The sequence below is a fragment of the Brassica napus genome, chromosome C7, assembly GCF_020379485.1.
Source record: "Brassica napus cultivar Da-Ae chromosome C7, Da-Ae, whole genome shotgun sequence".
NCBI lineage: Eukaryota > Viridiplantae > Streptophyta > Magnoliopsida > Brassicales > Brassicaceae > Brassica > Brassica napus.
Window position 1 is genome coordinate 38,625,889 of NC_063450.1, and position 142,411 is coordinate 38,768,299.

A 142,411-nucleotide genomic window follows, 5' to 3' on the forward strand; every position below is an offset into this window, starting at 1 on the left:
CATAGGATCGGTCGATCCACATTGACCGGATCGGTCGATCTACGTCCTGTGCGATCAATACTTCATTCGGTCCATTGTTCGGTCTATCTTGCTTCTGAATAAATCCCGAATGCGTTCTTTTCTTTCAAGCTATCTAGTAACCTGCATATTACACTTAAGAGCACCAAAACGCATCAAATAGACCAAAACATTAATTAAAACCGACCATTTAATTGCTCCAAAACGAGTTTAAAACCGTTAAAAACACGGAATATCAACTCCCCCAGACTTGAATCTTTGCTTGTCCTCAAGTAAAGAGGATTAAAATTTGGGAGCTCACTAACCCTCAGTAGACCTTACCTTGTGATTTCGCTAACCACTTAAATCAGAGACTGTCAAGGCTTTCATTCCAAATCCCCACCAAGACCGCGCAAACCTTTCCATATTTCAGACCTGCAAGTCTCAGTTTCAAGTAATCAACTCTTTACATTCATTAAAAAGGGCGTGACCTTTCCACCAAAGATATCTCCATCAGGTATAACGGGCTCGGTGTTTGGGAGGCTGTTTTAGTGTTTAATTAGGTGAGGCTCAAGTGTTTGTGGGTATCAGCGATAACAAAAAAAATGCAAAACATTATGCAAAATCGCTGGAGAAACCGAGTATATTGATAACCACGTTTTCGAACTGCTCAAGTTTCAAATGATCAAAACCCAACAAATCTCAAACTCTAACCCCAAATTTAAACAAAGCATCATCTCTAGTACATAAAATAAAAATAAAATGTCTAAATCAAATATACTGAATGAGATATAAACATGAACTCTTTTTTTTTTTTTTTTTTTTTTTTTTTGGACCGATTACTTGCAAATGTTTTGTGGTAATCGATCGAATATATATATTTATTTTTTTTTTTTTTTTTTTTTTTTTTGAAGAAAACATATTCAAACCGAAATCGAATATATACACTGCGATGCAATCACACACTTACAACACCCAATTTTTCTATTTACACCTCTAGACACACAGGTCCGTGTCTAACCACCTAAATGTTCCGATCCTACCTAAGCAGTCGGATGAACCATGTCTACCCTAATCTCTCCATTGTTTTTGCACATGTATGCACATATAATCAGTGTGTAAGAATGCATGGAGATGAAATAAAAGGGTACGGTGTAGGTGTGGTACCAAACTATTGATGAGTCTGGCCATTCAGGATTATTAAAGAGTGGTAAAATGTGGTAAAGAAAATCCTGAATGTGTATATGGTGTACCGTTTCCTGATGTTGATTCCTGGTCAAAAGAAATTAAATTCATTAATGGTCAAAAATATTTGAGTCGATTACAATTCACCGAGACTTGATAAAAGATTTAAGGAGAGGTTGCTTGGTCAAGTGGTTCCTCGGTTTGTCTGCGCTAACAGTCCTGAAAAATGGTCAATATGAAATGTAATGCACAACACACAAGGAAATAGTCTAATAATCATCACAGGGTCTGAGAAAAATACGGAGAGAGAGTTTTTTTTTTTTTTTTTTTTTTTTTTTAACACAATCAAATCCGATAAACTAAGAAAATAAAAGAAATAAAAGCAATATGGTACATAAGTAGCATCCTCCCCCAGACTTACTTCACACCGTCTCGGTGTGAAAATAATTCCAAGAGAGATTACCGATCAGGCGTTGCGGTCAGTACGCCTCTTGGAGCGCCTCTCCAAGGCTCCATCATCATCAGAGTCCTCCGCTGCCTCAGGTCCAGCAGCGGTGTCGTGAGCGCCTGAGTCGTCATCGCTATCTCCAGAAACAGCTGGCTGTGATGCGCATCCCTTCTTAATGTTGCAGATTCCCTTCCACATCTTCAGCAGTATGGAGTTGTTGGTTTGATGGCTCTTGATCGACCAAGCGTTGATCTCAGCAGCGGATGCAGTAGCGGGAGGTGCTGGTGGCAGCATATACGGAGTGAAATCCGTGGGGAAAAGACTTTCCTCATCTTCAGGTTCCTCCTCTATATCATCATGTGGTGTCTGCTGGTGTGTCGATGATGATGCGACTCCTTTCTTCTTCAGTGTCGCGGGTCTGGTGCAGAGAGATGCAGGCGGTGGTAGAAATATGATAGCACCTGGATCAGTCAGCTCGGTGATGGCGGTATCGGGTAGCTTGACAAATTGCTCTCTCCCTTGTTGGTTCTGGAACTGGTAGATATGAGGGGCGGACTTGTCGATGCTTCCTCGCCAAGGGCCGGTGAGGTAGTGGCTGCTAATGAGTGCTCTCATGTCGAAAAAGTTCTGATACATCCCCTTCTTATCCACCACTCTGTCAACAGGTGGAAGAAACACTCCACAATGCCTTAAGATCTGTGTGATAACCGCTCCAAACCCACATCTCTTCGTATCTGAAACTTTAGAGTACGCAAGCTTCTCCGCTATCACAGCTCCTATGTTTATGTCCTTTCCGCTAACATAGGTAATGTCTGCGCCTTGAGGCCATAGGTGTCCAGCCCCGATGAACAGAAGAGCTAGCTCATCTTTTGTCACTGCAGCGGGTTCTGTCTTCCCGTAGACCTACACTGCTGATCACTCTCACTGCATATCGCAGAACAGGGCTACGAATTCTAGCTTGCTTGGCCTCTCGAGAGATGAAGTTTCCTGAAGCGATGAATGTCCAGAAATCATTGTGTTCCGGGAAGTCAGGAACACAAGATTGACGTCCTTTCCCGAACCCAAAGACGTCGCACAGCTGAAAGATGGTCATGGAGTGGAACTGCCTGTTCACAATGAAGGAGAACATCGCCTTATCAGCAACTGGGTTGTCCTCGTCAGGATGGTAGAGGCGGGCTGAAGCGAGGAACTGCCTGGTCAAGTCAGCATAGCAATCACAGTGGAGATCGAAGATGTATCCCAGGCCAATCTTCTCGAACAAGGCTTCAATATCCTCGGTTATCCCCAATGCATCTGTAGTGTCTCTGTGAGCGAAGCGCGACGGACATATTTCCACTCCCCTCATCTGCTCATAGAAATCATCATCATGTATATCCCACTGCTGGGTTATCTCTCGATTCGCAGGATGAGACCTATCCGTCTTTCGGAACTTGCCCTTTGTGCTGAGCCTACCAGTCTGTACCGAGGAACCCCCACGCTCACCCTGCTTCTTCTGTCTCTTAGGCATTATCTGCAAAATTAATTCATCAAAACCCAAGTAAGAGACAAATTGAAAAACACTCTTATAAAATCAATTCTGATCAATCCCCTAAACATGTTAAAATTTAGCACACATCTCTTCTCTAAACTCAAAATAACACATCACACTCCATTCCAATTTTCGTTTTTCAATTAAACTCGAATTTTTTTTTTTTTTTTTTTGCAATTCATCCTACAAATTGGCAATCTAGGTAACCCATGAGTATAATCATCACAAATAAACCATCCTAGATGCTATTCCATTTAGAATTCGGAGATTCCCCTAAATCCAACCCTAGGGCGATTTTTGATTCTAAAATTAGAGAGTCATACCTGTGTCTTGATGAAAACTGATGGTAGAAATGGATAGAGCTTGAAAAACTAATGAGTTTAGCACTAAGAATTACAAAAATCGGTTGAGATATGATGAAAATCGATTTGCATGTTCTTTAGAGGTTTGAGAGAGTTTGAGAGGAGAGGAAGATGAAATTATGAGTGTTTTGATCTGATTTTCGCGAGTTGGTTGTTTGTATGGGTGTTTTCCAGTTTAAATTGAGTGAAATCAAACCGGACATGCCTTACCTTGGATCGACCGATCCCATACGTATGGATCGACCGATCCGTGCCTTGGATCGACCGCTCTTAGTGTCCAGGATCGACCGATCTGTGACATGGATCGACCGCTCTTCGTATTGTGTGGATCGATCGATCTATGTATCGTGGATCGATCGATCTATGCCTGATCGTGATACATGCCTAAAAATCATCTAAAAACACAACCAAAAATCAATTCACACAAGAAAACATAATCACAAAAAGAGAAAGAAAATCAAACCATGTGGGTTGCCTCCCAGTCAGCGCTTGTTTAAAGTCGCGAGCCTGACTATTTTGTTGTCCTTAGGCGAGATCGGGTTCCGATAAAGGAATGTTGGTTCCTTCTTCGGGTTTTGCATCTGTGAAGTAAGGTTTTAGCCTCTGCCCATTGACGGTGAATTTCCTCCCATTGTCTTCCAAGACAACAGCTCCATAAGGTCTAACCTCTGTGATGGTGAAAGGTCCGGACCAACGAGACTTAAGCTTTCCAGGAAATAGCTTGAGTCTAGAGTTGAACAGAAGGACTTTGTCTCCAGCAGCGAAGTCTCTCGGGATTATCTTTCTGTCATGCCATGCCTTAGTTCTTTCCTTGTAGATTTTGGTGTTCTCATAGGCGTTCAACCGAATCTCGTCCAGCTCGTTCAACTGAACCATCCTCCTTTCTGCAGCGGTTTTAATGTCGAAGTTCATCAACTTCGTTGCCCAAAAACCACTGTACTCCAATTCCACAGGTAGGTGACAAGACTTTCCATAGACCAGATTAAAAGGAGTGGTGCCCAAGGGAGTCTTGTAGGCGGTTCTATACGCCCATAAGGCGTCATCAAGCTTCACAGCCCAGTCTTTCCTTGTTTTGCCTACAGCCTTCTCCAAAATCCCCTTGATTTCTCGGTTCGATATTTCAACCTGCCCACTTGTCTGAGGATGATAAGGTGTAGCTACCTTATGCTTTACTCCATGTTTCTTCAGCAGTTTATCGAACGTCTTGTTGATGAAGTGAGAGCCTCCATCACTAATAACCACTCTCGGGATCCCGAATCTTGGAAAAATGACTGTCTTGAACATTTTCTTGACAACACTAGAGTCATTTGTCTTGCTGGCTACTGCTTCCACCCACTTGGAGACATAATCAACCGCAACCAAGATGTACTCATTTCCATAAGAAGATGGGAAAGGGCCCATAAAATCAATTCCCCATACATCAAAAACTTCAACTTCAAGGATGAAATTTTGGGGCATCTCATTTCTCTTACTGATGTTGCCCTTCCGCTGACATGCATCACACTTTGAGACAAACTCATGGGCGTCTCTGAAAAGTGTAGGCCACCAGTAACCAGCCTGCAGGACCTTAGAAACCGTCTTGAATGTTGCAAAATGGCCTGCGTATTCTGAACTGTGGCAGTGGAAAAGAATCCCTTGCATCTCATTCTCCAGAACACATCTCCTGAATAAACCATCTGAGCATCTCTTGTAGAGGAAGGGATCATCCCAGTAGTAGTGGTTCACATCTCTCATGAACTTCTTCCTCTCATATCCCTTCAGGTTCGGTGGTTCAATTCCAGCACATAGGTAGTTTGCAAAGTCTGCAAACCATGGGAGATCATCCTGAATTTGTCTCATGGCACAGCAATCAGCCTGATCCAAATACTCATCCTCCAGCAAGGTGATCACATAGACATTCTCCTCGGGTAATGTATCATCCAGTGGTGTTTCAGCTTCCACTCTCATTCGGGAAAGATGATCTGCCACTCCATTTTCTGCTCCTCTCTTGTCTCTGATCTCAATATCAAACTCCTGTAGCAGTAAGATCCACCTTAAGAGTCTCGGTTTAGCATCTTTTTTCGTCATCAGGTACTTCAAGGCTGCATGATCTGTGTGCACAATTACTTTCGAGCCCACCAAATAGGACCTGAACTTCTCGAAAGCATAAACTACTGCCAGCAACTCCTTCTCAGTGGTAGCATACTTGATTTGAGCATCATCAAGCGTTCGGCTGGCATAATAGATCACATGGAGTTTCTTGTCTTTTCTCTGCCCCAAAACAGCTCCAATCGCGTAATCACTTGCGTCACACATTATTTCAAATGGCAAGTCCCAATCTGGTGGCTGCACAATGGGAGCACTGACTAGAGACTTCTTGAGAATCTGAAACGCAGCGAGGCAGTCAGCATCAAAAACAAACTTCGCTTCTTTGCACAGCAGACGGGTGAGTGGCCTCGCTATCATAGAGAAGTCTTTGATAAACCTCCTGTAGAAACCGGCATGTCCCAGAAAACTCCGAATATCCCTCACTGTCCTGGGAGGCTGTAGGCTGGTCATAACTTCAATCTTTGCTTTGTCAACCTCGATACCCTGCTCTGATATCCTGTGACCCAAAACAATGCCATCTTTCACCATGAAATGACACTTCTCCCAATTTAACACCAAGTTCTTCTCCTCACATCTTTCCAGCACCTTGCACAGATTAGCAAGGCAGTCGCTAAATGAAGAACCGTAGACTGAGAAATCGTCCATAAAAACCTCCATAATGTCCTCAATAAGATCAGTAAAGATCGACATCATGCATCTCTGGAAAGTGGCAGGAGCATTGCACAATCCGAAGGGCATTCTCCTGTAGGCAAAAGTACCGTATGGGCAGGTGAATGTTGTCTTCTCTTGGTCGTCTGGATGAATGGGTATCTGAAAGAACCCGGAGTAGCCATCGAGAAAACAGTAGTAGGGGTGGTTGGCTAGTCTTTCCAGCATCTGGTCAATGAAAGGAAGTGGGAAGTGGTCCTTCCTTGTGGCTGAGTTTAGCTTCCTGTAGTCAATGCACATCCTATGCCCTGTGACTGTTCTGGTAGGAATCAGCTCATCCTTCTCATTTGTGATGACAGTGATGCCACCCTTCTTAGGAACCACATGAACCGGGCTCACCCAAGTGCTGTCTGAAATTGGGTAGATCACCCCTGCACTCAACAGCTTTAGAATCTCCTTTTTCACAACTTCCATCAGTTTGGGATTCAGTCTTCGCTGGTGCTCTATGGACGTCTTTGACTCATCCTCCAAGTGAATCTTGTGCATGCAAAGATCTGGAGAAATACCTGTAATATCATCCAAAGAGTACCCCAATGCTTTTCTATACTTTCGCAATTTTGAAAGAAGCAAAGCGGTCTCCACATTATTCAGGTTAGCACAAATAATAACAGGATATGTGGAATTCGGTCCCAAGAATGCATACCTCAGCCCAGCTGGGAGGGCTTTAAGTTCCACCTTTGGAGCATTCTCCTCACTCCAATCTGGTTGGGAGGATGACGGTTTGACGGTTTTATCGGTGCCTGAGTCTTCAAGGCTGACATAGGCGACATGCTTCTCAATCGGTGAGGCTGAATCCAAAATCTCAGAAAATCCAACCACTTCTTGGTTCATGAACCCGAACTCACTCTCCCTTTGGGTCAATGCGACTTGTAGAGGATCATCAGTGTGCAACTCTTCATCCATTTCCTCCACCAGTTCAGTCAATGTATCAACCCAGAAAGTCTGTCCATCAATAGTCGGATTTTTCAGCACCTTCTCCACATTGTATCTCATCGCCATGTCTCCTAGACGTAAGTCTATATGCCCATTCTGTACATCAATCATGGCTCCAGCAGTAGCTAAAAACGGTCTGCCCAAAATGAGAGGATCTTTAGGTTCCTCTTCCAGCTCCAGAACTACAAAATCGGTAAGCACGTATCCCTTTCCAACACCAACAGGGATGTTCTCTAGTACACCGACTGGTCTTCGCACTGATCGGTCAGCAAGGACCAAGGAGATCCTTGTAGGTTTGTAGTTCGTCATGCCTAGCCTCTCAGAGACAGAGAAAGGCATTAGGCTCACTCCTGAACCCAGATCGCAGAGACTCTTCTCAAAAGTAAGTGATCCAATGCGGCATGGTAGAACAAATGCTCCGGGATCTTCACGCTTTTTAGGCATGACATTTTGTAGAACTGCACTACACTCCTCATTGAGCATCAACACACCCCGCTCTAGGCTCATCTTATCGGTAAGAATCTCCTTCATGTACCTTTTAAGAGAAGGTACCATCTTCACCGCTTCAACAAATGGCAATCTCACATGTAACTCCCCAACAAGGTTCTTTAGCTTCTCGTACTCACGTTCTTTGATCTTCTGCCTTGGTCTGGATGGGTATGGAGCCTTAGGAACATAAGCAGGAGGCGCCACATACACCTCTTCAGGTTCAGAGGAATTTGGCTTCGTTGACACGGGATCGGTCGATCCAGAAGTACCGGATCGGTCGATCTCCTTCCCCTTGGATCGGTCGATCTGTTCTTGAGATCGGTCGATCTCTTTCTCTTTCGATTCCTCAATCGTTTTTCCACTCCTAAGTGTTATAGCATTCACAAACTCCTTGGGATTCGTCTCTGACTTCCCTGGTAGAAATCCAGGTGCTGTTCTGCTGCTGGAGGCGGTTTGAGCAACTTGCTTTTCCAAAACTTTCAAATGGGTGTTCAAAGCTTCGAACTTCCCATTAAGCTCTCCATACATGTTATCCACCTTGGTGTTTATCTCTGCAGTGCTATTCTTCTGACCTTCTAGCACCATTTGCAGCATCTTCTTAATTTCGTTATCCTGAGAAGGCTGTGACGAAGAGGCATTTCCTTGATTCTGATAGTTGTTGTACTGCTGCCTTTGCTGAAATCCTGAGTTGCCCGAGTTGTTCCCCTGATATTGATTTCTGTTCTGAAATCCTTGGTTGAACACACTCTGGTTCTGATTCTGGTTCTGCCTGTTTCCTGCCTGAGGGTAGGACTGATGTTGTGGATTCTCCACATTGTTGCTCCGGTAAGACAGATTATTTTGCTGATTTTGATTCCATCCAAGGTTCTGATTGTAGCCTCTGTTGTAGTTTCCTTGACCACCAATGTAGTTCACATCAGCTTGCATATCATCTGAATCATCACCAACAGTTTCTTGTGAGGAACGATAGCCTTGCTCCTCCACAAATTTCACAGATTTCTGATCTCTCTTGAGAAGCATCTCAATCTTGGCATTCAGCTCATCTATCTTCTTGGATTCATAACCAACACCCTTCTGGCTGGTGTCAAACCTTGACTTGCGGTTTGCTTTGCTGGATGACAGGTTGTTCAGCAAGGTGTAAGCTTCTTCAACAGTCTTGGTCATGAAATCACCATTACTTGCTGTGTCCATGGCATCTTGACTCTCTTCATGAACTCCATTATAGAAAATGTTCAGCAAGCTCACATCAGTGTAACCATGGTGAGGGCAGTCCTGTGTGTACTCCTTGAAACGCTCCCAAGCCTCATGAAAGCTTTCTGAATCAAGCTGCTGAAAGCTTCCAATTCTGCTTCTCAGATATGTGGACCTTGACTTGGTGAAGAAATGCTGTAGAAAAGCAGCTCTTGTCTCTTCCCATGTAGTAAGAGATCCTGGAGGGATGGACTTTAACCATCTGATAGCTTTATCAGCTAAGGAAAACGGGAACAACCTGCATTTCAAAGCGCCTTGAGGAACTCCATTATGTCTGCTGGTGTCACAGACTCGCTCAAAATGCTCCAAGTGATACATCGGGTCCTCAGACGGGTTTCCATGAAACGGATTTTTCTCCACCAAATTAATGAGACCAGTCTTGATCTCAAAGTCTCTTCTCTCAATGGGAGGTGGGCGAATCCCAGAACGATCGGCATAGAATGCATCTGGTGTATCATAATGTGCAAGCGTCATCCTAGGCATGCCATAGTCTCCAGCCTGTTGTCTTGCAGCTACACCAGCCTGCTGATTATCACCAGCATTGTTGCCTTCTCGTTCATTTACAGGAATTGGATTTTGCGGGTTGTCCTGAAATTGGTCTTCTTGGTGTTCAGCCATTTCAACCTCTTCAGCGGACTCAAGTCTTTTCTTTTTCACTTGTCTCTCTAGGCGGCCGAGCTCTAACTCCAAAGGTATTAAATTCGATGATCCTTTGCTTCTAGTATGAAATCCGCTCATTCACCTGAAAACACAAACAGAAAGAGAAAGACAGAAACATTAGACAAAATAAAAAAAATGCTATAGTCTTAAACTGATCATTAACTCTAGGGTGACCAAATGGTCCCCGGCAACGGCGCCAAAAACTTGATGTCTCGAGTTTTAACCCGATTATCTAACTGCAAGTGCACAGTAAAGTACGCAGTAGTAATGCGGGATCGAATCCACAGGGACCGATGATCACACGTAGAGTTGCAGACAAGTTAATAGCTACAGCGAATCAAGATATATTTTTGATGGTTTTTATTTAATTTTCTTAGGTGTCACAAAACATAAACAAGCTGTAAAAAGATGATTTAAACGATTTGAAAACTATTTTAAAACAAACGTTGGGCATTGGGAATTCTCAGGGATTTCTTTTTAATCAAGATACAATTAATGGCAGACACAGGGATATATTAAGAACCGTCTAGAACTCAAACACGATATTAGAATTAACCTACTTCCGTAGCGCTAATTCTCTATGTTATAGAAATCTCCACACTAACTTCCGCTGAGTTTCAATTTCTAAACAAGCATTAAGAACAGGTTCAATATGTTCACAAAGCGCAATAACATCAACTTCCGAGGGTTAAGGACACTTTGCTCATCTAAAGTATTTTCGGAAGTTCAAACAATCACTTTCGGTGCATCAAACAATCTGAAATCATGAACTAAGTGATCAATTCAGTTCAAGCAGTAAGAAATCCATTAGATGAAGAACCAAAACGTAATCCCTTAGTCTACACACGTTTTATGGATCAAAACATCAAGAAATCCCCTATGAGAACCCCTAAACCCAACTAGATGACTACTCACACATAACTAAGCAAGAACAAAACGATTTTGATGAAGAAAACATGATAAGATTGTATTAAAACAGAGTAAAGGTTCAGAAGATCTTCTCCAAATGGTTTTGAGATGAACTCCTTTACAAATCTTCACAAATCACACCAAAACAAGTACAAAACACTCAAATCTTCTCTCTAGAACTTGTAAATCTCCTCCTTGGTCGCCCCTGGTCTTTTCTGAGTCTCAAAGGTCGAGTTCCTTTCTGAATTCTTGAGGGGAGTGGGTAAAAAGGAGTGAAAAGCTCGTTTGTGCGTGTGGAGCCCGTAGAGCCTGAGATCGGTCGATCCACATAGACAGGATCGGTCGATCTAGTGCATGAAAGCATAGGATCGGTCGATCCACATTGACCGGATCGGTCGATCCTACGTCCTGTGCGATCAATACTTCAGTCGGTCCATTGTTCGGTCTATCTTGCTTCTGAATAAATCCCGAATGCGTTCTTTTCTTTCAAGCTATCTAGTAACCTGCATATTACACTTAAGAGCACCAAAACGCATCAAATAGACCAAAACATTAATTAAAACCGACCATTTAATTGCTCCAAAACGAGTTTAAAACCGTTAAAAACACGGAATATCACGACGCGGAGCCTTAAGCTGACCGTTCATCTTCATCGAATAGATATAACGTCGGAGTCAAAAGCCGGCCAACCACCGAAAAGAAGGTGCGACGCCGGAATAAAGAAAAAACAGAGGTAAGAGAAGATCAACACATCCCTACTGACGACGTGTCTTTGTAAGTCCACCGTCGTCGGCCGAAGAAAACTGTGGTCGGGAAAAGAAATGCTTGCTTTTAGTGAGAAGATGGAGGATTTCTAGAGAGAGAACAGTTTGTTGATGTTTTGTAAATGCGGAAAACTTTCTTAATTTTGAACAGTGAAATATCGATCAATTAAAATAAAAATATAGCTAAATTTGTATTTAGCTGTATTAAACATTTATAGAAATTTAGTTGTTTATTATAAAGTATCTACTCTATTAATTTAAGGTCCTAAAATTTATCTACCATTTACAAGTTCTCATTTATTTTTGGACTTCCTTTAGAATAGCACGTGTTTGGACATGTAAATGTGTTTGGTTCCTTGAATATATCAACTTAACTTGCAACTTAATTTAAACCAACATAGAAATACACATTACTTCGGTTATCTTTAATACCAACTTCCATACCAAGCCACAATGGACAAGTTATAACTTCATACCCAACTTAGACAAAACCAACGTTAAAAATTTATTTTAATTTGGTTTCCACACTGCACCTGCAATACCAACACATTCCAGTTTTTACCCTCTATTTTCATTGTTCCTTAAAATTGCATGACCTATTTGCTGAATTCTGTACAATAAACCATTCCATGCAGTTGTATATCAAAATGATTGAAGAATTTCATATTCAAATAAATTTAATTTTACTTTATTTCAATATTCATGCAACCTCAATACATCAATAATGTCGACTATAACTATAGTTGTTCTTGAATCATATAAACTATTAAATGAAAATACAGGATATAATGCACATATAAATTACCAATTTTGTAAATTAGATAACCGGGATATTCTAACCATTAGGATTAAAGATTAGATCAAATCTACACAAACTTTTCAATATTTATTCGTATATATCTTCTTAGATTTACAAATTAAATCTGTTAACTACTCTATTATTCTATCCCTGATATTCCGGTTTAGGTATTTAACAAATTCCTTGCTATATTTTAAAATTTCATATCTTAACTAACTACAACTGACTTACGATTAGATTAGTCGATGCAAAAAAAAAATATACCTAGCGATCCTAAAAATCTTATGCTACACTATAAATAAACCTTCAGCCCCATAATACAATTCACACCTCGAAAAACATCAAACACTCAAATGGCAATGGTATCGATTAATGGTAATGGAACTACTCTCTTGAGAGCTGTCAAGCCATTCAAAACCGGATGGAAGGTTGAAATCAAAGCACTGCACTCATGGACTCATCACTCATCGTATGGTGGTGGAGACACTCTTGAATTCATTCTCGCAGATGCAACGGTAAGTGTTCAAAATATTTGCTAATTATTGTGTTCTTATAATTGATTAATACCACTCTTTAACTATGTTTATATGCTTAACGTAGGGAGATAAGATACACTGCACCTGTAAGCGAGTCTTCACTCCCCGTGCCAAGAAGCACATGCAGATTGGTCAGTGGTGTTTCATCTAGAATTTCGCTTTAACCCCAGCAACCGGAAAGTATAGAGCGACGAGTCACAAATACAAGCTTTCCATCATAGGCAGCTCCGTAGTGACCAGTTCATCCCTGAAAAATGATGATAGTTTTCTATCGTTAACCTCTTAGGAATCAATCATTAATGGAAGTCTTGATTCCAATTTTCTGATTGGTCAGTGTATTTTTTAAACGTTTAATACCGTGATTTAACGTTGGTTAAATTACGGGTACCGGAAGTCTCAAACAACAAGCTCACATCAGTTGATGATATTCAGAAACTTACAAAGTACTTAACATCGTGTAAAGTTTCGATTTTTCGATCTGGGTTTCTTCAGTTTGATTAATAATTTGAAGTTCTCAGTATAGTAGTTTTAACTTTATATTTGGATATTGTTTGCCTTCCATTTTTCAACGGGAGTTGACTTAGGATTTTTAGTGATCTATTGCAGGATTCAGCAGAGGCAGTGGCAACAGCTTAGAGCTTCTATAATGGCTGAGAAAGTGGAAGAGTCTTTGTGCCTCAAGATGAAACTCTGAGAAATAGCATGATAATCTCCTTTTCAACAACCATCATGAGTTCGGGAGTCCATTAACACTTTACGTTTTTTCTTTTATATTTCTTAAATTTGTGGAGACAGCCCTGATGTCTTCTGATTTGGTTTTGGTTTTGTAGGTTCCAAGCCTAGAATTTCTCCAGTGTTCAATATCTAACAAGGAAAACAATTAGATTCTGTAAAAATATGATTGGGTAAATGGCTGTAGAGTGTACAAGTAATGCCTGCATTATTGAATATATGTAACAGGTACTACTCAATGTACGGACCTGTGGAGAAATGTGATTGAGTTTGGATTTGAACTGGAGATCCATTCATCCATCGTTAAAAAGTGTGGTGGAGTGTAACAGGTACTAATAAATGTACAGACATGTGGAGAAACTAGCACAAGAGATTAGGAAAGGTGCTGCTTCTGTCAGTACTCTCTTACTGGCTTTTCTATGGAGCATATCTGACAATGGCAGGTCAGTCAGTACTCTCTTACTGGCTTTTCTATGGAGCATATCTGACAATTCTAGGCTACAATGAGACACATAAACTGATAATGAAATCATTGAAACAGAATAGGAGGTGAAGTTAGAAATAAGTTCTTATGTCTGAATGAAAGAGGAAATATATCTCTATATTTTTATTTACTTGTGAATGTCTTTATCTGCCACCATTGTTTAGGCTATGTGATAATCTTTTGAGTGATATAACACTTATCATCTCAGATGCATGTTTTCAGCTACCTTAAATTTAACTTGCATCCTCTCAAAGAAACAAGAAGACACTCATACTGAAGCACCGAGCTAAGAGTTTGTTCTTGACAGGTACCAGGGACGCTCCAAGAAGATCTGCTCTCTAAAATGAGTGCACCACCAAAGAGTGACGCTCCTCTTATCACCTTCAACGACCTTGCCGAGGCTGATGCGTTTGTCTTTGGCTTCCCAACAAGGTTCAGTATGATGGCTGCTCAGTTCAAGGCATTCTTAGGTGCAACTGGTGGCCTATGGAGGACTCAACAACTTGCTGTAAGCCAGCCAGAATATTCTAGAGCACCAGGGTCTCAAGGTGCTGGTCAAGAAACCACCGCGCATGTTTCTTTTCCAAATTAACCAACACCTCATTAACTACACTTGCTTCGGTTCTTACGTTTTGTAGTGTTTACTAGTGTTATCATTGATTTCTAACACAATTTGGTTTTGAATATTTTTTATCCGGAGTCAAAAACTATATCTTTAGAACTAACTCTATTTTTATAAATCTTGATCTTATACCAGTTATTTGTCTGGGCGTTGCTAAAAAAAAAAGAGATAACTAATTTGTCTAGGCAAGATAATAACGCTATCATACAAATTATACTAACCCCTTTTCTGAGGCCAACAAAACACCAAGAAAATACAAAACCAAATATTCTGTACACTGTTCAGATTCACGCATTCAAATTGAACTCAAAATTTTATTAGGTTTCTCACAAAGTTATTTGAATGGTTCCTATATTTTTGAACTGAAATAAAAAACCATAACCGAACTAGAACCAAACCAAAAATTAAAAAACGTAATTCCGCGCTTTTAAGCGCGGATACTATCCTAGTTTATATTAAATTACTGTTTCGTACATGTTAATAACCATGGGGATAAATATAATCTAACAATTAGATAACTTTATGTTGTTATTAATTTTCGATAACAATTAGATAATTCCATCGAGATAATATGGGTTTATTAAAAATCTTAAATAAGGTAGTTATTAAATAGGTGTAGACAGTATATGGAGGAAAATATAAAACATATACTATATGATAAATATCATTTTTATCTATAGAGGTACACTTTCAGATCTATAAGGCTGTTTGATTTCTTTAAAGTTAAACCATCATATTTACTCATGAAGAACTGGAAGTAGCTCAAGAGGAACTTTCTTAATAACCGTAGTATCACCAGCTTCTTCCATGTCCAAAATTTTCTCCTCCTCGGGCAATCTCCAATCAAAATAGTAAAGCAAATTCAAGAGTCCCAGCTCGACGGTCGCAATCGCTGAAGCCATGCCAGGGCACATCCTCCGTCCAGAACCAAATGGTAACATCTCAAAACTCTGTCCTTTGTAATCCACAGGACAATCAATAAACCTTTCCGGGATGAACTCTTCTGGATCTTCCCAGTGTTTAGGATCTCTACCTATAGACCAAGCGTTAACAACTAGAAGTGTTTTTGGCGGAATGTCGTATCCTTGAATCTTGATTTGACTCATTGTTTCTCTTGGTAGTAACAAAGGACCTGCTGGGTGTAGTCTCAAGGTTTCTTTGATCACAAGCTTCAAGTACTGAAGCTTGTCGAGATCCTCTTCCTCGATTCTCTCCTTTTGTTTGATTCCGAAGCAAGTTCGGATCTCGTCTTGAGCTTTTTTCATCACCCGGGGGTTTCTAACAAGTTCTGCCATTGCCCAAATCATGGTGATTGCACTTGTGTCTACTCCACCGAGATATATATCCTAGGTCAACAAAGTCACCAGATGGTTAAGGACACAAAGACTCAAGATATATATATACTTCTAAAAATAGAAAAAAACTATTAATGTACGATTTATATACTTCTAAAAATAGGACATGACTTTTAACTAAAAGAGTTCAACTGCTTACTTGCATGATTCCTTTGAGATTATCAAAGTTGAGCTTGAAAGATTCATCTTGTTCTTGTTTATGCATAATATCTAAGATCGAATCAACGATATCAGGGCGATCTTTATTTGTTTTATCTTCAGGGTTCTTCAAGTGATCAGCAATTATATGATTCAGCAAAGTATCAACCTCGACGAAAACTTGGTTAACTCTCCTATGTTGTCCTGACAAATAGTACAAAAACCATCCCAAACCAGCAGGTAAAAGATCGGAGCTACTTAGGGATGCAGTTCTCTGGACCTCAAACATGAGTTCTTTGATCCTTTCCTTATTGACATGCTTGTTCTCCTCAAACCGCTGTCCAAAGGCAGCTCTGAATATGATACTTCCGGCTAGACAGAAAAGTGTTTGGCTCAAATCCACTGGAGACTTCCTTTGAGCCAACTCCTTCAGTTTCTTGACCATCAAGTCATTCTCTTCCTCTCTGATGTACCTGAAAGATCGAACTTTTTTGACGCTGAAAAAATAGAGAACAGAAAGCTTACGCAACTCTCTCCACGCCTCACCATATGGCCCAAAGGCAATGTTTGTACCATCACGCGAGAATGTTGATGAGGTGTTAGTCTTAGGTCTGGTACAACACTCGAGGTCATGTGTTTTAAGAGCTTCTTCAGCTGCTTCGCTCGATGAGATTACAGCCATTTGGATAAAACCTAGCTTGAGAAGCAACACGGGTCCATGTTCCTTGGAGATATCATGAAGACATCTGTGAAGCAATCCTCGAAGCTGGTGTAGGTTTCCGATGATCGGAAACTTTGGTGGGCTCGGGGGAAGGTTTTGTTTCGATTCTTTGATTTTCTTCACGAATATTAACGAGAAAAGGAGAAACGAAAAGAAATACAGAATAATCGACATTGTTTTCGTTGTCCTCTCTTTTGTGTTCTGTTTTTGGTGATTATTGAATCTGAGCATTAAGACAAAGAAAGAAACATACTTAAAGGGCTTCCTGACCACAGAAACATAAGTCAGTGTCCATTCATATAAAGTTACCGTGTCGTTTAGTGCTATGAAGATAAGCTTTGAGAGGTTAAGACACAGTCTCGTGCGAACTCGTGTAAAATATCTGAACTTAGACCAATCAAAAACTCCAAAACTCGAGTAGTTCTTATCCTAAATCATTTCAACCAAGTAAACATAAATCACTGCTCCTACTGTCAAGTTCAGAACTATTTGATTATGCTTCTTTATCATTCTATTAAAAGATGGATTTCGACATTGAATTAGTTAGATCATTTTCACACTGTTGACAAAGGGGTTTATATAAATGGTAACTGAAGGTGAATTAGAAGAAGTTTGAATGAAGGGAATGTAAATGAGTGAAGCAAGAACAATGCTAACCATAGGGTGTTTTTCAGTTTCACTGAAGTAGTTAGTTTCCTCCGCAACTAAGCCAATGACCAATGAAATGAGGGGAGAGTAGCTGATGAAATGAGGGCTGAGTACGCAGATTGTGAACCAACTCATGTGTCTGACCGTCTCTGCCAATGAGTCTTTCGCCCACTCACTCAGTCTCTGGATCTCCCCATTAATTTTTGGAGGCTCAAAATTAGTTTTACTAACCATATGATTTCCCATCATTTAAATACTTCAGCTCAATCATTTTTAATTTTAATTTTTTTTTTAATGTGTGTTCCAAAAGATAAGTGCACTTTAATAATATCGGTAATCAAATCAATTCTTTCGAATCACTCTAATATATACTACCATATATATCACAAATAAGCCGGGATGAAGATTGAGAGACGCAACCGAACAAGTGCCAATTTAATAAACCATCTAAGGCCAAGTTAATTAGCGGTTGAACCAGTGGCAGTGGCTAGTAAATCAAGTAGCAGTTCAGCACATAAATATTAATTTACTAAAAATCTAGAAATAGCACTAAAGTTTACATTTGCATATATATACAAAGTTAGATAATCACCACCCTAATCGATCGCTTTAGTATTTCATCCTAAAATATTTCCCTCTCATCCGGAACTATCACATCCAACATATATGGACCAGGTGTGTCGAGCATGGCCTGTATAGCCCCTCGTACTTCTTCTCTCCTCGACACTCTCCTCCCTGGAATCTTACAAATTTCTGCAACCTTGAGCATATCAGGTAGTATTGTTGTCGCCTTATCACCGAGAAAAGATTTCTTGTAACACATATCTCCCGCCTGGGAGACACCAATGTACTCGTTGTCTAGTATAAGTATCTTCACTGGAAGATTCTCTGTCACGATAGTAGGCAAGTACGGCGCATTCTTTAGGAAGCTCCTGTCTCCGTCAATGTACACAACAACCACATCAGGGTTTGCAACAGACGCTCCAATGGCAGCGGAGAGTCCGAACCCCATTGCTTCGAAGCCTCTTGATGCTAGCCAGTGCATGGGTTTCTTACACTTGTAAAACTGCGCCGCCCACATATGATGATGCCCGGCACCAGTAGTTATAAAGGCGTTACCATCGGTTAGCTCATTAAGGACTTGAATCACAAACTGTGGAGGGATGGCCTCTTTAGGTGGCTTGAAACTCAACGGTGTGTTTTGCTTATACTCTTTCAACTCAATCCTCCAGAGTTTAAAATCAAGCTTGAGCTCATCGTCTCGTTCCTCAAGAATCTTATTCATCTCTTGAAAAGCCAACTTAACATCTACGCGCACTGGTACAAGAGGTCTCTCATAATCTCCTGATGCGTCGATGTCGACATGAACTGTTTTAGCCTTGCTAGGTAAAGGCTCGTCGGAACCAACCCCAAAAGCTAGCAAAAGATCGCATTCTTTTAAAGCGTGATTTGCATACACTGTCCTTTGCATTCCAAATGTTTGTAACGAAAAAACATCGTTGGAAGGGTAAGATCCAAGTCCCATTATTGCACTAGTGACAGGGATTCCTGTAAGTTGGACAAATCTATTCAGTTCATCGATGGAGTTCAGACAGCCACCTCCAACATACAACATAGGTTTTTTAGCTTCTTTTATTAAGCTAAAAATCTGCTCCCAGTAAGATTCCCAACTAGGAACAGCATAATATTTCTGAATATCCTCGGGAAGATTAATCAAAACAAGACCGGGACGACCGGAAGTAGCTAGAAAGAAGGCTTCCTCGATGATCTTGGGGATATCCTCTACATTCATCACTTGAAATATATGTTTCGTCATCAAACGCATTGACGTCTCGTCCTTAAGGTATTGGCTGGTTATGGCCACAAGGGGGACGCAAGTGTCAGATAGACAGCTAGCGAGATAGTCACCTCCGCGGTTAGAGGCGGCTATAATACAGATTCCAGGTTTTCCAGAGGACCGAGCGTAGCCCTCAGCTGCAAAAAGTGCACTTTTAACGTTGTGGGAAGGGATGCGACGGATCACGGAGGAGCGCTTGAGCGCGCGGTAGAGCTCCGTGGATCCACGGGAGATGTCTCCATGGTATGCGTAGGCTGCTTCAACGCCTTGCGTGGATACGGATCCACGGTATGCGAAGACGGTTTCAACGCCTTGACGTTCAAGGGACTCAACGAGGATATCAGAGCCCCTGCGGGAGAGGTCTTCAGGAAGTGAGTTGAGAACTGCAGAGCAGGAGAGAGAACCGTGTTTGCTACGGCAATGGATGTAGGAGGGTTTTCGAGGATTTATGGCAAAAGGAAGAGCTAGTTTCGAAACTGGTAAAAGAGTTTTTGAGGAGGAATGATCATGATGATATTTGTAGAAGGAGGTTGATATATTTGTGATCGTCGCCATGATAGCTGCTCAGAAGAGGAGAAAGGATAGCCGAAAAACTGAGACACAGCACTTGACCTTATAATTTAAGGGTGGAACCCTGAAGAAATATTTATTTAGTATATATTTAGATAATCCTAGATATTCTGGAAATTATCCGTATACATTTACACCAAAAACATAAAATTATCCGTATACATCATAGATATTCTTGTAAACCTTTTCTATTAATTGATAAAGAAAAAAACCTTGTTGTATTGTATGCGAGAGCCACAATGCTCCTAATCAAACCTAACCCTAAGATTTTTTTATGCTTGTAACTCACGCGAAACTCTTTCATTCAGTTCCCGTATATGTCGTGTGTTCCTAGTTTTTTTTTCCATCAGTTTTTTCTCCTATAATTTTTCACCAATAAAAAAGGTAGTTTTGAAAACTTTGCAAAGCTTTAGTCCACAAAAAAAACTTTGCAAAGTCATGTAACTTATTTTCTTATATATAAAATTAATTATACTAATATATTATATATCGTATTTTGGGTATAAGTTCATAAAAATACAATTTATAGACAATTTAATATGTGTTTTATTGTTAGATAAATATTAAATTTTTGCCATTGAGATAAATATTAATTAAATACTGTTTTATGAGAAAAAGGTAGTTATGATTTTGTATAATCTTGAAAAACTCATGAACTACTTTATAATCTTTTTTTCTTTTTTTTTTTTAATAATCTTATGGTGAACTTATTTAGAAAACCAAAGATCTTAACGCTTAACCGGAACAAGTAGAAGATCACGTTTCTTGTAAATAGTAAGTCCTGGAGCTTCCTCCATCTTTACATCCTCACATTTCATTCCTTGTGGTAACTCCCAGTCAAAACGATTCAGCAGATTTGCCAGACCAAACTCAACCATTTTAGTCCCCATGTAAATTGCAGGACACATTCTCCTACCACTCCCAAATGGCAACAACTCAAAGTTCTGTCCTTTCACATTAATATTACTATCCATAAACCTTTCTGGAATAAACTCTTCTGGGTCTTTCCATGCATCTGGATCACGCCCTATAGCCCAAACATTCACTTGCAGCCTTGTATTGACTGGAATCTTGTAGCCGTCGATCTCAAATTCAGTCATTACTTGTCTTGGAAGCAGAAGAGGTGTTGTAGGATGAAGCCTCCATGTCTCTTTAATCACCATTTTCATGTACTCTAGCTCCTCAGTTTCTTCTAAGCTGATTAGTTCTTTGTCCCCATATTTTTCTCGGATTTCAGATTGAACTTTCCTCATCAGTCGTGGGTTTCTTGAGAGTTCAGCCATTGCCCATGTCATTGTTATTGCAGAAGTATCTATTCCCGCTAGAAGAATGTTCTAAAACAATAATTAAACTTAGCATGTGAAATATAATCAAACATCGAAATTTGATATTGTATAAATCTATTCCATCCATTTCATAATATAAAATATTTAGAGCATTTTTAGTGATTGATTGAACTATTTTTAAATTATAGTTCTGTGGTGTTTTTGTTTTGGAGAACATATATTTTTTAATTGTACTTACAATGAGGAGTGCTTTGATATTGTTTCTTGTGAATTTTGCTTGTCCAAGAACAACTTTTTCCTTTTCCAACTTCATGAGAAGGTCCACGAAATCTTCATTCTCTTCTTTGCCTTTCTTTAGATGCAGATCAATCATCTGTTCACAGAAGGCATCGAGATCTTGTGCGCTTCTCTCTCTACGTTTGTGTAAACCCGTGAATCGATCCAAGATCCAGCCAATATAAGGGTAAAAATCTGAGGCAGAGAAGCTCCCTAAAATCTCAAGTGCCTCAGGGACTAACTCGTTGAACCTCTCACTGTCAAGCACAGTGTCTTGGAAACTCACACCAAATGATGCCCTGCACACCACGCCAGCTGTTAAAGAAAGAAGCTTCTTGCTCATGTTAACCGGAGATTTCTTAGCGCCTGATTCAGCGAGTGAAGTCATCAGTTTCCTCATCTCCTCGTATTTGATGGGTTGAATCGAATGAATACGTTTGATGTTAAAGAGTTCTTGAACAGAGAGCTTCCTTATTTCTTTCCAGTAATCATCAAACGGAGAGAAAGCGATGTCCTTGTAGTTGTAAGAGAGCTTCCTTGAGCCTGAAGAAACCATTGATTATGTTATCATAATCAATATAAATCAAAACTTTAATTAGGTAAAGTACCTGCTAATGATGGACGGCTACAACAATTAAGGTCAAAGACTCTTAGGGCTTGTTTTGCTGTATCAGGAGTAGAAACTACGATCATTGGGACTGTACCAAGCTTCATAAATATCACTGGACCATACTTTTTGGAGAGTCTCCATAGAGACTGATGTGGCAATTCTCCAAGCTGATGTAAGTTTCCGATGATTGGAAGCGTTGGAGGGCTTGGAGGTAGTTTGGAGTTTGATTGTTTGAACAGTTTAAGGAAAATTATTGAGACTAGGGTAAGAACTAAAAGGTATAGGAGATAGAGAGAGATTGCCATTGTTTTTTTCCTAATTGTTTCATCTGTGTTTTCTGTTTCTCAGATAGTTTCACTGAATTTGTGCTTTACAGCTAATGATCAACTTCATTATGAAAATATGTATGATAACATTTTTATGTGGAGGATAATTATTTGACACAAGGCTCCGGTTTATTCATTGCTATGATGTAACGTATGTCTCTTTGTGTGTGAAGAGATAATGTTCTGAGGTAAGTCCATTATCTATTATATTAAAACCGGAATATAACCTATTGATATAGTTGTTGTCCAACTATTTTAATACAATCATTAAAAAAAATTATTAATCATTTAAAAAAATATTATACTAAAAACACACGAATATTACTAAAAAATTGTAAAAAAAAAAATATACCCGCCACAGAATCTAGTTTCGATTAAATCTCGGATTGTTTTATTGTCAGTTTGAAAGCTTGGTTTCATTGTTTTCGTTCTCCAATTTATCTTTCAAACAACTTTGCATCTCTATTTACTTTACTCTATTTGGCCCGTTTATTTTGATTTTCTACATAAAATTTTAAATTATTTTCTGATAAATCAGTGTTATACTGTTATTCGGGATGGGCATAAAATCTGGAATCCAAAATCCAAACCAAACCCGAACTAAAAAACTTGACCGTTATCCGATCCGAACGGATCTTGTAGGGTGGTACAAAATATGTCTGAACCCTAAATGTTATTAACCAAATCCGAATGAATAACCCAAAAAAATTAAAATTAATAGTCAATATAAATATTTAAAATATATAATCATTTCAAATACTTGTTTATATTGATCTGATACATAAAATAAGTAATAAAATTTAAATAAATACCTCAAATATTCAATTAGTTATAAATAAATACTTCATAAATTTGTTCGTTTAAATAACAAGTCTACTCTATCTATAAGGTACTGCATATTGGTTACAAACGATGTTTGTTCTTATGCTTGATTTAACATTTTATTGTTATTTTATCATTTTGATGTGTGTTAGATTATTTTTTATTCAATTTAAGTGCTTTTCATTATGTTTTACTTTCAAATTTTGTCTTTTACTTCGGATATATCCGAACAAAACCGATATAACCCAAATTCGAATGATATATAATTATTTTATGGGTTTTAAAGTGTATTACAAATTAAAACTGAATCCGGAGTGTTATTATCTGAACACGATTCATACTTATAAAATATTAGAATAGGACCTAGGAAGGTGAATACAAAAATTCGAAATGCCCGATCCAAACCTAAACGGTTACCCGAACGCCCATACTTAAATATTATGTCGGTAATACGTACGTTGTCAATTATTATGATCATTGCTTAACATGTGACTTATATTGTGTGGATGAGAACTCTTTCGCAGAAGCTCACTTTTCCACTTCACAATTATTTCAAATTATGGTTTAGAGTTATATAATCGTGGCCTTAATTTGTTATTTATTGTTTCTCAGTTGAATTTCTCTATAAACTCGTTATTGGTTGACGATAATATTATGAGTTGTGTTTAGACTCCAATGTATAGAACACATTCCAATGTATAGAACACATTTGTATATGCAAACTACAAACATAAATGGTTGCATAGCTATGGGTTGTTGATTTATATGAATTAAAGATGCTAATTTTAAGAGCTAATAAATAATGGAAAGAGTGAGAGTATGATTTAAGATATTTTTTTAACACTATCTATCTTATCTATCTTATTAAAGTAGAAGTATTTTAAGCTTTTGTTTGGCAACATAGATAGCAGTGAAAAAAAATAATGTTGTTTGGAAACATGGATAGCAGTAAGTTAGGAAAAAAAAGTAAAGGGCTTATGCTATTAAAAAAATTGGAAGTCCATTACATTATATTAAAAAGTAAAGGGCTTATGTTACTTTATATACATATTCAAATGAAAATAATAATTTAAAATTTATTTATATCAAAAATTCATTCAAAAATATACATATATTCAAAATTTGATTTTTACTAACATATTTTTCAAAAACCATTATAAAATGTTTTCAATATATAAGAAAAATATAATACAAAGCCCAGTTTCAAACACCAACTTAATTATGGTTTTTATATTTTACTTTAAAATTTCAAAATATAATATATGTGATTATTTATAAGATTGTACGTCTAAAATATTATTAATTATAAGAAAACGTATTTAACGGTACGTATAAAATGCGATTAATTATAAGATAACACATATTTTTGTAACCTATGATGACACATATAGGATATATAATAGTGATTAGGGATGGGCGTTCCGGTTCGTTTTCGGGTCTCTTTGGGATTTCGTGTTCGGTTCAGATCTTTGAGGATTCGGTTCGGATTTGGATAACCAATTTAAATTATTTTAAAATTTTAAAATTTTATTATATGCTTTAATTTTTTAAAAAAATCTATAACAATAGAATATATTACATATAAATTTGAATAACATATGTAAGAATACCTAACTTAACATATACATTGGTTTGGTTTTATTTGGATACAAAATGAATAATTATTTAAGTATTTTTGGAGTTTTGAGTATATTTTAACTATTTTAGATATTTACGATTGATTATTTGTATATATTTTAAAGTATTTAAACGAACTTAAAAGTATCATATATATTCTGGATGTTTATATATATATATATATATTAAATCTAAAAATAATTAATATATATAAGTATATAAATCTATTTTGGATATCCAAAATACTTCGGTTCGGATCGATTAGGTTTCAGTTCTTCAGATACCAAAATTTTGAATAATTTGGATATTTAATCAATTTCTGTTTGGATTTGGTACTACTTATTCGGATTGGGATTGGTTTAGTTCTTCGAATTTGAGTTTTTTCCCTAACCCTAAATAGTGACATAAAAACAAATAATATCATATTTTTTTAAAAATACATTCGCGCGGACGCGCGGATCAAAATCTAGTGATTATGAAGGATGGAGTAAAAATAGAAAAAAAACATTCATTTGTGCATACACTCAGCGTGCAGGGCCGGCTTAGGGTGTGGACCTCGGGGCCCAAACATTTGTTAACAAAAATAATATCAAAGAGAAGAGCTATCATCCCATATGCCTTTATACGACAAAAACAAATCCACTATATCCCTTCCTAATCTCAATATCCTTCATCATTTAATGATAATATGAAAACCCGATTTTACCTTTATTCATTTACGAAATTAATTATTCTTTTAAAAAATTCAAAAATTCAAAATTTCAAAATTTCAAAATTTCAAAATTTCAAAATTTTAAGTTTTCAAATTTTCGACGTACAACTGGTCCAATTATGTTATACTGGTCCAACTAATTATACTGGTATTACTAGTTATACTGAGTTATACTAGTAATACTTATGTAGTTGTACAAAGTTATACTAGTAATACTTATGTAGTTGTACTGAGTTATACTAGTAATACTTATTTATTTGTGATACTAGTAATACTTACATAGTTATACCGAGTTCTATTAGTAATACTTACGTAGTTGTACGGAATTGTACTGAGTTCTACTAAATAAGTTATAATTAGTTGTACTCATACAATTCTACCAAATTATACGAGTTCTACTGAATCCAATCCGCAAATAAAATCAAAGAAACACACAACCAAATACAAAAATTATAGATCCATAACTTCCATAGAATAAGAACCGGACTTAAATATCCAGAAAAACCCAAAATCGAAGAAAAACAAGAAGAACCCTAAATCAAAGAACCCCATAATTTTTCATAAACATTGTTTCTGTTTCGTCATTGCCTTAAGAACCCTAACTCGAAAAATCTAGAACATGCGGAAATTGTAGATCGAGAACCCATAGATCTACTTTTAAGTAGAACAATCTCAAGGAAAGTCTCCATCTTAGTTTCCGTCGTCTTCTCCACCATTGTTTCAGGTTGAATTGCAGGGGTTCATCGCAGAAAAATAGAGAAAGAAGAGAAGAAAGTCATGGAGAAAGAAAAAAAATAACAGTTTTGGAGAGAAGAAGAGGTCGGAGGAAGAAGAGAAAAAGAAAAATCTGAAAAATGAAAATGTATCGACGCTTCTTATATTATTAGGATTAGGGACATTTTTGTAATTTAGTAATTTTATGAATTAAAAATAAACCAAAACAAAACTAATAATATAACAAGGATATTTTAGCTTTAAAAAATGGATCGAGGGGCAATAGAGATGATTACTCGGAAGTCTAAATTTTTTTACAATAATTAGTGATAAAGACCCAAAAATTTAAGTTGTCTATAGATACATATAAAAAAAGAATTTTGCCTAAGAACCCATATATACTTTGAGCCGCCGTTGTCGGCGTGACCACTTGATCAATTGAACTTGGGACGAGCGTTTTTGTATGTTGGTAGCTTGGCAGATTGTGGGCAAGTACATTAATCCACATGGATATTGATTCTTAAATTTTTATACATTGATCTGTGCACCGAATGTTTATAATGATATACAAAATCCAGTTATTTTACATTTTTGATTTATAATTGGCACAAAATTTATATTAATTAACTAATAAATAAAACTACACTATTATTATTATGATAATCTAATTAATGATGTAATTTATTGTTAATGTGATATAATTAATAAAATTATTGAATTGAGTAAAATATGGAAAGATAATTAATATAATTATATTAATAAAATTGCTAAAAAATACTTATTTTTTTATATTGTTATACATGTTTCCAAACAACTTATGTATCTAAATATTCAGTTTTAATAACATAGATACCATAAATATATCACAAGATTGTATAACATATCTTTAGCAATCTTTAACTTTGTCCCCATCATATATTATATATGGCATATACTGATTTATAAATAATATATTTTATAAATAATATATTGGGATCATGATTCACACTGATCGTAATAAATGCGCTGAATTTATAACACAAGAAGACATCACATAATAATATCGTCTTGACGTCATACACTATACCAAGTGGTTCTTGACAGAACTAGACATTTTATTTGATTCAATTTGTTCTTAGTTTCAATTCGATTTGAAAATATGGATATCTGCAAATCTTAGAAGGAAACCAAATATTAAAAATTAATATCCGCTACAAATAAATCAAATCACAGATACTAAAAACTTCAGAATCGGAATCCGCTCTGCTCCACTTTTATACTAATAGATGTATATTTACAATTAAATCTAGAGTATTTACAAATAGATGCTCCAGCTCCGGTAGTGGATGCAGAACGCGACAAACTGCTATGGCGACACGGGGAGGATGACTACAAAGCATGATTCTCTTCATCGAGGACATGGGATCAAGTGCGAGGACATGGGATCAAAACGAAATCGGATAACGCTCCGGCGTCTGGCAAGCGCGTGAGCGCCATCGCCAGAGGCACCCTTTTATCTATATCTCAGTTTTCCCTTTGCTTCTCCACAGGTTTCTCCCTCTCCCGTCCGATATGCTTGAGGAATTGGTTTTGGGTTTTGTTTCCGGTAAAGGCCTTGCTCGAGAGAGGTTCGATCTGGTGACATATCCGCTTTATCTGGTGTCTTGGCGAGGTTATGGAGTGCTTTCAGGTGGTTTGGAGTCAGCTTGTATGGTTTGAAGGAGGAGATCTGATTTTTTCCTCTTTTGGATTTTTCTCTCGGTGCTCGTCGTCCTTGCGGAGGAGTGAAGGTTTGGCTTTCCTGGTTTGAGGTTCGTCGCAATCTCTGACCGGTGGTGTCGTTCGGTACTGTTGGTGGACATGGTTTCTATCCTTAGTGTCTTGGGTTTGGGTGTCTAGTCAGCGGTGTTTAGTAAACTCCAGAGGATCCTTCTACTCCGGAGCCGTGTCATAAGTTTGAGCTATGCTGGCGGAGATGGTGGTTCGAGTCTGCTCCAGCACGTGGGGGATACGAGAAAAGCTTGTAAGGTAGTCGTCTATGGCTCCTCGGCGGCTGCTCGTCGACCCTCTTCACTGTGGACCTCCACTGCTTTGTCTCTCTATGGTTCTTCGGGTTGGTGATGGTGGTCTTCATCTCGGAGTTGTCTCTCGGTTCACACTGCTTCATCTTCTCTCTTGGCACCAAGAAGAGGCTTAACAAGCACGGTTTTCCGCTTCTCGATTCTCGACATGCGGCAAATGTCAATGCGTATTGGGCGTTTGGTTCTCATCGAACGATTGCTCTTTGGCGCTTGGTTTCAACATTTGGCTGATTCAGATATCTCAGTGCCAAAGGTGATCACTTGAACAACTTTGGTAGTGTGATTACCCTTTTGTGCAGGTTTGGAGGCTTTCTATATGGAGTTTAGTGGTGAGCACAAGCCCTATTCTTGCATCGTTCGGTGTTGGAGGAAACTGTACATGCCGGTTCTTGGCTTCTTACTCAGGTAATTTGTTCCGTAACCTTTATTTTTCAAGCATCGAGATCTTAATTGTTGGTGACGATTACAAATCGATAAGATTATCGGGAGCTAGCTACTCCGGAAGCGACACGGGAAGTCTCGGCATCTTAGAAAACAAGGTGAATTTCACATTTTGTGATTTCGCTAATTGTTGGGAATGACTTTTCGATTCTCGAGGATTTTGGTTTCGAAGTAGTAGAACGCGTCGCGGAGTTGGGTTGAGTGAAACTAGTTTAGGAATCTTTAGAATCGGGTTATTTTGTTCGAGTTGGTTTGTATTGAATCCTTATTCTTGTATATCGGGTTGAAATTATAAAATTTCTTATAAAGAAATCATAAATACTAAAAATTACGGCACTATCCATTCTCTGCCCACCCTAGTTCTTATTAAATCGTTTTCTTTATGCATAATGAAACCCCATACGTATTCTGGTTATTAGCCTTCTGTCTGTATGTTCAATTATTTTCTGGTGGTTTAAAAGAAACGTTTAAAAGAAACTTTATTGGTACATCTCTACTATATAATTAACCCACCACAGAAAATAACGAACCTGTCCAAGGCTTCATACCCATCAGTGGCTAATATTATCATCCTCACGCTTTTTTTTTCACGTGCCTCAAAAATAATGAAGAAATATTGTGTTTTCCGGACAAAAACATGATGAACCTTTAAATTCACCACATCTCTTACCACAAATCAAAGTATCACCTAGATAATTAATAAAAAATATTAAATTTTATATATTAAAGCAGAAGTCACGACCTTAATTCATGTGTAATTTTTTTTAAAATGGACCTAATGGACATATTCCTAAAAAGTCATGTTACCTTTAATATCTAATCTTATCATTTAAATTTTGGGCATACCAGAAATTTTTATTGGATTATCAATAATTGAATTTAAACAATAGATGATCGATTGGATTTATAAATAGTATAAATTAAATAGATATAATTTAATGTTGTAATACTATACCTCTATATGCTAAATATTAATATTTGTCGATGTTAACTTTTAAAATTATAAAGATTTTTTAAATAAAAAAATCTTATTATCTAAGAATGATTAATCTTTAGTACCTTAAACCAATGAAAACAAATTTTAAACTATATATTTTATTTTAAAAATTAAAAAAAAAACTAAATGTTTAATTATTTACTCGATAATATAAATCTAAGAAGCGAAAATTTTAATTTTTTTAAAACTTTCTAAATTTTTGAAATGTTACAATATCCTTGAATATGACAATAAAATAATATTTTAGTAATCTTTATATATATAGTTATGATTTTAATAATGAAATAATAATCCGAATATATATATATATATATAAGAAGATACAAATACATATGAAAGTTTGAAACAATCTATTCAATGAAAAAATATATAGTAAACTTATAATGTTTTAAAAATTGATAGACACATATATATTATAATATATACCAATTTAGAATTAAAAACAAAATATTTATATAAAAATAAATGAAAACAAAAATCTGCGCTGTTGCGCGGATCGAGATCTAGTTTTATTTAAAATAGTTGAAAAAACGAATGATGCCTAACAAAACCCTAAATCCTAAATTCTAAACCCTAAATCTAAATCTAACCCCTAAATATTAAACCCAAATCCTACACCCTAAACCCAAATAGTAAACCATATACTATAAATCCAAATTCGAAACCCTAAACCAAAACTGTAAACTCAAATCCTAAACCCTAAACCCAAACCGTAAACTCTAAACCCAAACCCAAATCCTAGAACCTAAACCAAAGTTTAAACCTTAAACCCAAATTCAAACATTTTGAGTTTAGGGTTTACGGTTTGGGTTTATGGTCTAAAATTCAGGGTTTATGATATACGGTTTGGGTTTAGGGTTTAGGATTTGGGTTTGGGTTTAGGGTTTAGAGTTTGAGTTTAGGATTTAGAATTTAAGATTTAGGGGTTTGTTAGTGACATCATTTTTTTTTTCAATTATTTTTGATTTTTTAAAAGAATAATATTTTTATTAATAATCTAGCTGGTACTTTGATTGGTTAGAAGCGGATGGTGAATCTAAAAGTTGAACTTAAATTTTGTTCGTGTTTTCCAGTGTATTCCATAACTTTGACATCTAGCAAAAATAATACATTGTAAAATTACATTGTCATCTAACAAACTATTACACTTTTAAAATTATTTTAAACATTTTGTAGAACAATTTGATGACCAATAGGACGACAAAAAGAACTTATATTAAGTGATCAATGATCTAAGTACTTCATAGGAACAAGTAGAAGCTCATTTTTCTTGCTCACACTAAGTCCAGGAGATTCTTCCATGTCTATGTCTTCAACCATAATGCCTTCTGGTAACTTCCAATCAAAATTATACAGCATATTTGCAAGACCACACTCCACCATTGTTGTTCCCATAAAAATTGCAGGACAGATTCTCCGGCCACTCCCAAACGGTAACAACTCAAAGTTTAGCCCTTTTGCATCAATGCTATTATCCATAAACCTCTCAGGAAAAAACTCCTCTGGGTCTTTCCAGGTATCAGGATCACGCCCAATAGCCCAAACATTCACATGAAGCCGTGTCTTGGCCTTTATGGTGTAGCCATTAATCTCAAATTCAGACAGTGCTTCCCTTGGAGAAAGAAGAGGTATTGGAGGATGTAGTCTCCATGTTTCTTTGATCACCATTTTCAGGTAAGTTAGCTTATCTGTGTCATCAAAGCTAATAATGGATTTATTCCCCATTTGGTTTCTGATTTCAGATTGAACTTTCTTCATCACTCTATGGTTTCTAGACAGTTCCGTCATTGCCCATGTCAAGGTGATTGCAGATGTCTCGACACCTCCTAGAAGAATGTTCTATGTACAAGAACAAATAAATAAACATGTAAGAATATTATACTTTTAGGAAATGAAAACGGAGCAAGAAGTGGATTGGGTATACGAGTACCACATATCTATACTGTTAAAGCAGGATTCTATTGTCTTTTTTACCTTAGTCTGTCCTTTCTTTATTAACATTGCATGTTTCATTAAGGGCAATCAACTAATATTAATAACACATCTATATTGGGCCATTATCTTCGGATCCAGCCCACTATCCACATCAGATCTCTCTTGGGCCATTTGGGCCGATTAAGAAATTAGATCCAATTCTCACATTTTTTTTTCCTTTGGGCCATTGAGTCCAAGTTCAAATAATTTTTTTTTCAACCATTCTTAATTAAATTTTTTTCTTTTCTTAATATAATTTAAGCATTCATAAAAAAAAATTGATTTTTTCATTGAAAAGTATAAATCTTTATTAAAAGTATATAATTATTTTTATTAAAAATATTAACCACATAATAAAATTAATTCATCAGAGTTATACCAACTTAATTCATTAAAAAAATAAAGTTTAATTTTTTAAACATAAATAGTCATTTAAAATGAAACACGATAAAGAAAGAAAAAAAGTTAAGTCTTTTATAAAATAAAACACAAATATATGAAATATGACGCTAAATATTTGTCAATTGAAAAAAAGGAAAATAAACCCGCGCTTTGAAAGCGCGGATCAAAATCTAGTTTATATATTAAAACAGAAGTCACAGTCTTGATTCATGTATGATTTTTTCTTAAATTGACCTAATGGAAATATATATTCTTATAAAGTCATGTTACATTTAATCTCTAATATTATCATTTGAATTTTGGGCCTACTACAAATTTTTATTGGGCTATCAATAATTGAATTTAAACAATAGATGATCAATTCGATTCATAGATAGTATAAATTAAATAGATATAATTTAATACTGTAATACTATACCTCCATATCTATACTATTAAAGCAGGATCGTATTGTCTTTTTTACCTTAGTCTGCCCTTTCTTTATTAACATTGCATGTTTCATTAAGGGCAATCAAGTAATATTAATAACACATCTATATTGGGCCATTATTTTCGGATCCAGCCCACTATCCACATCAGATCTCTCTTGGGCCATTTGGGCCGATTAAGAAATTAGATCCAATTCTCACATTTTTTTTCCTTTGGGCCATTGAGTCCAAGTTCAAATAATTTTTTTTTTCAACCATTCTTAATTAAATTTTTTTCTTTTCTTAATATAATTTAAGCATTCATAAAAAAAAATTGATTTTTTCATTGAAAAGTATAAATCTTTATTAAAAGTATATAATTATTTTTATTAAAAATATTAACCACATAATAAAATTAATTCATCAGAGTTATACCAACTTAATTCATTAAAAAAATAAAGTTTAATTTTTTAAACATAAATAGTCATTTAAAATGAAACACGATAAAGAAAGATAAAAAGTTTAAGTCTTTTATAAAATAAAACACAAATATATGAAATATGACGCTAAATATTTGTCAATTGAAAAAAAGGAAAATAAATCCGCGCTTTGAAAGCGCGGATCAAAATCTAGTTTATATATTAAAACAGAAGTCACAGTCTTGATTCATGTATGATTTTTTCTTAAATTGACCTAATGGAAATATATATTCTTATAAAGTCATGTTACATTTAATCTCTAATATTATCATTTGAATTTTGGGCCTACTACAAATTTTTATTGGGCTATCAATAATTGAATTTAAACAATAGATGATCAATTCGATTCATAGATAGTATAAATTAAATAGATATAATTTAATACTGTAATACTATACCTCCATATCTATACTATTAAAGCAGGATCGTATTGTCTTTTTTACCTTAGTCTGCCCTTTCTTTATTAACATTGCATGTTTCATTAATGGCAATCAAGTAATATTAATAACACATCTATATTGGGCCATTATTTTCGGATCCAGCCCACTATCCACATCAGATCTCTCTTGGGCCATTTGGGCCGATTAAGAAATTAGATCCAATTCTCACATTTTTTTTCCTTTGGGCCATTGAGTCCAAGTTCAAATAATTTTTTTTTCAACCATTCTTAATTAAATTTTTTTCTTTTCTTAATATAATTTAAGCATTCATAAAAAAAAATTGATTTTTTCATTGAAAAGTATAAATCTTTATTAAAAGTATATAATTATTTTTATTAAAAATATTAACCACATAATAAAATTAATTCATCAGAGTTATACCAACTTAATTCATTAAAAAAATAAAGTTTAATTTTTTAAACATAAATAGTCATTTAAAATGAAACACGATAAAGAAAGATAAAAAGTTTAAGTCTTTTATAAAATAAAACACAAATATATGAAATATGACGCTAAATATTTGTCAATTGAAAAAAAAGAAAATAAACCCGCGCTTTGAAAGTGCGGATCAAAATCTAGTTTATATATTAAAACAGAAGTCACAGTCTTGATTCATGTATGATTTTTTCTTAAATTGACCTAATGGAAATATATATTCTTATAAAGTCATGTTACATTTAATCTCTAATATTATCATTTGAATTTTGGGCCTACTACAAATTTTTATTGGGCTATCAATAATTGAATTTAAACAATAGATGATCAATTCGATTCATAGATAGTATAAATTAAATAGATATAATTTAATACTGTAATACTATACCTCCATGTGTTAATTATTTAAATATTTGTCGATGTTAAATTTTAGTTTTTTTTAAATAACAAAAATCATATTATCTAACAATGATTAATATTTACTACCTTAAACCAATGAAAACAAAATTTAAACTATAAGGTTTATTTTAAAAATTAAACAAAAACTAAATGTTTAATTATTTACTCGATAATATAAATATGTGAAGCGAAAAGTTTAATTTTTTAAAAACTTTCTAAATTTGTGAAATATTACAATATTTTTGAATATGACAATAAAACAATATTTTACTAATCTTTATATATATAGTTACGATTTTAATAATGAAATAATAATCCAATATATATATATATATATATATAAGAAGATACAAATACATGTGAAAGTTTGAAATAATCTATTCAATGAAAAAAATATACCGTAAACTTATTATGTTTTAAAAATTAATAGACATTTATCTATTATAATATATACCAATTTAGAATTGAAAACAAAACCCGCGCGGTTGTGCGGATCGAGATCTAGTTAGAATTAAAGTTATATAGACTACAAACATTCTAACAAAATATACTTTTTTAGTTTTATGTGAACATAATCTCTTATAAATACTACAAACGGTTAATTATGTAACTATTTTTAAGTCGAATGAAGCTAGTGTTTGTTTTATTGCTTCTTGTTGTAGTTCGTTTCTATTATCCATCTATCTTATTAAAACTCAAGTACAAATTAAGTTTGTTTGGAAACATGTATAGAAACTTTTTAAAAAAGTTTGTTGGAAAACATAGATTATAGTTTTAAAAAAAGAGTTTGTTTAGAAACATAGATTTTAGTTTTAAAAAAGAGGTTTGTTTAATTGGAAACATAGATGGTAGTTTTAAAAAATAGGTTTGTTTGGCAACATGCATAGCAATATATTAAGAGAAAAAAAGTAATGGCTTATATTTAAGAAAATTTGGAAGTCCATTATATTATGAGAAACTATCTATCTGGTACCTAATCGGGTTCGATTCAGGTGTGTTTGGATTTCGTGTTTCCAGGGTCAAAGATTTCAGCCTCATTTTAATATTTCTAAATTTCAGTTCGGGTTCTCTTCAGATTTTTGCGGGTTCGGTTCAAGTTTGGATAACTCATTTAAATTACTTTTAAAATTTTAAAATTTATTATATATTTATACACTTTAAATTTCTCAAAAACTATAAACAAAATAATATATTAAATATAAATTTGAATAACATATGTCAGAATACTTAAACTTAACATATAAATTATTTTAGTTCAAATATTTGGATAGAGAATCAATAATTATTTTAAGTATTTTGGTGTTTTAAGTATACTTTTACTATTTCATATATTTACTATTGATTATTTGTATATATTTTCAAGTATTTAAACCAGCTTAAAAGTATCATATATATTCTAGATGTTTTTATATATATTAAATCTAAAAATCTATATATATAAAGAAATGTTCGCCTCTCTCCCGTGAAGCCACGTCATCAAGTCGTGCGTTATGGGAGTGACATGTGTCCCATTTTATATTTGGAGCCAAAATAAATGAATGCAGTCAGGGGTAATCGAACCCAGCACCTCTAGCACTTGTAATTTCTTTTAGAACCACTAGGCTGAAGTCACTTTTTATAAATATGTGGCCGCGAAAATACTTATTATCGTGTCGGCTGGAAGCCCATGCTTTTTCTGCTTGTGGCCAGGGCCGACACTGAACTGACGTCAAGATGAAGATCGTGAAGTTAAAATCTTTACTCCAAACAGTTTTGCAATGTTTCCAACCTTTATAACTTGATGCATATAATATATATCAAAATACATTTGTTGTACACGTTTTTATTAGTTTTGCTTTTAAAAGAAGATATTTACAGTTATAAATGTTTTGTGCCAGTGAAGTAATGGTTGAAAAACCTCTATACATATGTCATTTTAAAATAACATTCAACTTCTATATATAGTCAATACATATGTCCATGTTATATTATAGACTAAATATTTTCTCTTTTAAAAATATAGAAAACAGTTTTTTTAGTTTACAAGCAAATGTTGTAGAGCAAGTATGCATTATACAAAATAATATATATTTAAAATCTATACGCAAAAACATAAAAGTTGTTATAGGCCTCTTTCTGACACATGCACACTCCACTATGATTAAGAATTAAAAAAGAAAAACAGTATTGTCATCAAACTTTATCACAAATCCACATTTGTACATCTATAATTATGAGTTGGACAATTAGTTAATTTGATACAATACCAAAGCAAGAATAATCGAAAAACAACTATACCACCGCATACTAATAAGTAACACATAACAGATAACCAAATTTTTGAATCTTAAAACAAATTTCAACTTGAACATTTAGTGAATATCAAATTAACTAATATCCCGCCCGTAGGGCAGGCCGACCCTAGTAATTAATATATATAAGTATATAAATCTATTTTAGATACATTCGGTAACCCGGAATACTTTGGTTCGGATCAGATTCGGTTTCGGTTCTCCAAAAACCAAAATTTGAATAATTCGGATATTTAATCAATTTTGTTTTGGGTTTGGTATTACTTCTTCGGATCAAGATCGGTTCGGTTCTTCAGATTCAGGTATTTTATCTAGCCCTTCTATTATTGACACAAAAAACAAATAGAAATATATCCCCGCGCACGTGCCGATCAAAATCTAGTCTATGTTATTAAAATAGAAGTACACAAATAAAATACCTCTTAATTTCTCAACTTATTTACAATGGCATGCCACTGAAGTTATTAATTAACTTACATTTTATGATTCTTTGTCTTTTCTTCTTTAATTAATGTATTTTCAAAATCAAATTCTAATTAAAAATTTACGGCAACAATAATTAATAAACCTATGTTTTTGTATTCTTTGTCTTTTACTATTATTTTATATATGTGTGTTTGGAAATAATTAATTCCATATATAAATTTCATAATTAAATACATACATTATATGATAACTATTTTACTAATTTGAAAAATACATAATATATTGTATATACAACAATTTTACTATACATTATCATAAAATTTTAATCCATAAATAGTATATATAAAAAATTATTATATATTATCATAAAATTTTGATCCATAAAAAAAATAAAAATACATTTGTTCAATACAAGTGATGGTTTGCAGGATAAAATTACTCAATATAAACAATAAAATTATTGTGTTTCGAAATGTCATGTTAAACAATTATTTGAACGGGTAAATTTTAAAATATATATTATAACTAATACAAATAAAACTTTATTTATAAAAAAATAAAAATAAACACCTTTTACAAAAATAAAATTTTAAAATATATATTTTAACTAATAAAAATAAAAATTTCTAGTGTATATTAAAAGAGAAGTATTACAACATTTTATCTATGACACATATCATCACTAGAATGCTTCTTAAAGTTGCTAAAGAATTATGTTAGTTCACCAAAAATATATTATATACTTCTCATCAAACTAACCATAAAATTAATTAAAAATCACAATTAAATTTTTTTTTCTTTCATTAAACAAAAACTACGGAGTTATTAAAGGTGAATAAAATATATATTTGACATTTAATGATTTTAATAATAAAGATTTGATAACAATTTACATATCTTCTATTATTTTTGTTTAATTTTATATTATTCAAATAAATTAAATAAACATATTAACTATATAATAAAAATTCATATTTTTTGTATATGTTATATTTTAACTTTTAAAAATGACTATAAATTATGAAAACTATTAAAAAGATTCACATTGAAAGTTATATGATCAATGATTTAAAAAAATTGTTATAATAAGATACAAATAATCAGAAAACCATATGAGTAAAAATAACATTTATTAAATATTCAGATTAATATATCTTAAACTATATACCATATAAAATATATAAATATTTTAATTTAAAAATTTGCATTGAACAAGTATTAAGAAATAAATATGTTAATTTTGAAATTTGCATTAAATTTACGAGATTTATTATAAATTATTAAAAAAAAAATCCCACACTAAATTTTTTGTTATTAATGGTTTAAATTTTTTGTTAAGAAATACAAAGAATCGTAAAACCATATGATTATGAAGTTTCATTTAATAGATAGTCATATTAAAAATATATGATATATATTTTTTAATATTATTTAAATTTAATTACATATAATAGAAAATAGAAAAAAAAATTGTTTAAATTTATTACCACAAAATGATTATAAATAAACAAAAGTGATTTCTTTAACTTATGTATTGTATATATAACATTAATAGTTTTCAATTATTCAACATATATTTATTAATTTGTTTCATAATATGTAAAAAAAATTAAACAAATAATAATACGTAAAATAATTTATATATAAAATTTTCATCCCGCGCCTTGTAAAAAACTAGTTTTTTGTATTATTGTATCAAAAATATACTTTTAATTAATAATTATATAAATCCATAACGCTGAAAACCAAATTTGATGATTTAAAAGGCAAAAACTTTTTTAGACCAAAACTAAATATAGATAAAATATCAATTTATGGATATGAGTTTTATTGAATACTTACCATCAAAATAGCTTTGATATGATTTTTTGTGAGATTATCATTTCCAAGAACAGTTCCTTCCTTCTCTAACCTCAAGAGCAGATCAACGAAATCTTCACGCCCTTGTTTCTTTTCCTCTTTATGCAGATCAATAACATATTCATAGAACGCATCAAGATCTCTCACGCTTCTCTCCCTCCTCCCTTGTAAACCCGTGAACTGGTCGATGATCCAACCCACATACGGAATGAAGTCTGCGGCAGAGAAGCTTCCCAACATCTCGAACGCCTCACGGACTAACTTATTAAACCCGTCGCTTTTGATACCAATTCCCTCAAAACTCACACCAAATGCTGCTTTACATACCACACGTTTGGTTAAATCAAGAAACGTTTTATTGATACTGATAGGTATTTTCTGAGAAGCTGATTCGACAACTGAGTCCATCAGTTTCTTGACCTCCTCGTCCATGATGGGTTTAACGGAATGAACTTGTTTAGTACTGAATAGTTCCTTAACAGCGAGCTTCCTTACGTCTTTCCAGTAGTCACTAAAAGGTGAGAAAGCTATGTCCAGGTTGTTGTAAGACAGTTCTCTAAACCCTAAGGAGAGACAAAACATCAACGATGTAACCATTTAAAACTTTACTATGTGTTGTGAGATTTACACTAATTACCTGCCGCTGTAGGACGGCTACAGCAATGGATGTCATGGTCTCTTAGCGCTTGTTTTGCGGTTTCAACAGAAGAAAGGATGACCATTGGGACTTTTCCAAGGTTCAAAAGCATCACAGGACCATACTTCTTTGATTGAGTCCATAGTGATTGATGTGGTAAGACTCCGAGCTGGTGTAAGTTTCCGATGATCGGATAACCTGGAGGAGAAGGTGGTTTCCGGAGTTGCTGCCTCTTTGAACGTTTGTAAGCGTCGAGCACCACAAAATAAATTAGGAAGAGAAGTGGTAGGACCCAAATGTTATCCATTTGTATTTTTCAGAGTTGTGACTCAGAAACACAAAGCTCATGCCTTGATATATACAACTTTTAGCAGTGCTCACTACAATAATTTAATTTATTAAAATAATATATAAATAAAAAATAATAATCAAAGGTAAGGAAGGGCCGAATAGTTTGACTATTTAGTGAACACGATAATTGTGAAGAGTATATCCGACAAGAAGACTAGGAAATGATTTGCACTAAATATATACTGGATGAGTTAAAACTTAAAAAGTACACAAAACTTAGTATTGTATGGTTCATGAAGTTTGATTCCCTTATTTCTTTAGCTTATGGTATACCCAAAAACTCAAATTCAAGCTGAAGAAATTAAAAGTTATAAAGTTCTAAAGAAAAAGAAATAGAGAGTTTTTATTAGATAAACTTACTAAAACAAAACAAAGGAATACTTAATACGGTCGATGACGTACTTTATTTTATAATCTAATCAAATAACTTAGTTCAAGTGATCAATGATCCAAATACTTCATCGTAGCAAGAAGAAGGGGTAGTTCAAGTGATCAATGATTAAAAAACTTCATAGGAACAAGAAGAAGTCCATTCTTCATAGTCAAAGTGAGCCCCGGAGCTTCTTCCATGTCGACATCTTCTACAGACATGCCTTCTGGTAACTTCCAATCAAAATGATACAACATATTCGCTAGACAAAACTCCACCATTGATGTTCCCATGTACATTCCAGGACACATTCTCCTACCACTTCCAAATGTTAACAGCTCAAAGTTCTGTCCTTTTGCATCAATGTTACTATCCATAAACCTCTCCGGGAGAAAAATTTCTGGATCTTTCCAAGTATCCACTACAAGAAAACAGCAAGGATTCTGAGGGAAAAAATCGTCGGAATTTCGTCGGAATATCGTTATTCCGACGACATACCGACGAAACAAGTCGTCGGAAATAATTCCTCGGAATTTCTTCTTTCCTCGGAAATCCCTCGGAATTTTCCGACGGAATTCCGAGGAAACAAACTTCCGAGGAAATTCCGAGGATCACTAGTTTGTCGGAAATGTCCTCGGAATATACCAAGGGAGAACTTCGTCGGGATATTTCCTCGGACGTTCATCGATCGATGCGTTTTTGGACATATATACATCGATCGATAGGAATATACTGACGGACATATTCCTCGGAATATTCCGAGGAACCGGTTCCTCGGAATATTCCGAGGGAAATGTCCCTCGGTATATACCGAGGGAACAGTTCCTCGGTATATTCCGAGGAACAGGTCCCTCGGTATATTCCGAACGTTTTTTTGTAAACAGATCGATCGATGGATTTATGTCCAAAAACGCATCGATCGATCGAGTAAAAAATATAATTAATTTTCTCGGAATGTAAAAAATATTAATTTTAAAAAAAAATAAAATTTCTGAAATTTAAATTCGAAAATATGAAATTAAAATTAAAATTGAAATCATATTAATTAATATTCAAATTTTCACAAATAAAAATAAAACATTCCGAGTTTTTGGAAAAAAAAAAAAAAACTACGGGTCTGACACGTCCGGGAACACCTCGTTCGGGTACATCCTCTGCATCATCTCCATCATTTGCTGGTTCAGCCTCCTCTGTGCCTCATAGCCCGCCTGTTGAGCCGCCATCTGGGTCTCCAACAAAGATATACGATCATCTTTGTCCTTCAACTGAGCCGTAAGTACTTCTGGATCAACAAAGGGCGGTGGTGCAGAAGAAGGAGGAACCGACCGGGTGCGACGACCCAAACCGACCAAACGTCCCTTCTTCTTTGGAACCGACTGAATAGAAAATAGCCAAATTTACAAATTTAAACCAAGAAATAAATGAATTGAACTTTAAAAAAAAAGAACTTACGGATTCAACGATTTCGTTGATTCGAAACCGGGACAAGTTGGTCGAAGCCGTCGAAGCGTCATCCTCGGTTTGAAGCTGAGACACTTCGTCTACCACCTGAGTTTGGACCAGGTCGACCACGTCCCTCACAAGACCGTCATCAATCTGGCCGGTCTTCTTGTTGGTATACGCCCTCCTCATTAGGGCGAGATCATCAACCGGCTCGCCATCATTTTCTTCCGCCTTGAAAAAAAACATAAATTAAAGAAACATTAGAAATTAGAAAAAATGCACAATAAATTAAAATTCTGAAACTCAAATAATTGAAGAAAAAGCGGTTGAACTTACCATGCGATCTCCCAGAGTGGCAATAGATTGAGCACCCAAGTTATGCTTGTAGATGCCCTTCCCTTTTTACGGTCGCTCCTGCGGTTGGTGGACTTGGTGGAAGAAGTTTCTTTCGTCTCTTCCTTATCCCAATGTGCACACAACTCCTTCCAGACCGTGTCGTTCATCGACTTTGAGACCTTTTAATAATAAAAAAAAGAGAAAATAGTTTAATAAATTAAAAAATAGTTTAAAAAATTAAAAAATTGTTTAATAAATTAAATCGAACCTTATTGATTTCCCACTTCTTCTTCCACTCGTGGATCTGCTTCCCATAGTTGTCCATAACTTTATGGACGAAGTGGTGATAGATAAAGAGCGTCTCATCGGAATTCCAGTTGAACTCTTGCTGAAAAAAAAAACAATTAGTAGAAAATTTATATTAAAGATTAAAAATATAAGTAAAAAATTAGAATACTTACCGCAAACTGACGAAACCACAGAACCTGCTTGTCGGTAGGGAAGTGAGTGAAAGTCGGATGTCCACTGTCGAGGGCCGAGTACATCATACGGTTGATCCATGCGCTGATCCCGTTCCCGGATCGGTTGAACCTAATAAAAAAAATAAACGGTTAATAATGAATCCAAATTTAAAGAAAAAAAATTGTTTAATTACCATGTTTGACCCCGTCCATGTGGATACGGAGTGAGATACAAAAGATGGTCACGACCGGGCTGTTGAACCAACTCTGCAACACGCATCACTCCCGGAGGACCCGGAGGACCCGGAGGAACAGGAGCGGATGCAGCAGCGGGAGCGAGAGGAGCAGGAGCGGGTGCAGCAGAGGGAGATGTATGGTTGGAGCTGTGGGGCGAAGGGGAATCCTGAAAATGGCTGGAATCCCGAGACTGGCTCCCCGTACCACCACGACCACGACGCTGTCGAGGCCGGGTCTGATCATCATGAGACCTGTAAATTAAAAAAAATATTTAATAAATAGAGAAATATATAAATTAATTTTTTAAAAAAAAAATCCCAAATAATTTAATCACAAAAAAAGATTTATATATATTAAAAATATTTAATAAATATATAAAAATAGTTCTAATAAACAAAAAATAGTTTTAATAAATAAAAATAGTTTAATAATTACAAAAAAATAGTTTTAATAATATATATATATATATATTAAAAATATTTTTAAATCCCAAATAATAGTTTTTAATCACAAAAAAAGTTTTATAGATATTTAAAATGTTTTGTAAAATCCAAAAAATCGAATTTATATACAAATTGTTTTTGTAAAATCCAAAAAATCGAATTTATATAGAAAAATCGATTTGTAAAATACAAAAATCGATTTTATATACAAAAATCGATTTTATAAATACAAAAAAAAATATAAAAAAATTCTAAATCAATTCAACAAAACAAATTATTCAACCAAATCATAATTCTAAACCTATTATACAACCAAATCACAATCCTAACCAATCACCCTAACAAAAATCTATCAAAACTACACAAAAACCTAACAAATAGAACCTAAGAGAGTGGGATAGGGTCCTTACATGATTTGTGTAAGAGAAGGGGGAGATCGCCGGAGATATCGTCGGATTTCAGGGGGAAATCGCCGGAAAGGAGAGAGGAGTCGCGCAGAGGAAGAAAAGAGAAATGGGGAAGAAGAAGCGGCTCGTGGTTATAAAACCTAGGGTCCGACGGATAATATCCGTCGGAATTCCGTCGGAATTCTAATTTCAATTTTCGCGAAATATTTGCCGGGTAAAATGAAAATATTCCGAGGAAATTCCGACGGATAGTAAAATATCCGTCGGAATTTCCTCGGAATATTCCGAGGAAATACCGAGGAACTAGTGTTTGGGGTTTCAAAACATCAATTTTTTTTGCCGTATTTCATTTCTTATACAATTGTAATGCATACCATTGAGGATTCTTTGTATAGATGAGCATAAACCATGAAATAACAAATTTCAAAACTAATTGAAAGTATTCCCTTTACCGTTCATTAAAAGGTATAAGTGTTTCTCTTATGTTGTGGGATTTTGTTCATACAATCGGAAAAGTGTTAATTATACGGTAAGGAACAAATATTTGACTTCATAATGAACGTAAGACACTTAATAAGGGTTATATAGGTGTTATTCAAACCGCAAAACGTTGTTTTCGGTTTAAAAACCCTATTTCCTCGGAATTTCCTCGGATTATTCCGAGGGAACTCCGAGGAAACCCTCTTCTTCCTCGGAATTTGTTTGGGGTTTCAATACGTCAATTTTTTTTTTATAAACGGATCGATCGATGTATATATATCCAAAAACGCATCGATCGATCACTAAGATGGACCGGACCGTAAGAATGTGATCGATCGATGAGATTATCCTATCGATCGATCGAGAATCTCAAGTGTTCCTCGGAATGTCCTCGGAAAATCTTGTAAGTTTTTTTATAAACGGATCGATCGATGGATATATGTCCAAAAACGCATCGATCGATCACTAAGATGCACCGGACCGTAAGAATGTGATCGATCGATGAGATTATCCCATCGATCGATCGAGAATCTCAAGTGTTCCTCGGAATGTCCTCGGAAAATCTTGTAAGTTTTTTTATAAACGGATCGATCGATGGATATATGTCCAAAAACGCATCGATCGATCACTAAGATGCACCAGACCGTAAGAATGTGATCGATCGATGAGATTATCCCATCGATCGATCGAGAATCTCAAATATTCCTCGGAATGTCCTCGGAAAATCTTGTAAGTTTTTTATAAACGGATCGATCGATGGATATATGTCCAAAAACGGATCGATCGATCACTAAGATGGACCAAAGCGTAAGAATGTGATCGATCGATCCGTATTTGTTCAAAAACGCATCGATCGATGCGTGTGCGGGAAACAGAATTATAAGGCAAAACCCGACCTTTTTTGATCTAAACCTCAGAACTCTCATCCCTTCCGATTTCCCCTATAATTCGCCCCCCCCCCTTTCTCTCTCTATAATCATCCGATTTGAACAATTTTGGGCTCTATTCCCCATGATTTTTCGAGCTCTACCTGATTCCTACACTCGTTTTCACCCTAAGACATGTATACTCCGCGAATCTCCACATTCTGAAATCGTGTTCTCGAGCAATTTTTTGGGTTTTGTGAATTTTTTATTTCCGTGTTGATTCCTTGATCAAATATGCATGAAACAGATGTTTAAACATGGAATAGAACACAATTGTCTGTGATCAACGAGTTTGGAACAGGATTTGAGATGATTTAGGGATTGAGAATTTTTTTTCAATTTGTTTTTTTTTTATCACAACTCGATTTCGCCTTTCATTTTCATGTTGCTTTGAGTTCTTAATTGATTATAACCATGTTGAGAGCAATGATTCTATTTTGTAGAGAATGAAGCGCACGAAAACATCAGCAAAGAAGAACACACAAGAAGAGGGTTCGTCTCAGCGAGAGAAGCAAAGGCCAAAGAAGTGGGATAAGTCTGATACCACCCACTACAACAACATGAAGAAGGTAGCCGTTCCGGCTACACAACTAGCATGTCCTGAGACGATGACAATATTGGGAATCAATGCAGACATTGAAGGGCTGTTCCAAAACATGGGTCTAGGCCAACTATGCAACCTCAACGAACCCACTTTTCCGGAGTTGGTACGCCAGTTCATAGCATCCACATACGTCAGCCATCCCGATGATAGCCATCAGGAAGGTTTTCTGGCATTCGTAGTGCAGAAAGTATACTATGAGGTATCTTTCACAAACCTCTGCGGACTATTTGGATTGAGTGCAGGGGAGAGGACATCTGGTCTTTATTGGACTTCAGAGCTGTTGAACTTCTGGGAAACGATTGGCACAAGGGTTTATAGATCTTCTCAGGCAAAGGAGTCACTTATCCGGAGCCCAGTACTGAGATATGCCACACGCCTCATTGGCTCATTGCTATACGGGACAACCACAGCCGCATCAGTCACGCAATGGGAGTTGAGCCTCCTGTACCAAGGTGTGAGGCATTTGCTACCGGCATTTGGAAACTCTACATTCCCACCTGCTACTGCCTTCAACATGGGAGCGGTGCTGGCCGCAAACTTAGCATGATACAAGGGGAAAGTAACCAAATCCAAGAGCAATACATGTGGATTTGGTGCAGTGATTACTCGGATCCTTAGACATGTGGGTGTAGACTGCGAGAACCAGCAGGTAGCACTGGACAGATCGAACAACATTGCTTGGAACTACTTGGATGTCAAAAATCTTGTAAGTAAGGAGTTCATAGCTGGTCCCCACTCGAGGATCGATCAGGATGGTCCTTACGTCTACGTATTCCAGGACCGAGCGAAGAAAACACTCTTCTGCCACCTGCCTCAGATCGGCCTGACTGCTCTACTTTCAGAGGCTGCAGTTGAGTTCCTACCCCCTGCTACCGCACTAGTAGACAAGCCATCCTTCTTCACGCCAAAATATCAGACCAAAGGCAAGGTCGTGGTTGATGAAGAAGGAGAAGATGAGGCTGCACAAGCCATTCCAGATGATTCACAACCCCATCAGCTACTCCCATCAGACTCCAGCCAGTACAAGCTGCAAGAGCTTCCACCGAACGCCACTTCGCGCCAGCAACAACACTACAAGAAAACAGCGATATTCTGACGGACATTCTGACGGACATTCCGACGGAAAATGAAATCCTCGGAATATACCGAGGAATTTCCTCGGAATATACCGACGGAATTCCGAGGAAACTACAGTCCGTCGGAATATTCCGAGGAAATTCCGAGGAAAACTGTGTTCCTCGGAAAAAACCGATGAATTCCGAGGAAATATTATAGCCGTTGGAGAGTCGTTGGGGGATTTTACAAAATTCCGAGGAAATTCCGACGAACTAGTTTTGTCCGTCGGAATTCCGTCGGAATTTCCTTGGTATGTCGGCATGATTTAAACTATAAATAGAAGCACTCCTCTTCCTCTTCATTCACTTCATATCTTCATCCTCCCTCTTACTCTATTTACACACGAATTTGATTCATAAAAAATATGTCTTCTTCAAATTATTTTCGTTCTTGGATCGATCGACCTCATTTGGATCCGAACACGAGATTGCTTACGGAAGAATACCAACGAGGTATAACCGAATTCATGGGGTTAGTTCACCGACAACCGGAAGCAAAAACAGGTATGTTAAGATGTCCTTGCTCTAATTGTAAAAATAGAAAGGTTATTAAAGAGTGGGATGTTTGGACTCATCTATATTTGAGTGGGTTTACACGAAGTTACAAAATTTGGTATCATCATGGGGAAACTGATTATGAACATGGTAGTACTAGTGAACCTCAGCCAGCGGTTAGATTAGAAGAACCAATTAGAACGGATGTAGATTATGGTGTAGGTACTGAGCAGATGGTAAATGATCATTTTAGAGGGGAAGATTTACCCAATGCAGAAGCTAGGAGATTTTATGATATGTTGGATGCTGGAAAGCAACCATTGTACGAAGGTTGCAGAGATGGTCATTCAGCTTTATCATCTGCTACAAGATTGATGGGCATTAAAACAGATTATAATTTGGCTGAAGACTGTGTGGATGCGATTGCTGATTTTGTAAAAGGTATTCTACCCGAGGATAATGTAGCTCCTGGTTCATACTACGAGGTTCAGAAACTCGTAGCTGGTCTTGGTTTATCGTATCAGGTAATAGATGTATGCAGCGACAACTGCATGATTTATTGGAGGGCGGATGAACAGCGGGTTACATGCAAATTTTGTGGAAAGCCTCGTTATAAAGATACGAGTGGAAGAGTTCCAGTGCCATATAAAAGGATGTGGTATTTACCTTTGACGGAAAGGTTGCAGAGGTTGTATCTGTCTGAACGCACAGCGCAACCAATGAGATGGCATGCGGAGCACTCAACAGATGGTGAGATCAGACATCCTTCAGATGCAAAAGCGTGGAAGCATTTCCAATCAAAGTATCCCGACTTTGCGTATGAGAGAAGAAATGTCTACCTTGGATTATGTACTGATGGTTTCAGTCCGTTTGGCAAGAGTGGAAGACAGTATTCTCTATGGCCCGTCATTCTTACACCATACAACCTCCCCCCAAACTTGTGCTTGCGACGAGAGTTTTTGTTTCTCTCGATTCTCGTTCCCGGACCAGAGCATCCTAAGAGATCACTTGATGTGTTTCTTCAGCCACTAATATATGAGTTGCAACAACTATGGGCTCAAGGTGCTGAAACATACGATGTTTCGTGTAAAGAAAACTTTCAAATGCGGGCAGTACTAATGTGGACAATAAGTGATTTTCCAGCATATGGTATGTTGTCTGGATGGACAACGCATGGAAGGCTATCATGTCCATATTGTCAAGATAACACTGATGCTTTCCAACTAAAGCACGGAAGGAAAACGTGTTGGTTTGACTGTCACAGGAGATTCCTACCACCTGATCATCCATATCGTAGGAGTAGGAATTTGTTTACGAAGAACAAGGGGTGTTTGACAGTCCACCTCCGGAAATTTGTGGGAAAGATTTGAAGATACAACTAAGAGATTTTGGTGCAGAAAGGACGCCAGAAGTCGGTGGACATGAGCGTTTTCCGGTAGATGCTGTTGGAGAACTACATAACTGGCACAAAAAAAGTATTTTCTGGGATCTGCCATACTGGGAGGATCATCTGCTAAGGCATAATTTAGATGTCATGCATATTGAGAAGAACTTTTTTGACAATCTCATGAACACGATCCTTAATGTTCAAGGTAAAACAAAGGATAATTTGAAGTCAAGACTGGATTTAGTCGATATATGTGCTCGTTCAGAACTTCATGTTGATGAGAATGGTAGGGCTCCTTTTCCCATATACCGACTTGATGCAGCGGGAAAAGATGCGTTCTTTGATTGGATTTCAAACGATGTGGAATTTCCAGACGGTTACGCATCAAATTTGCGTAACTGTATCGACAGAAAGGAAGGAAAGTTTACTGGCTTGAAAAGCCACGATTGCCATGTAATGATGCAGCGCCTCCTTCCGTTCGCCTTCAAGGAACTATTACCACGAAATGTTCATGAAGCAATTGCAGGGATAAGTGGTTTCTTCCGCGATTTATGCACGAGATCAGTGACTCTTGAAGGTATTGAAAATTTGAAGACTAACATAGCCGTGATTCAGTGCAACCTTGAGAAGATATTTCCTCCCTCATTTTTTGATGTTATGGAGCATCTTGTTATTCACCTGGCAAGAGAATTGGAACTTGGTGGTCCTGTGCAGTATAGATGGATGTATCTGTATGAGCGGTATATGTTCCATTTGAAGAAGATGGTGAAAAATTTAAGTAGGGTGGAAGGTTCTATAGTCGCACAGATGATCAATGAAGAAACTTCAAACTTTGCCGAGTACTACTTTCCAGCAGAAGTTCAGACCAAAAACAGAAGACCTGCTCGGCATGATGATAGAGGCGAACGGGCAACATATCATGTTACGGTTCCAGACATTTTCACAGACGTTGGACGACTTAGCGGAAAACCAAAGGACCGTCGACTTACTGAGCAGGAGCGCAGTCATTTGCAAACATATTTGCTCACCAACTGCGAAGACGTTCTTCAATATGAGAGGTAAATAAATGAGCTTACAAATTTTTATTTTAACAAGTTGAAATTTAAATCTTAATTAATTACATTATTGTCATCATATACAGGATTTTCATGGCAGAAAAGCGGTTCGAGTATAGATACGCCACAGAGGACGAACTAGAAGAAATGAAGCAGAGAGAATTTACTGGATGGATGTTTACTTATGTGAGTGCTTTAAACAAATTAAAATATATTTTATCACATATTTATACTAATTCACATTTACTGATATAATATATATATATATATATATATATATATATGTGCTATTAATAGGTGTCTGCTGGTTTGGCCAGAGGTGAAACATTTGACGATTGGATACGTGAGATGGTCGTTGGACCAAACTTTGTTGTGAAGTCATATCCGAGATTTTGTACTCGAGGATATGCATTCACAACTCAGAAGAGGAGACGTTCGAGTACGACTTATGATGCTGGCGTTTGTTCTGCATCAAGAGATGATGTATACTATGGACACATACATGAGATTTTGGAAATCAAGTATTTGGGCATGGTTGGATTGCGTTGTACTGTTTTCTATTGTGATTGGCACGACAACACCCCAGATCGAGGTGTGAGAACATATGCATTTGGTGTTACATCAGTAAATTCGAGGCGAAAGCTGCAATATTATGATCCTTTCATTTTTGCTTCCCAGGCCGATCAGGTAATTAAATGTTAATTATTCAGAATGATTCATCATCATGTGTATTAATTTATAATTTTTCTAAATGTTACAGGTTTGTTATATCAAGTACCCCCGGGTAAGGAACAGAGATGATCCATGGGTTACTGTTACAAGACTCAACCCGAGAGGCCGAGTTCAGGGAAGTTCTGAGCTGGAAGACCCACTACAACCAAGCACATCCGGCAACTGTAGTGCAGCAGAAGATTTAGCTGGAGTTGGCCTTGTAGTCGATTTAACCGACTTTGGAGAGGAAGCCGTCGTTCACGTAGAGGATGAACCAGTGATTGGAGAGTTTCACCAAGATCCAGATTCAGATTCATCTGGTGATGATGACTCGGAAACAGACTACCATTGAACTTATTTATTTTTTTTTTTTTTAAGAAATACCGAGGAAATTCCGAGGAACACTTGATATAACCTCTTTCCTCGGATAATAGTTATTTGGTTTATCTAGCAAGGCAAAGCTGAATACGAATTAAAAGCTACTCAAAACACAACCAAATAAAACGAAGAAACCATGTAAAAGAAATACGAACTCATAATTAAGAAACCTAAAAAAAAACTCAGTTCAAAATTAACAGAAAATAAGACCATAAAACGTTAGAATAGAAAAGAAAATAAAATAGCCGGTGATAGCTCCTACTCCTCGTCTCCTGCTCCAGATGTTCCTGCATCGTTGGGTCTCTTGGACCTCTTTCTTACCCTGTGTGTACCACTCGAACCCGAACCAGAGCTGGATGGAGAGTTGTCCCGATGAACTACATCATCCTTTTGGCAACGACACGGCCTGATACGTGAAATGGCAGCCCAGATCTTGTGTAGCATGTCGTTGTTTGTCTTTATGCTCTGATCTCTCCAATGTTGTTGCTGGCGCGAAGTGGCGTTCGGTGGAAGCTCTTGCAGCTTGTACTGGCTGGAGTCTGATGGGAGTAGCTGATGGGTTGTGAATCATCTGGAATGGCTTGTGCAGCCTCATCTTGTCCTTCTTCATCAACCACGCCCTTGCCTTTGGTCTGGTATTTTGGCGTGAAGAAGGATGGCTTGTCTACTAGTGCGGTAGCAGGGGGTAGGAACTCAACTGCAGCCTCTGAAAGTAGAGCAGTCAGGCCGGTATGAGGCAGGTGGCAGTAGAGTGTTTTCTTCGCTCGGTCCTGGAATACGTAGACGTAAGGACCATCCCGATGGATCCTCGAGTGGGGACCAGCTATGAACTCCTTACTTACTAGAGAAATGACATCCAGGTAGTTCCAAGCAATGTTGTTCGATCTGTCCAGTGCTACCTGCTGGTTCTCGCAGTCTACACCCACATGTCTAAGGATCCGAGTAATCACTGCACCAAATCCACATGCATTGCTCTTGGATTTGGTTACTTTCCCCTTGTATCCTGCTAAGTTTGCGGCCAGCACCGCTCCCATGTTGAAGGCAGTAGCAGGTGGGAATGTAGAGTTTCCAAATGCCGGTAGCAAATGCCTCACACCTTGGTACAGGAGGCACAACTCCCATTGCGTGACTGATGCGGCTGTGGTTGTCCCGTATAGCAATGAGCCAATGAGGCGTGTGGCATATCTCAGTACTGGGCTCCGGATAAGTGACTCCTTTGCCTGAGAACATCTATAAACCCCTGTGCCAATCGTTTCCCAGAAGTTCAACAGCTCTGAAGTCCAATAAAGACCCGATGTCCTCTCCCCTGCACTCAATCCAAATAGTCCGCAGAGGTCTGTGAAAGATACCTCATAGTATACTTTCTGCACTACGAATGCCAGAAAACCTTCCTGATGGCTATCATCGGGACGGGTGACGTATGCGGATGCTATGAACTGGCGTACCAACTCCGGATAAGTGGGTTCGTTGAGGTTGCATAGTTGGCCTAGACCCATGTTCTGGAACAGTCCTTCAATGTCTGCTTTGATTCCCAATATTGTCATCGTCTCAGGACATGCTAGTTGTGTAGCCGGAACGGCTACCTTCTTCATGTTGTTGTAGTGGGTGGTATCAGACTTATCCCACTTCTTTGGCCTTTGCTTCTCCAGCTGAGACGAACCCTCTTCTTGTGTGTTTTTCTTTGCTGATGTTTTCGTGCGCTTCATTCTCTACAAAATAGAATCATTGCTCTCAACATGGTTATAATCAATTAAGAACTCAAAGCAACATGAAAATGAAAAGCGAAATCGAGTTGTGATAAAAAAAAACCAAATTGAAAAAAATTCTCAATCCCTAAATCATCTCAAATCATGTTCCAAACTCGTTGATCACAGACAATTGTGTTCTATTCCATGTTTAAACATCTGTTTCATGCATATTTGATCAAGGAATCAACACGGAAATAAGAAATTCACAAAACCCAAAAAATTGCTCAAGAACACGATTTCAGAATGTGGAGATTCGCGGAGTATACCTGTCTTAGGGTGAAGACGAGTGTAGGAATCAGGTAGAGCTCGAAAAATCAAGTGGAATAGAGCCCAAAATTGTTCAAATCGGATGATTATAGAGAGAGAAAGGGGGGCGAATTATAGGGGAAATCGGAGGGGATGAGAGTTCTAAGGTTTAGATCCAAAAAGGTCGGGTTTTGCCTTATAATTCTGTTTTCCGAACACGCATCGATCGATGCGTTTTTGTTCTATAACGCATCGATCGATCACATTCTTACGACCCGGGCCATCTTGGTAATCGATCGATGCGTTTTTGTTCTATAACGCATCGATCGATGCGTTTTTAAAAAAAACATACAAGATTTTCCGAGGAAATTCCGAGGAACAATTCAGATTGTCGATCGATCGATGGGATACTCTCATCGATCGATCACAATCTTACGGCCCGGGCCATCTTAGTAATCGATCGATTTGTTTTTGTTCAAAAACGCATCGATCGATGCGTTTTTAAAAAAACATACAAGATTTTCCAAGGGCATTCCGAGGAACAATTCAGATTCTCGATCGATCGATGGGATACTCTCATCGATCGATCACAATCTTACGGCCCGGTCCATCTTAGTAATCGATCGATTTGTTTTTGTTCAAAAACGCATCGATCGATGCGTTTTTAAAAAAAAAATTACGTTTTGAAACCCCAAACACTAGTTCGTCGGAATTTCCTCGGAATATTCCGAGGAAATTCCGAGGAAGAAGAGGGTTTCCTTGGAGTTCCCTCGGAATAATCCGAGGAAATTCCGAGGAAATAGGGTTTTTAAACCGAAAACAACGTTTTGCCGTTTGAATAACACCTATATAACCCTTATTAAGTGTCTTACGTTCATTATGAAGTCAAAAATTTGTTCCTTACCGTATAATTAACACTTTTCCGATTGTATGAACGAAATCTCGCAACATAAGAGAAACACTTATACCTTTTAATGAACGGTAAAGGGAATACTTTCAATTAGTTTTGAAATTTGTTATTTCATGGTTTATGCTCATGTATACAAAGAATCCTCAATGGTATGCATTACAATTGTATAAGAAATGAAATACGGCAAAAAAATTGATGTTTTGAAACCCCAAACACTAGTTCCTCGGTATTTCCTCGGAATATTCCGAGGAAATTCCGACGGATATTTTACTATCTGTCGGAATTTCCTCGGAATATTTTCATTTTACCGGGCAAATATTTCGCGAAAATTGAAATTAGAATTCCGACGGAATTCCGACGGATAATGTCCGTCGGACCCTAGGTTTTATAACCACGAGCCCCTTCTTCTTCCCCATTTCTCTCTTCTTCCTCTGCGCGACTCCTCTCTTTCTCTCCGGCGATTTCCCCCTGAAATCCGACGATATCTCCGGCGATCTCCCTCTTCTCTTACACAAATCATGTAAGGACCCTATCCCACTCTCTTAGGTTCTATTTGTTAGGTTTTTGTGTAGTTTTGATAGATTTTTGTTAGGGTGATTGGTTAGGATTGTGATTTGGTTGTATAATAGGTTTAGAATTGTGATTTGGTTGAATAATTTGTTTTGTTGAATTGATTTAGAATTTTTTTATAATTTTTTTATTTTTTGTATTTATAAAATCAATTTTTGTATATAAAATCGATTTTTGTATTTTACAAAACGATTTTTCTATATAAATTCGATTTTTTGGATTTTACAAAAAAAAATTTCTATATAAATTCGATTTTTTGGATTTTACAAAACATTTTAAATATCTATAAAACTTTTTTTGTGATTAAATACTATTATTTGGGATTTAAAAATATTTTTCATATATATATATATATATTATTAAAACTATTTTTTTGTAATTATTAAACAATTTTTATTTATTAAACCTATTTTTTGTTTATTAGAACTATTTTTATATATTTATTAAAAAAATTTAATATATATAAATCTTTTTCTGTGATTAAATTATTTGGGATTTTTTTTTAATAAAAAAAATTAATTTATATATTTCTGTATTTATTAAATATATTTTTTTAATTTACAGGTCTCATGATGATCAAACCCGGCCTCGACAGCGTCGTGGTCGTGGTGGTACGGGGAGCCAGTCTCGGGATTCCAGCCATTTTCAGGATTCCCCTTCGCCCCACAGCTCCAACCATACATCTCCCTCTGCTGCACCCGCTCATGCTCCTCTCGCTCCCGCTGCTGCATCCGCTCCTGTTCCTCCGGGTCCTCCGGGAGTGATGAGGGTTGCGGAGTTGGTTCAACAGCCCGGTCGTGACCATCTTCCGTATCTCACTCCGTATCCACATGGACGGGGTCAAACATGGTAATTAAACATTTTTTTTTCTTTAAATTTGGATTCATTATTAACCGTTTGTTCTTTTAATAAGGTTCAACCGATCCGGGAACGGGATCAGCGCATGGATCAACCGTATGATGTACTCGGCCCTCGACAGTGGACATCCGACTTTCACTCACTTCCCAACCGACAAGCAGGTTCTGTGGTTTCGTCAGTTTGCGGTAAGTATTCTAATTTTTTACTTATATTTTTAATCTTTAATATAAATTTTCTACTAATTGTGTTTTTTTTTCAGCAAGAGTTCAACTGGAATTCCGATGAGACGCTCTTTATCTATCACCACTTCGTCCATAAAGTAATGGACAACTATGGGAAGCAGATCCACGAGTGGAAGAAGAAGTGGGAAATCAATAAGGTTCGATTTAATTTATTAAACAATTTTTTAATTTATTAAACTATTTTTTAATTTATTAAACTTTTTTTTTTTTAATTAAAAGGTCCCAAAGTCGATGAACGACACGGTCTGGAAGGAGTTGTGTGCGCATTGGGATAAGGAGGAGACGAAAGAAACTTCTTCCACCAACTCCACCAACCGCAGGAGCGACCGTAAAGGGAAGGGCATCTACAAGCATAACTTGGGTGCTCAATCTATTGCCACTCTCGGAGATCGCATGGTAAGTTCAACCGCTTTTTCTTCAATTATTTGAGTTTCAGAATTTAAATTTATTGTGCATTTCTTCTAATTTCTAATGTTTCTTTAATTTTATGTTTTTTTTCAAGGCGGAAGAAAATGATGGCGAGCCGGTTGATGATCTCGCCCTAATGAGGAGGGCGTATACCAACAAGAAGACCGGCCAGATTGATGACGGTCTTGTGAGGGACGTGGTCGACCTGGTCCAAACTCAGGTGGTAGACGAAGTGTCTCAGCTTCAAACCGAGGATGACGCTTCGACGGCTTCGACCAACTTGTCCCGGTTTCGAATCAACGAAATCGTTGAATCCGTAAGTTCTTTTTTTTTAAAGTTCAATTCATTTATTTCTTGGTTTAAATTTGTAAATTTGGCTATTTTCTATTCAGTCGGTTCCAAAGAAGAAGGGACGTTTGGTCGGTTTGGGTCGTCGCACCCGGTCGGTTCCTCCTTCTTCTGCACCACCGCCCTTTGTTGATCCAGAAGTACTTACGGCTCAGTTGAAGGACAAAGATGATCGTATATCTTTGTTGGAGACCAAGATGACGGCTCAACAGGCGGGCTATGAGGCACAGAGGAGGCTGAACCAGCAAATGATGGAGATGATGCAGAGGATGTACCCGAACGAGGTGTTCCCGGACGTGCCAGACCCGTAGTTTTTTTTTCCCCCAATCTCGGAATGTTTTATTTTTATTTGTAAAACTTTGAATATTAATTAATATGATTTCAATTTTACTTTTAATTTCATATTTTCGAATTTAAATTTCAGAAATTTTATTTTTTCAAAAAAATAAATATTTTTTACATTCCGAGGAAATTAATTATATTTTTCACTAGATCGATCGATGCGTTTTTGAACAAAAACGCATCGATCGATCCGTTTTTTTAAAAAAATATAGCGAGGGACATTTCCCTCGGAATTTTCCGAGGGACAGCTCCCTCGGAAAATTCCGAGGAACGGATCCCTCGGAATATACCGAGGGAACAGTTCCTCGGAATAAACCGAGGAAAAAGTCCGTCGGTATACTCCTATCGATCGATGTATATATGTCCAAACACGCATCGATCGATGAACTTCCGAGGAATTATCCCGACGAAGTTCTCCCTCGGTATATTCCGAGGACTTTTCCGACAAACAAGGGATCCTCGGAATTTCCTCGGAAATTTATTTCCTCGGAATTCCGTCGGAAAATTCCGAGGGATTTCCGAGGAAAAAAGAAATTCCGAGGAATTATTTCCGGCGACGTGTTTCGTCGGAATTTCGTCGAAATAACGATATTCCGACGAAATTTCGACGATTTTTTCCCTCAGAATCCTTGATGTTTTCTTGTAGTGCAACATTGGAGAGATCAGAGCATAAAGACAAACAACGACATGCTACACAAGATATGGGCTGCCATTTCACGTATCAGGCCGTGTCGTTGCCAAAAGGATGATGTAGTTCATCGGGACAACTCTCCATCCAGCTCTGGTTCGGGTTCGAGTGGTACACACAGGGTAAGAAAGAGGTCCAAGAGACCCAACGATGCAGGAACATCTGGAGCAGGAGACGAGGAGTAGGAGCTATCACCGGCCAGTATTGCCATTTGATTTCCGACCGCGCTATTTTATTTTCTTTTCTATTTTAACGTTTTATGGTCTTATTTTCTGTTAATTTTGAACTTAGTTTTTTTTTTCTTAATTATGAGTTCGTATTTCTTTTACATGGTTTCTTCGTTTTATTTGGTTGTGTTTTGAGTAGTTTTTAATTCGTATTCAGCTTTGCCTTGCTAGATAAACCAAATAACTAATATCCGAGGAAAGAGGTTATATCAAGTGTTCCTCGGAATTTCCTCGGTATTTCTTAAAAAAAAAAAAAAAAATCAATGGTAGTCTGTTTCTGAGTCATCATCACCAGATGAATCTGAATCTGGATCTTGGTGAAACTCTCCAATCACTGGTTCATCCTCTACGTGAACGACGGCTTCCTCTCCAAAGTAGGTTAAATCGACAACAACGCCAACTCCAGCTAAATCTTCTGCTGCACTTAAGTTGCCGGATGTGCTTGGTTGTAGTGGGTCTTCCAGCTCATAACTTCCCTGAACTCGGCCTCTCGGGTTGAGTCTTGTAACCCATGGATCATCTCTGTTCCTTACCCGGGGGTACTTGATATAACAAACCTGTAACATTTAGAAAAATTATAAATTAATACACATGATGATGAATCATTCTGAATAATTAACATTTAATTACCTGATCGGCCTGAGAAGCAAGAATGAAAGGATCATAATATTGCAGCTTTCGTCTCGAATTTACTGATGTAACACCAAATGCATCTGTTCTCACACCTCGATCTGGAGTGTTGTCGTGCCAATCACAATAGAAAACAGTACAGCGCAATCCAACCATGCCCAAATACTTGATTTCCAAAATCTCATGTATGTGTCCGTAGTATACATCATCTCCTGATGCAGAACAAACGCCAACATCATAAGTCGTACTCGAACGTCTCCTCTTCTGAGTTGTGAATGCATATCCTCGAGTACAAAATTTCGGATATGACTTCACAACAAAGTTTGGTCCAACGACCATCTCACGTATCCAATCGTCAAATGTTTCACCTCTGGCCAAACCAGCAGACACCTATTAATAGCACATATATATATGTTATATCAATAAATGTGAATTAGTATAAATATGTGATAAAATATATTTTAATTTGTTTAAAGCACTCGCATAAGTAAACATCCATCCAGTAAATTCTCTCTGCTTCATTTCTTCTAGTTCGTCTTCTGTGGCGTATCTATACTCGAACCGCTTTTCTGCCATGAAAATCCTGTATATGATGACAATAATGTAATTAATTAAGATTTAAATTCCAACTTGTTAAAATAAAAATTTGTAAGCTCATTTATTTACCTCTCATATTGTAGAACGTCTTCGCAGTTGGTGAGCAAATATGTTTGCAAATGACTGCGCTCCTGCTCAGTAAGTCGACGGTCCTTTGGTTTTCCGCTAAGTCGTCCAACGTCTGTGAAAATGTCTGGAACCGTAACATGATATGTTGCCCGTTCGCCTCTATCATCATGCCGAGCAGGTCTTCTGTTTTTGGTCTGAACTTCTGCTGGAAAGTAGTACTCGGCAAAGTTTGAAGTTTCTTCATTGATCATCTGTGCGACTATAAAACCTTTCACCCTACTTAAATTTTTCACCATCTTCTTCAAATGGAACATATACCGCTCATACAGATACATCCATCTATACTGCACAGGACCACCAAGTTCCAATTCTCTTGCCAGGTGAATAACAAGATGCTCCATAACATCAAAAAATGAGGGAGGAAATATCTTCTCAAGGTTGCACTGAATCACGGCTAAGTTAGTCTTCAAATATTCAATACCTTCAAGAGTCACTGATCTCGTGCATAAATCGCGGAAGAAACCACTTATCCCTGCAATTGCTTCATGAACATTTCGTGGTAATAGTTCCTTGAAGGCGAACGGAAGGAGGCGCTGCATCATTACATGGCAATCGTGGCTTTTCAAGCCAGTAAACTTTCCTTCCTTTTTGTCGATACAGTTACGCAAATTTGATGCGTAACCGTCTGGAAATTCCACATCGTTTGAAATCCAATCAAAGAACGCATCTTTTCCCGCTGCATCAAGTCGGTATATGGGAAAAGGAGCCCTACCATTCTCATCAACATGAAGTTCTGAACGAGCACATATATCGACTAAATCCAGTCTTGACTTCAAATTATCCTTTGTTTTACCTTGAACATTAAGGATCGTGTTCATGAGATTGTCAAAAAAGTTCTTCTCAATATGCATGACATCTAAATTATGCCTTAGCAGATGATCCTCCCAGTATGGCAGATCCCAGAAAATACTTTTTTTGTGCCAGTTATGTAGTTCTCCAACAGCATCTACCGGAAAACGCTCATGTCCACCGACGTCTGGCGTCCTTTCTGCACCAAAATCTCTTAGTTGTATCTTCAAATCTTTCCCACAAATTTCCGGAGGTGGACTGTCAAACACCCTCTTGTTCTTCGTAAACAAATTCCTACTCCTACGATATGGATGATCAGGTGGTAGGAATCTCCTGTGACAGTCAAACCAACACGTTTTCCTTCCGTGTTTTAGTTGGAAAGCATCAGTGTTATCTTGACAATATGGACATGATAGCCTTCAATGCGTTGTCCATCCAGACAACATACCATATGTTGGAAAATCACTTATTGTCCACATTAGTACTGCCCGCATTTGAAAGTTTTCTTTACACGAAACATAGTATGTTTCATCACCTTGAGCCCATAGTTGTTGCAACTCATATATTAGTGGCTGAAGAAACACATCAAGTGATCTCTTAGGATGCTCTGGTCCGGGAACGAGAATCGAGAGAAACAAAAACTCTCGTCGCAAGCACAAGTTTGGGGGTAGGTTGTATGGTGTAAGAATGACGGGCCATAGAGAATACTGTCTTCCACTCTTGCCAAACGGACTGAAACCATCAGTACATAATCCAAGGTAGACATTTCTTCTCTCATACGCAAAGTCGGGATACTTTGATTGGAAATGCTTCCACGCTTTTGCATCTGAAGGATGTCTGATCTCACCATCTGTTGAGTGCTCCGCATGCCATCTCATTGGTTGCGCTGTGCGTTCAGACAGATACAACCTCTGCAACCTTTCCGTCAAAGGTAAATACCACATCCTTTTATATGGCACTGGAACTCTTCCACTCGTATCTTTATAACGAGGCTTTCCACAAAATTTGCATGTAACCCGTTGTTCATCCGCCCTCCAATAAATCATGCAGTTGTCGCTGCATACATCTATTACCTGATATGATAAACCAAGACCAGCTACGAGTTTCTGAACCTCGTAGTATGAACCAGGAGCTACATTATCCTCGGGTAGAATACCTTTTACAAAATCAGCAATCGCATCCACACAGTCTTCAGCCAAATTATAATCTGTTTTAATGCCCATCAATCTTGTAGCAGATGATAAAGCTGAATGACCATCTTTGCAACCTTTGTACAATGGTTGCTTTCCAGCATCCAACATATCATAAAATCTCCTAGCTTCTGCATTGGGTAAATCTTCCCCTCTAAAATGATCATTTACCATCTGCTCAGTACCTACACCATAATCTACATCCGTTCTAATTGGTTCTTCTAATCTAACCGCTGGCTGAGGTTCGCTAGTACTACCATGTTCATAATCAGTTTCCCCATGATGATACCAAATTTTGTAACTTCGTGTAAACCCACTCAAATATAGATGAGTCCAAACATCCCACTCTTTAATAACCTTTCTATTTTTACAATTAGAGCAAGGACATCTTAACATACCTGTTTTTTCTTCCGGTTGTCGGTGAACTAACCCCATGAATTCGGTTATACCTCGTTGGTATTCTTCCGTAAGCAATCTCGTGTTCGGATCCAAATGAGGTCGATCGATCCAAGAACGAAAATAATTTTAAGAAGACATATTTTTTATGAATCAAATTCGTGTGTAAATAGAGTAAGAGGGAGGATGAAGATATGGAGTGAATGAAGAGGAAGAGGAGTGCTTGTATTTATAGTTTAAATCCTGCCGACAGACCGAGAAAATTCCGACGAAATTCCGAGGGAAAAGGCTAGTTCGTCGGAATTTCCTCGGAATTTTGTAAAATCCCCCAACGGCTCTCCAACGGCTATAATATTTCCTCGGAATTCATCGGTTTTTTCCGAGGAACCCATTTTTCCTCGGAATTTCCTCGGAATATTCCGACGGATTGATATTTCCTCGGAATTCCGTCGGTATATTCCGAGGAAATTCCGAGGAAACCCAATTTTGTGTTTCCTCGGAATTTCCTCGGAAATTCCTCGGGATATTCCGAGGATTTCATTTTCCGTCGGAATGTCCGTCAGAATACCGCTGTTTTCCTGTAGTGTATCAGGATCAAGCCCAATAGCCCATACGTTCACATGAAGATGTGTCTTGGGCTGTATTGTGTAGCCGTTGATCTGAAACTCAGATATTACTTCTCTTGGAAGCAGAAGAGGTACTACAGGATGTAGCCTCCATGTTTCTTTAATCACCATTTTCATGTAGGGTAGCTGGTCTATGCTATCGAAGGTGATACTTCCTTTGTGCTTGACATGGCTTCTGATTTCGGATTGAACTTTCTTCATCACTCTTGGGTTCCTCGCCAGTTCTGCCATTGTCCACATCATGCTAATTGCAGATGTATCGATCCCACCCAGAAGAACATTCTGTTAACAGAATCATGAAGAACATGTCAGAATCTCATATCTTATTTTAGAGTCTACATGCACTTATAATAAAAACAATTTTTTAAATAAATTTGGTCGCTTATTTTTATCTAAATTGTTTCTTAAATTTTTCACAGGCGAATGTCTCAACTTCCTATGTCCAGGACAGACCTTGAGTATTCTAACAAGTATTTTTCAAATCTTTCATTAATTACCATCAAGATTGCTTTGATATGGTTTCTTGTGAGCTTGTCATTGCCAAGAACAGCTTCTTCTTTCGATAACCTCAAAAGCATGCCCACAAAATCTTCACTCCCCTCTTTCTTTTCTTGTCTATGTGTATTAATCATTTGTTCATAGAAGGCATCGAGATCTCTCACAACTTCTTCTCTCCGTCCTTGTAAACCTGTTAACCAGTCGTACGGGAAAAAATTTGAGGCAGAGAAACTTCCCAATATCTCAAGTGCCTCACGGATTAACTTGTTGAAATTATCATTGTTGAGCACAGTCCTTGGAAAACCACACCAAATGATGCCCTGCATACAACACTTACAGTAAAAGCAAGTAACTTGTCGCCCAAGTTAACTGGATTATTCTGAGAAGCTGCGTTGGCGAGGGGATCCATCAGATTCTTGACCTCCTCTTCCTCGATGGGTTGAATCGAGTTAACTTGTCTATTACTGAGAAGTTGCTGAACCGCGAGCTTTCTTACTTCTTTCCAGTACTCGTTATAAGGAGAGGAAGCAATGTCCCTATAGTCGTAAGAGAGTTTCCCTGAACCTGAAGAAATCATTGGTAATTTTAAAACAGAGAAAAATGGAAACTTTTATACGGGGTTATTGGAACATGAATTTCTGTGGAATTTGATGATTTTAATAGTTGAGAGAATTTTACAAGTTAACTAGATTTAACACATTTTATCAAATACTTTTTTACATAGATTTTCATTACTTGTGTATAGCTATTGATTGTTATTAACTTTTAAAGTAAGAAATTAATGGTGGTAGAAAAAAATGGAAAAAAAATCATTTCAACTAAGATAATTCTTAAACAACTTTTAAAAAAGTTTTTGTCACAAAAAAAATCTCAAGAAATAAAATGGCCAAAAAATTTAATTTCTACTTCTTACTTTATAGATATATAAATAATAATAAATAAAAAAATATTTTTTATATAATTTCGAAATATATGTTTTAAATTTGAATTTTTGTAAAAAAAATTTGAATTATTATTTTTGAAATGTTTTTTTTTTTAATTCGAAAGTGCTTTTTAAAACTATTTTTACAATTTTTATTTTAAATTTTATTTTTTTTTCTATTTTTTTAATTGTGAATTGTATTATATTAAAGCTGTGATTTGTATATTATTTTATTCTTCAATTTGAGTTTTTGTATGTGAGTGTATTTTATTACATTGATTTCAAAAATCTTATGGGTATAGATGATATTCTCAAAGTTGAGTACTATGAGTAAAAACAAAAAAAATTTACATCCCAATAACAATAGATTTTAATTTAACTAGGGCCGGCGTCCGCGCTGTGCGCGGATTACATGTTTAATAAAAATCAGGTGAATTAAAATTGTGTGTTTTTCGGTTTCTGAAAGGATAAGTTAAGTTTGGTTTTTTTTATACAGGGGAGAAGTTCGAAGCGGTGTTTTTTTTTTAAAAAAAAAACAACTGTAAGAATGAATAATAAATAGTTTTGAGGAATTCGATACTTGAATGAGAAAATAATCTTTGTGTGTGACAATTTAATTGATGTAGGAAGTTGTAACGTAAATGTTTTAAAAGTAGTCTTGTGGCGTTTGCTATGAGGCTTAGGATAGCAGTTTATTCCTCTTTTGGAAGCGTTGAATGATATCAATTTCGTTGTTAAAGTAGAAGCGCGTTCTAGGTGTTGCTGTGAGTGATAGTTTTCCTGAAAAAGGTGAAATATTTGTTAGCATTTAGTTTTTTGTAAAGTTTATGTTTAGTTTATTACCTTCATGTATCCGTGGAATGATACTTGTGATGATTACGACATGGTTTTTCCTTGTTGATATGCGATGTAATTCCCTGAAATTAGACGCCTCCTTGTCCCATAAAGTTAGACGTACCAATTTTGATCTACAAATAATTATTGTATTAGATTTTGTTTAGTTGTAAACCAATTATTACTTAATAAAAAGTTTGTACCTGTCTAAACGCAATCCAATGATGATTTTTGAATATGTGTAGTGGTTATATAAATCACTACCTTGGATGAGGCAAATGCGGCCAACAACATCTGTAGGAATAATTTGGTTGTTTTTAAAAAAATTAGGATTTATTTTTATGTGAGAGAGTTTTTGTTTTTTTTTTTACCTGGTAGGAAGTTGGTTTCACTTGCTAAGCTGATCAACTGGGTGTAGCGTTGGGGCCGGAATATGTATGAAGGGATCGGTGGAATGTTTTCTTGAATCAGTGTAATAGTTGTTGTTTCTTTGATATTGATTATGTATGGTTGATCAGTAAGCCTGTAACGTTGGTTATTGGGGAGGAGATTAAAATATCTAATGTGATAAATTTTCCCTTCCTCGAAGCGTTGGTACATTGTGTCAGACGTAGAAATAGGCACCTTCCCCTCCATTTTTTGTTCTTGTTTAGTGGTTAGAAGCAATCATTTGAAATATAGTTGGAATAATTAAAAATAGGAATTTTAGACAAACCTGGATGTCAAGACAGATGAAAGTTGTTCCTAGGAAAACATCTTTATTTTTGTGATTTGTGATGGGCCAGACCCTAAGGATCCTAACGATTATTGGATGAGGTCTGAGGGTGTTGCCCCAGTTGCTTTGATCTTGTGCTGCCTGTGCTACATAGATAAGGATGAGAATTATTTTGTTTTGCGCCATTTTTTTTAAATTTTTTTTGAAGTGAACATAGTTAGGGTGTGTTTTTTTTTTTTAAGTATTGTCATGGTTTTTTTAAAATTTTAAGTATGCCGGGCCATAATTATAGGTGGTAGTAGTAAATTAGTTGGGTGGGTTTGATAGTAGAATTTAGTTATTTTTAGTAATTTACAGGGGATGTGTGTGAAATGAGGAGGTTTTGTTATCTTGGACGTACTTTTTTAAGATTAAAAGGAACTTAGGCGGTTCGCACATTGTTATAGAAAACAGTTGAAATAAAAAATTGTCTGAAATAATAGAAAATGCAAAAGATAATAGTTCGACAGTTGAAATAAGTAATTCTCCGGAGGAAATAGTAATTAGTAGGTAACGAAAAAGAAATGAAATAAGATAAGCCGTAGACGATGGCTTGTAGGGTTATTGTGAATGGTCTTGTAGAGCGGCCACTTTCTATTGCGGACGGACCTATAGATAAAAACAATTTTGTTAGCACAGGTTCATTATTGGGTTTGAAGAGTTTCGGACCGGAAGGCTTACTGGTAGCTTGCATCTTATGGTATAGAAAGTTGTTGAAGATTCCGGGAAGCCTGCTCTGGGTGATCATCGGATCGTGATTCTGGAGGAGAGAGAGAAAGGAGCTGAGTATTTTTGGATAATGTTGTGAACTGGGTTGCAAATAATATTTGATTACCTGGTAAACCGTTGTATATTTCTTTGTAGACAATGTTTTTGACCCTTCCTATCTTTTGATCATTTCCTTGTATAATTTTGAGGCCTGACTTGGTAATAACTCGGGAAAGACCAACATAGAGCTGCCCATGGGTGAAAACGGGTTGGGGCAAATACAGTACGACACCTTTCAAACTCTGACCCTGACTTTTGTTAATTGTCATTGCGTAACATAGCCTGATCGGAAATTGCCGCCTTTCTAGGGTGAACGGATGTTTAGTTACTGATTCCGATAGTATGATTCTTGGAAGGTCCACTTTATGTCCAATATGGGAGCATGTAACTATTTCACCTCTAATAACACACTCACCTAGGTAAGTGACAACAGACGTGTTCCGTTGCACAACCCCTTCTTCTGATTTAAATTCCTTAGGAGCATGAAAGGGGCACCCACTTTCAATGTAAGCTTATGTGCAGGCAGGCCTGGAAAGCTCAGTGAGTTTAAATACTCTACTGGGTACAATGTCTCGTTGTTCGCAGAGTCGGTGTCTATTATACCGAAGCTATCGGAACTGAGATATTCCTTTGAAACACCGTCAGCTTCAGATATCATGTATTCATTGATCTCATCCACCGTTTTGTTCCTTGGTGTGAGGATAGCCCTTTCTGTATAGTCTTGCTTGGTTCCTTTCCACTGGTCAGTTCGCCCGTAAGTAGATTCTAGAATTTGTTTGTGAGGATCTGAGCTGAGCTCCTCGACCAACGTTCGGTCAATAGAAATGAGCTGATCTTCTTCATCTTCATCAAATTCATTGACCTCAGTAGGTAGGGGGTTCCCCTCGCCAACCCTCAGGACGTAGTTGGAGAACTCTTTCTCATCTTCGCTGAGGCGCATATTCTTCTGGAGGGTGAATTTGTGGCATGATTCCCATAAATATGAATGACTTATGGAGGCAGACACAATTTCAGCTCTGGTGCCTTGTGGGATGACTGGTAAGATCTGTCTGAAATCACCTCCTAGAAGAACAATTTTTCCGCCGAATGGGAGAGTTTTGGCTTTGGGATCATGTAAAGAAAGAATGTCTCTTAAGGACTTATCGAGGGCTTCGAAAGCATGTCTGTGTGTCATAGGTGCCTCATCCCATATGATTAGAGCTGCCTTTTCTATTAACTCTGCGAGCATAGTTCCAGGTGTAATGTGGCAGGTGGATGTGGTCTTTAGATCGATTGGGATATTGAAACGGGAGTGGGCAGTCCTGCCGCCTGGTAGTAGTAGGGCTGCTATTCCAGATGAAGCAACGGGAAGGACTATCTTTTTCTCTGACCGTAGTCTTGAAATGATTGTCTGGTATAAAAATGTTTTGCCTGTGCCTCCAGCCCCGTAGACAAAAAATAGCTTCCCGTAGTCTTCCTGAGTTGACTCGATAATAGCCTGATAGACGTCCAATTGTTCACGGTTGAGCAACGTGTACTGGGTGTCATGTCTACTCTTCTCCTCGGCGACATTATACTGTAGCTCTTGCTGCCACAAAGTATTACCTAGCTCTTTAAGTAGGAGAGGATCAGGAGTAGGCATTCCTGGAAAATCAGTAAGGGTGTGTTCTTGGTTCCGCAAAGCCTTCTCGAGTTCAAGTAATGTATACTGCTCGAGCTTAGCATCATCTATTTCTAGCTGCGGGTGTTTGAATTCCTTACGTTTCTTGTAGAGGATGTCCTCACTCAGGGTTTTCCAGCACTTATCCCACAATTCCTTAGGGTTAGCAACATGACAGTAGATAAGTAACGTGACAAACATTTCTCTTAGCTGAGAAGGTGTACCCCATGTGTTGAGTTCGGCCATACTTTCGTGCCATTCAGCATCGTTAGCGAGAAGACCTCGTGCGCAGCAGGTAAATCGGGATATGTGACACCGTTGAAGGTTCTAAGCTCTGTGTAACTTCTCGGGCCTTTCACTTTGTTTATCAGTATCCTCAAATAGTAACGATCCCTTGAAGCGGGATGTACAGTAACAACCCGACCAATTGAAGTTCCTCTCTTTCTCTCTGACCAGACTTTTGAGCTATTGTTCCATGTGAAGAACTCAGGAATCTGGACATACGTTAAGGTGCGGGCGAACGCGGATGTTCTGCATAGAACCATCCACTCGGTGAACATAGTCTTTTCAATGCCTGATTTCTGTATAACTCTTCCTAGGTTATCCGTATCTTTGATTGTGATATTATGTTCACCTTCCAGATGGACAACCAACTTCATGACGGATGGTTGGCGTTTATGTATAGAATAAGCGAAAGTCCTCCACATGGATTCGCAAGCGGATAAGTATCGACAGTCTTGATACTCTTTTATCTCATTCCTTGCTTTCTTGACCTTTTCCTTGCCTTTCTCGGATGTCTGGGGGTCGCTTCCATTCTCGGATGTCGGTGGGTTGGGGCCTTTCTCAACCAGAATTGTCGCCCTGTCGACTCCTTTTGTGATGTATTTGAAAAGGTATTTGATAGCGGATGTCCTATTGCACCATTCCACGTTTATATGAGCTGCATACTTCTTCAGGATTTCTATGTTATAAGGGATGACAGAAGCATTGTCTAGAAGAATTTCATCCTTTAAAACATTAGCATTTTCGTTCTTCCGGCGACGATATATTATGTACCCAGACTTATCAATTGATGTAGACTCAGTAAATGGGCGGGGAAATTTCTTCGCACATACATGATTCTCCATACATGGTGATCGAGGTCTATCGAGTCCACATGGCCCATGGATCATGTGCTTTGCAACCAATTCATAGGCTTCGGGGTCTTTCTGCTTGTCCGGAAGCTCGGCTGAAATAATCTTGTCGATTTCTTCTGGGCTGGGTGTCCTAGAGTGGTCTCCAAACCACAACAAAATATGTGCATGGGAAGACCTCTTTTTTGGAACTCAATCCTATGAAGAGCTGGTATAAAAAAGACTTGAATTACTTATATGAAGATAAATGTGAATTAAATTTTCCAGTTAAAGAGAATACCTGCTGTGTATGGGGCGAAGAATGTTCCCTTCTTAAAATCATCTAGTAGCTGGTCTAGTTTCATTTTGAAAACTCAGCACTCAATATCTGGTCTGTCATTCGGGCTATCACCGCCGTATGCTGCTAGATGGTCTTTTATCTCTTTCCAATTTGGGTTTGCCGTCATTGTGATGAATAAATCTGGATTCCCAAACTGTCTGCATATCGCCATTGCGTCATGATATTTCTCAATCAGATAACGGGGCCCACCAGTAAAACTCGGTGGTAGAATAAACCTCTTACCAACCGTCCTTGCATCGGAGTCACCTTTTCCGACTGCATCACAAACATTACTGTATAATTCAGCCCTTAGAACGTCTTGATTGATCCTATGCCATCGAAGACGATCTTCCTCGATCGAAGAATATACATCGACAACATATTGGTGGAGGAGGCGCCCAGACTTAATGAGTGTCATTCCTTCTTTTAACCGAGTTTGTATTTGAGAGGCATAAAATTGCCGTATACTGACAAATTTTCTTGTCCTCGAGCTTCCTTCCTCTAAATGCAACGGAATTTTGGTATTGAAACCATACTCACCATAAGGAAACAGAAGTGGGTACTGGAGGCTCATGTATAGTGGATGATCATCTCGTATCTCCGTCAAATTAGTTGACTGAAACTTGACGACTATATCTCTCTCACATATAGTGTCTGACATTTCGCCGACAATTAGTCCAACAACCTCAGATGATTGGGGTAAGTCATATTGTTTGCCTTTCCCTTTATCAGATATGAGACTGATTGTAAAATCTTCTTCAGAGTTTGCCTCGTACCAATCTCGAACCCTCCTAAAAACTTTTGCAAGGCAATTATTGGTATCCACCATTTCTATTAGGACTTTTAATGTGGCTTCGGTTGCTTTTCCTTCGGAGGTTGTTTGGCCTAAAGCTTCCAGCCAATTCTTAACTTCGTTTGCTATATCAAAAATATAGTGCTGCAGGTACTTGGGTGGTAAACGTGGCTTAGGAATGAGGGATCCGATACGGTGGTAAGTTTGCCCTTGAATACGGAATGTAAATGGCCCCCTCCCGAAAACAACACTGTAATCTATATTCGCTCCAATAGATGTAAAAGCTAGGAGGGCATTGTAGACTCGGATGGTCTCGCGAAATTGTTTACATTGCAGTAGCTTTTCTAACACGGGTGGAGGTTGTCTCATAGGCGGAAGTTTAATCTGTCCTTGGTTGCAACAAATGGTAAAGCGTAACTCCTTCGTTCTAGGGTCTCTTTCGGTGCTCTCGGATTGCCAGACCAAAGCACCACACGATGGACATTCTAAAATTGGGTTGTTTGTTGCTTCAGAGGAGGATGACGCATCTGAAGGGGCTGTAAAATTTAAAGAGTCGAGACACGACTATTAGATGATTTAATAGTTATTGAGAATAAGTGGCAACTCCCTTATCAGGTAAGTGGTTAGTTGACCCAAGAAATTTTTTTTTTTTTTATTTTGTGTTCAACAGATTTCTCTAAACCACTCCTTAATAAAAAAAATTTTGTACATATCTTTATATTTAAATTACAGGAAAAATGTTTCATTAGAAAATAGGCATACAATTATATTCATGGGGTTACCTAATTTGAAACTTATTGGTAAGAATCAAGAGGTCGGTATTGGGGATTGAAGTTTAAAATTATGTAAATTAATTGATAAATATCAATAGGTGGGAAATCAATTTTTAAAATAATTTGTTAAACTATTGTCAAATTAGGTGAATCAAATTTGGGGGAATCAATTTTTTTTAATTTGGAAAATTTTTAATTTCGGGAGGAAAAATATTTAAAATTCAAATTTGAGAACATGTTATCTTAAAATAATGGTTTAAGATAATTTTTTTGATTTTTTTTAATAAATATTCAGGGTATTAGACAAAGTATGTAAGAGACATGAGAGACATAGGAGACTCCATGACTGTTGATGACATTTTGGTGATTTTCCCTGTGGGGTTAATTTTTGTAAACAAAAGTCGAAAATATTCTATATATGAGAATTGTACATAGAAAATATTCTACTGGAGGTTTAATAGGTAAACATATAATGTATCTAAAGTAGGAAAATATGTACCTTTTCCTTTAGCTCTGCCGATTCGATGATTTCGTGCGGGCGTAGCTGCGCTGGGTCCTATTAAAAAAACTTGTTGTTGGTTACTCCACATAATTTATTTATTTTATTGTGAAGTTGTAGTTGTATTATTTGATGGTTACCTTCTATCCTTCTTGATGTACGTTTTGATAGTAATATTGCCCTTCGCATGGCACGGACATTTGTTCTTGCCACTGCATGTATTAATATTTAAATTATGTGTTAATAATCAGATGGTATATTTAACAAAAAGAAAAATGTTATCATTTTGAATCTTGTACCGTGTATAACGCGCGTCGCAGCCACCTATAGAGGGTAAAATGTTTACCCATAAAAGCATTGTTAGTAAAATATTTGTGTCTACTTAGCATAATCACAAACCATCATAAATATATTAATATAGAATTTGTTTTTGGTGTGATATAGCTGGATAACTCACAGTCAAAGTATTGTGGGGCATAATGTTGTGGCATAGTTCCCGCAGCTGGAGCTGTTCGGGAAGAATAAGAATAAATAAATGAAATTATTTTGTTGGAGCAAGTAGTCGAGGCATGTATCTATTATATTTGGGCTTATAATAATTGAAAAATACTAAACAGTGATGGATTAAGTGATATAATTTTGTGTATACCTTTCACTTTATTCCGTACTCCTAGTGGACGTCCGCGTTTACGTTTCGTTGTGTTTGAACTTGATGACTCTGATATTGGAAATAAGTTTTTTATTAATAACCAAAGTTATGATTATAAAGATAAGACAGATATATTAAATAAGTATAATCGACATAGAACTTGATAAATGAATGGAGTTTTAAAAAAATTCTAATTTGAAAACGTATAATCTAAAACTTTTACAAAATTATTTTTAAGATTTGTAAATTATTTATATATCTACGATATAAGGGTTATTTTACCATTATATGAAACATTTTGATCTAAAAATTTATAATTTGTATTTAAAATAAAAACAACATTACTATATAAAATGAAAATATTCATTTGTAAACAATTACAATGATGACCTAATAAAGTTTTTTTTTAAACTAATATATCAATACTAATAATGGTTTTGATCCAAAAATAAATTGTAAATTCAAATACCTCCTAGAAGCGGAGGATCTTTGGAGTTTTTTTTGACCATGGTGTTGAGGGACAGCTGTGGCTTAAACAAAACAAAGAACAGTATAATGTTAGAGTAAGTGAAATCCTGTTGTATAAATAATACACTAATAACTTACAGAGAACACAAAAGCTCAGATCAACAATCACTGTCTGCCTTCGGGAACGCAATACCTAATAAGAGTTTAATCCCATATATAACTTTTTTTTTAATTAATCAGACTTTAATAACCCTTTTAAATAACGCAGTATCAAATAGGAGTGAAATTTTGAATTTATTTTACTAACTGAAATATAGATAACCATTATTTTCAGAATAAGTTAAAATATACCTTTTTAGAATAAATGGTTATTTGTGAATGTTAAAATTAATAATGGGTTATTTTTGAATGTTTAAACACTCAAGGGTTATTTGTGAACGTGTTCTATAGCTTTTTGGAATTGTAAACGGTTAGAAAGTGTGAATGTTTTCTAATGTTTTCTAAGGTTTTTATTTATACACTCTAGAAATTGTGAATGTTTTGTATAGTTTATAGAAATCCTTCACAATCCCTCACCCATCAGAAAGGAATTAACATTTCCTTCGGGGGTAGTGACTTGTACACAACTTATTGAAAAACCAAGACTCAACAGGATTATCAACAGCAAAGCAAAACAGAAACAACAACACATTTTTTTATAGACAGAATAACAAATCAGAACAAATAAAAGAAAGCAAATACATAATCGTAATACAAAAAATCTTACAGGGAATATTAGATTGACTCGAAATCTGGCTGAGAGGCGATGGATATGTGTGTAGACCTAATTAATGCAAGAACTTGAATACTTCTTTTCAAAACGTTATGTGGGTTTTTACATATCTTTAGTTATTTGTATTAATGGTAGTATATATTATATTAAATTCTTAATGAATGCAGTCTTCTTTATTGGCATGAAATATGGCAGTATCGTTATTAGGTTTGAAGAATATTCTATTGAGTCAGTTAAGGTTGAACCAATTAATATTCTATTTGTGGTAGATCGAACTGTAATAATTAACAGCTGGACACAAACGTATCAATGCATGGATCGTACGTTTTCCTTATTCAATTCATGCATTGTATTATGTTGACCTCTTCATAATACAATAATGAATACGAATACATAAAATTTATAAGACTGCATAACCAAGGTAGGAATGAAAACCAAACAACTTAATAAGATAAGAAATCCATAACGTTTTAGCAAAATGAAATTGTCTTAGCAAAATGGAAAACAAAATGACTAAAGAGAAATAAGACTGTTATTAGGGAAGCATGCTGACTGGGCAGTCTGTACCAGCCATTGGTGGAGTGATTTTGGTGTATGAGATCTAGCCACTGCGCTTGATACGCTTAGCTTCCTTCTGGTCGTCAGTGGCCGAAGTACCACCACCACTGCTCTCAGCTACCTCTAAGATTTCCACTTCAGCTCCTGGACGATGGGTTTTGTGCGCCAAGAAGAGAAAGTGGCGTGCTGAGTGGCGTATTTTATGGTGGTAAAACTGCTGGTGAGATTATCTTGGTAGCGGTCAAGGAAAGTCGGGTTGAAGTGAAATTGTAGGGGGAGACCTTGATCCTGAATTTTTTTGTCTGGCCAATTGTGTCAATAAAACACTGTGGCAGTGGAACTTCAAGCTCAGCCTCATCTCCACCGTTTTCCTAATGTAATAAAATTCATTTATCAACTTGGTAGACTTTATGATTATAATATGTGTCAAGATTATGAAAATCTGCTCATGTATCAACAGAACAACAATTACCTGAACATAGGCGTCAATCAACTCTGATGCTTTTCTGCCAGTGAGCTCTTTTCCAGCATCTCCGAGGATGATGAACGTGCACTGCTCCTCATTATCATAGACAGAAAGCTCCACCCGATAGCTAGTTCAAATAGCAAGTGATTAGTATATATACATTGTCGGATGGAAACATATGTGACAGGAGAATCTTACTTGGCTAATGTAGTAGCATCTTCATTGCGGCATTTTGGACAAAGCAAGGTTGTCGGACCACGGTTTAGCTTGGTCTGGCAATCTTTGCAAGCAATGTAATACCACTCAGCCCCAAGCTTGACATCATCAATTGTGGCAATGCAGTCAAAGTAGGCAACCTAAAATAACATCCCAATAGTTGTGAGCAACTAAATTGAGAAAAGTGCTTGATTCTAATCACGAAATGGGATTTACCTTAGCAGGCTCACGTTTGAGGAACGCAGCAATCTCACTTATTGTGAGAGTCTCAGCTTTGACAACCTCAACAGGGTTGACCAAAGAAGTGGCAGAAGGGTTCGCACTCAACCTTGGTAAGAATTTTAAATCAGGCGATTATCAAAGTTAAACACATAATATACTAATATATAGATTGAAGAGGACATTAGCTAATACTAACAAGGTCAAGTATTCCCTGGTGGGGTCAACATCTTCGTCCAAAAACACCCTTGAAGAGGACATGGAACTTAAGCACAACTTCCCTGTCAATACAGGAGCAGTTAGTGGTAGGTTTATGTAAGTGAGTGTGGGTGATCAGGAGTTCTTATATTAAGTGTAAGAGATTACCCCCGAGCCTTTTAGGATTGACAGTTGTGACCAGAAGAACCGTTGGAGTGGTTGCACTTGCGTCAAACTTCAGGCGGAAACTTTCTGCGGCCTCGTCCCATAGATAGACGTTCATTACTGGACCACTGCAGTTAATAAAGAGTAGATGTTTAATTTAACTAAGACTCATAAATTAGAAAATGATATATATGAATTGGTCGAACAACAACAGCTTACTCTTTAAGCTGCAAATGGACCGTCACTTTCCGAGAAACTGAGTCATCCTTGGTGCACAAAACCGGACGCTGATGGAGAGCCTGGCCATCAACCAGCTTAAGGTGGCCAACAATATCTACAACAAACAGTCAAACGCATATATGGGTTTAATAACACGCATATATGTTTAGATTTATGCTAAGAAAAATTCTAAACCTTACCGTGAAGATCCCCTCTGAGATCGCAGTTTGCTTCAAAGTCTGAAAAGGAATGGACTCTGAAGCGCTCTGTCAAAATGCTTTCAATGTCTTCTTCATATTTTGACAGGGCAGAGTCGTGTGAGATGCAGATTACCAGCCTCTGATCAGCAACATGGTACATCACCTTGCTGTTGGATGCAAAGAAGTTTGTCAATGTGTAGATCCTCCCACGCTCAAGCTCTTTCTCATACTGGCTCCGACGGTTCTAACCGATGAACCCCTGAGCTAAAGTCCCCTACAGAACAGAGATACAATATCGTGTCAGTTGAAAACGCTCAAATAGATTGATATAAGGCAACAAAAAACAAACTTCACAGTTTTGGTTTATCACGAAGTCATGTTCTGTACTAATCTGATATCTATCGAAGCACACTCAAGTGAATAATGAACAGGAAAACCAATCAAAGATTAGCTAATATATAATGAAATAGAAGCTAATATTATTTCATCCTATCGCAAGAAATCAAGTGTGTTTTCCAGAGTGATTAAAATTACAACGTTTAAAGCAACAAAAACAAATCCCACTAATAAATCAAAGTTACGCTAACATATTTCAAACAGATCAAAAAAATGTTTTTATTTTAACGAATCAATCCAATCAAGTTTTTATTTTAACGAATCATCCCAGTTTCTAATAAATCAAAGATACGCTAACATATTTCAAACAGATCAAAAAATGTTTTTATTTTATCGAATCAATCCAATCAAGTTTTTATTTTAACGAATCATCCCAGTTTTTATTTAAATCAATCTACTTTTTTTTACTACATACGCTAACATCTCAACCTAATGGAAGCTAATATAATGAGAAATGAAGGATTACCTCCGCATCGATCATGAGCATCTCCATCCCAAGAAGGATCCCTGGTACTCCTTTGACATTCTTGCGAGCTTCCCAGAAATGAAAAAGCCTAAACTGCAAGGTGGAATCTCCGGGTCCCGGTGAGACTTGTCGGAAGAGGAGGGGAGGAGAAGATTCGCCGGTGCGGATTGCGGTCTCTTTCGACATGATTATGGTAGAGAGCTAACGATCTGAGTTAAGAAAGAAAAGGGTAAGCGCTGAGGTCACAGAGATGAGGGTTTAAATAGGGATCTAGATATAAGGCGAAGGGGCGATCTGGAAGGTCCGCATGGATCTTGAATGGAGGCTTTAAGGAAGAACATTGAAGTTTCAGCCCTTTCATCGGAGGCGTTTTGCGGGAAAATTTGTGGAAGAGGAATTGAATCGACATGGGGGAAAGAGAAATGGGGAGACGGCGATTAGAGTTGTTGAGAGGAGGAGAAAGCTTTGGAAGCTTTGGCTTGAGTCTCGCCAATACGGAGATGAGGGATGATGGGCTGGGAGAAATTGAATAATCTGGCCCACATAACAGAGATTGAGTAAGCCCGCACGAAGCCCGTTCGAATATGTGGGATTTTAATTGGAAAGTGACGTGGCAAAATGATTGGATGAGAATATTTGGCCTAGGTGGCTCCCTTCAGAACATCCAGAATTAAGCCCTTTTATATAGTGGGATCTTAAAATCAATGAAAATTAAACTTTTCCAATAACAAAGGATTTTGAGTGGAATTTAAAAATCATCATCCCAATAACAATGGATTTTGTTTAGATTTTAAAAATTCACAAACCAATAACAATGGAATCTCAAAATTTAATAATTCCTCTAAAATTCTTTGCCCAATAACCCCCCCCCCCCCCCCCCCCCCCCCCTTAATTAGTTACTATTAGGATAATAGGATATATTTTATTGAGCAAAATAAAGGATAGATTTATATACAAAGAATTAGGCATAAGTGAAAACTCTTGTGTGACTGGTAACCATCATAGGAACAATAAGAACGGATAAGAAAAGAATGAGTAGGAATAAAATTTTAGGAATGATAAGGAATGATGGTTCCTTATCAAAATTAATGAGGAATTGATTTGTTCTATAATTCTATACAAATAAATGAATGAAGATGAATGAAAAGGAAAACTTATTCCTCAGGTAAAAAGTTTAAAGAATGTTAAGGAACATAGTATTCCTCCACATTCTCTTGGTCACCAGTCACAAATTGTAAATCGTAAATAAATATGGAATATATAGGAAATAGTTTTTGCTAAATTAATACCTTTTCCCAATTGTCTCCTAATGATCAAAATGTTTTACATGTTTGATAGAAAAACTTGTAAAATACTATAAGGCTATGTACAAGGGTTGTTGTTATTCAACCCCATAATTTACACTTTTAACATTTAGCATTATCTCCTCTTTCTTCCAGCTATTAATTCAATATTCTTTCATTTTTTATATTTATATAATAATTTTATTTTTGTAAACTCAACACCCACCATTTTATTTCATATTTTTGTTTTTTTATAATTATATTTCGTAAACAACAAAATTCATTTAAAAAATAGTAACAAGTAAAACTTAAATAAATTGTAATTTATATTTTAACACAAAAATATTTTTTTCCACTTAACATAAAAGAGTATTTTTTAAAAAATAATGATAATATTATATTTAAAATATGGAATATATCATAATAGTTATAGTACCTGCCAATGGTGGACGGCTACAACAATTGAGGTCAAAGACTTTAAGAGCTTGTCTTGCTGTTTCAGGAGTAGAAACTACGACCGTTGGGATTGCACCAAGCTTCAGATGCATCACGGGACCATACTTTCTGGACAGTCTCCAAAGAGACTTTTTTTTTTAACTGAAAAAAAAAAAAAAAAAAAAAAAAGTCTCTTTGGAGACTCCAAAGAGACTTATGTGGCAATTCTCTCAGCTCATGCAAGTTTCCGATGATCGGAAGCTTTGGAGGGCTCGGAGGAAGTTTGGAGTTTGATTTGACCAGTCTCGGGAAGATTATGAAGACGAGTGCAAGGATTAGAGAACCGACGAGATAGAGAGAAATAGACATTGTCTCTTGTTTCTCTTTACTGTTAAGTATTTGTTCTCTGTTTCTAATTATAGATGTGTTTTTTTTTTTTTTTTGATAAAGGGCTTGCTAAATTATAGATGTGTTTCTCAAGAGATTCATTGAAACTGGGTTATATAGCCAATGCTATTTATCATCATGAAACATGTGTTGTAATTTGTGTGGTCTATACTTACTACGTTATATCAAGTGTCATTTTAGGATTTAAATTTTTGTTTCATGTCGTTTTGCGTTCTAATTCACATATTTAATCAATTGTTCAATTTTTACTCTTTTTAATTCATTAATTAATAAAACAAAACATAAAACTATATTAATAGATGTAAAACAGAAAATTTGACAATTTTCTTAGTTAGAACATCTTCAAAAGACACTCTCTAACTTCAAATATAGAGTTTTTTGTTATCCAAAAATAAATTTCAAAACTTCAAATTTAGAGTTTCACTACTCAAAACTCTAAATTTGAAGTTTCATCTTTTTATTTGCATTTTGATCCTTATAATTAATTACACATCACATTTATGATATTTAAGTATTTTCTCATTTATCGTTTTAATCATTAAAACTTTTGTATATCATAAAGTTTTCAAATTTATTTTTATAAACTCAAATTTTAGACATAAAATTAAATAAAAATTTTAAAACAGGATTTGTAATATTTTAAACCTAGAATTAGACAACAAGAATATTACAAAAGAAAGTGAATAAAATTTTTTTTAAAAAGATACATGAAAACATAATTATTACACAAATTGAAATATTACAACAACACTAATAGTCTAATAAATTTTCTCCGGAACCTCTAAAGTGTTGTCCAAACAAATTTTGTATAACCGAAGATGGAACATTATGAAAATAATTTTATGGAATAATGTGGTATTTTGCTCGTAGTTTGATATTTAATTATGTATTTCTGAAGGTTAAAAGTGAAGAAAAACTGTACACCCTTCATATAAAGAAAAACTGTACACCCTTCATTCTATTGATAATTTTATATTTTAGTTTAAATTTTTTATTAATTAATATTATTGTTATGTTTTTACATATGTGCTAATTATTTATAAAAGTTTTATGGATTTACATTAATTATGACAAATATAAGGATCATAGCATAAATTATAAACAACTTTGAAGTTAGATTTGAAATTTTGCTTTTGGAGAAAAACACATTGAAACTTCAAATATTGAATTTTTCAAACTCTAAAATAGAGATTTTTTGGAGATGCTCTTAGTGTGCAAAAATATTAAACAACACTTAATATGAAATAGATAGATTAGCTATTTTTTCCATTTTTTGTGTAACATTATGAAGATAGATTTCGGTTAAACATTATTGCCCTTTAATAAATTGTAAATAAAAACAACATAGACATGAGATTTTTAAAAACCAATCCTACATAACCCATATCATAATCTATTTTTCAAATCGCTAATTAAATTTTAATAGAACATTCATCACATTCATTCATAAGATTTGCGAAAGTACCAAATACGGAGATGATTCATATGATTCTATTTTCTCATCCAATTTTTGAAGGAAATTGCCAAAAATATCATATTCATAGTAACATTTTTCATGTTTACACTAATCACTTTTATCCTCATTTTTAATAAAGGGTAAAATACATTTATACCTCTAGGGTTAACTAATCTAGAGTTAAGGGGTGGGTTAAGATTTTTAGAATGTGAAATTTAGAATTCTAATAAATATATAAATAAATACTTAAAAAATATACAAAATTAAAAAAATAGTTTCAAACATAATTTTTCGATTTTCAAAAAGAAATTTTGAAAAAAAATTCAAAAAAAAAAATTATAAAAGTTCGAATTTGAAAAAGTATAATTCAAAAACATAAAAAAATTATTTTTTATTTTTTTATTATTTTTTATTTAAATAATAACTTATTATATATATAGATAATAAGGGTATGAATCATCTATATTATTAAAAGAGAAGTACCCATTTGAAAATGTTCTTATTTCATTAATTAAACTCCTTTTTTTTTTCTTGTCTTTTTCAGTTGCATTTATGAAATATCATAAAACGAATAAAACTGCCTAATTTATTACTTGTCTTTTGAGTTACATTAATGAAATATGCTTAAATGAATTTAAACTTCATATTTTATTGTTTGTCTTTTTCAGTTATCTTAATGAAATATCATTAAATAAATTTGGACATAATGTCATTTAATCAACCAAAAAAACTCATGAGTTATCCTTACGTGCATAATTTTAATAATGGAGATTTTTAAAAACCTGCATCATTAATATGTTACCTAAAATATGCAGCACTAATATATAACATGCATCAATAAAACTAGAATTTGACTCACACAATTGTACGGATATTATTTTCAGTTGATTAAATTTAAAAATAATTATTTATTCAAAAAATATTTAAGAATGGCTATGTTTTTAAAAATTATATGGTATTATTTGCTCATAACTCATTTGTCATTTGATAAATTGTTAGAAAAAAAATTTTAGCATAATATAACTTAGTTGTCATTTGCTAAATTTATGGTTTTTATTTATATTTTTTATTATTTAATTAAAATATTTTCATTTTATATTTGAAAGATAAATGAATTTTCTTTCAAACAATATTTTTGTAAATGTATTTTTTTTAAAATAATCAATTAAAATTGTTATTATCATTGAATATCATTATTTTTGACATAATTTGAGTTTTCGTTTACATCAAAACTTATCATATTTTAGGATAATTTTAATTTAAAATGTAATTTTCATATTTTTCAAACAAATTCTAAAAATATTTTTTAAATATTTTGTTATAATTGTTAAAAAAATATTGAGTTGCATTTCAAATAAAAAGGTAAAGATATTAAAAATATTCTAATTAAAATATGTAAAATTTAATATAGTTTTGAGGAAATGGTCAAAATAAAAAAAAATTACACATAAAATAATCATGATTTTTGTTAAGTGGGCGGATCATTATTTATATGATATCGCACACGAAAGAAAAATTTCTGTTTTTAAAATTATCTAATTAACTCTATACTCATTTTTTTATATTTTTTATATGATATCACACATTCGTAAAAAAAATAGATAGTTTAAGATGCAAAAAAAGAAATATTTACTTAATGAATATAATATAAACGAATATTACAAATACATCAATTAATTAGATAAAGAAGATATATTTGAAAATATACCTTTAGTGGTGGTAAAGATTAAAAGTGGTACAATGAAAGTGGTAAACATAAAATTTTTCCTATTTTTGAATATAATATTTTGTATATGTTTTATAAAGTAAAATTTAGAATGTAAAATTGGTGATAGGTGTTATAAATAGACATACAATTTAAAAAGTTTTATAAAATAATTATACAAATGCTAAACTACTGTATTCTCCAACCAAAATATATATTTTAACTCTACAGAAACCTATACAGTACAATATATTTTTGACTCAAATTGATAACTAGCCATACAGGAGTCTTGTTCTACGGAATATCTATTAAATATCTATTAAAGTAAAATCTTTCTTAGGATTCGGCCATTGTCTATACTATTAAAGTAAAATCTTTCTTAAGATTATGCCTTTAGTTTTTAAAGTTATTTACATTGTTGTGCCACTGTTTTTTTTTTGAATTTTCTTAAATATTTTACCGACTATATATTCGGCCAATTAGAAAAGAGACATTTTAAAGTTTTTAAAGTATGCAACTAACTAATAAATGCACGTGACAAAAATTTCCTTTGGGCTCTTAAACAAAAGGCAACTTATGCTATTTTGCAATCCAAATGAATGGTCCTACATTAATAATAACACATGCTATTGAGATATTTATTTATAGTTTACTATGGTAACAATGATGAATTCTCTCAATCACATTTATTTGCTAAGTCCTTCTCAATCACTTTTCGTAAATATCAAGTACATTTTTTCCCTTACATAACTTTTGATCAAAATTAAACCAGTACATAATCAAATATAATATCTTTTAAATGTATCAAAATTAAATCATTATTTCCGCCAATCTCTTATATATTAATTGAGAAACATTACAACATTATTTTGTAGCCACTTGTCACCATGAGAATAAAATTCAGAATTCTTAGAGAAATAGGTTAGTTCTTCTTAACTTATATTATACTTTTTATTAAACTAACTATTAAATTGATAAATAGTGTACAAAAAATATTCTCGCAATTTCCTTAAATAAAAGCTACGGTATTTCCTAATATAATTAATGTAAATATGACAATCAATGATTATGAATAATAAATATTTGATAATAATTTTGTATCTTAGCTCTTTTTTAATTTTATATTATTAAAAGATATGAAACCACCACATTAATCAAATAATTAAAAAACAAATTTCTTATATACTATATTTTGAATTTTTAAAACGACTATAAATTACTAAAAACGATAAATGGCTCACACTAAAATTTTGTGATCAATTGTTTAACTTTTTTGGTAATAACAAGATACAAATGATCATAAATCGTATGAATATGAAGTCTCATTTACTAGATATTCATATTATATATTAATATAGTTTAAAATTAAACTATATAACATAGAAAAAAACACTTAAATATCATAATTTCTAAATTTGTATTGAAAAAGTATCGAAACCTTAATATTTTCATTTGAAATTTGCATTCACAAAATCACACATTAGAAATTTTATGTTTATCATATGAGTATGAATTCTCAATAATAAATATTTATATTAAAATATACTATATATCTATGTCCATGTCATTGAAATTTAGTTATATACCATATAAAATAAATAAAATGATTGTTTTGATTTATTTACTAAAAACGTATCGTAAATAAACAATATGTATTGTTTTGATTTATGTTTTTACTCTAATTTAATTATATACATAATACGTAAATGTTACAAAAACAAAATAATAGATAAAAAATAGTTCTATATAACATTCATCCCGCACAATTTAGTAGAAGTTAAATATAAAAAGTGAAATATTTTCTTAAATATATAATTTTTCTCCCTTTTAATTTCATTTTCAAAATGCACTACTATATTTATTATCCTAAATATTATTTACAACAATTTCCTATACTTTTATTAAAAAATTATAATGAAAATTTATTATTTAAAACTGATATTATAAATACATCAAAATACGAGAATATGTAAACAAATATGTTAACAAACAATCTATTAATGTGTATGAAATCTTTTAACTTAACATATCAATAACATTTTTTTGGAATTCGTCGAAACAAAATTATATTTGTTAGCAAAATATTGTCAAGTATATTTTTATCATTAAAAATTATATCTAGTTTTAAACATTAAAAATCATTTAAAATAATGGAGAACGGGTCTAAATGGATAAATTATACTATTTTGATTCTCTCTTTTTTGTCATCACTATTTTGATTCTCATTTATGTATATTTATATAGAACTTTAGATAAATTTAAGAAATTAATAATATTAACAAATTATATGTGTTAACATATACTATATACGGATTATATACTGATCGTCGTGTCTATCTGTTCAAACCACTTATCTGGGTCGGATATGAAAACAATGCTTGAAACTCAAACTATAACATAACGAATTTAAAATTATTTGTTTTTTTATGAAAAGTATACACTACAAGAAAACATATTTTTTACGAGGGCGGTATTCGTTGTAAATTCGTCGTAATAGGGGCTTTACGACGAATTAACATCGATACGCGTTTCGTTGTTAAACGCTCGTCGTAACGGAGGTTTCGTCGTAAAGTCCTAGTTACGTTTACGAGGAAGTCAATTCCTCGTAAAGCGGAAGGAAACTATTCGTCGTAATGCCCTCGTAAACGACGATGTAAATACCTCGTAATAGTTCGTTGTAAAAGCCACGTAAGGCTTCCACGTAAAGTCGATGTAAATTTTACGAGGACTTTACAACGACTTCATGTAAATTCCTCGTAAACGTTACGAGGACTTAACGTGGAATTTTACAACGAATTTACATCTCCATATTTAAAATATTAATTAATTATAATAATTATATAAATTTTATAAAACAATAATTTTAAAATTTAAAATATTTGAAATAAAATTAAATATGAAACCAAATAATTTTTTTTTAAAACTATAAATTCATTAATTAAATAGAATTTAAATTTTTTATACAAAACAAAAGAAATTAAAAAAGGAAACTAAAGGCCAACATCATGGTCATCGAAGTAGTTGGCTGAGGGGTTCGGGTCTGTAGACGTTCCTGCTTCGGGATCCGGCTGGCTCATCCCGAGAGCTGCTCGTCTCTCCGCCAAAGCTCTCTGCAAAGTTGGATTTCCCACCGCCATCACATCCAGCAAACCCTCGAGAGAGTCCAAACGCTGCTGCTGGGTATCCATGCGAGCCTGCATCCGGTCGTTGTCCTGGTCCCGTCTCGAATAGTATGACGAAGTCGCCCTTGCAACTTCGTTAACGGAACCTATTCCAACCGTCCTTCCCTTCTTTCTAGGAGCCACCTATATGTATATATATAAAACCGTATTTAGAGTTAATAATAAAATAAAGAAAAAAAATTAAAATTATTAAATTTTACCTCCTCGAAGATCCGGTCGACCTCTACGGTTGACAACTTGACGGGTAATCCATCTGCAGACTGTTGGGTAAGTTGCGTCTCTTGCTCTTCAACCCGAGACGCCACAGCGTTGAAGAGTTTCTCGGATGCAGGATCCACAAAAACCCCATCTGGTGAGGCGTGAGTCATCTTGAATAAGTCCGAGAGAGATGGCAAAACTCCCGTCTTCTCCAACTAATAAACAACAATAATTAATAAATTAAATATAATTAATAAATACAAGTTTAAAATAATGAAAATTATAAATTTAAATAAAACTTACAGCTTCGAGACGAATTCCGGCATGGGTTTTTGGCCGGATCTATGAACCATGGGCAAATGGCCATCTTTATCCCTCGTTCTTCGGGAAGCGGAGCAGGAGTTGGCTTTGCGGATGGAGCTGGGTTCGTTCCAATAGGTGATGAGGCCATCCCATGCTTCCTTTGTGACCCCGCTCGGCTTCCCCTCATAGCCGTAAATCTCCCACTTGTCCTTCCAATCGGAGACGGTGTTGCAAAGACGAGTTTTCGCCTTTGCAATAAATTCGCTCTTCACCCTCTCGGTGATTCCTACGGACCAGTTTCACCTTTGCTGAAAAAACAAACATTTTAAAAGATTAGAAAAAAAAATAATAATTATTTAATTAACAATATAAATATTAATAATATGTAAATATAATTACCGCAAAACATTTAAACCACGTCGTCTTGACGTGATCGGGAGTCATGGTCCAGTTGGGATAAGGGCCGTCATAATATCCCTTCATCGTCTCTGAAACGCTCCGGCTAACACGGTTGTTAGCCCCAAACCTGCAAATATAACAAATTTGTTAAAAAAATTGATCAAAGATTTTAAATTTAAAATTAATAATTTTATGTACTTACCAATAAGTACCCGGGGGTCTATCGGGGTCCAGAACGTGTAAACCCTCTCGTCCGGGCTGGGCAAGCAAATCCTCGACGGTGTATCTTGCGAATGGTGCATGAGCTGGCACCCGCAAATCGGGATGAACTGCAGCCGGTGGGGCAGGCTGATCCGGGGCGACAGGTGGAGCTCGTGGGGGAGGCATCTGAGATGGAAGAGGAGGAGGGGTCGAAGGAACTCTCCGAGATGTGTGAGAGTCTGGAACTGTCCCGGAAGAAGACGATGGACCGCTAGAGGAAGATCCATCGCCAAACAAATCCGCATACGTAGGTGCAGGAGCTGCTGGTCTCGGTCTAGGAGCCATCTAGAAAATTTAAAAAAATTAAATTAATATATATCCTAAACGAATTGTTTAAAATAATTTTCTAAACTAATCATCTAAACTAATTCCGTTAACTAATCACCTAAACTAATTCCCTAAACTAATCACCTAAACTAACAACCTAAACTATAAAAAAAAAAAAAAAAGATAGAGAGAGAAAGTTACCTTAGAGGGGGAGAGGAGTTAGGGAGGAAGATACGAGCAGTGCTCGTATCTTCGACTTCTCCCATATATATAAAAACGGTTTCCTCGTAACTTCCTCGTAACATTACGACGAAGTTACCAGGCCCGTGTTTTTCCATTTACGACGAAGTTACCAGGCCCGTGTTTTTCGATTTACGACGAAATTACGTCGAAACATTGGTTTACGACGAATTTACAAGGCCCACGTTTACGACGAAGTTACCAGGCCCGCGTTTTTCCATTTACGACGAAATTACGTCGAAAAATCGGTTTACGACGATTTTACAACGCTTAACCCTAAACACCGAGAATGAAATCCCTAAACCCCAAAGTCACATATCATCTAACATCATATCTCTTCTTCTCTACTACTTTGTGCTCTTTCTCCAACTTAAACTCTAAAACCCTAAAACTCCAAATAATTTTTTTAAAATTAACACAAATACATATTATATAAAACAACATTTGTTACACATACATTAGGATGGTAAAAAAACAATATTTCTTTAAACATACGTTACAATAGAGAAATACAACATCAGAGACATATATTACATCACTCTAAATCGTTTTCGTTCTCATCAATATTACATCACTCTAAATCGTTTTCGTTCTCATCACTATCATTACAATCATCATCGTCGCTTCTCTCGAACTCGTCTTCACGTGCTTCATCTGTCGCATCTTCGGGAATATCTTCATATTGAAAGTTTTGCGGGTCGATCAAAAGGATTTCATCAGTTGGTTGTTCTGGTACCTCAACTTCATTGATAGCGTCTTCTTCTTGCAAGGGCGGTTCTTCTCCAGCGACAATGCGTCCACGAGGTGTAATTTTGATAGCAGCTAACCAGTTTATCCCGGAAGTTCGAAGCCGAGGATAAGGAAGGAAGCTTACTTGCTCGGCTTGTGAAGCTAAAATGAAAGGCTCAAATTTGTTGTATCTTCTCCCAAAATTGACATCCACAACACCAAATTTGTTATACCGAATCCCTCGGTTCACAACAGGATCGAACCATTCACATTTGAAGAGGACGCATTTTAGCTTCAATAACCCCGGAAATTCCACTTCAATAATCTCCTGCAAGATCCCGTAAAAGTCCGTTTCACCTTTCACACATATTCCGTAGTTACTCGTTGCCCGATGTCTCCCATACTCGTATGTGTGAAAGGTAAATCCTCGTGTGAAATACATAGGTGATGTGGTGACCTTTGCAACTGGACCTTGAACCAATTCGTGAAACCATACGGGATAATAAGGATCGTCGTAATCAACCTGCAAAAAGCAGTTATTCTTAATTAATATTGAAGTATCAAAACACTTACTTAATTAATCAATGTATGAGATATATTACGTACCTGTGATTTTAACCACTTGACAAAGTGCTTATCTTTACGTGTCTCCACATCAGTTGCAGATATTCCTGGTATTGCTTCTTCAACTTGAGATACAAACATGCTGCAAATTAAACAAATAATCAAGTCATACATAATTAACTGCAATTCATATAATTAACATTCACAAAAATATTTACCTTTCAAAGTAACGGGTCATTGCATCCTCGCAGTTGAGCAGAATATAAGTGTGGGCACTATGTTTATCCTCTTCACATGACCACCATACTTCTTTCGTTTTACCACCAAACCTTGCAATTTCGCAGAAAATGTCAGGAACACCATCAATTGGATATGATGTCGGTACTCCACCATCATCATATCTTCTAGGAACTCTTTTCCTCGTACGAACAGTTGGAGCAAAGTAGTATGATGTGAAGTTAGATGTTTCGGCTGTCAAACTTCCCGCAACTATTGAACCTTCCACCTTTGCAAGATTTCTTGCTTTCCCCTTCAAATGTTTCATCTGTCGCTCATACGGATACATCCATCCGTTGTGAACAGGTCCACGAAGCAATGCTTCATATGGTAGGTGGACAACTAGATGCTCCATGACGTCAAAAAATGAAGGAGGAAATATCTTCTCCAGGTTGCACAATATGATCGGAATGTTATGATGAAGTTGTTCGATGACTTCTTCCTTGAACGTACGTGTGCTGAGATCTCTGAAAAAAGCGCCGATGGCTGTATATTGCAAAAGTAATCAAATTAATAACATTTCATAACATATGTATATATATTAACGTTTTATAATTACCTGCAAGTGCTTCATGGACATTTGCTGGAAGGAGCTCGGCAAAAGCAAATGGAAGAAGTCGTTGCATAAACACATGACAATCATGACTCTTCATTCCGGAGAACTTTTGACCTCGTTCAACACATTTTGACAGATTTGAAACATAACCATCAGGAAACTTAACTTCTGATGCAACCCAGTCAAACAAGGTTGTTTTGGCTTCTGATGACAACCGGAAGATGGGAACAGGAACGTTTCCATTGCTCTTGATATGTAACTCACTTCTTGAGCAAATATCAGGTAAGTCCATCCTTGACTTTTTGTTATCTTTTGTCTTCCCAGGGACGTTAAGTAATGTATTCATGATGTTCTCAAAAAAGTTCTTCTCAATATGCATGACATCCAGATTGTGGCGTAAGAGAAGATCCTTCCAATAGGGTAGCTCCCAAAATATACTCTTCTTATGCCAATTGTGAGACACACCATATCCATCAGGCATATTTCCAGGAACATGCCAATTTCCTCCAACTTTAACTGTTTCCTGAGCTCCGTAATAATCAATGTCTGCTTCGATCTGCTGGCCGGTGAGATATGGAGGAGGACCGTCTCTGACAATTTTTTTGTGCCGAAACAATGTCTTATTTCTTCTGTACGGATGGGCAAGTGGAAGAAAGCGACGATGACAGTCAAACCAACAACTCTTCCTACCATTCTTCAGTTGAAAAGCATCCGTCGATCCAAGACAATATGGACAAGATAATCTTCCATGTGTTGTCCAGCCAGACAACATCCCATAAGCAGGGAAATCACTTATCGTCCACAGCAGAACTGCTCGCATCGTAAAATTGTTTTTCAAGGAACAATCGTACGTCCACACCCCTTCTGACCACAATTGCTTTAGCTCTTCTATCAACGGTTGAAGAAAAACATCAAGAGACCGTTTTGGATGCTTCGGCCCAGGGATTAATATGGTCAAAAATAGAAATTCTTGTTCCATGCACATATCCGGCGGTAAATTGTACGGCGTAAGAATGACTGGCCACAAAGAATATTGTCTACCAGACATTCCAAATGGAGAAAATCCATCGGTGCATAACCCAAGATAGACATTCCGAATATTTGTAGCAAAATCTGCGTGTACCTTGTTGAAATGTTTCCACGCTCTTGCGTCTGATGGATGTGCAACCTCACCATCTCTCTGGACATGTTCCGCATGCCACCTCATCGATGCAGCAGTCCTCTCAGATTGATATAATCTTTTCAATCTGTCTGTAATTGGTAGGTACCACATCCTTTGGTACGGTACCCTATTCCTCCCACGGCCTTGCGGTTTGAATCGTGGTTTTTTGCAGAATCGACACTCTTCTAACTTGTCATCTTCTTTCCAGTAGATCATGCAGTTGTCGATGCAAACATCAATCATCTCCGAAGGCAACCCAAGACTATAAACCAATTTCTGAATCTCATAATAAGATTCAGCAGACACGTTGTCTTCTGGCAAATACTCTTTAAACAACTCCGCCCATGCATCCATGCAATTCTCAGGTAAATTATGATCCGTTTTAATATTCATCATCCTAGCTGCTAGAGACAATTTAGAGAGACCTTCTCTACAACCAGTGTAGATTGGTTGATTTGCAGCATCTAGCATTTCATAAAACCTTTTTGCATCCAAATTAGGTTCTTCTACATTTCCAGTTCCATCAGCTATTGTTGTAGTTGTTTCTAAAAATGCATCACTAATCATATCTTGAACCCTATCATGATCTACCATCTGCTCATGATCTTGATGATAATTATATCCATTATGCAAATGATTCGGTTCTTCACTATGATGACCATCCTCAAAATTATTATTACTACTACTAGCTTCATTTCCCCCATAACCCTCTCCATGTTGATACCAAATGTAGTACTGTGGTGTAAATCCTCTGTTTACTAAATGCTTCCATACAGTTTCACTACGTGCAAATTTTGAATTCTTGCATTTCCGACAGGGGCAGAACATCTTACCGCTTTCCTGTGTGATCGGTGTACAGCCCGCCTGGTGCATGAATGTCTCTAGCCCGCTCAGAAATGCGTTTGTCACCCTCCCGTCGGAATCTTTGTGCAAATACATCCAACTCCGTAACTCGTAAATACTACCGCCACCGGCCATTTTTTCTTAGATTTTTTTTTCAAATCTTTTTTTTTCTGATTTTTTTTCGGATTTTTTTTCTCCCGTTTGTGTGTTGTGAGGAAGAGAGTTGTGGGAAATGACATATATATAGAGAAATTTTCGAGTTAGGTAGTTGAAAAATAACAACGATTTTACAAGGAATATTTTACATGGATTTTACATGGTTTTAACATATTATTTACAACGAATTTACGACGAAATTAGGTAAGTTAAAGCACATTGAATACACGTTTTCACCTAAATATAACGGTAACATGATTCGTTGTAATGTCGATGTAAAGTTTACTTTTCGACGTACTTGCGTCGTAATATTACATGGCGTTTACGACGAAATTTGGTTTCGTTGGTTTCGTCGTAATTGCGTTGTTAAGCCACCAGTTACTATTTCTAAGACGACGATAAGGAACCTGTGTCGTTCGTCTGTCTGCCAATTCAGTGGAATGACAAGGAGAAAGTGGACGGAAGTGCAGCTGGTTTGTACTTGAGAGGAACCTTTGACGATGGTTGGAGGTTCCTTTCAAGTATAAACCAACTGCACTTCCGTCCACTTCTCCTTGTCGCTCCACTGAATTGGCAGACAGACGAATGACTCATGTTCCTTATCGTCATCTTCGAAATAGTAATTGGTGGCTGAATGAGGAACATAGTCTAAACGCCATCAGGTTCGAGAGGAAGAGAGTTGTGTGTTGTGAAGAAGAGAGTTGTGGGAAATGACATATATATATAGAGAAATATAACAATGATTTTACAAGAAAAGTTTTACATGGATTTTACATGGAACATTTACAACGACTTTACAACGAATTTAGGTAAGTTAAAGCACATTGAATGCACGTTTTCACCTTTATATAACGGTAACATGATTCGTTGTAATGTCGATGTAACGTTTACAACTATTTCGCATTCCACGTACTTTCGTCGTAAACTTACATTGACTTTACGACGAAATCCTTTCGTCGTAAATTACCATGGAGTTTACGACGAAATAATGTCTCGTCGTAATTGCGTTGTAAAGCCCATGTAAAGTTACGAGGAAATAATTTCGTCGTAAACCGCCGTTGTTACTGCTACGTTTTCTTGTAGTGATAGATTTATGCATATTTTATCAAAACGATCAACAAGAAATTCCCACGTTTTGAAAGCGAGCGTCAAAATCTAGCCAGTCTTTAATTAAGAAAACAACAAAGAGAATAGGTGTGTGTAGTAAATGACAAAAGGATACTTGAAAAAAACTGTTTCCATTATTTTTGGGTACATTTTGTTGGCTGGAGTGAGGGAAACTAATTATTGGGGAAAAGGATAATTTATTATTCTTATTTTATTTTACTTTTGACTATAAGAAACTAAAAAGAAATAATTATTCTTATTTCTCAATGTTTTTTTCTGTATTAAGGATCCGAGCCATATATGTGTGTTCTCTCATCAAGGCCTGGAAGCCCTTAAGAAATCGGATATTTCTTATATTCAGATAGTTAAACTTTTGTAGGAGAGTTAACCAACAAATAACAAGTTACTAGGTAGTCATCCGCTTGGAATGAGATAATTAATTAAAATTATATTTTGTCTTGATAGATATTTTGTAGAATTTTAATCCAGTTTCAATATTCTGATAGCTAATACTTCTTCCGTTTCAATTTAATTGTCGTTGTAGAGCAAATTTTTCGTTTCCAAGTAAGTGTCATTTTATTATTTCAATCCAAAATTTATTAATAAGATTTTCTCCTTTATTTTTCTAGTGGATGAAATCTGGTTAGATTATTTTGAAAATATGAAAAATTAAATATTTTCTTAATTTGTGTATATAAATCTAAAACGACAATTATACTAGAGAGTAATACTTTGCACATTTAGTGGTCATTTGGGACAGAAAATCAAAGAAATGGGCCATTATTGAAAACACAAATTTTACAAAATATGTGTTCTTGCGAAAAATGGAGTTTAAATATATGAGAGGAAGGAATGTAATAGTGAGATGTGTTTCACGACATCTCTATTTATATTTATTGAGCAATGAATATATAAGGTTTTACCGTGAAATGTTTTCAATATAGTCAGCTCTTTACTTATAGAAATCGGCTTAATGAGTCAAAACATTTATAATTTATTATCCCTAAATTAGTGGTACATATTGCATACTTTTTCCGTTTCAAAATAATGTATATTCTAGAATTTTTACGCTTATTAAAATAACATATAAAATTTTGACAATAAATATATTATTTTTGTGTTTAGCTATTTCCTATAATTTTTAACCAATCAAAATTCAGTAAACACAATTAATGTCTTTGAAGTTTACAATTTTCTTTTATTACATACATTGAAAATTTTATAGAAACAATTTTTTTTCTAAAACAATTTTACAATTAATGTTATAGAAACAATTTTTTTTTCTAAAACATGAATCATTTAAACGGAAGGAGTACAGTATATACTTTCCTACAAACACACTATATTAGTATATTATAACCATATCACCGTAATAAGTATATGGTTATAATTAAGAACATTGCATATCTACTTACCTCTTATTCACCCATTGATATATAGCATAATAATACATGGAAAGAAATAATAATAAGATAAATATTTTTTGACATTAACTTGGACACCACTCCAAGTTGGTACTATTTAATAAGACCCAATTCATAGGCCTGGCGTTCGGGTCTTCAGGTCGGGTTCAGACCGGTTCCTTTCAGATCCGGGTCTTTCGGGCCCTAAATATTTAGACCCAATAGGTACTTAGAAATTTTCGGATCGGATTCGGGTCGATTCTTTTCAGGTCCGAATCGGTTCGGGTCTATAATTAAAATACCCATAATATTTTGGGTCCATATCGGGTCCGGGTCGGATTCGGGTATTTAGGATCTGAAAAAGACAAGACATATCCAACGCCATCAAATTTAGTCGATATTTGTCATATATATCTAAAATTTTACAAAATAACTTAAATGAAACTATTAATAATTAAAATATAACATTTGTAAACTCTAAATTTTACATTTTAAAGCTTCATATTACTTTAAAAATATTACAAAATAATAACAAATATTGTTAACAAAAGATATTTCTACTTAATCATAAAATAATATAAATAAAATAGAACAAAAAAATCATAGTTTTAGATATACATGTTTTTAAGTCGGGTACAAATCGGTTCTTATCGGGTCGGATCTATTTGGGTCGGATCTTTTTGGGTCCGGGTCTATTCGGGTCGGTTCCTTTCGGTTCCGGTTCTATCAGGTAAAAAAAATTTAGATCCAAAAGGTATTTGCAAATTTTTGTTCGGTTCTAAGTCGGATATTTTTTGGTATGTTCTAGTTCAAGTTTTCGGGTCCAGGTTAAAATGCCCCGGCCTACCTATTCATGTTACGGGTCATCCTGAATTGACCTTTTAAATGATACAGTTTGAGCACATGGACCGTTAGATTATCTATCGACACTAGTGCATATATACGTCTCGAATTCATTAAAAACACCGATTGTGGTCTGTTTAACTTGATTAATATAATAACACTAGGTGTTTTCCTGCCGTGCAGTAAATTTTTTTTTTAATTTAACTTATATTTAAAAATAAATTTTATTAAATATTATAGATTTTACTATTTTTTTACTAATAATTAATATAGATCTGATATATATTAAATCAATTTGTATAAAACTAATAAAAATAATATAAAATTGTATAATTATCAAATATTTAACCTAAACAATATTTATAAAATTTGTAGATATATAAGACTAATGATCTTACGATTAGATATTTAAATTTTGAAAAATTGTAGAAATTTTTGAAAACTTTAGTAATACAAATTGTATAAGTATACAAAATAATAATATTTCAAAATTTGAAATGTTATATATGAATATATTTATTTTATAGATGATGTATGAGCTATTACCATATTTTAAAAAAATTTACCAAAAAGAAATATCAATATTAAATGTAATATATGAATTATTACCATATTCTAATAAGTTTGCTAACAATATAAATCAACATTATATGAAATTATCCATGTCATATTTTTTCGGAAGCAATGTCATCAATTTCAGTAGCCATGTCATATTTGTTTTGTGAAATTTATCATAGAAAAGATATGTACCAAAATCACTTCTCAAATATAGTCTAGGAGATTCAACTTTAACTAATACAACCTAGAGGAAAAATTAGAAAAGACAGTAAGTATATTAAGAAGATGACAGATTCATGTCTTTGAACATGTAATACATGTCGTAGTATGTTACTGAATTAGAATATCTCCTATATATTAATTTAGAAATATTTAAAAATTTATAACCTGCAATTTGTAATAATTAAAAAAGTGTCATGCTGATTATCACGTAACTAGAATGTTAATTTTGCTTACGTGGCGACTTGAGAATCAATTGGGAATTTTGTTAGTCCAAAATTAAATTGATAGGAAATGTTATATTATATATATAGTATGTCCATTATGGACATTCATCTATCAAAGTGAAATTATTATATATACTTTCTTTAAATAACAATTACGGAATTACCTAACGTGATTAAGATATATATGGAAAGTAAGGATTTTAAATAATAAAGATTTGCTAACAATTTGTATGCGTTCTATCATTTTTGTTTAATTATTTATTATTAAAATAAATTTCACAATTACATTAATCATATAATAAAATTTTAGTTTTTTTTGTATATGTTTTATTTTGAAACTTTCAAAACGAGTATAAATTACTAAAATTGTAAAAGTCTCACATAAACTTTTGTGATCAAGGTTTAAATTTTTTTTCTATAATAAGATACAATGATTATAGAACCATATGAATAAATAATTTTATTTTAGTAGGTGTTTATGTTAATATATATATATATATATATTTCATATCGTTTAAATTAATTAAACTATACATCATATGAAAATACATACTTATATTTTGATATTTGCATTGAACATATATTGAAAAGTCAATATTTTAATTTTGAAATCTTCATTGTTTTTTTTAATGATTATAAATTATTGAAACCACTAAACATTTCACATTAAAAAAATCGTTGGTGTAAAATTTTGTTACACATATAATCATAAAATCATATGAGTAGAAACCTCATTTAATAAATATCCATATTAAAAGTATACTATATATCTATGTTAATATTATTTAAATTTAATTATATATTATACGATAGATAAGATTGATTGTTTTTATTTATTTACCCTAAAATGATTGCGAATAAACAAGAGCGGTCGTTTGATTTATATGTGCATGCCAATTTATTACATAATAATAATTGATTTCTTAGTTATTTAATATATAATTATTATTTTATTATATCATAATATGCAGAAAAACATAAAATAAGTTATAAATATAAAATATTTATTCTTCACAAGGCGCTGATCTTAACATAAGTATGTATCTCTTTAATAATTTTAAATCTTAAGCATTTTCTAAATCTCAGGCCAAAACAAAAATATTGAAGATAGATAGGATTGACACGTGAACGTAAACTTCTTATAATCATAATTAACTTTCAAATTGCTAAATCATGATATAAAACTGAGCTGGCATAGTTTCATTATAACCAAATAGTAGGCCTCAGATTCTTCGGCATAAACGTTAGTTTTTTATGCGATAAATGATTTTTTGACTTAAAATATTTTTAAAAATGAGATCAACTCATCAGTAAACAAATTATGTAATTAACCAAAAAAAATTTAAAAAACTGTTTAAAGGCCAAAATTATTAATTCGATCAAAAATATAAATTTTATTTTTCCATACGATATTTCTTAAATAATTTTCATATAAATTCACCATGCGTAAGGCGCAGGTCTTATCCTAGTTAGAATATTAAAGTAAGATGCAGTTATAGTAAGAAAAGAATAGAAACGAATCACACATCCCTATTAGTTTTATAAATGTAAATTGTGTCAACTATTGTAATTGAATATAAAATAAGTTGTGGTCTTTGAACTTCAAATGTTTAGTTTTGTAACATAGTGTAGTGTAATGGCATTATGCATTATACTTACATTAGAGTGCATATGTTGATGTGGCCTCTTTTTAATTACAGGAGGGGAAGCATGCGAACGTTAGAGTATATATTGATGTTGTCTAAACAAAAATCGTACATATAATAACATTTCCTTGTATGATTGTTACGGACAACCTAAGTATATAATGACAATTGGAAATACACGTAATTAATCTAGTCAAAGGAGGATTTTTAATGTAAGAATGTGAGAAGAGCTCTAGTGATCACATAAGCAATGACATTTTGGTTACTCACACATGAACATAAGATTATTGTAATAGATAGTGCTCCTCAAATAATAAAAAGAGATATTGAACGATAGGTGAAATGATTACACTAAGACCTGGAAGTTCGGGTACCCGTTGGCATTCATATCGGGTATTTCGAATTTCAATTTTTTTTGTAACACTTTCTATGTCTCATTCTAGTAAATTTGTAAATATGAGTCGGGTTCGTATATAATACATCGATTTCAGTTCTAATTTGTATCACATTCTAAAACGCATAAAATAAACATATATCATTCTGATTTGGAATCGAGTCGGTTTGGGTTACCCGAAGTAAAATCTAAAGTTTAAAAGCAAGATATAAAATATATCTTATTTATATAGAATCGAATATTTAAGATATTTATTTATACTTATTTTTAGATATCATACCAAAATAAATATGAAATTAAATAGATGAAATACACATTTATATTTCAAATTTTTATATTCTTTATTAATTTAGACATTAAGATCGGTTTCTTTGAATATATTTTTGAGGTTTTTGGTTTTTCGGTTTTTTCGGGTTATCCGTTCATGTATGATTAATAACACTTCGAGTTCAGATATTTTTTTGAAACACACTACAAGACTCATTCGAATATTTTTTATATTACAGACTGGGTTCGGATCAGATTCTTCGGATTTCAGGTTACGGATCTTATTCCCATGTCTAATTACACTATGCACCTAAAAAAAAATGGTACTAAAAGGCTCGGAACTCCATACAGCTAAATCCGCTACGACTGGTAGAGACTTTACCTACCTCGTTCATCACTTTGCAAACATGACAAAAAAAATGTAAGTGAAATAGAATTGAATGCACCGTACATGATCAATCCGCTGGATCCATGTTTGTTCGGCTGATCCAAAGCTGGCCTGATAAATTTAGACCTAAGAACTCCAAAAAGTATATTTGGTCCACACCTAACTACATCATTCGCAATGCAAAAGAAACAAGAATCCATGATTTTTGGGGAAAATTTTCAAATCATTTTCTTGAAAATATTTCAAAAATTTAAAAATCTATATAATATTCGTCCAGTGGTAATGATTCATATCTAAAATTTAGTCTTAATTTACACATCTACGTAGTTGATTGATGTCTCAACTATGAAGGGAAATTTATTAATATGTGTTTTTGGTGCTTTAGTGGACAAGAATCTCACACAACTTTTTGGTGTTTATTATGCAAGTAAATTACTATTACAAGTCAAAGATGCAGTGTTTTTAAAATCGGACCGGAAGCTGAACCGAAATTTTTTTGGATCACGGTTCAATATGGTTCGACCTGGGTCAAACTTGGTTCAATACTTTGGTTTAATATATTTTTAGTATATAAAATTTAAAGCAATGTTATTAAATATGATACATATTTAAAATATAAAAAAAAATTGAACATAATACATTATGAATATAACCTAGTTTTATGTTTAATGGATGGTTTATAGATTTTTGATAGTTTTAGTAGCTTTTATTGGTTTAATAACTTTGAAATCCAATCCATCTACGTGCCCGGTTCATGATCGAACCAATTACTTGACCCAACCCAGCTAGTTGAACCCGGTCCAACCATCGGGTCGGTCCGATTTTAAAAACACTGCAAAGATGTAAGATCAAGTTAAAATTAGGATTTTTAGTGATTTAAACCTCAAACTATTTTTAGATCGGAAGAAAAACCTTCCACTAAAATTTTATGTTTTTAAATCCTCAACGAAGATTCCGTTAGTGTATTGACCCCTCCGTTAACATTTCCGTCTAGATGAAAAACGTTAATTTGAAACACTGAGTTTCATTAAAAGACAAAAATAACATGTCGTTACTCAAAAATAACACGACTTTTACCTAAAACAACATGCAGTTTGTAAACGACGTCCTTTAATAATAAAAAGTAGAAAAAAGAGCTCACCTTATCTCAAACCGGGTTCTTTGCGTTCACAATAAAGCAGTTTCCACTTGGACTACTTAAGAATCGTTGTTGTTATCTACGTCTGTATGTATTTCATGCTTCTTGGTCGATTCTGATGTGATGGTAGGGTTCATTGTTTGTCGTCGATGGCTGAATTGTCGATGGTAGCAGACGAAAAAACCCTTGATATCTGCAAAACTCCGAAGAATTTAGATCTGAACAAGTTTCATGGAGCTTTTTTTCTCAGATTTCAGAGAATCTGAGAAAAGTATCAACAAACTGCATGTTGTTTTAGATAAAAGTCGTGTTGTTTTTGAGTAACTACATGTCGTTTTTGTCTTTTAATGAAACTCAACGTTTCAATTTAACGTTTTCCATTTACTTTGGACAAAACTGTTAACGGAAGGGAAGGGTCAATACAATAACGGAATTTTAGTTGAGGGTTTAAAAACATAAAATTTTAGTTGGGGGGGTTTTCGTTCGATCTAAAAATAGTTTGGGTGTTTAAATCACTAAAAACCTTTAAAATTACAAGCAAAATATTTGGTACTATTCATCTCTTTCTTGAAACATTAATAGAGTTTTAAAAAAAGTCTTAATAGAGGCTTCTTAAGTTTAGAACATTAACTCTGTACTTCGTAAAAATTAGTAACGCACATAAAATCAAATATTTAAACAAATCTGATAAGAGTTATCAATGAGTACAGAAAATCAATTATTTTCCGAATGTGTCTGAAAAAAATAGAGCAAAAGAAAATAGCAATACGTTAGCGTTTGGTACTGCATCTTCTAGCGCGCATAGCTCCTGAAGGAGGACTATTCAAAGAAAAGCTGCAATGAGTATGTAACCAATACGAGTACCTAAACAACGCCCCTAAGTTCGAACGTGCATGAAACGTTCCTCTCACGTTCAACAAAACCGGACCGGTTTCAATCTGACGCTGCAGCTCCCGGCTCTGCGTTGGCTCGAGCTGAACCTGACTGCTCACGAGATGAACGTTCGCAAACATGGACATTTTCTTAGGAACCTTAAAAGGCTGAACGTATTGAGACGCTATAAGAGTGTTGTAGTAGTAAAGCTCGAAAGTCAAAGAGCTGAACTCTACACTGCTTTTCTTGTTTGGGTTTGTGAAGTTTGCTAACATGGTTAGGTCTCCGTTTAGAAGAAACCCCATGTCGAGATAAGCGGCGTTTAAGTTAGCGGCTGAGATGTCGATGTGAGGAGAGCGTGGACGGTACACTAGGTAGACGATTAGGACGACTAGACCGCTGAGGATAAGAATGATCCAGAAAAGGGCACAGCAGAATGCGGCTGACCATGTGGCTGTGTTTGTTTGGTCTCTTGAAGGCGGTGGCGTCCGGTGGCCACCACGGCGATGCGGTGATGGTGTTGGAGCGTTTCTCCATGGAGTTGGTTTGGCTATTGGAGGTAATGATGTTGCATAACCGCGTGGTGCTTGTGGTTGTTGTGGTGGTGGAGATCGTTGATGACCTTCAGGGCTTAATAGTAGCGGTCTTTTATCAGAGTTTGGATTGATCCGTGGTGGTCGTTTCTCTTCGGGGCTTGATAGTACTGGTATTTTGGAAGAGTTTGGAGTTTCCCGTGGTGGTAGTCTCTCTTCTGGTCTTAGTGGTACAGGTATCACGGCATGAGGAGGTTCGTGGACTGGTCGTTTACCATGGCGATCACGAGGCTTGATTTGGATTCCTGGTGCAGTTTTGGGGTGAGATTTTGAGGTTTGATGCGGGGGTGTTTGTGAGGTAGAGGCACCACCACCTTTGAGGTGTTGATTCTGAGATGGAAGGCGCGCGAAATGAGGGTTGGTTTCATAGTGATGATGGTGAGACATTTAGAGGAAGAAGCTAAGAAAGCATCAAAAGAAGATTTGAGTTAGGAAGAGCTAAGATGAAAGGACTGAAAGAGGGAGATTTCAACTGTTACCCAAGTTCTAAATGAGGGATAGAGAGGAAGAGGAGGATAACTTGGTGACAAGTTCAAGTAAGGATTCTTGTTGTGTGAGATAATCTCACACAAGACATAAATAATTGAAAGTAATACATCGAAGCAAGTAATCTTTTTGTAGATTCTTTGTCCTTTGAAGTAAACAAAAAGAAAGATAATCTATCAAACAGTCTCTCTTTCTTTCTAGCTTTATAAGTTCATTGTACATTACTCAGCCAATTTTTTTTTATCCAGGAGAGAAATGGTTGACAACTTTATAAAAGGAGATGTTGTTGCCTAAATAATGACTGGAACAGAAAAAAACAATACAATTGTAGAGAGGCTCGCAGTCATTACAAGGGGCACATGACAGATCTCATAAACAAACTTCGAGAGAGTAAACGTACTTCATGAATCTGAAGTTGATTATAGAAAAGCATTATTCATAGAGTAAACAACTAACAGTAATCCAGGATTATACCAATTCCAAAATGAGTTCATTCATAAAAAAAATGAAAATGAAAAAAAAATCTGGATCACAACTGTTGATATATCACACAGATACTAGCACTGATCAAGATTCATTCCCCGAAAATGTAATGTAAAGAAAGATGATGAATGGTTATAGCAACACCGTCGTTTCGGCTCAGGTCTCATAAACCTCTGCAAAGAAAGAACATGAGAGAAACCGTTACACATTACAAATCTGTTGAATCCTATTATAGCCACACAGCTTATTCTGCAACAATGTTCTAAGCGAAGATTCCTACAGTGTATGTTCTGGAGAGAGCAAGCGTGAGTATTATACCTGACTTTCTTGATGAGGATGGACTGGAGTTTGCGAGCAAAGTCAATGGATTTGATCTTGCGTTCAAGATTCTTCCTAGCGAGAACCTTCTTCTCCGAGTTCTTTATGTGATGCGTCTGCTGCGCTTTGATCAGCCTCTCCATCCCGCTCGACTGCATCTTCCTCTGCAGAATCGTCAGCGCCTTGTCCAGATCCCCTGAGAACACCTTCACCCTTATCCCTCTCTCCTGCTGCAGCTGGCTCTGACTCGACCGAGTCACTAGTCCCGTAACCCGCTTCGCTATCGTGTTCATCTTCCCCGAGAGAGTGATGATTGGAGAATGAATGACGACTAGGTTAAAGAAAGGGCTTAGCGATTGACGAAATGAGACAAATCAGAGACTTTAGGGGTGGTTATGTTGTTATATTAAATTATAGGGATCTGTTTTGTAAATAGAGGAAATGAGACAAATAAGAGAACTAAGGGATAGTTACGTAATTATAATAAACTGTGGGGATGTGTTTATAAATATTTAATAAACTAACCCTCTGCCTGAATTAGAGAGTGTTGACTATGAAGTGAACAACAAACAAGTGTTTTTGAGAGTCTCTCCAAGCTTCTTCTTCCTCACCATTGCATCGTCTCCAACAGTAAACTGAAGAAACTGTTAGCTATCCACTGAGATTGAGATTTAGAGAGAAGGAATCGATAAGTAAAGCTGGCGACTTTTAGCCCTCGGCGAGCAATGGCGGAGTTGCGGCACTCGAGCTCCGCCGGGAGCCGATCTTCTTCCTCTCCGCTGCGCGTCGGAGACGAGGACTCGTCTTCTCCCCACGTGCACGATCACTCACCCAACGGCGGAGACGACGAAGACGGGCGCCCACGTCACCGTCCGATCTGGTCGGTATCTGGGTTTCACTCTCTGTTTCCTTTCCTCGGCGACGATCTTAGGGTTTCTCCTCAGAAGAATAAGATTTCGCTTCTGTTGATATTGATTCTCGCCGTTGCGAGCTTGATCTCTGTTTACGGGATCGTTAATCACTTGGTAAGTCTTTTTCTTTCGATCTACGGGATCGAGATCTTCCGTGCTTTTTGATATATGTTCAAACTGTTGAATCGATTTGGGATTGTGAATATTTTTTTTTCTATGTTGATTGTCTGCAGAATGCACCGTACTTGTGTAAGAAAGATGGGATTGTGCTGAACTGTCCTCATGTAAGTGTATCAAACTTTGGTGTGTATTTTGTCAAAGGCGTAAGAGAGTATTTGTTTCCTTTTGTAGGTAAAAGAGTCACCTTCTCCCTGGGAGAATCCTTTGTCTGCAACTACTTCTTGGAAGCCTTGTGCTGAGCGGCGGATTGGTGGAGTCTCAGGTATTAAGAACTAGAAGGGATCTCCATTGGCTTTGGCTTTTTTCTTCTCCAGATATGTCTTTTTGTGAAAGTTTTGAGAACCGTTTGTTTGATGTCAGCTTATTAGCAAATGTCATTTAACTTTATTTTTCAGATCTTCTTCCTGAGAATGAAACAAATGGATATGTTTTCATTCATGCCGAGGGTGGTTTGAATCAGCAGCGTATTGCTGTACGTATCTTCCATGTTTTTTTTCTACTTTTCCTTTTTCCGCTGCTTTGTCTTGGATCAATATGCAAATGTTTTTTTTTTCCTCTAGATCTGTAATGCTGTAGCTGTTGCCAAGATAATGAATGCAACTCTGATTCTACCAGTACTGAAGCAGGATCAAATTTGGAAAGACCAAACGTAAGCTTACTCAGATATTTATTTCTCCTCTTGCATTATTTTTCTGAGTTTCTACTCACTGGTGCTACTTTGTATTCTAGTTACGACTATTTGAGCACAAGGAATAAGGAGTCAGCTACTCTCTTTTATTTTCTTTTAAGGCTAACTGAATATGTGAACTTTCAACTGCAGGAAATTTGAAGACATTTTTGATGTGGATCATTTTATTGATTACTTGAAGGATGATGTCCGAATCGTTAGAGATATACCTGACTGGTTCACTGACAAAGCAGAGTTATTCTCTAGTATAAGGTTTGCTTTTTTCAACTCTTTATTTATTTGTTTGAAGGTTTCAAAAGTGAGCTTATAGGTTTATGGCGTCATCTGGTCCTCCTTTTGTGTATATCTGGTTTAAAGTGGATCAATACTTTTTGAAATTAGATAAGACTTTGACCGAGTTTCTTACTTGTCTCCTGCAGAAGAACAGTCAAAAACATTCCCAAATATGCGGCAGCCCAGTTCTATATAGACAATGTTTTGCCACGAATAAAGGAGAAGAAAATAATGGCCTTGAAGCCTTTTGTAGATCGACTTGGGTATATAATCTATATCCTCTAGTTAAGGTCTCAGACTTTTGGAAATTTTTTGTCTACACAGATGGATGATATTATCCTTGTGGTGCTGTAAAATTTTCAGGTACGACAATGTACCTCAAGAAATCAACAGGTTACGCTGCCGTGTAAACTATCACGCCCTCAAATTTCTCCCAGAGATAGAGCAGATGGCTGATTCACTTGTTTCAAGAATGAGAAACCGTACTGGAAATCCAAATCCCTATATGTATGAGATATCAGACATCAAGAACTTTGTTTTTTAACTTGAGACTTGAAAGCATCTTTTTGACTCAAGACCATATCTTTTCTCTGTTTTGAAGGGCTCTTCATCTTAGATTCGAGAAAGGCATGGTTGGTTTATCGTTTTGTGATTTTGTGGGAACAAGGGAAGAGAAAGCTAGAATGGCAGAATACAGACAAAAGGAATGGCCTCGGCGCTTCAAGGTGACCTTTTAAAGTGTTTGATAACTTGTATTTGGTGCCTCAAGCGCTGGCTTAGCTAATTTGTTTGACATGTATTGCAGAATGGTTCCCATCTCTGGCAGCTCGCCTTGCAGAAGCGCAAAGAAGGACGATGCCCTCTTGAGCCAGGAGAAGTTGCTGTGATCCTACGTGCAATGGGTTATCCAAAAGAAACACAAATCTATGTAGCATCTGGTCAAGTCTATGGTGGCCAAAACCGTATGGCTCCACTAAGAAACATGTTCCCAAATTTGGTAAGAACACCGAACCCAATCTATCACCATTAGTCAGGAAGCTTAGTCTCTCTCTCTCACACAATCTTCCTTTTAAAACCAGGTAACAAAGGAGGATTTAGCAGGCAAAGAGGAACTAGCAAGCTTTAGAAAGCACGTAACAAGCCTGGCTGCTCTAGATTTCTTGGTGTGTTTGAAGTCAGATGTGTTTGTGATGACGCACGGTGGAAACTTTGCAAAACTGATCATCGGAGCAAGGAGATACATGGGTCATCGCCAGAAATCAATCAAACCAGATAAAGGGTTAATGTCGAAATCATTTGGGGATCCTTACATGGGATGGGCAACGTTTGTGGAAGATGTAGTTGTAACCCATCAAACACGGACCGGTTTGCCTGAAGAAACTTTCCCTAACTACGATCTTTGGGAGAATCCTCTCACTCCATGTATGTGTAAGGCTTGATGATGCTTTTGTTTTGCATTGTGAGCTGATTGGCTTTAAGATAAAATGAAGAGGAGATGAGTTTGGTCTGGATTTGTCCGAGGAGCAAGAGACTAGAGATTTGGTAGTTTGTTTTTTTTTCTTTTTCCCTTATTTTTAACCCTTTAAAGCCTTATCTTTGTAATGATTTTTGATATTATGTAAAGTTGCTAGTGAAGAAAAAAAATACAAAGATACTTTGAGCTTTGAGACATGTTTAAACGTTTGTTTGAAACTTCGATTTGAGATTACAAATATGAAAGAAGATGACTTTGCAGAAGAACAAGGGAACACATTGGTCTCTCTCCCAAATGAGAACTCAACACATTCGTTGGGAGACCCACGAGATCCCCTTTCTTCTAATTTTTTTTTTTTTTTAAATTAGGTATTGTAGATCCATAGAAAGACCCAGACTAATTATCATGGAAAAGTATAGTATATTGATGGATCATATCTGTTGATTGTTACTAATCTTTCTTATGCAGCCGAAACTAACTCCGATGATGTTCCTAATTCTTGAATTGCCACGGGAAAAAAGAGACAACAATATCAGCCAAGATAAAAAACACATTGCCAAGGCTTTTTAGAACAATAAGAATCTTGATGGAGCCTCGTGTAAGAGCCACGAGCTATGGAGAGGCAAAGATTTCGGACCAACAAAAGATTCAGTATCGATTCAAGTCGAATCTCATGGATCATGGTCTGTTCTTTCTCCACTGTAGCCATGCATTACTGTCAGATCAACATAAATTCCTAATGATATAGCGATACAGTATCGATTTAATGTCCCTTCTCATCATATAGTGATGTTTCATCTTTAGCCTAATGAAAATAGAGTTCATTCTATTATATAATACTCTATGCTTCAATAACACTGCTCATAATAATAATCAGAAAGCAACATACAATATCAATTATTTAGGTAATGATTATAACTTTTGTTTATTTGGACTTTTTTCCTTAAAAAATACTTCTTCCGTTTCACAATACATCATGTTTTACTTCAATGCATAAAGATTAAAAAATTTATTTTTTTCTAAAAATTAGTTTTAAAAATATAATTTAAAAATCATTCAACCAATTACATAAATGACTGAAATATCTAATTTGCTATACATTTTCAATAAAATTAAAAATAATATAAATATATCAGAACATCATCTATTATAAAACAACAAAAACCTTCTAAAACATCATCTATTCTGAAACGGAGAGAGTAACAACTTTCAGTATTACTCTAAGTAACAGAGTGCTTTTAATGTAATACTTATTTAGATTTCAGAAGAAGAAAAAGAAAAAACAATAGATTTATGTCTGAATATAAAAAATCATAGCCACATGCCTAATTAATCACCTAACTAATTGGCCGTAATAATTATGTCATTACAATTTTTAAAAAGTTGGTTAATAGATGATACATTCTTGACCGTTCATTTCGTACAGTCAACCGTCACTTACTTTAAAACGTAGCGTGACCACACACTCAAGCCGTAACTTCCTTCAAGCTCTCGTTTTTAAGTGGTGCGTCTTCCTCACGCGCTTTTCCAACGCGTGACTCTCGATTTCCCATCCATCTCTCCTTCGTTGAGAAGCATGCAAAGGAGGAATAAATCCCATTTTCTTTACGATTGAAAATTAAGTTTTCATCTTCACGCAAAAGGAATAATCTCCCGAACGGTTTCTTCTGTAGATCAAAGCTTTCATCGAAACCCTAGATCTTAATTCCCACTTTTTCGATTTGAATTTCGCGAATTAGATCTCTCTGTTTCACACAAGCAAAGCAACTTTTCAGATCTGAGAAAAAAATTCAGATATGTCGAAGCCTTGGGGAGGGATTGGAATCGGGGCGTGGGCGGACGAAGCGGAGAAGGCAGATGAAGAGCAGGCGGCGGAAGCTTCGGCAACCGCGGCGGATGTGCAGAGTTTTCCTAGCTTGAAGGAGGCAGCGAGCAATGTTAAGTCTAAGAAGAAGAAGAAGATGACTCTCTCTGAGTTTGGTGCTTACGCGGCGCCTGCAGGTAGAAACTCCGTTGGGTTGACGCAGCAAGAGATTCTTCAGCTGCCTACTGGTCCTAGGCAACGCTCGGAGGACGAGATGCAGCCTGGACGGTTGGGCGGTGGGTTCTCTTCTTACGGAGGTCGTTCTGGTGGGATGGGGAGAGATCGGAATGATTCCGAAGGCTCTTGGGGCGGTGGTGGTGGAAGGAGACCGTATGGTGGTGGGTTTGATGATGATAGGAGAGGAGGTTCGCCTAGGGTTTCGGAGTTTCCGCAGTCTTCGAGAGCTGATGAGGTTGATGATTGGGGGAAAGGGAAAAAGTCGATTCCTTTTGATCAAGGGCGTCAGGGTAGTCGTTATGGTGGCCTCGGAGGCGGTGGCGGTGGTAGTTTTAACGGCGGTGGTGGAGGTGGTGGCAGTTATGGCGGTGGTGGATTCTCCAAAGCTGACGAAACTGATAACTGGGCTGCAGGGAAAAGACAAGCTCCGGTTAGATCATCTACATTTGGGTCCGGTTACGGTGATTCAGGACGTGAACCTGACCGTTGGCCTAGAGGAGTAGCCGTTGGTGGTGTTCAGGAGGAACGTCGTCGTTTGGTTTTGGAGCCACGAAAAGTTGACTCAGGAGGAGCGAGTGAGACTCCACCAGCTGGTGCTAAGACGAGTAAGCCGAGCCCGTTTGGGGCAGCTAGGCCAAGGGAGGAGGTTTTGGCGGAGAAAGGTTTGGACTGGAAGAAGCTTGACTCGGAGATTGAGGCTAAGAAAGGAGGTTCTCAAACGAGCAGGCCTACGAGCGCACAGTCGAGCAGACCTTCTAGTGCTCAGTCTAACAGGTCTGAGACTTTGGGGTTGAATAATGTGGTGAAACCGAGACCAAAGGTGAATCCTTTTGGGGATGCGAAGCCTCGAGAAGTGTTGCTGGAGGAACGAGGGAAAGATTGGCGCAAGATGGATATGGAACTTGAGCATCGCAGAGTTGACAGGTTCTTGTTCATCTGTACTTTTTTATATTTTGCCGAGGGTTTTGGATCTGTTTCATTTCTATGTTGCTTGCTGCAGTTATCTGAATATTGATTTTCTACTTGACCAATGCTTAAATGACAAAATTACAAATTCTGAAGTAACATTTAACTGCTTGATTTATTAAGTCACAAGTCCATCGTTATGTAGTTGGATCTTTGTACATAAAAAGATATGGAACAGTGAACATGAATAATTTGCCATTTCTGCTTTAGGTTTCAGATCTTCAGTGGCTTTTGTTTGAAGGGTTTGTGTGTACTTCCGTTATAGAGTCTTTATGGTTTTGTTTTGTTAACATGTTATTAGGTGTCTATGAGTTCCAGATCTTGCCAAAAATATGAACTTCGATGTTTATTCGATGGAGAATTCTGTTTGATAATTTCAATTTTATTCAGCCTTTTTGTGAACTGATTAGAGTTCCAAAACCTGTTAGATAACTTACGCTTCTTTCTCTTCGTTGTTATCTGAACTGAATTTTCCCTAGGTTTATGCATGCTATTGTCTGTGCCTATATGAAAGTTTTGAGATGCTTCTTGTGTGATCCTGATGTTATAGAACTCTGTGATGCCTTTCCTTTTTAGCTTGATGCCTTTCCTTTTTAGCTTGATGCGAATCGGCTATTGATCTCTGTTTTGTGAAAACCAATTTTTTTCCAGGCCTGAAACAGAAGAAGAGAAGATGTTAAAAGGAAGAGATTGAAGAACTAAGGAAAAAACTCGAGAAGGAATCCATTGCTCCAGAGATCAAGCAATCTGATCAAGAACCTGGCACTAATAATAATAATCACCATGATTTACCAGAAACTCTACGTGGCAAAGAGAAAGCTCTGGAAATACTAACCCGTGAGCTGGACGACAAAGTCAGGTTCAGGCAGAAACCAGTTGAGAGACCCCGGTCTGGTGCAGGCAGAACCGGTTCTTACTCGGAAAGAACACATTCCCGTTCTGGATCAATCGATGAATCCAGAAGTTTTGAGTCCACAGAGAGACCTAGATCTCGTGGCGCAGTTGATGCCTGGGTAAGACCTGCCGATGATCAGAGAAGAAACTTCCAAGGAAGCAAAGAGCGTGGATTCTTCAGCAACAGGTTTGTATATTTTGTACAAAGATGTTTGCATTTAGGCTCATCTTCTTTCAGGTATCAGTATTATACTAATTTCTGAAATCTCTGGTTCTGACAGGCCGTCGTCTAGGGAAGGATGGTAAGAAGGAAACGAAGACCAGACAAATGTTAGATGTTCTGACAGGGGTCCCTGTCAGGCGTTAATTTGTAGTAATAAAAATTTATCATCTCCTTGAAGTAAACACTCCAATCTTTGTTCCTTTTTGTTGGTTCATCTTCGGAATCAGAGCCTTGTTTTGTTTTGGTCTTCTTGTAAGCGAAGACGTGTCTCAAGAGAATGTCTTTTTTGTTTTACTTTTTAAAGACATGTTTGTTTGCCAGCAAACTCAAAAGTTGATTTGTATTGGAAAATGGGAAACACATCTTCACAACAAAGTCAGAACAACGTTCAACCTTAAATCAAACAAAATACAACAGAAAGAACACAAAACTCAATGCTTACGCTGTTCTGTTACACATACTTCCCTCTATACTTAGGTTTAGGATCTTTAAAGGTTTTGGACTCCGTTTGAATCTGGGAAGAATCAGTAGAAGGTTTAAACACAGAGGAATGGATATTACCTTCCTCTAACCACTTGAGATGATTCTCTCTAAACTCTAAATGCATTAAACGAGCAGCTTCTTCAATCTCTTCACTATATGGCTCTACTTTCACCATGGTTAGCAGAACACGACTGTATCTCGAGCTCAAGATCTGTTCAGAGACAGCAACCAACTTGAAACACGGGTGCTCGGGAAACTTAACCTCACTGCCACTCTCATCTCTCAGAACCGGGAAGAAAAAGACAAGCCTGCCTTTCATCACCAGCATTCTTGCAGCAAGGTGAAGCAGATCATGAACACACTCCACTAGACTATATGCACCGGTGGACGGAATGTGGCCTGTTCTTTTGTCTTCAGGAACAGTGTAAGGATCCACTGTCCCTCTAAGGATTTTCCTGCCACCGGATTTGCGTCCACCAGCACGAACTCCGTAAGGTGGATCGCAAATAATCGCATCAAAGATCTGGACAAATGAACACAGAAGACATAAACTGGCGATCTCAACTCAAAATCCCAGAGAAGATAGTGAAAAAATAAGAGTATATTACCTCCTTAAGCCCGGAACGCCAAGGAGGAACGTTATTATCCATTCTAAGCAAAGCAACTGGCGCAGGTAGTCCATACTGCATACGCCATAGTAGATGTAAGAATCCGAGATATCAAAATGAAAGAAAGAGACATAACAGGGAGAAGTTACAGCACCAACCTGCTTGAAATTGCTCCAAACATTACAGTCAGGACCACGTCCATCACGAACTACTCTGATATCAATATCTGCACCCTAAAACAATAACCCTTCTATCAGTTCCAGATCCAAGTACGGGGGTATCAAGAAACTAAGGGAGGTAACAAACCATTGTCATTGCGCCAAAACGTGCAGCAGAAACAAGAATGCTCCCTGTACCAACAAAAGGGTCATACACAAGTTTCCCAGAAGACGCTTTAGCTTGATTAGCCATCAAGAAGGCCATCTCAGCGTCCATAGCAGTTGGGCCAAGGTAAGTACGAGACTTCAGCTGAAAAGTCGGCAAAAGCTTCCTGTCAGCAAAACCAACCTCCCTCCCAAAAAAGATTCTTCTCTGAACAATAGGTGGAAGTCCATTGCTCTCTTCAGATTCATCCATTTCCATGAGGAAAAAGTTGTGATCTGGGTTCTTCAAGTTAACCTTCCCCTGCAATAATCAAAACACCAAAACGTTCACTATAAAGAAACAAAAACACCATAAGAGAATCAAACAAGAAGGCAAATTAGACCTCGAAGGGGATATAAGTAAGTGAATGGATTCTCTCCTTCTGCTCATCGAAAGTCAGAGCCTTTCCGAAAGTTTCAACAGAGATCCTAAAGGTGGAATCAGAAGTGAGGAACGGGAGCTTGCGAGAATCAGGGAAGCTTTGGATGGAGTCTTTAAGCTCTTCGTAGCAAGTTCCTTCACCCCAAAGCTCATACATTCCCTTCACCAAAATGCCTACACTAACACCATTTTTGTTTGAGAAACAGCAAAACAAAGGGAAGAAAGGTGAGAAGGAAAGAATCATACTTCTCTTGGCGATGTTCTGTGCGATTTCTTCGGAAGAAAGATGGACGAAGTGGAATGGAGTATCGTTATGGTGATGCTCGGGAAGACGCCACTGGATAGACTCATCCTCTCCGAAGAGTTCGGCTAAAGCTTCCACCTCTGGCTTTCTGAAGTCTAGTAGCCTGTGGTAGAAGACACATAGAAACCACATTGCTTTTTTCCCCCAAATCCGAAACCCTAAGAGAGCTGCGAAGAAGGAGACGAAGACGGAGAAAGGCGTCGACGGCGACTAAAACCTCTCGTAGAACCCTCTTTAAAGGCCCATTATAAGCCCATTAATGCAGACGGCCCAATATACACTTAGAGGAGATGACGAAATTAACCCCGCGAGATAGCGAATAAGACGATAAGACTTTTGCTTCATGTGTGTGTTTTAAAGCCTGCTTCTCATCTTGTCAGAAAATTAGGGTTTACGTCGCGAATCACGATCAGATCTCATCTTCTCCGCTCTCTCTGGTAGGATTTATTGGTTCTTCCTAACTTTGTTTGTATTGATTCGACTGTATGACTTTGTTTCCTATTGTGATTCGAGTTTTCTATGGTTTGCTCAAGCCTTGTCGTACAATCACACTGTTTAGATATGCTCTTTGATAATAGGTTTCAATTGAAATCAGCTTCAAATATATCCTGATGTTTTGCTATAATGGTAGAGAACAAGATCAGATTCGGTTCGTGAATCATTGTCTCCTCGCTGTTCTAAGTTTCTTTGTTTAGCTCTCCCTTCACTACGATGCTGCTTACTGGATCTTTTGGGAGTCGTATTTATTTTTCTTCATACAAAAATTTGGCAGTGTGTTGTAGAAGAAGATGTCAGAAGAGGTAGAGTACCGCTGCTTCATTGGTGGCCTTGCGTGGTCAACGTCTGATCGTGGCCTCAGAGATGCCTTTGAGAAGTATGGTCACCTCCTTGAGGCCAAGGTAATGTATCTTTCGATCTCTTGTATTATTGACTATGTGCATTGGTACCTGAGAACTCATGAGAGATAATAACCTAATATGTGATATCAGGTGGTTCTTGACAAGTTCTCTGGACGTTCCCGTGGTTTTGGGTTCATCACTTTTGATGAGAAGAAAGCTATGGATGAAGCTATTGCAGCGATGAATGGGATGGATTTGGATGGGCGGACTATAACTGTTGATAAAGCTCAGCCGCTTCAGGGTGGGTCAGGCAGGGATCATGAGGGTGACCGCAGCCGTGACCGTGGGTATGACCGTGACCGTAGCCGTCCCTCTGGTGGGCGAGGTTCAGGTGGTGGAGATTGCTTTAAATGTGGCAAGCCTGGACATTTTGCAAGGGAGTGTCCTGATGAATCCGGTAGAGGTGGTGGGGGAAGGTACAGCTCGAGGGATGATAGGTACGGTGCGAAGGACGATAGGTACAGCTCAAAGGACGATAGGTACAGTGCAAAGGATGACAGGTATGGTGCAAAGGAAGATAGGTATGGTAGGGATGGTGGTAGGGATCGCTATGGACCTGATCGCAATGGCGATCGCTCTGGAGGTCGTAGCAGGGATGGTGGCAGCCGTGGAGGTCCTGGAGGAGAGAGGCACAGTCGTGCTCCATACGATCGCCCCAGAGCTGGAGGGTTTCACTAAAATTCTACTCCAAAGGGTATGCATGCTTTAGGTTATTCAACTTTCTCTTTCATAGCATTATAGTTATCATTGAATTGAAGATTCTGCACATCTTATTTCGCAGTGAAAGAAGTGGAAGGTTTCTGCTTTCGGCTCTCTTGTCAAGTTCGAAGTTAAAGTTACGCTGGATGGTCTGTTCGTCAATGTATTTGTTGGATAGCTCAAGAAAGAAGATGTGTCTCTGTTTTGGCCCATAAAAACTCAAAGAGTCGACTATGTTCTTAAAAGTGCTGCTCTCCTTTTGATATGTTTGGTCCGTATGGGAACCTTGTGTTGGTTTGAGACAATTTAAGATGTGCTCTTTATGCTTAATGAACGACAAATTTGCAAAAGCCTCAGGTATGCGATTGATCTCTACAGAAATCAATTGTCCACGTTTGGTAAAATTCAAATGTTGTTATATTTGGGTGGTATATCGTTTATTGATTATGGTAAATGATGCAGGATATCTGTGATACTTGTGTTTAGCCAAAATTTGTGATGGAATTGGGAAACTATACACGTTGCTGATACTTGGCTAGTGGAACTCAAAACACATTCCTTCATGAGCAACGAATAGTCTGTGTCACTTTTCAGGGAAAAAAGAAAGAGAATGATCCTTGTGCAATTACAGATAGTTTCATGGTTCGAGTAAAATCCAATATTTTCTTCGGAGTAAAGAAGTTCCTGTAGGCTGTAGCTCAAGGTCGTTGCTGGCTCGTCTAGTTAATGGGCACCTCTTTATTCTTTGTGGGTTCTCCACTTCTCTTCGTGTCTCCAATAGAGCCATGATCGTTGCTGGCTCGTCTAGTATATGGACATCTTATCTATTCGTTGTGGGTTGACTACTTCACTTCGTGCCTCTGCGTCCCGTCCGCTTCGTCTCTTTGCTCGTGTCCCGTCCCACTCTTAATTATCTATCTGGCACCCTTATTTAGTACGTGCTTTGATTCCACTTTAGTAATTTGTATGCATACATAATTTAGATGCTCTTGTGATTCAACCATTTTAGTATAAACAAAGACTTAATAGGCCGGCCACATGAGTTCTGCCGGGATTAGCGTACTGAACATTAAATAGAATAGTACCTTTGCTCCCTCTTTTGGCTCTTATCAACGTAGCCAAGTGAGCGCTTTTTAACCTGAAGAAGCAAAGACGAAACAAAAAACAGAAAACACAAAATGCAAACTCAACTGTTCTTGATAACGTTTGTCGTATTAGCATCATTTCTCGTACATCCTCGACTCTGTTCTCCTACCTGTAGTTTCCCGGCGATCTTCAACTTCGGCGACTCTAATTCCGACACAGGAGGTCTCTCTGCCGCCTTCGGACAAGCCCCTTACCCGAATGGCCAAACCTACTTCCACTCACCTTCCGGTCGGTTCTCAGATGGTCGACTCATCGTTGACTTCATAGGTGCTTGCTTACTTACCACACATTCTTTTATCTTCGGTGATAAAGTTCGAATCTTTTGCTGAAATTTCTCACAACCCACTTGTTGATATCAGCGGAGGAGTTAGGCTTGCCATACCTAAACGCTTTCCTAGACTCCATCGGCTCAAACTTCAGCCATGGTGCGAACTTCGCCACCGCTGGATCCACCGTCCGGCCACCGAACACCACCATTTCTCAGAGCGGTGCGAGCCCAATCTCTCTCGACGTTCAGTTGGTTCAGTTCTCAGACTTCGTCACTCGATCACAACTCATTCGCAACCGAGGTACTCAAAGCTCGGACCTTTAAGCTCCCAAGTCATATCAGAATGTTTTATAAATTCGAGTTTCTTTGTCTTTGAGTTGAAACATAGGTGGCGTGTTCGGGCATTTACTTCCGAGGAAAGAGTATTTTTCTCAAGCATTGTACACATTCGACATTGGTCAGAACGATCTCACTACTGGATTAAAACTCAACATGACAACAGATCAGATCAAGGCTTACATTCCAGATGTTCTCGATCAGCTGTCTAATGCCATTCGTGTAAGGGAAATGATAGTCTCTGTTCACTAGATACATTAACTTTGTTTAACTGAATTAACTGTCTTTCGTTCTTGTAGAAGGTGTATAAGAGTGGAGGAAGAAGATTTTGGATACATAACACAGCTCCAATTGGTTGTTTACCTTATGTTTTGGACCGGTGGTCCGTACCGGCATCTCAGATTGATAAGCACGGTTGTGCAATTCCGCGCAACGAGATTGCTCGGTATTACAACTCAGAGCTCAAAAAGAGAGTGGTTGGGTTAAGAAAAGAGCTGTCTAAAGCTTCAATCACTTATGTTGATGTCTACTCTATCAAGCTTACTCTCATCACTCAAGCCAAGAAACTTGGTACGTACAAAACCGTAGGTGACGACTCTAAGACTCGGTTTAGACCGGTTCTAATGGTTTATTTCCTATGTTTTAGGTTTTAAAGATCCTCTGGTTGCTTGTTGTGGACATGGTGGGAAGTACAACTTCAACAAACTCATCAAATGTGGAGTTAAATATATGGTGAAAGGGAAAGAGACTGTGCTTGCTAAGTCTTGTGACGACGTGGCGGTTAGAATAAACTGGGACGGCGTGCATTTCACTGGAACTGCAAACCGTTGGATCTTTCAGCAGATAAACAGCGGAGTGTTTTCAGATCCTTCTATTCCTCTCAAGTTTGCCTGTACAAGATAGATATCAATCAGATGGCTAAAGTGCCCTTTGAAAATGGGGACAGATAAATTTGCTTGTATGTACCATTTGCTAAAGAACAAAACTTAGTGTGAACCTTTAAATTCAACCCACCCTTTAAAACCAATCAAAGTGACAAATAGATTATTAATTAAAAAATATTAAATTAAATAAAAAATAGCTACAAAAAATAAAAACGCTAATTTTAACGACGTTAACGCTTCCAGCGAAATCCTAAACCCTAAATTCTAAATTCTAAACCCTATACCCTAAATTCTAAACTCAAATTCAAACCCTTAAACCCTAATCCTAGACCCTAAATCTAAATTATATACATTAAACCCAAAAAATAGACTATAAACCTAAATCCTATACCCTAAACCCAAGTCTTAGACCCTAAACCCAAACTGTAAACCTTAACCCAAAGCCTATAGTATCTAAGTTTGGAGTTTGGAGTTTGGGTTTAGGGTTTACCGTTTGGGTTTTAGGTCTAGGATTTGGGTTTAGGGTATAGATTTTGGGTTTAGGATTTACGGTTTGGGTTTAGGATTTACCGTTTGGACTTATGGTTAAGGTTTTGGGTTTAGGGTATATAATTTGGGTTTAAGATTTACGGTTTGGGTTTAGGGTCTACGACTTGGGTTTAGCGTATAGAGTTTAGGTTTATAGTCTAGTTTTTGGGTTTAGGGTATATAATTTGGGTTTAAGGTCTAGGATTAGGGTTTAGGGTATAGGTTTGGGTTTAGGGGTTTGGATTTGAGTTTAGAATTTAGGGTATATGGTTTAGAATTTAAGATTTAGGGTTTAGGGTTTAGCTGGAAGCGTTGGCGTCGTTAAAATTAGCGTTTTTATTTTTTGTAACTATTTTTTATTTAATTTAATATTTTTTAATTAATAATCTATGTGTCACTTTGATTGGTCCTAAAGGGTGGGGTGAATTTAAAGGTTCACCCTAGGGAGTGAACCTAAGTTTTGTCCTTTGCGAAATCAGCTCACGAAAATGAAATGGCAACTATATATCTATACTATTAAAGCAGGATTCTATTGTCCTTTTTACCTTAGCATACCCTTTCTTTACTAACATTGCATATTTCATTAAGGGCAATCAAGTAATATTAATAACACATCTATATTGGGCCATTTTTTCGGATCCAGCCCACTGTCCACATCAGATCTCTCTGGGCCATTTGGGCCGATTAAGAAATCAGATCAAATTCTCACATTTTTTTCCTTTGGGCCATTGAGTCCAAGTTCAAATAATTTTTTTTCAACCATTCTTAATTATTTTTTTTTCTTTTCTTAATATAATTTAAGCATTTATAAAAAAATTGATTTTTTCATTGAAAAATATAAATCTTTATTAAAAGTATATAATTATTTTTATTAAAAATATTAACCACATAATAAAATTAATTTATCAGAGTTATACCAATTTAATTCATTAAAAAATAAAGTTTAATTTTTTAAACATAAATAGTCATTTAAAATAAAACACGATAAAGAAAGATAAAAAGTTTAAGTCTTTTATAAAATAAAACACAAATATATGAAATATGACATTTACTAAATATTTGTCAATTGAAAAAAAAAAAGGAAAATAAACCCTAGCGCGGATCAAAATCTAGTATAATATTATATTTGAATTTTCTAATATACTTTTATAGCACTGAAATGGAAGTTTATTAGGTAAAATGTAAGATATACCAAGTTAAATAAAGACATTATTAACGGAAAATAATTTATCAAATCTTTAAAGCATGAAGTTTTAATATTTTAAAAATATTGACCATTAGATAAGTGACAAATGGTAGAGCTAAGTTTCGTAAAATTTTGGTAAAACCGTTTTTCACTCTTTAAAACGTGCACATTTTTACCTTATCTCTTTAATATTCAAATGCTTTGTTGTCGTTTTCACCATCTTCTCTCTTTTAACAAGAGTAAAAACTGCTCACCCCCCCCCCCCCCCCCCCCCCCCCCCCACCACTATCTCTCCAAAGGATGGTCACAAATCGCACGAAATCTTTACTATAATTGTATCAACGACATATGCTTTCGTCGTCTCCACTTCACCTAAGAATCCTCGTATATTCATAAAAGGGCAATAATGCCATTCAAGAATGTGAATTTTGATTCCATTTTAGCACATGAGTCACGACCCATGAATCACAAAAATGATCCTCTTACATATTTCCACGTGGACAATTAATTAGAGGCCGTGGACTGACTACACCGTCGTCCAGTCTGGCTGCTTCGTGAGAGGCACCCTCCTTCCACGACGGTCTTAAAAGTCAACTCCTTCTCTCACGCAATCCCCTGTCCCGCGTAACACCTGACGACAACTTCTTCCCCATTTTCTCCTTTTTATATTTTTTTTCAGTCGTTTTTATTAAAACCCGCGAAGAACAAACATTCTTTACATCTCTCAGATCAGTTCATCGAGTTTTACTTTGAAGAACACGAAGACTGTCTAAGATTGTTTTTCTTTTACTCTTCTCTCCTGGTAAATTTATTTGATTAATTATATTAATCGTTTCTCAAAATCTTTTTAATCCAACTTAAAGAAAAGTCGTTTTTAAAAAACTTCTTGATCAAAGAGTTAGTTAACGTGTCTTTCTGTAATCTTGCTAACTCCGTATTGTGTCTGAATCTAGAAATTACTGTCTCTTTCAGTTTACTTTCCGATCATAACTTGTGAACTTTCTTTGTCTTAATAACTTTGTTAATTACGGGTACGTAAATTTTGATATGATTGAAAGCTCAAAACTCTTATATTTAATGAAACGAATCTCATCTTTTGAGTTAATCGTTCTTGAAGAGTATTCAATCTTTTGAAAAAAATTCTTAATTTCGTTTCTTGCTAAATGTCTGAAATGAATATGTTTTCTGGTGACTCTGTTTATGCAAGAGTCAGTAGTTTTTGAGAATTTGATCTGAATTTAAAGATAAGCTTCCTTTTATTTTACTTTTATCTCTTTTTTTTTGTTAACACAGATAGTAAAGCCTCGGAGATTGAAGCCTCCATTGAAAGAAATTGTTTCTTGTGAACTTAACCAGTTTGAAGACATGGCAAACCGAACAGAAAATTCACTACGCTGGTTTGAGACTTTGACCAGAAATTAAAGATTAAGTTCTATTTGGAAGAAGAGATTCATATTATTGTCTTTTTCTGCAGTTCGATTAGTAAAAAGACAAATGGTGGCATAATGTTCCTAATAGCAACTTTCGCAGGAATAGTTATCGGATTTTTATTAGGCATATCTTTCCCTGCTTTGTCACTGACTAAAGTAAGCTTTTCATTTTACTTTCTTTTACTACAACAAGTGAATTTGGTGTGATTTTGGTAAACATTTTTTTTATTTTCTTGCAGATGAATTTTCCATCAAGCATACTTCCTATGGTTAATACTATATATGTAGAAGTTGAGAAACAAGAGATATCATCTAGAAAGAGTCCATCAAAAGGGCCTAAGTCAAGTGATGCATCATCTCATAAGGTGTGTTTTGTTTCTTCACTTTAACATGAATGATCATGAGTTTGAGTGTTTTGTGGATGAGCTTACAAGAGTGGTGCATTTTATGCAGATTTGGGTTCCATCAAATCCTCGAGGTGCAGAGATGTTGCCTCCAAGTTTTGTTGAAGCTGAATCAGATCTATACTTAAGAAGATTGTGGGGATTGCCTAAAGATGTACGTTATTACTATATAGTGTCCTGGTTTTGTAATGATCTTTAGACATATATGAATCTTTAACTTATCTTAATCATGTTTTCTTCCGTTTCTTCAGGATTTACCGGAGGTGAAGCCTAAGTATCTTGTTGCTTTTACCGTTGCTTATGAACAGAGGAAAAACATCGATGCTTGCATCAAGAAAGTATATCTCTCTTTTGCTCTCTTACCTTTTTTTCTTCTTATCTTTCCGCAGAAAAAGAAACTAAGCTCTTTGACTCTCTCTCAACAGTTCTCAGATAACTTCACTGTTGTTCTGTTTCATTACGATGGAAGAACTTCGGAATACGATGAATTTGAATGGTCTAAACGAGCTATACACGTTAGTGTACCTAAACAAACCAAGTGGTAACAAAACATTCCCTCTTTTTAACTATGTTTCTACCTTTTCCCACATCTAAAAACATCTCTCTGGCATATGTTACTTTTGAAGGTGGTATGCTAAAAGGTTTCTGCATCCTGACATTATAGCACCATATGAATATATATTCCTTTGGGATGAAGACCTCGGCGTTGAAAACTTTGATGCAGAAGAGTGAGTCTCTTTGTTTTCTTTTGATTTATTACTATTAACTCCAAGAATTTTAAAAAGAAAATGTTAAGAAAGCCAACTCGTCTTGCAGGTACATCAAGATTGTAAAGAAACACGGTCTAGAAATTTCGCAACCCGCTGTTGAATCAAGAAAAAAGATCACATGGAGGATAACAAAGAGAATACCAGGAATCGAAGTTCACAAGTAAGAAATTAACATTCACAAAAAAATGTAAAGTCCATTGCAAAAAAATGCAAACAAAACTAAAGCAAAGTTTGTGTTCTTGACAAATTCTTTCACCAGAGAAGTCGAAGGTGGGGCACCAGGCCACTGCAAGGACCCTCACTTACCTCCATGTGCAGGGTATTGATCACCTTTTCATTCATACTAAAATATTCTTATCTTTCTTGACCTCATGGTTTACTACAATGTTACTTGTTAGGTTTATAGAGATTATGGCTCCGGTTTTCTCAAGAGATTCTTGGCGCTGCGTGTGGCATATGCTTCAGAATGATTTGGTTCATGGTTGGGGTCTTGACTTTGCGCTAAGGAAATGTGTCGAGGTTAAGATACTAATGTAACTTTATTCATATGTGTGTATATATATTTTCACAAAACATTTTGGAAACTAAGAAAATCATATTTATATAATACAATGTAACAGCCTGCGCATGAGAAGATTGGTGTTGTGGATTCTCAATGGATTATTCATCAAAAGATTCCTTCTTTAGCAGCCCAGGTAAAAATAAACGATCAAAATATTTACCATTATATACTTAATTACTACAGCTTGATTGGTCATGGTTTTAAACATGAGATAATCTCTTAATAAATTGACCAGGGAACCTCTCAAGATGGGAAATCTGCGTTCCAAGGGGTAATAACTCCAAAAACTCATGACTATCTTCTTGTATCTACTTATATAAGGTCTTGATTTATCGGGTTGTTTACCAAGATTATTGATTATAACTGATATATATAAATATATGTGTTTTGGTTAGGTAAGGGAAAGATGTCATATGGAATGGACAATATTTGAGAAAAGAATGGCACGATCAGAGAAGAAGTATCTGAAAGAAATTGCACCTGCGTCTTCAAACTCTACACTTAATTAAACAACCAAAAACAGAGGAGGGACTGAATAGAAAAACGTGTTCAGATAACATTCCAGGAAGAAGGCTAAAAACTAGATTGTTGATATGGGGATTATGATTATAATGAGCACATATCCAAATACATACACAATGTAATTATGTAAAAGGAACTACATATATTTTGTTTCTTTTATTCTTGAAACACACTTGAAGTAAAAAAAAAAAAAAAAAAAAAAAAAAAAACACTTGAAGTCTCAACAATAGGCAAATAAGTTTTTTATTTTAGAGTCATTTCATATCGAATATAAATTTTCTTGATGTAAAATTATTCATGGATAATCTGTGATACTGCTGCAAGAGTATAACATCTCCTGCATTGATTTAAACAACAAAAGATGTTACCCACTTCTCAGGTTTGATAGAGTTTGCAATTTGTTTTATTTGCTGTTGATATTGGTACAAATGGCCCTGATGATCATAAGTAACATCAAACTTGAAAGTACGACAAAACTCTGCATGAACGATTTGTCTGGTTATTAACACTTGGCATGACTTTCCAATTAAAGTTATAACTTTTCAGGCTTTCAGCTCATCTGATTATAAAGTAAAAAAAAAAGAAGAGGTGTTGTTAAACTAACACATAAAGAATTATGCATTAGAGGTACAAAATACTAATTCAAGTCTCCAAGTAGATGACGCTCTTTGTTATTATTGAACCAGTGGTCCGGTCTACCTCTGATTTCAATCTTCCTCATATCATTCTTTTGGAGATCATAAAATATAACGTGAAAGACAGAAGTTAAATATCAAAATTACCTCTAGGCATCTGAGTTGTACCGTTTCTGGAATCACAACAGTGTTTTAACATCTTAAGCGACTATTTTTCTCTCACCAAGTATTTTTAACTTTTGTTGGTATCTTTGTTGGAATTGTAGTCTTAAAACTTCTGTCTTTCACGTTATATTAAAATTACCTCTAGTTTTAAGACTACAATTCCGACAAGATCAAATTACGACTGTATACCCTCCTCTCTTACTTCACAGCCGCTAAAGAAATCTCGAATGTGTACACAGTAAACTACAACCATTGTTTTTAAAACCGGACCGATCCGATGTCCGACCATGAACTGGATATGTAGTCGGGGTGGATCTAACAACTGGTTTTGTCCATGGACATGTCAGGTAGCAAGATTAGTCTCTCAAAGCTATTAAAAACTATTTAAACCATCCAAAATTTCATAAACCAACTATATAAACAAAAAAATAGTTTATGCTTACAATATTTGATATTTATTTATATTTTAAATATTTACTAATATTATTTTATAACTTATATAGTATTAAAATATATTGAACTAAATTATTGAACCATATTTGATCCGGTTTCGACCATATTGAACCGTGATCTAAACAATTTTCCGGTTCAGATGGATGATAAGTGTATCCGATTGAAACGTGGCCCTACCTTCTCTAGTTTTTGGGCTGGCTCTTGAATTGAGGTTTTACTTAATTAAGGTCCATTTAAACGTTAACGAGCCTACATTAACCACGCGTTAATGACCAATACTTGAAATATACAACTGTAGCATAGCATATATAGTGTTGTAACTTCTATTGTTTATGTGCTTGTAATAGTCTAGGGTTACTGGTATTGTGTTAGAAACTAAATTCAAGGAGATATTAAGGATGAATAAATTGTAGTACGTAATAAATTTCTTGCAATGCAATATCTTTATTTTATAAACAAAGATATTATATTGGAATTTGGAAGGAGGTGATGCCTTGGACTTTTGTTGTCTTGAATCACTTAAAACGAGGACCAGTGAACTTATCCGGTAGGTTTTCACAAATATCATATAATAATGGTCGACGATGACTTAGATTTTTAGGTCGTCCGTTCAATAAATACAAAAATCTATGGTTATGAAGTATCCGATATTCATCTTTAGTTCAATCAATGTGATTCTCATATAGTGAAAAGCCGACTATTAGATCGGAAAACAAAAGATATTTCTCTCTGAAAGATCAGGGTTTGCGGAGAGAAAAAGAAAGCTGAGAAAACGAATTGGTGGAGAGCCTTTCAAATGTAATGTTTAACGTAATTTTAAACTTGTCTCACAATGAAGGATTAGAGCATAATTATCGGGAGTTCTTAGGGTGAGGTTCTTAGCAGAATATAAGAATCCGTCTCTTAACTTTTAATTAAAAAAGCTAAGAACCGGTTCTTGAAACTCTTATTTAAGAACCGGTTCTTAGTTTTTTTAGTTAAAAGTTAAGAGACGGACTCTTATATTTCGATAAAAACTCCACCATAAGAACCCCTCAATAATCATGCTTTTAAACATTTCCATATGGCTCACTGAAAAGTGAAAACAAAACAAAACAAATAATTAATTGTTCGTCCAGCACTGTGTATACAACCATCATGAAAGAAATAAAACTGGGAGACATAGTGGGACTTATGTAATGGTACATTGAGTGAAATAAAGTGAAAACAAAACAATCAGATTTATAAATATGAATTGCTTCTTTCATTGTTCCCTTAACCAACCCATCCATTTTTTTTCCGTCAAATTATTAATTTCATTCAAAGAAAGAATACAAAATTTACTACAAGCTGGCAGAAGAACAAGAAATCTCCAGAAACACAAGCCAATAGAAAGACAACTAGAACCCACACCGGGGCAACTTTTGAAAACACTAAACACCAACCCATCAATTTTACCTCTCTTTTATTTGAGTTCTATTTAGAACTAGGAGGGTTTCATGAGTATTACGCAGTTATAATAATTTTCGTATATTTTCAATCGACAATAAACGTAATTGACTTTTAGATTTTAACTTTATTAGTTTAAGAAATTAAATCCATAAAACCAATCATTTGAAATTTGGTTTAGCTATTTTAATTTTAATTTATTTAGATTTAGTTAAATTTCAATAGAAATTCAATTTATATTTTCTAAAAATAACAATTATATTACATTTGATAACTATATTTATTTAATATCTAAATATATAAATTCAATAAAATATGGTTTTTGTTTGATTTATATAAGATCATTAAACTAAACATAATCTATTAATTAATCTAATAAATCAACTGTCAATCGTTCAACTTAGATACATTATCGTGATTAAAGTAAATAAGTTTATAATATGGAAATTTAAATTAATTGTTTCTTTACACCATTTAATAGGTTTTGGTTAAATTTTCAAATACATAACTATCTAAAAATTTTGACTTTGTTAATAATATATATCTTAATAATGCATTTGTTAAGAAATACTTTTAATTAATTTTGAAAATATATGTATCTAAGTTTTCTATATTTCCTATCTATGAAAATATTTATATATTAAATATATTATTAGTTTACTTTTATTAATGTTAATGATGATATATGAGTTATTAGCATATTTTATAAACTTTACTGATAAAATAAATTTACATAAATGAAATTGTTGATGTCACAATTAATTTGATGTCATGTCATATTTTCAGAAGTCGTGTCATTTTATCTGTGAGAATAATATGGTGATGACATGTAAATAAATTTTCAAAAATCACTTTACAGTCAAAAATCACTTTACAGATAGATAATGTTTTGTGGATTGTATAGCTTTTGCCCAATTTACATTACAGTGTCCTAAAATTTACTGTTTTTACTAAAAATAAACCGGTAATTTTTTATTTCATTGGAATAAAATATGTTCTGATCACCTTTTTGTGGTGAAGAAGTTTCTTATCACCTTTAATTAAATATTAAATTATATCCTGACTAAAAACAAATCAATTGAGGGAAAATGAAATGAAATAATATGTAAACGATAGAGAAAATCGGGACCAAAATTAATTGTAGCAAAGACAAAGTGTGTTTTGTGGTGGTATGGCACGGTCCCAGTGGGAATATGATTCCTCTCTTGTAGACAAACCTTAGACAAAAACCATTATGGTAATTAACTTCATCTTCATATTTGTCAATAAGACCAAAAACAAATCTGGTTTCTTCCTTGTCCCGCATTATCTGTTCATGGGTTTGACTAAATATAAACAAAACCCTAATTTTGGAGACAATTAACGCCATTTTCAACTATTTGTTGCATGTAGTTGCATACGTACAGCAATAACTGCAAACCTATTCAAAGTTAGGTGATCTGATAACACTAGTTGTTTCTCGTAAGAACCTCATAAATTTTGGCAGAGAATCCAACCAAATTAATTTTTGTTACTCTATATATGATTTAACTGCAAGAGTTCTAGATAAACATAATTGATCATTGGATTGTTAGGATAAAATATTAATTTACTCAGCCAGCGACCTATTAGCTTATTAATATGTGTAGATGGACCGGTTTAAAGAACTATGTTGTTTCGCCAGAAAGGATGAAATTTTATACGTCTATTCTGTAAAATTAGACCCCATTTTTATCTAAGTTCATTTTGCAAGTAGTGGATTAATTTATATTTCATATTTGTAATATAATATCTCATAAAATGCGTGGCTAATCACGGGTGATTTTATGTATATGTGAGATTCCTAATATAGTTTTTTTTTGTCAACGATTCCTAACATAATTTGATCCTATTTATTTATATTTTTTGGCAAACTAATTTTTAAATAAGATAATTAATTAATTATCAATCTCCATTTAGGAAGAAGGGATAGTTTAAACCTAACAAGGAAGAGATTGCCAAACGATGGCACAAACAGAGATCTTACGATTCGTCAAACGAGGCATATATAGTAACTAACGATAAAAAGACAAATTTGAGGCTTAAGTTCTTGAATTCTTGAAGTGACAAACCGCACCACTAGAAGTGAAACGTAGGCATTTCAGAACCATCATTTGCTTCCAGAGGGACACGTATAGTAAGCTAACTATCACGTTCTTTCATAATTTGACATGCTGATGTTGCAAAACTATTGGAGAAAAATTAATGATATATAATAGACGACTTACGCTGAGACGATTAATCAAAGCGATATGACAAAAATAGAATCCTAAGCTGATTGGTTACAACTGTGGGGAGCCAACCACATTTTTCAGCGGCTTTCTTAAACAGAAAAGTAGACCTATTTGAGGGTGACTTATACCTGCCTGCTTAATCAAAGATCGCCGTTTTCATCGATTTAGTTACTAAAGTTTGCTTCATAACAAAACATTAACACCATTTTAATAAATACTAGAACTTGATCTGCACGTCCGTGTGACTTTTTTTTTTTTTTATAAATTGTATAATGACTTTTCTAATTAAATAAGTTATTTGGATATTTTTTAGGTTTCTACGAATCTACTCACACCCAGAAGGATCTGACTCGATCCCGTCCGGAAATTTATAATATCCGAATAAATAATTTTAAAACCTAAAAACATGATATTCAAAAAAATCGAGTTGTACTTGAATGGGTATTTAGATGCCAATGTCTAACTGATTTTGTAAAAAAAAAATTGTTAAACGGTTTGAATTTTTGTCGTGAATGAAACAATTTCATTCAAACATGTGAAATTATTATGGTTAACACGTAAAAATAAATAATTTCAAATTATTATAGTAGGTTAACATGTAAAAATAAATAATTTCAAATTATTATAGTAAAATCAATTAATAAAGTATAAAGAGTGAAAAAATAGATGTAATAAAATACTTAAAATAAGTAATTTATGTTTTGTACTTTGTAATACATGTTATCGAATTAATTAGAGAAAACAATAAATAAAGTAGTTAGAATTAGTTAAAAATGAATGAAAATCTGTAAGAAACCACTTAAAATTATGCAAGTATTATTTTTGTATTTCAGTTTTAATAGAATAGATTTGCTTATGTGTGAGTCATGATTTTATTGGTATAACATGTTAATATAATTTAGCTTTGGGTTTACTAGTTTCCGCTAATCATACCACTTTCATCATACCAATCCTGTTTTATTAAAGGAAACTCATCTCATCTCTCAACTTTCCTTATATAAATTAACACTTAGCAAAGTGATGATTATATTTGAAGTACAAAAACACTTGAAACTGTGTTTAAAATCCTATTTATTTGAGTAAGAAATAAAAAGAATGAATTAAAACAAACGGCGTCGACTATGCAATGATAGAAAAACGATGGATAATCACATGGCGCTTTGCCTTTTGTAGTCACGAAAATACAATCTATAAGATTTTTCCAATTATTAGTATTATCTCATTAATTGTCAGATAGAAAATCCAAGATGGATACTCCATGATCGATCTTGATCTCATTCGTTGAAACAAATTAACGCACTTAAATTTAGCTGTCCTTTGTTTCTTTTCAACTTGCACTCTATATAGTTTTTTTTTTTGTAAAAAGATCTACACTATATATAGTTTATTTTAAGTATCATTTACTATCTTTTTATATGATCAGTTATGCAATTGGAAGAATATACGGTAACTAAACTATCGTTTTTTTTAACGTCTGATTAATTATGTCATTACAACGCTGAGAAATATTACAGTGGCGTTTCTACATCCGACAATTTTACCACCATATAAAAATACATGTCTGACTGCGTCACTCCTACCCGCCATATGAAATCCATGTTTGATGATACGCCCTATGAGATCCATGTTCGATGATACGCCCTACACCATGCTGAAGACTTCTTGTAACTTTTTTCTCCGTAATCTGCATAATTTGCGTTTTCTGGGATTTGAACCCCAGACCTCCCGGTGTAGAAGTATTAATGAACCCTTAGTCAAACTACTGGATTTGCATTTCCACAACTAAACTAACGTTAATAACAACAATATATTTTTATATCAATAAAGATCTTTTTTACAAAACGTAAATTGTTCCATCATTCTATGAACATGGAAAAGTTATCTACACACCACATGTCATGCTTTGAAATCCAATACAAAGGGATAAAATGCATTTTCTTTTGATTAAATAACAACAAATCATATATGGTTTTCAATCTTTTCATCATATGAGGAACAATCATCATCTTTAAATTATTAATATTCTGACTTCGTACGAACATTGCCTGACTACGAAAAAGATAGCAAAATATAAATAAAGAAAATAAATGGGGTTTTATTAGATGGGGTCTCTCTCAAATACATAACCTTAGATCGTAAAGAGAGAAATACATAACCTATTGGATCCATGAGATTAGTAGGAAAAACAAACATTTCATGATATCAAAAGGAAAAAGCTAAAGGCAATCATGCTAAATGCTGAGTTTTGGACAGTAAAGGAATGGTTGGCAAAAAGAATACATAGTAAAATGATGAAATAATGAAAGGTGTTTCAGTTTTTTTTTTCATTTTAATTTAAAAGCAATTACCGTTTAATATTATAAGTTTATAACTGACGACAAAAGTATGGGTTTTCACTCTCGAATCTCAACAATTATCGGTCTTCACCAATTGAGACAATCAAAAACTGGGTTATACACTGTAAACGAAGAAGCCATATTGGCAACTAATGGGATATACACTGTAAATGAAGAAGACATCTTGGCAACTAATCAGTACACTTATCCGAATGTCTATCTTGAACTTTGTGAATGAGAACGAAGATACTGCCGCTTGTGAACTTAGTAGTGGCTAACTTTTGAGGATTTAAGATTTGCTTGAGTCGCAAATATAATGGAGTCACTGTTAAAAATTTACTTTAAAAAAAATTGTCTAGACAAGTTTTATAAATAAAAAATATTATTTCAAAATTATAGTTTATAACATAACTTTATTATAGTAATTTAGGATTTATTCAATATTTTATTATTTTATTATTTTTAAACAATTTTTTATTGAAATTTTATTTATAATTTATAACTTTTATATTTCACTATATCAAAATACAAGTAACTAAAATGAAACTCTTTCAATTGTTTCAACCCTATGTTTTTATTATGGACTCTACATCTACTAAATGCCTTAACTAGGTTTGAGCATAAAATCGAGATCCAAAATTTAAATCGAATCTGAACCAAAATTTCAGTATGTTATCTCATCTGAAATACAAAAGTATCTGGATGGATGTTGTAAGATGTTATAGAACATATTTGAACCTGAATTGTTATTAACCAAATCCAAAAAATAACTAAAAAATCTGAAACTAATATTCAGTGACTCAACATATATATTTGAAACATACATAAGTATTTCAAATACTCAATTTAATATTTGTTTTGATATATATGACATATAAAAATAAGTATTAAAATTTAAATAAATATTTTAAATATCTTATGTATAAATAAGTAATTCATAATTTGCTTGTTAAATTATAACTCTATTCTATCTATAAATTAATGCATATTGTTTACAAATAATGTTTATTTTTATGCTTGATTTAACAATTTGCTGACATTCATTAACTTGATGAATGTTTGACTAATCTCTATTCAATTAAAGAAAAATTCTATTGTTTATGTTTTCCTTTAAAATTTTGTCTTCTACATTAGATATATCTTAATCGAATAAATACAATCTGAACCAAATGATATATGATTACGTTATTGTTTTAGGATGTGGTACAAATTAGAATTGAAATCTACCAGATTTATATTTACAAATTTGCTTTAATAAAATTTACGATGTTATAAAAATTAGAATCAAGATCCAAAATACTCGATCCAAGCCTTGATGCCTAACCATAGCTTTGAAAATGGATATTAGGCGTAGTAAATCTTTGCCACACACCGCTTCAAATCTCTCTTGCGAACCCTCAAAATCCGATTAAGCTCACTCACCTCACTTTCTCATACAAAGAAATATCACACCGCCTGTTGTCACACAAAAATGATGCATCACACCGCTTCACATCTCTCTTAGCTTATAAAAGTTTATTCAATCTTTTATATTTTAAATGTAAAAATCTTTACTTGTATAAAATCCATTAATATAGGGTAAAAAGCTAGACATTTTTTACAACTTAATTAATATGTCACTACAACTTCAGTTTATATCAACCATACAACATAAAAAAATCATTATATCATCATCGTCTATTATTACTTTAGCTTTTTTCTTTGATCTGTAAATTTCAATTAAATAATATTATATCTATACTTTGTGCTTTCTGCTGAAATTGATTATACGAAAGTTCTCAGGTGGTGTGACAAAAAAGCTAATCATTTCTCAAAGTAATCAGCTAAACCTTAAAAAATTACATCTGACAATAAAAATAAACTATTTTATTACAAAACCACTCGTTTATAAATTTGTGTGTAACAGATTCTTATTTGTTGTACACTCTCAACTCAGAGTCTTTCACATTCGTTTTTCCGACAAGAACATCAAATCTTTTTTTTTTTTGTAACTAAGAACATCAAAATTTTCAGAGAAATGATTGTTCTTTTGTTCAAATCAAAGTTTCTTCCCTGTGATTAGCGATACTTTAGCTGTTGATCATCCAACAGTCGTCGTAGCTCCACCGGACTCTTCTTATTTTTTTCAGTTTCCGGCGACCTTTACCATTCTCCGGTAGTAAATCCACCGGTTACTAGAATTTCAGACAAAAATTGAAGATCTCCGGGAGGCGATTCTGTTCTGACATACACCAATTCCCGGTTTCGACAAAACCCACAATCAAGTTTATTCCGGCGAACCGGAACCGACTTTACCGGCGACTCACTCTTCAAACCGGAAATGAAGTTTATGGAACTAGGGTTTCGGCCTGATACATTCTACACTGTGGAAGCAGTAAGGTGAACACAAGAACTCAATCTTCTTTCTCTCTCGAATTTTCGAAATTTTTTGTTAAATTGTTCCGACCAATTTCTGATCTTTTTTAACTGTTCTGTCTGAAAAAAAATTCAGGTCTGTGTCTTCTGATCTACTGAATGATCTTATAATCCAAGTAAAATCCACCAAATATCATCTTCACAAGGTAATAAAAATTCCACTTTTTCATTGTAACATTTTCAAGATTTTTTATAATAATAAAAAAATATTTTCAATATTTGATTTCTGATTTTTATTCTTTTGGCGCAATTTATATTTCAGTTTCCGATGTTATCAAAATGCTTGCGTTTAAAGAACCTAGTCTCTTCACAATCACAAGAACCCGAAACCTCACAAGACCAGAAAGTAATCCAACTCGTTGATTTCCCCGGCGAAACAGAGGCTTTTGAGCTCTGTGCTAAGTTCTGTTACGGCATCACGATCACTCTCAGCGCTCACAACGTAGTCGCGGTACGATGTGCAGCGGAGTATCTCGGCATGACTGAAGAAGTCGAGCCTGGAGAGACAGAGAATCTTGTCCAAAGACTCGAACATTTCTTGACTTCTTGCGTTTTCAAGAGTTGGAGAGACTCACTTGTTGCTCTTCAGACCACGAAGGCTTTACCTTCGTGGTCTGAAGATCTTGGCATCACTAGCCGTTGCATCGAGGCGATAGCCAACAGTGTAAATGCATCTCCGGGTGACGATTTCGCGAACGTAATGGAGACAGGGTTGTCGAGAAACCGGTCAAGGAGAAGAAGAGATGAAAGCTTGTGTAATGGTAAGGCAGAGAACTCGCGGTGGTGGGGTGAAGATTTAGCTGATTTGGATTTGGATCTTTACCAGAGAACAATGGTGGCTATAAAGTCGTCGAACCGGAACGTTTCTCCGAGATTAATCGGTAATGCTCTTAGAATCTATGCATCTAAATGGCTACCAAGCATTGAAGAATGTTCTCCGGTTTTGGAATCGGTTATCTCCCTTCTACCAACCCAAAGATCCGCTGTTCCTTGTAGCTTCTTGCTTCAGCTACTGAAGACGGTTAACGTTATGAACGTTTCGCCTACTTCGAAAATGGAACTCGCGGTAAAAGCAGGGAACCAACTTGATAAGGCAACGGTAAGCGAGCTGTTGATACCCTTATCGGATAAGTCAGGTATGTTATACGATGTGGATGTTGTGACGATGATGGTGAAGCAGTTTCTGTCTCAGATCAGTCCTGAGAGAAGACCAACAATGACACAACATAGAAGATCTCGTTCAGAAGAAAACATGGAGGAGATACAAGAGATCAGAGGCTCTCTGTCTTCTTCTTCTTTTCCTCCGTTGTTGGTTAAAGTAGCAAAGCTTGTTGATTCTTATCTTCAAGAGGTTGCTAGAGATGTGAACTTAACCGTGTCAAATTTTGTTGAGTTGGCTGAATCTATACCTGAACTTTCAAGGATCAGTCATGACGACTTGTACAAAGCGATTGATATCTATCTTCAGGTAAACGATGTCACAATTAAATTCAGGGTCTTCTAATAGCATGTGCAAGTGAAACTGTCAAATAAACTTTAAACACATATAAATATAACTATTAACTTTTAAAACTATTTCATTACATTGTTAAATATACGGTCAATATTTTTAGAACAGGGCTTAAAAATAATTTGAGACACCAGTGCATTGATTGTTATATTTCACACCCTCTCTGTTTTCAGGTTCACCAGGAGATTGATAAGATTGAAAGAAAGAGGTTATGCAGAATCTTGGACTGCAAGAAACTATCAGTAGAAGCAAGCAAGAACGCTGCACAGAACCAGCTGCTTCCACTGAGAGTGATTGTGCAAATCCTCTTTGTAGAGCAAGCCCGAGCTGCGATTGTTACAAATACAAACAATATCACAAATAATGAGACAGCAGTTTTGAGAAGAAGCTTTACAACAAGAAGAGAAGAAGATGCAGATCTAGAAAGAGTTGAAATTAAACCTAACGGGGGATTTCAGAGCACTCCTTCGAGATTTATGGCGTTGTGCTCTATCCCAAGGCAACCTAAGAAGATGTTTTGCAAGTTATTGTCGATCAGCAGGAGTTTAAGCCAACGGATTTGAAAAGAAAAGATGGTGGGAGATTTTTTGTTCTACTGGTTTCTTGTCACTCAAGTCAAGTGTTTTTCATTGTCTCTTTGAAAGCTTATTTGATTTTGGAAAATTCATTTCTCATACCACATTGTAAAAGAGAATAATAAAGAAAATATGTACATCAGTTTTTTATTGGTTTTGAGAAAAGAGAAATGTATTTGAAAGAAACATATTCTTCAAGTTAAAAAAAAAACATATTCTTATGTCACAAACTACCGTAAACAAGGTAATGATGTGTTTGCAAAAAGCCCACCCGGAAATTAGAAAAACAAAACTCGAGCAGAACTCAGATTTGTTGATATAATGAGATTCTAGAGGCTTCTTATCTCCATCATCACCAGGTTCTCCTTAAAATCCAATGGTCTGAGTCACACCAGAAACAAGATTAATAACCATGGAGGTTCCCCATGAGACCCACCCATTTTCATCTCCATGTCGCTCAGCCTCAACACCGATCATTTGTTGGACCTCCGTCCATATGTTCCTCACAAATTCAATAACCGCTTTAGATCCTTGGTTAGGCACTTATTTAGACGATATCCGTATCGGGTTCTAGTCCAACTTAAATTTCTCCAGCTTCTTTGGCCTGTAAAACGAGTCTGCTATCGCTTGAAAATGGTTGTTCCTTTAATCAAGCTCCCTCATGTTCTTTAGGTCTGTGATTGAGTCAATGAAACCGATTAAGTTGTAAAATTGCTGCTTAGGTTTAGAACCTCGAGTTTCGTTAATCTCTTGATGGGATTTGGAATCCCATTGATCTCGTTTATATGTTCGTCAAGATGCTTTAGAAAAGGCATTTCGTTACTGAAGCTAGAAAGTAACGATGTTTCTTCAGCTGGATTGATAATCTCTCCAGATTCTGTGTTCCATATCCAATGTTTGTAGGTAATGAAGGCAAGTTGTTGAAACTTGCGTCTTGCTTAACAAGTGGCCTAAGTATAGAATCGATCCCAAACAGGATCTTTGAAATGTCAGGACAAAAATAGAAACTATTCAAACATTTACAATAAAAGACAAGAACCAAACTGCAATGTGCTATGCTTTCAGGGAGTACGGGTAGATTGTTGGCAGTCACATTAAGAATCCTGCTAAGCAACATTCATATAGACTCAAAAAGAGATTCAAGAAACTTTAAGAAACATCAAGCATTTCTCTAGATTCTTCTTCATGTTCAAGATTGCATCAGGTATATAAACTGTAAAAAGGTTTTTAAAACAGCTTCAGAACACAACAAATGAAATGCTAAACTGCACATATTAAGCAAGTTCATGGTGGAGTAATCAACCATGTCGGATGATTTCAAATTTTGGGAATTTATCAAGATCTTGATCCATGGTTTTGTGATTCTCGTTCGAATTAATAGAATATTAGAGAGGTTTAAATAAAAAGAAATTAGAAAAAAAGATTCAATGCTGAACAAGTCAGCATATTGAGTTGGTTTTTGCCATGTCTGTGATCAAAAGTTAAAGTTAGTTTAAAGTGTCGAAGTGGACCAAAGAATTTAATATGATTCCATGATGATAAAGTCAAACAGCCATCTTGTTAGAATGGTCATCTCAAGATCAATCCGGTCCACCTTATGTTTGATTCTATTGAATGTTGGCTTATGTAATTGAGTGGTTAAGTTAAACCCAAATTCTATAGTCTCCTTTTTGTTTTATAGTTTTCTTTATAGGGTAGTTTGCCCTAATTTCAAAACTCTCTCAGGCACTATTATCGAAGAGCCATCAGCCTCCATTTTCCTCAACGTCGGTGAGGCCTTCGGCCGCCGGCGTCGGGCCCTCTGCTCCGTCCAGTGCTCGTCACCCTCTTCTGCTCGTTCCTCATCGTGTTCTTCTCTGCTCCGTCTTCGGAGTTTTCAATTCAGTGTTTTGACCACCAGACCCGTCTTTTGGGGGTCTTCTCACTTCGTCATCATGTCTGTCAGCTTCAACCATCTTCGGATCTCTAGATCTATGTCTCGTCGACATGGTCTTCCACCAGCTCAACTGTCTCTTTCGTATCAAGTTGGTCGTGATACTCTTTCACCCTGTGTAAGTGGGACTCCACCGTGCTGCAGGGTTTCAGTTCCGATAGCACACTTCTTGCTAAAGACGAGCTCCTCCCGGACCAGTCTCACCAGATCCAGCTCGACAAACACATGTTTTAACGGTCCTCTTCTCTGGGATTCCGAGGAGACCCGACGTACCGCTCTTCCACTGTGTCTTGCTGAAGAACCCGTTTACTCCGAAGGTCCCACCTCACTACGCTCTAAAATGCACTGTCTTTCCTTTGGCGGCGGCAGGCCCATCTCCGGCGTGTGTCTCCTCTCACTTCCGTCATACCCACTCAATCGTGTGTCTAGGGTTGGGCCGAGAATGTCTTTTAGTTGGGCCTGGACTACAAAGTCTACAATATCTGCTAGCCCACAAACCAGCCATCCAAACCTGAAACCTACGGTATTGTTTTTAATTATAAGTGCAGTATTGGTGTTGGTTTTTTTTATAAGGATTTCTGGTGGATTCATCGGGGCCTTTAACTTGCGTATAATGGCATATCATATTTTTAAGAAGATATTATATGTGGACTCATTGAGACGGGATTTATTTCGTTCTCTCTTTTCTCTGGAGGAGAGTACTTTTCTACCATACATTCTTCTTGTGAAAGAAGATGTTTCCTCGGCATTGCTGAGCATTAGTTTCAACTTTATCACCGGTTTGTTATCTTGCGTAGCGGTCTGTATGGGGCCAGAAGATGCAACCGAGATTATCATGTGTTGTCTCGCAGGTGAGGGTTGGCCTTCAACGTTACATTATGTGACTAAGTTTCAGCTGTCCGATTTTGTCGGGAATGCTCTATCGACGCATCCAAGCTTTGTCTTGGATTCGCAGTCATCTTCCTTTGAAGACCTATATCTTTATTAATTTGGTTTGTTATTGTAGTTTATGCTTTTGATTTAAGAGGATGGATAATTCCCTGTTTGCAGTGAAGAAAGTTAGATGAATGAAATTTGTAATAAAAAAAAGAAAAAGTTAGTTTAAAGTGTCGAAGTGGACCAAAGAATTTAATATGATTCCATGATGATAAAGTCAAACAGCCATCTTGTTAGAATGGTCAACTCAAGATCAATCCGGTCCACCTTATGTTCGATTCTATTGAATGTTGGCTTATGTAATTGAGTGGTTAAGTTAAACCCAAATTCTATAGTCTCCTTTTTGATTTATAGTATTCTTTATAGCATAACCGCCGCCTGAAGTTTGAGAATGTCTTTAAAAGTATGTATAGCGATTATCCATCCATCACTGCAGTCATCATTAATTCCACTATATTCTGTATACGGTGCCTAATTTGGGGTTATACAGCCTAATTAATTTCCACCTCGTAATAGCTCCTAAACAATGCCTAATAGAGTCATTGCCTTAAAAATATCTACAAGTTCACGTCCCTGTTTTTAGGTCATCATTATTCCCTCCTCAATTTAAATCGTACTCGGTGTCTTCTCCTCTCCCACTCAACTAGATCCAACGAACATCATTTTCGGAAACTAATGTATTATACTTCCTTCTCCGCACCAGCTGTATTTCGGGACCCATTTTAATTAAAAATCGAATCTTATCATCATTCGTTATCACATCTTCCTCTTTTTATTCCCAAACATGATTTTGTCTTCTCTCAGGCTTATCCCCATTTTTTCGAATTTCATCTACCCCATAAAAGAAATCAGAGAAAATAAAAACGTCAGAATACATACCTCTTAGTTAAAAATTTGAATACATACCATAAACGAGTATACCGGTTACGCCTCTGGCTTGAATTTTTTTGTAGAGATTACCTGCAGATGACAAAGGGTGACTAAAGATGTTAGTTCAACAGAAATTATAATATACCAACAAAACATTAAAACCTATAAGCCACACAAAAAAATAAGCAAGTGGGAAAAACCGAGAAAAAAAAATGTTTAAAAAAAAATATATATTAATTAAAAGTAAACCATAAAAAGAAATACCTTAAGAAAAAGTGTTTGTTAAAAGAAAAAAAAGTAATTCACGGAAACGGACAACAGGTGTAATGACATCCGCCAAACGGTGACGGTGCGACAAAATCAGAATAACGCAACAGAAAAGTAGATAAGGCAGGGGATGACATATGTCGGAACGGTTAACGTTAACCGGAAGCAATTGAGAAAAGGAAGAATGAATTACACGAACTCACCCAAGTCACCAAGACAAAAAAGCTTTTAGGATGATTTCATTAATGGCGACGATCATCGTCACAGAGAGAGAGAGAGATCACGTACACCTTCTTTTTATCTCTCTTTCTTTTACACTTATAAAACGAAGATTTTTCTTTAAGTATATATGCGATTTTTCATATTTATTTTTGTTTTTTTATTCATCTGATGATTGTGGCTTGGGGTTATTGCCAGTGATTGCCGTTGTGGACGAGGTACATATTTCTCGAACTACGGTGGTGGACGTAGCAACCGTAGCACTGATTCTTAACCGTCGTTAACCTCGGCGGCGACGGAGGTAGCGGTGGTTTTGAAAGCGACGGAGATCTAGGACTCGATGAAGTGGAGGAAGATGATGACGTGGTGGACGACGGTAAAGCTAACGGAGGAGGCGATGCCGTCGATTTCGCAGATCTCGGCGGGTTAAGGAAGACTCTGATCTTCACTGAGGAGGAAACGAGGTCGTACTCTTCGATTAGATTCGCTAGATCTTCGTCGCACGTGATGGACACGAGCGCGTCGAGATCTTCCGTCGGGAGCTGACACCGTATAGTGACGGCGGATCCGCACATCTCAGCCATCTTCGACGCTAGCTCTGTCACACGCATGACACGCGCTGCCTTAGTTTCTCTCTCCACAAAATCGTTTTCCAAAAAAAAAAAAAATCAAATAAGAGCGGGAACTAACCGGAAAATGAGATGGAGCGGGGGACGGCGAGGACGCGGGTGTGGCCGCCGTTATAACGGAGTTTACCGTCGGGATAACGAGGTAAAATCTTCCCGCCATAGCTACAGAGAAATTTGATTGTGGAGTTCGTCACCATAATTACTAGAGGAAGATAGAGAGATTTGAAGAAGAAGAGTAAAGGATTCTTCTGGTAGGTTTGTCTGTGCAAGCCAAGTGATGAGTAACGTTAAGACCGTATTTATACTGATTTATGAAAATGTAAACAAACAATGGTGAGAAGAGAGAATAGCGAAGGGTATGGTTGTAATTTGGTGGACCCATTAGTTACGTAAGCCATAGTCTTCTCTTTTCTTTTTTAATTTCTTTAATAGAAAGGTGGGGAACCCCCGCCCCGAATAAGATAACATGATTTTATAATTATTTATATAAAAATAAATATAGCAATATTGAGACAAAGAAATTTAAGATAAGTAGATTTGTGATAAGGTTTTGATTTTTTTATTTGTATTGAGTGCTATATTCTATGAACAGTATTCATTAACATTCTCAGCCATATTATATTTCGGTGGAAAATACAAAATTTAGTGTTAGCTCAAATTCACTAAAAGTTTGGCCTAGAAAAATTAATGTGTTTCGAACATCATGCTATGGATCAATTTATGGGTGAAAAGAATTGTATAGTTATTAAATTAGCTAGTAGTAAATATTTGTAAATATTTTAGTTTGTATACTTTTATTTATCAAGTCAATACATATTAAATAATTGGATTAATCAAATGATACTTATATAATTTTGGGAATATTTAAGGGACAAATCTAAAGAAGAAATCCAAATCAATAAAAATATACTTTGAAATATTAACACAATTTATCATTTCTAGGTATTGATTTTTTTTTAAGATCAGTATTTTATGTTTATTTTTATAAAACTAATGTATGTATTATTTTTATATTGATAATTTACGTAAAATCATATATCCGTCTTTGTTCAATTTAAGCGTCCACGTATACAGTTAGACGCTAGACATTTATCTGTCACGTAAAAAGTGCCTATCACGTTTTAGAACACCGATAATAGTAGTATTTAATTTTTGCGAAAACCGTTTTTAGACCAAAAAATGGTAATTATGTCCCATTAGGTTAATTCTTATTTTGTACCATTTTTACCTCTAATGTCTTTTAGTATTTTCAAAAATAAATCAAATAAATAGTTTTACAAACTAAAAAAATTTGAAAAAATAGTAACTACCGATGAAATACCCATATAAATTTAGTGGTATTTTTTTTCAATTTTAAAAATGTTTAAATCATAATTTCAAATTATGTTCTACATAAAGTAGAATTGACATTCTATGAAGTAGAAAATGAAATCCACTTTTTCCATTGAATCCACTATGTTTAGAATACATGATCTACGAAAATTAATAGTACTCTAAAAATATTTAGACTACACATTCCGCACTTAACTTATCGCTCTAAAATCTGTAAAAATTGAATCTACAGATTACTATAAATCAAAAACATGTAGAAATCGAAATCTACACATTACTATAAATCTAAAAACCTGTAGAAAACGAGTTCTACAGATTTACTATAAATCTAAAACCTGTAGAAATCGGAATCTACACACTACTATAAATCTAAAAACTTGTAAAAACAGAGTTCTACATACTTATTGTATTTTATAGATAAGAATAATCAATTCCAAAAAATATGAAAAGAAAATATTTAAAAATATTCAGTTTCCATATATGAAAAAATGATTTTTCAGAAAAAATAAAAATAAAAAAAATCGTTTTGAAAATATTTAGTTTCTATATATGAAAAAAAAATTTCAGAAAAAAATAAAAATAAACAAATCGTTTTGAAAATATTCAGTTTTTCATATATGAAAAAACGTTTTTTCAGAAAAAATAAAATAAAAAAAAACGTGGGACATAAAGTGTAGGTTTAGTTTTTTTTTTATTTGAGGATTTGTAATGTTTTTTTTTATTTTAATTACTTTAATTATTTATTATATTTTAATATTTAACAAACATTTTGTTAATTGTAATTTCAAATTTATAATTGAAATTAAGGGGTATTATTGCCATTTTGAAAATAATTAATCTAATGGGACATAAAGTATATGAGATTAGTTTAATGGAACATAGTTACTATTTTTTTGCTTAAAAAACAATTTTATAACAACAATGACTCTAGGAGATGGATTACACCCCTCCACAAGGCCCATCGAATAACATGCCCTAATCCAGCAAGTCGGATCGATTTGGTCGGCTTGGCGGCTAAACCTATCGGCTTGACCTTAGAGTACTTTTAGCCGGTCGAGTAAGTCGACCAAAAATGCCCGGCTTGGAGGGAGCCTTGTCCAGGCCCGTATACTCGGCCTTTCACATCAAGGCCCAAAGAAGTACGATATTAGGACATCAGGGGCAGGAGTCCTATAAAAAGGTAAGGGGAAGCAACAAGAAAGAGACTTTTGGACGATTGAACAGACTGAGCGGCTAGATCTAGGGTTTTAGGCTATCTCTTTGATCTTGTTATTCTTTGATCTTGTTGCTCTTTCACTTTTCCTATCACTCTTGTAACCCTCCAGTTTAAACCTAATAAAACGTCTTTAGTCATCCCATTTCTGACTTCTTTAGTCGACTGAATCCCGTTCAAACAATTGGCGCCCACCGTGGGGCTGACTAAAGTAACGTTCTAGATCTACATGGTTCAAGACGACGCCACCTTCGGCGCTCCGGGCGGAGAACCGACTCCAACGCCCGAAGCCGCGCCACCCATCGCCGCAGATTTTATGAGCTCTATCATGGCTCGACTTGCTCGTCAAGACGAAGTCCAAAAGACGACCAACGACCAATTAGCTGCTTTGGTCGCGGCACTCACAGCTCTCGACGGCCAAACAAGCCGTCCCCAGCAGATACGCCGTCGCCTCTTTAACACCAACCCAACGGCGACCGGAGGCGACCATATCTCAGACGACTCGGAGCCTAATGAAACCCTTCTCGCCGACCACCCCCAGTAGGTTCTGATCTCGCAACCATACGCGAGCTCGCCGAGCTCAAACTCAGCTTCCAACAAATGAGCGAGAAGATCCATCAAGTAACCAGCGCGGCCCCGCAAATCGAGAGCGTCCTCGCCGCAACATCACGCACTCCGTTTACTAATGCTCTGACCAGTGTGCAACTCGGAAAGATAGAGAAGCTGCTCCTATCCGAGTACAAACCCGGTGGAGACCCAGTGGAACACATGACAGCTTTCAACATCGCGATGGCACGGGCTCGACTCCCCGACGAAGAAAAGGACGCAGGCTATTGCCAACTGTTCGTCGAAACTCTCCACGAGCAAGCCCTAACCTGGTTCTTTCAGTTAGAAGAAAACTCCATCGGAAGCTTCTGCGACTTGTCAGCAGCTTTTCTCAAGACTTACATTATGTTCACCAACCGCAGCGCTACCGCCTCTAGCTTGTGGAATCTCAACCAAACCAAAGACCAGAGCCTCCGCGACTACATGGAGAAGTTCAAAGCTGTAGTCTCGAGGATTGAAATTCCAGACGGTATTGCCATCGACGCCCTGCGGAACACGTTGTGGGTTCGTTCTAAATTTCGAGAGGATTTATACCAAAACCCAACTACGTCGCTCAAGGACGCTATCGCGCGATCTGACAATTTCATCCGAATGGAAGAAGATACTAACGCCATTCTCAGCAAAATGAACGCACCCAAAGCACCAGCGGCTAAAAACGCAAACACACGACAAGAACCGCGCCAGCATGCTCCAATCGACCAAAACGGACGCAAAGACGGATACATGTATGTCGTCAACGAGAACAACGTTCCGGTTTCAACTCTCGTAGTCCGCGGAGAAGGATGGAACAAGTGGGTAAGGGAGCTTGATTCGTCCGACAAACCAGTCGACGCCGTTTGCTCGACCCAGACTACAACAGCAGTAGGTTCAGCGGCAGGACCTTCCAGACCCGTCGATCTCACCAAACATTGCAAGTATCACGACGTCAAAGGGCACGATACGACAGAGTGCAAGTCACTCTATGCGCACTACCTCTCATCCTTAGCAAGTGGCGACTTCAAGTTCGAACCCCTAAAGGCTAAGCCGAAGAACGGCAAGAGCTGGAGCAAGAATAAAGAAAGGAGAGCCCAGCGCAAAGCTACAGGCAAAGGTCGACATAGCGAAACTCAACAACGAGATGACGAGGAGGATGCTCCGAAGAGTAACGGCGAGGCGGACTCCTCGGCCGACGAAGAGCAACCAGCTAACCGCAGACGCATTGAGGTCATACTTTCTCAGCAAACCTTGTCGTCGGACGATGAGAACGATGACACACCTGTACTCGAAGATTTGAGAGATGTTCTGAAACGAAAGTTTGAATCCGAAAATAGCAACAGCTCCACGCGCAATGATCTCCGAACAACGTTGAATGCACGGAAGTCGCGGCGTATTTCGGCAGTTGACCCAGATCCCAAAGAACGCTTGAACGGCGACCTTAGGGATAAACTCAACGCAGGAGCATGCGATCTCCGAATCCGCCTCAATCGTTCGAAGCCCACTGACCTCCGGAGGCGTTTGGAGCAAACTAAGATGTCAAGTAATGACACTCCATCATAAAAAAACGACAGCAGTGTACCAACCGATTTACGCGCTTTCTTAGACTCCAAGCATGTACAAACGCGACGTCAACTAAATGTCAACATGGGCGGTTCTCCTCCTTGCGGCAACTCTGTTCGTTCCGTTAAGGATTACCGCCGGCAGGTCGCGACTTCGCAGAGATGGCCGACTAGACCGCCAAATCACCCTCCGATAACCTTTTCGCCGGATGACGCTGAGGGGATTCACGTACCCCACAATGACCCTCTTCTTGCAGTTCTTGGAATTGGGGAGTACGACGTCACCAAGGTCCTCATCGATACAGGAAGCTCCGTCGACCTCATCTTCCGAGGAACCCTGCAGAAGATGAGGGTCTATCTCGACGACATCAAACCATCCTCCAGAACATTAACCGGCTTCAACGGATCCTCCGAAACAATACTGGGAACAATCCGCCTTCCGGTATGTGCATGTGGAGTCACTCGGACTGTCAAGTTCGCCGTTGTAAGCACGAAGGCTCCTTACCACGCCATACTTGGAACCCCTTGGATACACTCGATGCAGGCCATTCCATCTACTTATCACCAGTGCGTCAAGTTCTCCGGTACGGATGGAAAAATCAAAACACTGCAAGGAGATCAAAAAGCCGCTAGGGAACTCCTAGTCGCCACAGTTAAACTCCAACGATCATCTTTATCGGTTAACTCCGTCACTCCTCCAACCTATAAAGCCTGCTCCCAGGAAGTCTAAATTCTCGAGTTACCTATTGATGATACCGATCCAAGCCGGACCGCAAGGATTGGTGCGTACATGTCTGAAGAAATGCAGCGGTCAGTTCTCGACTTTCTCAAGGCAAATGTGTCCACATTCGCGTGGTCCATGTTAGACATG

At 35.9% G+C, this 142,411-nt stretch overlaps 16 protein-coding genes, 1 non-coding gene and 2 pseudogenes across 19 annotated transcripts; 7 read left to right on the plus strand and 12 right to left on the minus strand.

Moving 5' to 3' along the window:
* Positions 1 to 1,648: 1,648 nt before the first annotated feature.
* On the minus strand, positions 1,649 to 6,358 carry LOC125590612 (the record flags this gene model as incomplete). Its single annotated transcript, XM_048764239.1, has 5 exons — positions 1,649 to 2,533; positions 2,589 to 3,140; positions 4,253 to 4,939; positions 5,258 to 5,998; positions 6,113 to 6,358. Coding segments are annotated over 5 exons (3,111 nt in total), but the record flags the coding sequence as incomplete, so codon positions are not given.
* Positions 6,359 to 8,990: 2,632 nt separating this feature from the next.
* Positions 8,991 to 9,097, plus strand: LOC125590878. Its single transcript, XR_007326880.1, has one exon. It is a non-coding gene; the product is annotated as a small nucleolar RNA R71 (small nucleolar RNA).
* A 6,025-nt stretch (positions 9,098 to 15,122) lies between these two features.
* On the minus strand, positions 15,123 to 16,971 carry LOC106410942 (cytochrome P450 71B3-like). Its single transcript, XM_013851577.3, has 2 exons — positions 15,990 to 16,971; positions 15,123 to 15,841 (listed from the first exon to the last, which is right to left on the minus strand). The coding sequence occupies exons 1-2, from the start codon at positions 16,938 to 16,940 to the stop codon at positions 15,233 to 15,235; spliced, it is 1,560 nt and encodes a 519-aa protein (XP_013707031.2). The 5' UTR covers positions 16,941 to 16,971; the 3' UTR covers positions 15,123 to 15,232.
* Positions 16,972 to 17,182: 211 nt separating this feature from the next.
* Positions 17,183 to 20,046, minus strand: LOC106408144 (acetolactate synthase 3, chloroplastic-like). Its single transcript, XM_013848966.3, has one exon. It carries the CDS (start codon positions 19,747 to 19,749, stop codon positions 17,980 to 17,982), a length of 1,770 nt encoding a protein of 589 aa, XP_013704420.2. The 5' UTR covers positions 19,750 to 20,046; the 3' UTR covers positions 17,183 to 17,979.
* Positions 20,047 to 20,345: 299 nt separating this feature from the next.
* LOC106411430 (cytochrome P450 71B34) lies at positions 20,346 to 22,342 on the minus strand. Its single transcript, XM_013852192.3, has 3 exons — positions 21,935 to 22,342; positions 21,289 to 21,869; positions 20,346 to 21,098 (listed from the first exon to the last, which is right to left on the minus strand). Exons 1-3 carry the CDS (start codon positions 22,239 to 22,241, stop codon positions 20,493 to 20,495), a joined length of 1,494 nt encoding a protein of 497 aa, XP_013707646.2. The 5' UTR covers positions 22,242 to 22,342; the 3' UTR covers positions 20,346 to 20,492.
* Positions 22,343 to 30,700: 8,358 nt separating this feature from the next.
* On the minus strand, positions 30,701 to 39,723 carry LOC106411025 (cytochrome P450 71B26-like). The gene is made up of 3 exons (XM_048762058.1): positions 39,376 to 39,723; positions 38,721 to 39,301; positions 30,701 to 31,464 (listed from the first exon to the last, which is right to left on the minus strand). The coding sequence occupies exons 1-3, from the start codon at positions 39,680 to 39,682 to the stop codon at positions 30,850 to 30,852; spliced, it is 1,503 nt and encodes a 500-aa protein (XP_048618015.1). The 5' UTR covers positions 39,683 to 39,723; the 3' UTR covers positions 30,701 to 30,849.
* Positions 39,724 to 40,218: 495 nt separating this feature from the next.
* Positions 40,219 to 77,701, minus strand: LOC106408143 (annotated as a pseudogene).
* LOC106404985 lies at positions 72,764 to 76,111 on the minus strand. Its single transcript, XM_048762059.1, has 9 exons — positions 75,443 to 76,111; positions 74,581 to 74,854; positions 74,381 to 74,495; positions 74,165 to 74,289; positions 73,998 to 74,079; positions 73,796 to 73,907; positions 73,562 to 73,719; positions 73,370 to 73,490; positions 72,764 to 73,268 (listed from the first exon to the last, which is right to left on the minus strand). Exons 2-9 carry the CDS (start codon positions 74,738 to 74,740, stop codon positions 73,098 to 73,100), a joined length of 1,044 nt encoding a protein of 347 aa, XP_048618016.1. The 5' UTR covers positions 74,741 to 74,854; positions 75,443 to 76,111; the 3' UTR covers positions 72,764 to 73,097.
* Positions 77,702 to 98,716: 21,015 nt separating the features above from the next.
* LOC106409430 (NDR1/HIN1-like protein 13) lies at positions 98,717 to 100,251 on the minus strand. Its single transcript, XM_013850068.3, has one exon. The coding sequence runs from the start codon at positions 99,906 to 99,908 to the stop codon at positions 98,826 to 98,828; it is 1,083 nt and encodes a 360-aa protein (XP_013705522.2). The 5' UTR covers positions 99,909 to 100,251; the 3' UTR covers positions 98,717 to 98,825.
* Positions 100,252 to 100,394: 143 nt separating this feature from the next.
* On the minus strand, positions 100,395 to 101,188 carry LOC106408990. Its single transcript, XM_013849682.3, has 2 exons — positions 100,809 to 101,188; positions 100,395 to 100,663 (listed from the first exon to the last, which is right to left on the minus strand). The coding sequence occupies exons 1-2, from the start codon at positions 101,099 to 101,101 to the stop codon at positions 100,654 to 100,656; spliced, it is 303 nt and encodes a 100-aa protein (XP_013705136.2). The 5' UTR covers positions 101,102 to 101,188; the 3' UTR covers positions 100,395 to 100,653.
* Positions 101,189 to 101,267: 79 nt separating this feature from the next.
* On the plus strand, positions 101,268 to 104,531 carry BNAC07G23540D (protein PECTIC ARABINOGALACTAN SYNTHESIS-RELATED). Its single transcript, XM_013852309.3, has 11 exons — positions 101,268 to 101,833; positions 101,953 to 102,003; positions 102,071 to 102,161; positions 102,295 to 102,371; positions 102,460 to 102,548; positions 102,720 to 102,839; positions 103,007 to 103,123; positions 103,224 to 103,367; positions 103,462 to 103,585; positions 103,666 to 103,857; positions 103,940 to 104,531. Exons 1-11 carry the CDS (start codon positions 101,534 to 101,536, stop codon positions 104,297 to 104,299), a joined length of 1,665 nt encoding a protein of 554 aa, XP_013707763.1. The 5' UTR covers positions 101,268 to 101,533; the 3' UTR covers positions 104,300 to 104,531.
* Positions 104,532 to 105,868: 1,337 nt separating this feature from the next.
* LOC106410616 (eukaryotic translation initiation factor 4B1) lies at positions 105,869 to 108,833 on the plus strand. The gene is given in 4 exon segments (XM_013851158.3): positions 105,869 to 107,299; positions 107,993 to 108,020; positions 108,022 to 108,422; positions 108,517 to 108,833. Coding segments are annotated over 4 exon segments (1,623 nt in total). The 5' UTR covers positions 105,869 to 106,130; the 3' UTR covers positions 108,542 to 108,833.
* LOC106410617 (tRNA (guanine(10)-N2)-methyltransferase homolog) lies at positions 108,772 to 110,800 on the minus strand. Its single transcript, XM_013851160.3, has 6 exons — positions 110,540 to 110,800; positions 110,256 to 110,467; positions 109,856 to 110,173; positions 109,708 to 109,782; positions 109,550 to 109,624; positions 108,772 to 109,464 (listed from the first exon to the last, which is right to left on the minus strand). The coding sequence occupies exons 1-6, from the start codon at positions 110,727 to 110,729 to the stop codon at positions 108,910 to 108,912; spliced, it is 1,425 nt and encodes a 474-aa protein (XP_013706614.2). The 5' UTR covers positions 110,730 to 110,800; the 3' UTR covers positions 108,772 to 108,909.
* A 109-nt stretch (positions 110,801 to 110,909) lies between these two features.
* On the plus strand, positions 110,910 to 112,545 carry LOC106410785 (glycine-rich RNA-binding protein RZ1A-like). Of its 2 annotated transcripts, XM_048762060.1 has the most exons (5): positions 110,952 to 111,034; positions 111,176 to 111,246; positions 111,370 to 111,496; positions 111,587 to 112,190; positions 112,278 to 112,545. In XM_048762060.1, the coding sequence occupies exons 3-4, from the start codon at positions 111,386 to 111,388 to the stop codon at positions 112,172 to 112,174; spliced, it is 699 nt and encodes a 232-aa protein (XP_048618017.1). In that variant the 5' UTR covers positions 110,952 to 111,034; positions 111,176 to 111,246; positions 111,370 to 111,385; the 3' UTR covers positions 112,175 to 112,190; positions 112,278 to 112,545. The 2 variants fall into 2 exon arrangements, with proteins under 2 accessions (XP_013706845.2, XP_048618017.1); XM_013851391.3 differs by lacking the exon at positions 111,176 to 111,246 and having other exon boundaries at positions 110,910 to 111,034.
* A 662-nt stretch (positions 112,546 to 113,207) lies between these two features.
* Positions 113,208 to 114,972, plus strand: LOC106410784 (GDSL esterase/lipase At3g26430). Its single transcript, XM_022706229.2, has 5 exons — positions 113,208 to 113,608; positions 113,701 to 113,910; positions 113,998 to 114,167; positions 114,245 to 114,515; positions 114,592 to 114,972. Exons 1-5 carry the CDS (start codon positions 113,374 to 113,376, stop codon positions 114,846 to 114,848), a joined length of 1,143 nt encoding a protein of 380 aa, XP_022561950.1. The 5' UTR covers positions 113,208 to 113,373; the 3' UTR covers positions 114,849 to 114,972.
* Positions 114,973 to 117,020: 2,048 nt separating this feature from the next.
* BNAC07G23590D lies at positions 117,021 to 120,390 on the plus strand. Of its 2 annotated transcripts, none has more exons than XM_013848367.3 (14): positions 117,021 to 117,345; positions 117,837 to 117,940; positions 118,018 to 118,129; positions 118,213 to 118,338; positions 118,427 to 118,531; positions 118,629 to 118,715; positions 118,803 to 118,918; positions 119,004 to 119,105; positions 119,194 to 119,307; positions 119,407 to 119,466; positions 119,546 to 119,666; positions 119,768 to 119,842; positions 119,945 to 119,980; positions 120,105 to 120,390. In XM_013848367.3, the coding sequence occupies exons 2-14, from the start codon at positions 117,909 to 117,911 to the stop codon at positions 120,216 to 120,218; spliced, it is 1,200 nt and encodes a 399-aa protein (XP_013703821.1). In that variant the 5' UTR covers positions 117,021 to 117,345; positions 117,837 to 117,908; the 3' UTR covers positions 120,219 to 120,390. The 2 variants fall into 2 exon arrangements, with proteins under 2 accessions (XP_013703821.1, XP_013703819.1); XM_013848365.3 differs by lacking the exon at positions 117,021 to 117,345 and adding an exon at positions 117,608 to 117,751.
* A 9,004-nt stretch (positions 120,391 to 129,394) lies between these two features.
* LOC106410395 (BTB/POZ domain-containing protein At3g26490) lies at positions 129,395 to 132,145 on the plus strand. The gene is made up of 4 exons (XM_013850889.3): positions 129,395 to 129,879; positions 129,992 to 130,061; positions 130,178 to 131,383; positions 131,599 to 132,145. The coding sequence occupies exons 1-4, from the start codon at positions 129,821 to 129,823 to the stop codon at positions 131,986 to 131,988; spliced, it is 1,725 nt and encodes a 574-aa protein (XP_013706343.1). The 5' UTR covers positions 129,395 to 129,820; the 3' UTR covers positions 131,989 to 132,145.
* On the minus strand, positions 132,123 to 136,381 carry LOC125589727 (annotated as a pseudogene).
* Positions 135,262 to 137,138, minus strand: BNAC07G23610D. Its single transcript, XM_013850890.3, has 2 exons — positions 136,916 to 137,138; positions 135,262 to 136,823 (listed from the first exon to the last, which is right to left on the minus strand). The coding sequence occupies exons 1-2, from the start codon at positions 137,049 to 137,051 to the stop codon at positions 136,414 to 136,416; spliced, it is 546 nt and encodes a 181-aa protein (XP_013706344.1). The 5' UTR covers positions 137,052 to 137,138; the 3' UTR covers positions 135,262 to 136,413.
* Positions 137,139 to 142,411: the final 5,273 nt, after the last annotated feature.

Bases quoted from the DNA above. Each gene is read 5' to 3' on its own strand.
- LOC106410942 (XM_013851577.3), bottom strand. From the start codon at position 16,940: ATGCTCAGATTCAATAATCACCAAAAACAGAACACAAAAGAGAGGACA. The intron at 15,842-15,989 runs GTAAGCAGTTGA...TTGTTGACCTAG, and splicing joins ATCTCAAAGGAATCATGCAA to GATATATATCTCGGTGGAGT.
- LOC106409430 (XM_013850068.3), bottom strand. From the start codon at position 99,908: ATGTCTCACCATCATCACTATGAAACCAACCCTCATTTCGCGCGCCTT.
- LOC106411430 (XM_013852192.3), bottom strand. From the start codon at position 22,241: ATGGCAATCTCTCTCTATCTCCTATACCTTTTAGTTCTTACCCTAGTC. The intron at 21,870-21,934 runs GTACTTTACCTA...TGGTTTCTTCAG, and splicing joins TAGCCGTCCATCATTAGCAG to GCTCAAGGAAGCTCTCTTAC. The intron at 21,099-21,288 runs GTAAGTACAATT...TTATTGTTTTAG, and splicing joins ATATCAAAGCACTCCTCATT to AACATTCTTCTAGCGGGAAT.
- LOC106410785 (XM_013851391.3), top strand. From the start codon at position 111,386: ATGTCAGAAGAGGTAGAGTACCGCTGCTTCATTGGTGGCCTTGCGTGG. The intron at 111,497-111,586 runs GTAATGTATCTT...ATGTGATATCAG, and splicing joins GTCACCTCCTTGAGGCCAAG to GTGGTTCTTGACAAGTTCTC.
- LOC106408990 (XM_013849682.3), bottom strand. From the start codon at position 101,101: ATGAACACGATAGCGAAGCGGGTTACGGGACTAGTGACTCGGTCGAGT.
- LOC106410395 (XM_013850889.3), top strand. From the start codon at position 129,821: ATGAAGTTTATGGAACTAGGGTTTCGGCCTGATACATTCTACACTGTG. The intron at 130,062-130,177 runs GTAATAAAAATT...TTTATATTTCAG, and splicing joins CCAAATATCATCTTCACAAG to TTTCCGATGTTATCAAAATG. The intron at 131,384-131,598 runs GTAAACGATGTC...CTCTGTTTTCAG, and splicing joins CGATTGATATCTATCTTCAG to GTTCACCAGGAGATTGATAA.
- LOC106410784 (XM_022706229.2), top strand. From the start codon at position 113,374: ATGCAAACTCAACTGTTCTTGATAACGTTTGTCGTATTAGCATCATTT. The intron at 113,911-113,997 runs GTACTCAAAGCT...GTTGAAACATAG, and splicing joins ACAACTCATTCGCAACCGAG to GTGGCGTGTTCGGGCATTTA. The intron at 114,516-114,591 runs GTACGTACAAAA...CCTATGTTTTAG, and splicing joins CACTCAAGCCAAGAAACTTG to GTTTTAAAGATCCTCTGGTT.
- LOC106411025 (XM_048762058.1), bottom strand. From the start codon at position 39,682: ATGGATAACATTTGGGTCCTACCACTTCTCTTCCTAATTTATTTTGTG. The intron at 39,302-39,375 runs GTAATTAGTGTA...GTCTCTCCTTAG, and splicing joins TAGCCGTCCTACAGCGGCAG to GGTTTAGAGAACTGTCTTAC. The intron at 31,465-38,720 runs GTAAGTATTCAA...TCTTGTACATAG, and splicing joins ATATCAAAGCTATTTTGATG to AACATTCTTCTAGGAGGTGT.
- BNAC07G23610D (XM_013850890.3), bottom strand. From the start codon at position 137,051: ATGGTGACGAACTCCACAATCAAATTTCTCTGTAGCTATGGCGGGAAG. The intron at 136,824-136,915 runs GTTAGTTCCCGC...TGCGTGTGACAG, and splicing joins CCGCTCCATCTCATTTTCCG to AGCTAGCGTCGAAGATGGCT.
- LOC106408144 (XM_013848966.3), bottom strand. From the start codon at position 19,749: ATGGCGACGATCACAAATATATCAACCTCCTTCTACAAATATCATCAT.
- BNAC07G23590D (XM_013848365.3), top strand. From the start codon at position 117,707: ATGTCTGAAATGAATATGTTTTCTGGTGACTCTGTTTATGCAAGA. The intron at 118,339-118,426 runs GTGTGTTTTGTT...CATTTTATGCAG, and splicing joins GTGATGCATCATCTCATAAG to ATTTGGGTTCCATCAAATCC. The intron at 118,919-119,003 runs GTAACAAAACAT...TTACTTTTGAAG, and splicing joins GTACCTAAACAAACCAAGTG to GTGGTATGCTAAAAGGTTTC.
- LOC106410617 (XM_013851160.3), bottom strand. From the start codon at position 110,729: ATGTGGTTTCTATGTGTCTTCTACCACAGGCTACTAGACTTCAGAAAG. The intron at 109,783-109,855 runs GTTTGTTACCTC...TTATTGTTTTAG, and splicing joins GTTTTGGCGCAATGACAATG to GGTGCAGATATTGATATCAG. The intron at 109,465-109,549 runs GTAATATACTCT...TCATTTGTCCAG, and splicing joins GGCGTTCCGGGCTTAAGGAG to ATCTTTGATGCGATTATTTG.
- BNAC07G23540D (XM_013852309.3), top strand. From the start codon at position 101,534: ATGGCGGAGTTGCGGCACTCGAGCTCCGCCGGGAGCCGATCTTCTTCC. The intron at 102,162-102,294 runs GTATTAAGAACT...TTTATTTTTCAG, and splicing joins GCGGATTGGTGGAGTCTCAG to ATCTTCTTCCTGAGAATGAA. The intron at 102,549-102,719 runs GTAAGCTTACTC...TTTCAACTGCAG, and splicing joins CAAATTTGGAAAGACCAAAC to GAAATTTGAAGACATTTTTG.
- LOC106404985 (XM_048762059.1), bottom strand. From the start codon at position 74,740: ATGTACCATGTTGCTGATCAGAGGCTGGTAATCTGCATCTCACACGAC. The intron at 74,496-74,580 runs GTAAGGTTTAGA...TGTTTGTTGTAG, and splicing joins TCTCAGAGGGGATCTTCACG to ATATTGTTGGCCACCTTAAG. The intron at 74,290-74,380 runs GTAAGCTGTTGT...TATTAACTGCAG, and splicing joins GTCCATTTGCAGCTTAAAGA to TGGTCCAGTAATGAACGTCT.